This window comes from Scyliorhinus torazame, chromosome 19 (assembly GCF_047496885.1).
Source record: "Scyliorhinus torazame isolate Kashiwa2021f chromosome 19, sScyTor2.1, whole genome shotgun sequence".
NCBI classification, from domain to species: Eukaryota; Metazoa; Chordata; class Chondrichthyes; order Carcharhiniformes; family Scyliorhinidae; genus Scyliorhinus; species Scyliorhinus torazame.
This window is the reverse complement of record NC_092725.1, coordinates 67,767,651-67,871,449: the sequence shown is the minus strand read 5'-3', so window position 1 is coordinate 67,871,449 and position 103,799 is coordinate 67,767,651. Positions and strand designations below refer to the sequence as shown.

Sequence of the window (103,799 nt, the reverse complement as noted above, 5' to 3'; positions counted from 1 at the left end):
AGTGGCAGTCTTCTGGGTATCAGAACAGCCAGTATTTTATAGGAGAGGGGCAGAAGTCCTAGCATTCGCCTCCCTGATCACCCACCGGAGACTCCTGCTCGACTGGAGATCAGCAGTGCCACCCAAGGTCGCAGACTGGCTGCCCGACATAGCAGTATTACTCAAATTGGAGAAGATAAAATTCACCATTAGAGAATCAGAAGATGGCTTCCGCAATACATGGAAGCAATTTACCAACCTGTTTGTGACCAGCGACAAATAAGGGGGAGTGCGGCAAGGGTGGGAGGGGGGGGGGGGGGGGAAGGGAAGAGGTGAGGCATCACCCAGAGAGCAAGGGATGTGAGTGCAAAAGGTACCGAGAGAAAGAAAACCTATGGAGGCAGCCACGGCAAAGAATAGGGCACACCTTGGTGGCCTCAATCACACCCCTGGTATGTTTTAATCCCATGGGACAACATGTATATAGTTAATAGCATGTTTGTAACAACCGATTAATGTTAATATGTGTTGCCTGTATATATGTTTCCTATGTCTTCATACCTGCTTATTTTCTCTTTCTTTGTGCTCACTTCCTTATTGTTCCAAAAATCATAAGAAAACCAATAGAAATATTTTTTTTAAACATATCGGGACTAGATGAATATTTTTCTGAAGTGGCGAGTGCTAAAATGAGAACTATGTTTTTTCCTGAGAATAAAGGTGTGCTATTTGGCTCATCAAAGAATTAACATCGCTATCAACATGATATTCTTTGAGCTGATCTTTGATTGACAGTATTGTATCCAGATATTCCTCAGCCTGAGGGATAGGATAAGCTTTCACTGGTTATTTAATTTAGTTCAGAGGCCCAGCAAATATTTAGGTTACTATTAAGTGATGTGACTCCATAAGTGTGTATCGTGAATAACAGAGTTAAGGACCACATTGATAATATTTTGCTTGGGTATAATTTTATTTCTCAGGAAATGTACCTTGTATTCTTTTGTTTGCATTAAGATGAAAAGGTAGTGTTTTTCACCACTGTGATGACATCTGGATTTAATGGTGTGTAGCCCACACTATTTCCAGTGCATAGCAAAATGATTGAAAGCTTTGTTGTTTTACCTGTGAGAATACCATCCCAGATACTGTCTGCAGCTCGGTGCCTGTGGGAATTACTCTTGTAATTGAAGAAATAGTGGGTTTTAATACCATTACATTGAAGAAAACTTCATACAAAAAGTTTTTCAAATTTGATTCCAATTACTCTTTAGTTCACTTCTCATTGCGTCTAAGAGCTTGAAATAAAATATCAACTATATAGATACCAATTGTAAAGTTTTGTTAATAATCTATGATGAGGGAATGGAGTAGCATTACAACATTTTATTCAACAAATTTGCCATTTTTAATTGAAATCAAATATTAAAATGTGGTTGTCTAACAACTATGACTTCTGTTTAGCACGAAATGAACTTGTAACTACGAGGTCATTCTTGGAAGTCAAGTCTTGCATCAAGCAAGTGTGTGCATAATTCACTATTTCAGGAATCCGAGAAAAATAGGTCTTTCCCAAAGTGTGTCGGTGCTTGATCTTGCGAATAAACGTGGCTTCATAATCCTGCATGGGGAATAACAACAAAAGCCTGTGATTTCAGGTTGAATAATAACAGATGAGGTTTTCTTTGACATATTCCAAATAAATATCTATGCTTTTCATTTGATCCGTAAACATTAAAAGTCCTGAAGCTGGAAGAAGAATAAGGGACGGAACAGAATGAGAGGACAATGAGTGCATGGGAAAAACATATCAAAACCAGGACACATTAGATGATCTAGGCCTAAATCTAGAGCGGAAACACAAATGAACCAACAGAAAAGGCAAAGGATTAGAGGGTGCAACAATAGGGGACCATAAACAAGGAACAGTAACTAGTAAATACTAAAATATTGGAAGAATAGCAGATTTTAAAGAAGTGGGGAGATCAGCGTACGCACCTTTTCAATATTGCTAATTTTAAGATGAGCCACAGCTTCCTCTTCTGTCAGGAGGATGCAGTTCCATGGTGACCACTCAAACCTTTTATCCCACCTTATCATTGTAAGGTCTTTCAGATTGTTCGAAGCACTCAGTGCAGACTGCGTACCCCAAATACTGTCAACCAGATGTTTCAAATCTTGTTCCTGCCAATATAACGCCTGGTTTGTAACTTAATTTCAAAATAATTGTTCAAAAATCTTAAAACATAATCTTTATTTTATCAAAAGTTGCATAACTTGTTTTATTATGGAGACATCAGTCAAACAGAAACTCTTGGTCTGGCCAATATTCATGTATAAAAAGGAGATAACTGTCACATTCATCTCTGCTTTTGGTATCATGTGAAAATTATATATGTTAACTTTTATAATAGAGTCTTGGAGTTTTTACAGCATTGAAAGAGGCCCTTCAGCCCATCATCTCCACACTGGCCATCAAGCACCTATTTATTCTAATCCCATTTTCCAGCACTTGGCCCGCAGCCTTGTAGCTATGGCATTTCAGTTGCTCATCTAAATACTTAAATGTTGTGAGAGTTCCCGCCTCTAACACCCTTTCAGGCAGTTAGTTCCAGATTCCCACCACCATCTGGGTGAAAATGTTTTCCCTCACATCCCCTATAAACCTCCTGCCCTTTACCTTAAATAGTCATTGCACGTTTCACTGTATGTGAAGTATTTGAGAAGTGGTGAGGTGTTTTATAAATATAGGCCTTCAGGATATTGTGGGCAGCACGATAACATAGTGGTTAGCAGTTACTTCACAGCTTCAGGGTCCCAGGTTCGATTCCTGGCTGGGTCACTATCTCTGTGGAGTGTGCACGTTCTCCTCGTGTCTGCGTGGGTTTCCTCCGGGTGCTCCGGTTTCCTCCCACAGTCCAAAGATGTGCAGGTTAGGTGGATTGGCCATGCTAAATTGCCCTTAGTGTCCCAAAAATGTTGGGTGGGAGTTGCTAGGTTGCGGGGATAGGGGGGATACGTGGGCTTCAGTAGGGTGCTCTTTGTAGGGGCTGGTGCGGACTCGATGGGCCGAGTGGCCTCCTTCTGCACGTAAATTCAATGATTCTTTGAAACGTAGTATCAGAAATCAATAGTCACACCCAGGGGGTCAGTCAGCATTTGTTTGACTACTGAGTAGTTCCAATAGGTTCTGTTTTTAGTTCAGATTTCCAACGTCAGGGGAAAAAAATGTGGTTTTTAGACATAAAAACATTAACTTGACATTAAAATTACATGCCACGAGTCACCTCCAGCCACTGGGAATAACTTCCTCTATTTTTAAAAATGATAAAACAGATTGAGACAGAATATAAAAGAAGCATACTAGCTTTATATTCACCCACATTTTTAATATAGGTGGAATGTTTATTTAAAATTTACTGCAGTAAAACTTATATATTGCACCTGTAATAAGAATGCCAGCTGTGAGCCATCTTCAAAGTTTGCCTCGGTTTTTCTCAGCCGCTTCAGGATCAGTTTGTACATGGTTGCTTCTTCACGGCGACGAGCTTCATTATTCATCTTAAGGCACTGTCGGCACATTCGAAGCGCCTGTGAAGTTAGTGACAAGGGGAACTCCGTGGATGGTAAATAACTTCCACAACTTGAACAGAAATGAACATTTTTGCGCAATTGCATTGGATCCTGTGGAACCTATAGATGAGATCAAAAGTTAATTTTACAGAGTAAAAATCTTCAATTCCTCCCATTGCACATAAATCCAAAATTAAAAAGAGAAAATCACTCCATTTCTACTTTTTACACAGAAACTTCAAGGAGAATGATCCGATTTATCTTCCAATAAAAATGAAAACTACCACAAGTCTCCAATATCAAATAGAAGTTACATTAGGACTTTCACATTTATGTACAGACCAGTATAAAAATGTTATAAAACTCTTAGTACAATAATCAATCTGTCAGTGTGCTGATTCCAATTAATATATTCCAGTATGCTTAATGACAAAAGCCATTAAACTCGAAATCAAAGTGGTGCAGCAACGTTACCATAAGTACAGCACAGCTGAATAATTGGATGTTCTCACAGCCTGTCCCAAATTTCAATTGATGAGGATTGATATCACATCAGGGGTGTTTCCTGTGCTTGCATCCATCAACAGTGGAGCCTTGGAGTGGCATCCTATTCCTCTAAGAAGAGGAGCTATGGGTTAACCAGGTTGTGAATTAAAGTCAGCATTTGTAGGTCCAATTCCAATTAGAATTTTACTGGAGGGCCCACTTTCATCCCACAATGTTGGCAGGATTCTCCGAGCCCGCGCCGGGTCGGAGAATCGCCGGGAGGACACGCAAATCCCACCATGCCGCTCCGATGCCAGGCTGCCGATTCTCTGGCGAGCGGAGAATCAGCGCCAATCAGAGGAATATAAGGAAAGATTTGCAGGATAACTCATGGATGCTCAAAAATGGTTGGCAGGGGTCTAGCAGAAGCCAACAGAAGTGATACCTTCTGTTCAGCACCTCTGAGGCAGAATTTGATGTGCAGGGCAAAGGGGACAGGATTTTCGTGTGCCTGAGTCTTGTGGCATTTCTCACCCAATCAGTTGCCCCAGTAAGAACTCCACCAATTGTTAGAAAAAAAAATCACTTTTTAATGCACAGATTTAATCAATCATTGGTATGTTCAGTGCAACTAACCGAAGTGCTGTAAACATATTGGTATATCATTATATTTTATGATCTATTTGCATTCACTATTAAGTATTGTTGTGGCCTGTGGTAAACCACTGTTGCGCCTCTATTAGGTGATGTATGGTAGGACCTGTACAACAGGTACGTTGGTAGTCCCTGCCTGCTGGGTCCGCCTCGGTTGTACCCAACTCAAGTCTTTGTGCAATTGATCGTGCATCAATTTATTGCTCTAAGATTTCCAAAAGATGGATCTCCGGATCAGGGGTATCGCCTCCAGCAGAATGACAAGCTACAACCCCCGGGGAAACGGACAGGTAGAGAGGGAGAATGGGACGGTATGGAAGGCCATCCAACTGGCCTTACCAGGAACCTCCCGGCCTCCCGCTGGCAGCAGGTCCACCCTGATGCACTACACTCCATTCGGTCACTGCTGTGCACCGCCACTAACACACCCCATGAACGTCTCTTTGCCTTCCCCAGGAAGTCCACATCCGGGGTGTCGCTCCCGACTTGGCTCGCAGCTCCAGGACCGTAGGCATGTCCGACTCCACAAGGCGGACACTTTGGTGGAAAGGGTGCAATTGCTCCATGCAAATCCCCAGTATGGCTACGTGGCATACCCCGACAGCCGCCAGGATACTGTCTCCCTCAGGGACCTGGCACCAGCAGGTCACTCACACACACACACACACCCCGGCCCGGCACCACCCTCCCCTCCCCCGGTGCTCCCAGCAGGAACCCCCCTGGGACCATCCGTCCTCCCCTGCCCACGCTCGAGGATTAAGAGGATTTTGGCACGCTCCCGGAGGCACCGGACATCAGGCCAGCATTCGCATCGCCGCCACCACTACGTCGTTCCCAGCGGCACATCAAGGCCCCCGGACTGGTTAAACCTCTAACTGGTCCACTGGACTTCAAAATACATTTCGTTTCCTCTCCATCAAAAATTGTAAATGTAAATGTAAAAAGAAAAACATTTGTTGTGTATAGTTCTCTGCCACCCCTGCCGGACTCAATTTTAACAGGGGGTGAATGTGGTAAACATTCTTTATTAATTGCTCTCTTAGGTGATGTATGGTAGGTCCTGTACTACAGGTATGTTGGTAGTCCCTGCCTGCTGGCTCCGCCCAGTAGGCGGAGTATAAATATGTGTGTTCTCCAGGCTGCAGCCATTTCGTCAGCTTCTGTGGGAGGCCACACATCTTAAGAGCAATAAAGCCTCGATTGTACCCAACTCAAGTCTTTGTGAAATTGATCATGCACCATGGCCAATAATCTGAAATCAGTTATCTTGTTAATAAGTTAATAGGATTTGATCAGATGGAAGTCCTGCTGCTGCTTGACTCTACAAAATAGCTAAATTTTACATGATAATTAATAAATCTGCAGAGGTTGGTAGAGACAAAATTCAAATGGAATTAGCACCTGGTGTTATTTCTATCCATTCATAACAGGCAAGCTGTCTGAATATTGTAGAAATTAACTAAAATGATCAATTTTTAAAAACAGTTTTAGACTGTATTTTTAAAAATTAATTCGCTTATTGTTACTTCTACAGTAGATAAGGAGCTGAATTATTGCTTCCAAAGTGACACGATGAGGTTTATGTGGGGAAGTGTGAAATGATGCATTTTGGTAGCAAGAACATGGGCAGGCAATAGAAAATAAGGAGAACAATTTTTAAGAGGGTGCAGGAGCAGAAGAACCTGCGTGTATTTGTGCATAAATCATTAAAGGAGGTAAGACAGGTGGAGAGAGCAATTAATAAAGCATACAGTATCCTGTGCTTTATTAAGGGGGCATCACGTGCAAGAGCAAAGGGGTTATGCTGAATTTATACAACACTAGTTAGATCTCAGCTGAAGTATTGTGTACAGTTCTGGGTGCCATACGATAGGAAGAAAGTGAACACGTTGGACAGAGTGCAAAAGACATTTACAAGAACAGTTTCAGGGATGAGTAACTTCAGTTATGAGGATAGATCGGGGGCCAAGTTAGCACAGTGGTTAGCACTGTTACTTCACAGCTCCAGGGTCCCAGATTTGATTCCCGGCTTGGGTCAATGGCTGTGAGGAATCTGCACATTCTCCCCGTGTCAGCGTGGGTTTCCTCCGGGAGCTCCGGTTTCCTCCCACAGTTGAAAGATGTGCAGGTTAGGTGGATTGGCCATGCTAAATTGCCCTTAGTGTCCAAGAAGCTTAGGTGGGGTTACTGGGTTATGGGGATTGGGTGGAGGTGTGGGTGTATGTGGGGTGCTCTTTTCAAGAGCTGGTGTAGACTTGATGGGCCAAATGGCCTCCTTCTGCACTGTAGGTTCTACGGTTCTATGAAGAGGTTGGGATTGATCTCCTTGAAGAGAAGAAAGTTTACAAGGAGATTTAATAGATATATTCAAAATCATGAGGGGGCTGGACTGAGTAGATAATGAGAAACTGTCCCTGCTCATAAAAAGAATTGAGAACAAGACAGCGCAGATTAAAATGATTTTCAAAAGAAGAAAATGTGATGTGAGAACATTTTTTTTGCACACGAGTCGATCGTGTCTGGAATGCACTGCCTGGAAGTGCGGTGGAGGCAATTGAGGTATTCAAGAGGGAATCAGATGATTATCAGAATAGAAATAAATGTGCAAGGGTACAGGGAAAAGGTAGGAAAATGGCACTAAATCATAATGCTCATTTGGAGAGCTGATGCAGACAAGATAGTCCGAATGGCCTCCTTCTGCAAAGTAATAATTCTGTGCCAAGTGCCAAGTCATTCTAAGATTTCAGAAGAACAGGAAAAGCCCTAAAGGGAGGTCAATCATTCAACCTATTTATGCACCATGATATCCAACTGGTGTGGGAGGTTTTTACACTTTGATGAACCCCAATTACCTTAAAGCTAGATATTGGCCCAGATCTTCTGAGGAGTGGCAATCATCACCAAGGTGCAGTAGAGTCAGATGAAGAAAAGACACTAGCTGCCTTATGTTGAATTTAAATGTCCAGTCTCTGCATGTTAATATGGATGAGTGAATGGGTAGGGTGGGTGAGGTAGGTCAGAGGTGGTCAGGGAGGGAAGTCAAGTCGGCAGCTGGTCACGTTTGAGGTAGTCACATGTTGGTAAGGGGAGGGTCAGTAGTTGGGTCAGGACAGATGGTCGGGTTAGATCACAAGATAATCAGGTACGGGGTTGAGGTGTATGGTCAGAAGTATTTGGGGAGTATTTTGGTAGTCAGGGTGTTGTTGGGGGGGGGGGGAAATCGATCAGCTGTATGCTCCTGCTCCTGTTTCTTATGTTATCTTTCCTTGGGTACAGTGCCCAAACTGAACACTGTGCACTAGGTGGGGCCTGACCCATAACTTCCTCCCCCATGTAAATAAATGTTTACATTCCTTCAGTGTTTTTGATTGCTTTTTGTGCCTGTGCATTACTTTTCTTTTTATTGATTTTTGGATTTGAACACCCAAATGCCTTTGCTCCTCCAGTTCCTTGTCTCTTGGCAACAAAAACATATGGCACTTCTTTCTTGGATCCAAACTGGATGCCTCACACTAAATTTCATCTTCCAACATTTTGCCCATTCACTTACTGAGCTTTTGAAACATCCTGTTCCCATCTGCACAACTAGCTGCTTCATAACTAACTGGCATGAAACATGAATATAGAACTCAATTCTTCCATCCAACTTATTGATTTTTTTTAATGGTGAATAGCTGAAGCCTGAGTACGATCCCGAGTGAGCACTACTTGTCACATCATGTCAATCAGAGCATGTTCACTATCTACTCTTTGTCACCTACCTCCCAATCAATTACCAACCCATGTCACAAGGTAACCTCCAATTCCATGAGCCTTTATAATTTGTGAATAATTTGTTGTGTGGAATAAGACCATAAGACATAGGAGCAGAATTAGGCCACTCGGCCCATTGAGTCTATTCCGCCATTCAATCATGGCTGATATTTTTCTCATTCCCATTCTTCTGCCTTCTCCCCATAACCCCTGATCCCCTTATTAATCAAGAACCTATCTATCTCTGAATTAAAGACACTCAGTGATTTGGCCTCCACAGCCTTTTGCGGCAAAGAGTTCCACAGATTCACCACCATCTGGCTGAAGAAATTCCTCTTCATTTCTGTTTTAAAGGATCGTCCCTTTAGTCTGAGATTGTGCCCTTTGGTTCTAGTTTTTCCTACTAGTGGAAACATCCTCTCCACGTCCACTCTATCCAGGCCTCTCAGTATTCTGTAAGTTTCAATAAGATCCCCCCTCATCCTTCTAAACTCCAACAGACCCAGAGTCCTCAACGTTCCTCATACGACAAGCTCTTTATTCCAGGAATCATTCTTGTGAACCTCCTCTGGCCAAGGCCAGTACATCCTTCCTTTGATATGGGGTCCAAAACTGCTCACAATACTCCAAATGGGGTCTGGCCAGAGCCTTATATGGCAACTTCAGTAGCTGCTTGCTTATCCATTATGTTCGTGACCTCCACACCTAAAAAACTGGTTTAGTTAGACATGACCTGTTATTCATAAAATCATGCTGTCTCCAAAAGCTTGCTATATTGAAGCCAGATACAGAATCAGCAAGGACAGGTGTATGCAACTCTGCAAAGATGTATAAGATTCGTGCTGCCTCTAGCCAGACAGTGGAAAGTGGAGCTTATGGGAACATTTTTGTCACAATAAAAGAGCTCAAGTGCAGAAATGTTCACATCTGAATTGACCCCAGTTGATCAAAAAAAATTGGACTTTTTTTGTACCTGAAGGAATCGGGCAACTTCTGGGTTAAATGTTGGTGTTTTGATATACTGAAGAAAGAGTGTCGATATTCTCTGTCTGAGTCCTTCCAGGTAAGATTCCTTTACTTGCCTCATCAGAAGGTCTGCCTCTCTGTCAATCAATTCCACAATTTCTTGCGTTAACTTACAGTCATGTTCCTGTATAGAAAAATAATTTGTTTTTATGCCTTGACTGAAAAATCAGAAGATGTAACCATAATCACGATAAAGTTTTTGAAGACCAGAACAGAAATATTGGATAATTTAATTCAAACTGTGCCACGGGGATGCAATATAATTAATACAATCCCTTTGCTCAAAAAGGACAAGAATAAATCAGACAGAAAGCACTTGCATTCAATTGTGTTTTTACATAAGCCAGTGTAGTATTTTTAAGTATAATTACTTTCGTAAAGTAGGAAACATGGTGGCCAACTTATGCACTGCAAGATCCCAATAAATTAAGTGAATCTTTATACGTGCACTGGTGTATAAAAGACAGTCAGTACAATTTGTTAAAGAAAGTAGTGCTTGATAGATTTTGATCAGGTTTGTTTTTGAAGAGGTGACTAATTGGATAAAGGGGATGTATTGTGCATATTGTTCAAAAAACATTTGGGAGGGTGACATTCAAAATGTTTGCTGGTAAAAATGCAGATATATGGGGCACAATTCAGTGAACTCAAGTTAAAGTCCGCTGAATGGCATGTTTAACGGGGTGTTTCTTGGGGGGGCTGCAGTGCTGAGAAACACCCTTTATCCAACGGCAGTTTGCCGTTTATTTTGGCCTTGGGTAGTTTCTCCCCTCGAGGTCGCACTTTGAAGGATTTTCTGCTGGCAAGCTTCAAGGTGGCACAGCCAGGGTGCCTGGGGGGTGCTGTCAGGGTGCCAGGCTGAGTGCCATGGTGCCCGGGAAGTGCCAGGGTACCACCCTTCTCTGTCCCTGACCATCCAAAGGCCTGGGAGTCCCAACCAGGTGCCATTACGACTGATCCACATTTGTATGGACCAATACTAAATGGTGCCCTGGCGAAATCTCCCAGGCGCGAGGGCTCATTTAAATATTCAGATCTGGATCTCGCCCTTTGAGGGAGCGAATCAGGTGACTTGTGATTGGTCCGGCGCCCAGCATTGAGCCCGATTTGGGACTTACACGCGAATCACCCATTGCGCCTAGATCAGAGCCGGGCACCACTCCCGTACCAGCCTCCCCGAACAGGCGCCGGAATGTGGCGACTAGGGGCTTTTCACAGTAACTTCATTTGAAGCCTACTTGTGACAATAAGCAATATTCATTCATTCACGGGGTCGCTGAATCGATCCCATGGTCTTTCAGGAAATGCAGCAGAACTGCTGAAATCTTCCTGGGTGATTAGAAGGCAAAGGTCAAGGGAAAATGAGTGTTGGCTTATATGATTTGTACTTTTGCAAAGGGAGGAGGTCTCTCAATTTGCTGGTGACACAAGTTTGGGGCTCTTAACAAACAGTGAAGAGGATTTTGAAATATTTAAGAACAGGTAATTTAGTGAAATGGGCAACCAGGAAAATGCAATTCTGATAGTAAGAGTAGACAAGCAGAAAAGGTGTTAAAATTGTAGATGCTACTGTTCAGAGGGACCTGGCACAATTTTCCTCGAAGCTGCACACCTATGCAGCACACAACAGTCTATTGAGTGCTGCACACTTAATTATTAGTCGCACACATTCCTGCCATTCATGGCCTTGCAGTCAATTAATGCTTTGCGGAGCATTAATAGCCTGGAGACAGGACTTCTGTCCTTCACTCAGTAAGAAATGTGATTGACCAGCAGATCAATAGTTCCGGCAGCACTAACAGCAGCAGTGACCAGAACTAGGACTACAAACAGTTCCCAGATTCTAAATCTCAGATTCCAGGACCTGGCAAGTGCTGGGCTGTCTCACAGCAGGAGAGGCAAGGCCTGGAGGTGGCAGGGGAAATGACGGAGAGGCATGGGGGAAAATCCTGGGAGGTGCATTATGTCCACAGATGATAATTGCTGAACAGACCAAATCGCTGCGGGAAATTTGGCTTACGAGCCATACCTTTTATTTTGTATTCTGAAATCTAGAAGAAAACATTCTGATCACAGCAGAAAGAATTGCTGTAAAGTTTTTGAGGTTTTAAAAAGTAAAAGTAAAAGATTTACTAACAAGAAGAAAAGAAAACTGAGGTTAGTTAAAAACAGTTAAAAAGTCTTACTAAACAGTCCCCTCAAAAGAATTCCTTTGTCAGACCCACAAATAAACAGATTCCAAGCAACACTCCCTTTTGATGTTTAACTATAAAAATCCAGTAATATTACCCAAGGAAAAACTGCTGTTGTTTAAACACAGTAAGAAGTCTTACAACACCAGGTTAAAGCCCAACAGGTTTGTTTCGATGTCACTTGCTTTCACCTGATTCACCTGAGGAAGGAGCAGCGCTCCGAAAGCTAGTGACATCGAAACACACCTGTTGGACTTTAACCTGGTGTTGTAAGACTTCTTATTGTGCTCACCCCTGTCCAACGCCGGCATCTCCACATCATGTTTAAATAACAGTATACCATTTGATCTCTCGTACTCATTTCCACTTTATCAGCTGAAAAAATGAAGGGCGAGATTCTCTAATCCCGCGGCAGAGTGTCCACGTCGTCGTAAACGCCGTCGCGTTTTACGACGGCATGAACGGACTGCTGCCAGGACTAATTCTGCCCCCTAATGCTCCAGCTGCCGATCCTGGCGTGAACTGTGCAGCATGGGATCCGCGCATGCGCAGTGGTCTCCTTCAATACGCCGGCTCCGACACAAAATGGCGCAGGGCTACAGGGGCCGGCGCGTAGGAAAAGAGGACTCCAACCAGAGAGGCAGGCCCACCGATCAGTGGGCCCCGATCGCGGGCCAGGCCACATCGGAGGCACCCCCCCGGGGTCGGACCCCCCCCTCCCCCCACGGCCGACCCCCGACCCTTCCACGCAGAGTTCCCGCCGGCTGAGAGCAGGTTAGAATTGTGCCAGCGGGACTCCTTTTTTTTTCACGGCCGCTCGGCACATCCGGGCCGGAGAATCGGTGGGCCGGCTGCGTAGAGAAGCCCGCGACTGGCGCCGCGCCAACCAGGCCAATGGTGACGATTCTCCGCTCTGGGAGAATCCCGCCCGAAATTCCTTTCTATCTCTTAATGCAAGTCTCTAAGTCTTAGTTATTTACTTAAAAAATGATTTCATATAGCTTCATTACAAATGCATACAGTTAGCACTTTCACTCCTCTCATCCATTAATGCTCCCAGACAAATGGTCTCCATAATCTTTCCTCGGGATATACATAGGCACACACGCACATATTTATTTAAAATTACCCATTCTCACAGGGGCCACGTGATTGGAAAAGGGGCCATGCCGAGGGCGTTCCCACCCCTGAACCTCTCCAGTTGTACTGTTCAAGGACTCGTCCATTATAAAATTGCTACAGTTCAGGGGTGGGTGGGAAGTCCACCTGGGCAATTTTATGGGCTCCTCTACCTGCAAACAGGGGACTTCTGCCCCTGAATTCCTCAGAATTTAAAAATATGGGATGGGCTCTCAAGCCTAATTATGATAATTAGATTTGATTTAATTATGTTTGAATGTAAATTCCTCCCATAGTCTGTTGTCATACACCATTAGGAGAATTTGCCGTTGTGGAGGCTGCTGCTGATTAATTGCATTGAAATGCAAGACTGAAAGGGCAAGTGATTATCCACACACTTCTGAATGCACAGCGTAACAGGCTCAACAGATACAGATCTGTCTCACAATTACCAACATTATTCAATAACACAAGTAGAAAGCTATTCTGAAGTGTCTCTATCTTTCAGAGAAAGTGCCAAGCAACAAATAAAGACTGCCTGAGAGAGATGTGAGGAGAGCTTGCAGGTTGCTGCTGGTAGTGGATGGAGGGGTGCAAGGCCATTTGCAGTGGGAAGGCCAAGATGTGGGTTGCTATGAGATTCTGTGATTGTTTCAGTACATGGAGCTCATTGGCTGGCTTTAAGAGCAAAGCGTGGAACAGATTTGAAATTTGTTTTTGAAAATATTTTTTTTTGCTTTTTTTATATTTTAAATCTTCAACACAATAAAGTAAAACAACAAACAAAACACCTCCAAGCAACCCCCATCCTTCAACGGCCCAGTAATTCAGAGCAAACACCCCCCCTTCCCCCCCCCCGTCACTCCTATCCCTTTCAGCTACTGACGGTAACCAGCTCTTTAAAGTGTAATATAAACAGATGCCATCTCTTGTGGAACTCCTAACTCCGCCCCCCCCCCCCCCCCCCCCCAAATGAACTTAACCATCTCCAAGTACAGAAACTCTATTTCTCAGCCATACTGAGGCATAGGGCAGAAAGACTGACCTCCACCCCAACAGAGTCCGCCTGTGAGCAATCAGCAAGGCAAAGGCTAAAACTTCTGCCCCCACTCCCATCTGCAGCTCTGGCAAGTCTGATACCCGAAATATGTCCCCAGGGGACTGGGCTCCAAATCCACATGCAGGATAACTGGCATGGTGCTGAAAAACCTCCAAACTTTCTCCAACTTCGGGCAGGACAGGAATATATGTATATGATTGGCTGGACCTCTCCCACATCGTTCACAAATGTCCTCCACCCCCTCAAACAATTGGTTCATCCTCAACTTTGTCAGGTGCGCTTTATGTACCACCTTTAGCTCTATCACCGTCAGCTTCACACACGAGGTCTGCAGCACCTCACACCACAACCCCTCCTCCAGTGCCATTCCTAGGTCCTCCTGCCACTTGGCCTTAACCCCCTCCAACGACGCCACATCCTCCTCAAAATCCTCCCATAGATCGCCGAGATGACCCCCATCTCCAGCCTCGTCACCGACAGCCTCTCCGACAATGAGGAGGGCGGTGGGTGCCACCTGAATAGTCAGGAAAACCTTCGTCGTGAAATCCCTGAATGTGCACCTGCATATACCTAAAGGCCTCCCCCTGCGGAATCCCAAACCTCCCCATCAACTCCTCCAAACTCATGAACCACCCATCTAGAAATAAGTCCTTCATTTCCATCACCCCCTGCCCCCTGCTCCTCCCATCCCTGAAACCTAGCAACCAGCCTCGCCGGCTCAAATCCATGATTCCCTCAGATCGTCATCAGCTTTGACCCCGTCCCTAACCTAAACTGATGCCAAAATCACCTCCATATCTTCAATGTGGCCACCACCACCGGACTCCCCAATTACCTCCCTGGGGCAAACAGGAGTGGCACCGCTGCCAGCGCCTGCAACCTCGACCCCTTACAAGAGCCTGCCTCCATCTTCAACCACAAAGCCTCCGGCTCCCTATTCCACCTTCTCAGCGTTCGCCACCCAATAATAATACATCAGGTTTGGAAGAGCCAGGCCCCCTGACTGACACACTATCTGAAGCACCATCTTCCAAATCCTTGCTAACTTATCAGCCCAGACAGGTAAATGACAAAATCAACCGTTCCACCCCCCCAAAAAAATGTTTCCAGCAAAAAGACCAGTAGGCACTGGAATAAAAATAAAAACCGTGGCAAGAAATTCACCTTTATCACCAGCACCCGGCCTGCCAATGATAGGGGAAGGCTGTCCCATCTCAGCAAATCCGCCTTGACCCTACCCACCAGGTTCGTGAAATTCAGTTTACAGAGCATGGCCCAGTCTCGAGCCACCTGCACCCCCAAATACCTAAAGTGGGTAGTTTTCACCCGAAACAGCAAACCAGCTCCTGCCCCCAGAGAAGATACCAAAGAACACTCACTCTTTAAAATGATTTGAGTGAGAAATAAGCATTGAATAGCTTCCCCCACCATGACCTTGGCAGCTAGTCGCTTCGGTGCCCTGTCACCCACACACACTGATCAACAACAATTTATTGCTCCCTTTTCCACTGTGAGTGACTTTATCGCACAAGTTGCAGATTCCCACTCTGCACATTAACGTTTAGCAGTGTTAATTTTCTTTTTATTTGATAGCTTTACGACTTGTTAATTATCGCTTGTTTTAATATTTTTTCTACTTTTTTCATACCAATGGTAACTATTCAAAAATATACGATATATAGTTTATCTAATTTCAGCTGGAGGCGCACATCTGCACAATAGCTTGATAGTGGTGCACATAATAAAATTCATTCCGCACATGGATGGAAAAAAATTTGAGGGAGCACTGCTTGGGTGTACTTATGCAGGGAACAGAAAGTTACAATGAATATACAAGAAGCAATTAGAAAGATAGATGGCATGTTGCACTTCATTGCAAGGGAATTAGAGTACAAGAGTAATGATGCCTTTCTACAATTGTACAGGGCTTTGGTCAGATAACTCCTAGAATACTGTATGTTAGGGCAGCACGGTGGTGCAGTGGTTAGCACTGCTGCCTCACAGCGCCGAGGTCCCAGGTTTGATCCCGGCTCTAGGTCACTGTCCGTGTGGAGTTTGCACATTTTCCCCGTGTTTGCGTGGGTTTCGCCCCCACAACCCAAAAGATTGGCAACGCTAAATTGCCCCCTAATTGGAAAAAATGAATTGGTTACTCAAAATTTATTTTAAAAAAGAATATTGTATGTAGTTTAGGGCCGAGATTCTCTACGATCGCGGCAACGACCCAACGCCAGCATCAAAAGCGGCGCGAGCCACTCCGTCTTTGGGCCAACCGCAAGTTCTGAAATTCTCCATGCCGGAAGGGGCTAGCAACGGTGTGACGCCAAGTGCTGCAGCGCGACCCGGAACAGCGTCAGAGACGTGCATGCCGTCATTGATGCCACGCGGCGTCGCTCCTCAAAAGACGCCACTGGCGGAGAGACCCCCAGCAACATTGGAAGATGGCCGCCCGCCGCGCAGAGGTTCCAGGAGCGGGACATCGAGGCGCTCCTGGATGCAGTGGAGCAGAGGAGGGAGGTCTTGTATCCGGGGCATGGCTGCAGGGTCGCACCAAACACCAGCTGGCACCTGTGGAGGGAGGTGGCAGAGGCCGTCAGCGCCGTGGCTGCAACAGCCAGCCAGTGCCACAAAAAGGTCAGTGACCTAGTCAGGGCAGCCAGGGTGAGTGCCCCCCACTGTGCCCATTGCACCAACCCCTCACACGTGTGGCATGGCCCCCACCCTCAGGATGGGCGGACCATGCCTGGCTGAGACCCACATGGCTGCACCCACCCATGCAGGCTGCATTGGCAGGATGGGCTGTGAACCTCTGCCAACATACACACAACTTGCAAGTATGTCCGCCTAACATTGTTGACCTTTATCTCTGTTCCCCCCTCCCCGCCCCCGCTCCCAGGGAAAGCGTGCCCATAACAACCGGGAGCATGACAGGATTGCGCCCCCTCACTGTTCATGAAGAGAGGACCCTGGACCTTGCAGGCGGACCCGAGGACCGGGAGGTCGCGGATGTAGAGATCGGGACGCACCGCCAAGTGAGACTCCCGCTGCCTGCCCCTCTACTGATCCCCCAACCCCCCTTCCCCCATTCCCATTACCCCTCTTCCCCATCCCTCCCCTTCCCATCTCCCCCTTCCCCAACCCCCCTTCCCCATCTCCCCTGACCCCAACCCCATATCTCCCCCTTCCCCCATCTCCCCTTCCCACTCTTCCCCATCTCCTAACCCACCCCCCTTCTCCCATTCCCCTTCCCCACCCCCCCCCAAACCTCCCCACGTGTCTAACCATGGATGCTATATTGTGTATTGCAGGACCACCCATTCCTGCGGGTGCCGATCGCCCTCAGGACGTGCCAGGGTCCAACACGCCAGGGACAGACCTGTTCCACAGGTGTACCTTGCCGACATCCAGTGCCGGGGCGCCCACTAGACAGGGATAGACCTGGACCATCAGGCGTACGCCGCCCCCATCTCATGCCAGTGCGGCGATGCCGTAGGGCCACATCCAGCGACGGGGAGAGCAGCCCCACAAACAGGCCCCCGTCCCAGTCGACCCAGGACACCGAGGCACACGACACATCCACCCAGGACACCGAGACACACGACACATCCACCCAGGACACCGAGACACACGACACATCCGTCCAGGACATCGAGACACACGACACATCCACCCAGGACACTGAGACAGAGGACACATCCACCCAGGACACCGAGACACACGACACATCCGTCCAGGATATCGAGGCACACGACACATCCACCCAGGACACCGAGACACACGACACATCCACCCAGGACACCGAGACACACGACACATCCGTCCAGGACATCGAGACACACGACACATCCACCCAGGACACCGAGACACACGACACATCCGTCCAGGACATCGAGACACACGACATATCCACCCTGGACACCGAGACACATGACACATCACCCAGGACACCGAGACACAGGACACATCCAGACAGGACACTGAGACACATGACACATCACCCAGGACACCGAGACACAGGCCACATCCATCCAGGACACCGAGTCACACGACACATCCGTCCAGGACATCGAGACACACGACACATCCACCCAGGACACCGAGACACATGACACATCCATCCAGGACACCGAGACACAGGACACATCCACCCAGGGCACCGAGACTCACTACACATCCACCCAGGACACTGAGACAGAGGACACATCCACCCAGGACACTGAGACAGAGGACACATCCATCCAGGACACCGAGACACAGGACACATCCACCCAGGGCACCGAGACACAGGACACATCCGTCCAGGACATCGAGACACACGACACATCCACCCAGGACACCGAGACACACGACACATCCATCCAGGACACCGAGACACAGGACACATCCACCCAGGCACCGAGACTCACTACACATCCACCCAGGACACTGAGACAGAGGACACATCCATCCAGGACACCGAGACACAGGACACATCCACCCAGGGCACCGAGACACAGGACACATCCACCCAGGACACCGAGTCACACAACACATCACCCAGGACACCGAGACTCACTACACATCCACCCAGGACACCGAGACACAGGACACATCCACCCAGGACACCGAGACACAGGACACATCCACCCAGGACACTGAGACACAGGACACATCCACCCAGGACACCGAGTCACACGACACATCATCCAGGACACCGAGTCACACGACACATCCACCCAGGACACCGAGACACAGGACATATCCACCCAGGACACTGAGACATAGGACACATCCACCCAGGACACTGAGACACAGGACACATCACCCAGGACACTGAGACACATCTGCCCAGGACATCGAGACACAGGACACATCCACCCAGGACACTGAGACACAGGACACATCACCCAGGACACTGAGACACAGGACACATCCACCCAGGACACTGAGACACAGGACACATCCACCCAGGACACTGAGACACAGGACACATCACCCAGGACACTGAGACACAGACACATCACCCAGGAAACTGAGACACATCTGCCCAGGACATCGAGACACAGGACACATCCACCCAGGACACTGAGACACAGGACACATCACCCAGGACACTGAGACACAGGCCACATCCATCCAGGACACCGAGTCACACAACACATCACCCAAGACACCGAGACTCACTACACATCTACCCAGGACACTGAGACAGAGGACACATCCACCCAGGACACCGAGTCACACGACACATCACCCAGGACACCGAGACACACGACACATCCACCCAGGACACCGAGACACAGGACACATCACCCAGGACACCGAGACACAGGACACATCACCCAGGACACCGAGTCACACGACACATCCACCCAGGACACCGAGTCACACGACACATCCACCCAGGACACCGAGGCACACGACACATCCGTCCAGGACATCGAAACACACGACACATCCACCCTGGACACCGAGACACAGGACACATCCACCCAGGACACTGAGACACAGGACACATCACCCAGGACGTCGAGTCACAGGACACATCCACCCAGGACACCGAGACACAGGACACATCCACCCAGGACACTGAGACACATCCACCCAGGACACTGAGACACACGACTCATCCACCCAGGACACTGAGACACCGGACACATCCACCCAGGAGACCCAAAGACAGACGGATGGACACGACACACCACCCCAGGGGACCCGGGACTTTGGGTCCGATGAGGACATCTACGGAATGCCACTACTATCTCCTACACCCTCCACCATCGCAGAGACACTCACCTCGGTTGGGCACTTTAGCGATGAGGCTTCTGGTACACTAACTGGTGCGCACCACACAGCCGTAATGGCACAGCAGGTGGAGGTAGGAGTAGCCGAGGGGCCGGACGGTCGATGGGCAGACCAGCCCCAGCAACCAGCTGCCACCTAGATGGGTACAGGGTTCCTCGAGTTCTTACACCCACTCATAGACCCGAAGCAGTCAGGTACCCTGGGATAAGTGGAGGTGGTGACGGCCGGCTTGCAGCAGCTGCAGATGCAGATGGAGGAGTCCACCCGCGTGCAGGAGTAGGGATGAGTGCCGGTCATGCGTGCCACCCAGGCCGAAACCGCATAGGTGGCGTCCGCAGTGGAGGCAATGGGGGCAACGATGTCAGACATGGGTAACAGTATGCACGGCCTGGGGCTTTCCGTGCAGGCAGCGTCCGTGGCCCAGGACATGGCTGCCCTCTCACAGGAAGTCATGAGCCAGAGCCAGCTGCAGATCGCAGCGGCGCTCAACACCGTGGCCCAGTCTCAGCAGGCCATGGCCCAGTCTCAGCAGGCCATCGCTGAGGGTATCGGCGTCATTGCCCAGGTGCTGGCCGGCGTTGCCCAGGCACAGGCAGGGATGGCCAACTCCCTGTGCTCCATGGCTGCAAACTTGCAGACCATTGTTGATACCAGGGCGGATCTCCAAGACTGGCAGCGCCAGGCGTGCCCCGGGTGCTGAATCCGTTCGCATCCTCAACCCATGGAGAGCCCCGGGGGCCATCGGGACCCAAGGGGGGGCGGAGGTGCTGGGCCCCGTTCCGGGTTCCCCCGCATGGGAGGTCCCGGAAGACCGCGACACCTCGGACTCCCCCCATTCTGTCCCAGGTGCATCTGGTGGGCAACGGGCAGAACAGGCTGGCAGCTCGGTCGCCTGAGGCGTAGCCTGGCCCTTCCAAGCCTGGCCGCCCCAGGAAACGCACGCCAATGTGGACCCTAGTCACAGGGCAGGAATCACAGGACTTCGCCTCCAATTCTGCTGTACCGTCTGGGGAAGCACCTAGACGTCGTCATAGGGCCCGTAAGGCCAGAAAATTAGACACGGAATAAGTTGGCACGGGTGCAGGGCACAGACTAGTTATAGGTGCTAGGGCACGTGCATGAACCGTTTGTAATTAAAATAACTTTCACACCTACAGAAGCTGCCTCTGTGCTCTGTCCGATGCGTGCGGGAGTTGGGTGGGAGGTGAGCGCCAGTGTGTGTGAGGGGTCATAGGAGGTCGAGCTCAGGTGAGTGTGATGTGGAGTGTGACTGCAACGCCCCGGGTCACCTTCGCCATCCCGCCCCTGGGCAGATGACGGGTCCATGCGCTGTAGTGTCCAGGCCGCATGCAGGGACCACCCAGGAAAAGGGTGGCCATGAGTCAGACATTGTCTAACGATGTAGAGCCCAGAGCTCATTGCAGAGCGGGTTGTCATCATCCTCAAAATTCAAATCCATTTACTAATAGAACATAGAACATTACAGCGCAGTACAGGCCCTTCGGCCCTCGATGTTGCGCCGACCTGTGAAACCACTCTAAGGCCCATCTACACTATTCCCTTATCGTCCATATGTCTATCCAATGACCATTTGAATGCCGTTAGTGTTGGGGAGTCCACTACTGTTGCAGGCAGGGCATTCCACGCCCTTACTACTCTCTTGAGTAAAGAACCTACCTCTGACATCTGTCCTATATCTATCTCCCCTCAACTTAAAGCTATGTCCCCTCGTGCTAGACATCACCATCCGAGGAAAAAGGCTCTCACTGTCCACCCTATCTAATCCTCTGATCATCTTGTATGCCTCAATTAAGTCACTTCTTAACCTTCTCTCTAACGAAAACAGCCTCAAATCCCTCAGCCTTCCCTCATAAGATCTTCCCTCCATACCAGGCAACATTCTGGTAAATCTCCTCTGCACCCTTTCCAATGCTTCCACATCCTTCCTATAATAAGGCGACCAGAATTGCACGCAATACTCCAAATGCGGCCGCACCAGAGTTTTGTACAGCAACATGACCTCATGGCTCCGAAACTCAATCCCTCTACCAATAAAAGCTAACATACCGTACGCCTTCTTAACAACCCTCTCAACCTGGGTGGCAACTTTCAGGGATCTATGTACATGGACACTGAGATCTCTCTGCTCATCCACACTACCAAGGATCTTACCATTAGCCCAGTACTCTGTCTTCCTGTTATTCCTTCCAAAATGAATCACCTCACACTTTTCTGCAATAAACTCCATTTGCCACCTCTCAGCCCAGCGCTGCAGCTTATCTATGTCCCTCTGTAACTTGTAACATCCTTCCGCACTGTCCAAAACTCCACCGACTTTAGTGTCATCTGCAAATGTACTCACCCATCCTTCTACGCCCTCCTCCAGGTCATTTATAAAAATGACAAACAGCAGTGGCCCCAAAACAGATCCTTGTGGTACACCATGAGTAACTGGACTCCAATCTGAACATTTCCCATCAACCACCACCCTTTGTCTTCTTCCAGCTAGCCAATTTCTGATCCAAACTGCTAAATTACCCTGAATCCCATGCCTCCATATTTTCTGCAGTAGCCTACCGTGGGGAACCTTATCAAACGCTTTACCCTCATCCACCTGTTTGGTCACCTTCTCAAAGAACTCAATAAGGTTTGTGAGGCACGACCTACCCTTCACAAAACCGTGTTGACTATCTCTAACCAAATTATTCCTTTCCAGATGATTATACATCCTATCTCTTATAAACCTTTCCAAGACTTTGCCCACAACAGAAGGCTCACTGGTCTATAGTTAACAGGGTTGTCTCTACTCCTCTTCTTGAACAAGGGGACAACATTTGCTATCCTCCAGTCTTCTGGCAATATTCCTGTAGACAAAGATGACTTAAAGATCAAAGCCAAAGGCTCAGCAATCTCCTCCCTAGCTTCCCAGAGACTCCTAGGATAAATCCCATCCGGCCCAGGGGACTTATCTATTTTCACACTTTCCAGAATTGCTAACACCTCCTCCTTATGAACCTCAAGCCCTTCTAGACTAGTAGCCTGAATCTCAGTATTCTCTCAACAATATTGTCTTTTTCCTGTGTGAATACTGACGAAAAATATTCATTTAGCACCTCTCCTATCTCCTCGGCTCCACGCACAACTTCCCAATACTGTCCTTGACTGGCCCTACTCTACCCTAGTCATTTTTTTATTCCTGACATATCTATAGAAAGCTTTAGGGTTATCCTTGATCCTACCTGCCAAAAACTTCCCATGTCCCCTCCTGGCTCTTCTTAGCTCTCTCTTTAGGTCCTTCCTAGCTAACTTAGAACTCTCGAGCGCCCGAACTGAACCTTTATGTCTCATCTTTACATAAGCCTCCTTCTTCCTCTTGACAAGTGTTTCGACTGCTCTATTAAACACGGTTCTCTCGCTCGACCACTTCCTCCCTGCCTGGCAGGGACCGTGGGACACGCAGTAGCTGTTCCTTGAACAAATTCCACATTTCCATTGTGCCCATCCCCTGCAGCTTTCCTGTCCATCTGATGCATCCTAAGTCTTGCCTCACCGCATCATAATTGCCTTTCCCCCAGATATAACCCTTACCCTGCGATATGTGCCTATCCCTTTCCATCGCTAAAGTAAATGTAACCGAATTGTGGTCACTATCACCAAAGTGCTCACCTACCTCCAAATCTAATACCTGTCCTGGTTCATTACCCAGTACCAAATCCAATATGGCCTCGCCTCATGGGTAACATGGGTATCCTGGCCATGGCAGCGAATCCCGCTGCCCGGGCATCCTGGTGGACGCGGTCCACAGTGAACTGAATGTAGCGGTCCGCGATGTCATACAGGGCGTTCGTCACTGCACAGGTGCACCGTCGCCCAGGAGATGCTGGTCAGATCCCCACTCGGCGACTGGAACGACCTCGTGGCATAAAAGGTCAGGGCCACCGTCACCTTGATGGCCACCGAGAGAGGGTGTCCACCCCCAGTTCCACGCAGTGCCAGGTGTGCCAATAGGTGGCAGATATGGGTGACAGTTTCCAGCCTCATTCTGAGTCTCCTCCTGCATGCCTAGTCCGTGAGCTCCTGTTACGACGTGCGACGCCGGTACACACGGGGCTTCATCAGGCGCCTCCGTCGCTGTGGCACCACCTCCACCTCCTCCTCCTCATCGTCTGTATGGCAGATGGCCCTCCAGCCTGGGCGGCTGCCAACTGCCCTTCTGCGGCACAATCCTCTGCGGTAGCCTCCGCCGCCTCCCTGGCACGTCCCTGCTCCAGGTCCCATAGGGCTAAATGCAGGACAGCGGCCCCCGCCATGGCGACCAACATCGCTGGGTGATACCCAAACATAACGGTCTGCAGGGGGTGGGAGTAGACGACATTTCATCATTGTACATACCTCCATCCGCAACCAGGTGCCATGGCATGCATGGTCGCTACTGCTGCCAGCCACCCCCCCCCCCACTCCCCTCCCCGGCACCCCCGGTCCCCACCTCACCGGCATCCACGGTCCCCAACTCACCGGCACCCCTCCCCGGCACCCCCGGTCCCCACCTCACCGGCACCCCCAGGCCCCACCTCACCGACACCTCCGGTCCCCTCCCCAGCAACCCCGGCCCCCACCTCACTGGCACCCCCGGTCCCCTCCCTGGCATTGCCCTGGCACCGACACCGCCACGCACCCCCGGCACTGGGGGGCATCCACAAACCCCCCCCCTCCCCAGCTACCGCCGTGCCGTCTCTTCTGTGACGGCCTTCCCACGCCGACCCCTACCTGCTCGTTCGCCGGCGTCAGCCAGCACGACTGGTTGACGCCGTTAAAAACTTACTTTGATTTTACGCCAGTGTTACCTGCGGTCACATCGGCGGGACTTCGGCCCATTCGGGCTGGAGATTTGCAGCAGGCCCAGGGACCAGCACGTCGCGCCGATTCTCACGATTCTGCGAGGCGTGCGGCGCAATTCCCGTAAGCGGGCTTTTCCGCGGGTCGGAGAATCAGGGTGGCGGCATCAGAGCGGCAGGGCGGGATTTGCACCGCCCGCCGGGGGGTCGGAGAATCCCGCCCTAGGTCTCCATATTTAAGGAAGCCATGATGTGGACATGCCGCCGTTCGACTGCGGTGAGCACAGTAAGAAGTCTTACAACACCAGGTTAAAGTCCAACAGGTTTGTTTCAAATTACTAGCTTTCAGAGCACTGCTCCTTCCTCAGGTATTTAAGGAAGGGTATACTTGCATTGGAGTTTATCCAGCAAAGCTGCACTGATCAGTCCCTGCGGCGAGAGGGCTGTCCTAAAATGAGATTGTGGATAAATTGGGCCTATATTCTCAGGCGTTTAGAAGGACAACAGGTGATCGATTACAACATACAAGATTCTGAAGGGGTTGACAGGGTGGACGGAGATGAATTAGGAAGATAAATTGGGAATCTAGAACACAGGGCACAGCCTCTGGATAAGGGGCCAGTCATTTAGGACTGAGATGCAGAGGAATTTCTTCAGTCAGAGGAGATTGTGAATCTTTGGAATTCTCTACCCCTATAATTTTTTATATTTAAGGCTGAGTCTGAATGATTTTTGGTTTCTCAAGGGATCAAAGGTTATGGGGAGCGGGCGAGAAAATGGAATTGAAGGTGAAGATTCGCCATGATTGCATTGAATGTTGGAGTAGGCTAAATATTCCCTCTACTCCTGCTCCTATTTCTTATGTTCTTCTGTGCAGAGAGAATATTTAAGAAAGGAGTTTTAATAGAGTGAATAGGAGAAAACAATTTCTACCAGATGACAGCAATTCAGCCAAGAAATAGCACAATTACATTAAATGTTTGACCAGAAAAAAGAAGTTGAAAAGCTGTATTTTTCATGGCTACAATTACGTGGGCAGATATCTCTGGCTTTCACATCTTTGAAAAAAAATGCGCAAGTGATTTTCATGTTTGTACTCATTTCTGAATTGCGTAAAATCAATTAGGAGCACAGAATTACAAAAGCAGTGCATTTAGCTCCAAACTTAGTCTGAGGCAAACCACTTTAAACATCTGCACTTATTTCCAGCATGAAATTCAGAAATGACAGTAATTTCAACCATCCAGTTCAAAGACTTGGATCTATATCACAATTACTGACATTATTCAATAACACAAGTAGAAAGCTACTCTGAAGTGTCTCTATCTTCCAGAGAAAGTGCCAAAGGACAAATAAAGACTGACTGAGAGAGGTGTGAGGTGAGCTTGCAGGATGCTGCTGGTGGGAGATGGAGGGGTGCAAGGCCATTCGCGGTGGGAAGTGGGAAGGCCAAGGGTTGCTGATTGTTTCAGAACATGGAGCTCATTGGCTGGCTTTGAGAGAAAAGCGTGGAACAGATTTCAAATTTTCCAGCCATTCCTTTTTTTAAAAAGTCATTTCAAACTCATCCTATCTGTTCATCCTGAAAACAACTTTTGTAGGTTTACCTTTAGTTTTTAAGAACACCCAATATCAGTTGTTTAATGTCTGAGAGACATCAGCATAACCGTGTATTTATGAGTACTTCAATACCTTGACTGTGTGTTTTAATGTTAAAAGGGCATCCAGCCTCTCATCCTGGGTGAGGTATTTCATGTTAATACTGTTGTAAATATCACGTAGCTCTCTGGCCCGGATAGTAAACGGTGTGTCCATTTCAGTGACTTTCCCGTCATATGCCTTCCACCTTATGGGGTCTGCACACTACAACATTTAAATATATTTAAAACAAATTCACAGCTGGCATTAAAAGTCTTTTTATAAAAAATATCATCAAATATATATATATAACATTGGAAACAGTCAATTTGGTGACACCTAGTGGTCAATAAGATGCATACCATCATGTTATTTTAATGTTTTGAGTGAGGGTAGTACATTTATTTGTACAGAAATAAATATGTGATATAATTTCTCTCATGTAAGTTTCTAATTAAACAATAGCAATGTTTTGAAGCTGATAGATTATTTCAATAATAACTTAAAAATCTCACCTAAAGCAAACAAAATAAAGTAACAAAAGTTTGATGAGGAAGGAAGATTGAAAGTAACACAAGACTAGGTCCTTAATAAAATAGTATGTAATAGAAAATTAATTATTATTTCCACATTACAATTGCGGCAAGGGGGTGGTACAGTGACGCAGTGGTTAGCACTGCTGCCTCACAATGCTGAGGACCCGGGTTTTTCGATTGGAGTTTGGCATTTGCACTTTCTCCCCATGTTTGCATGGGTCTTATCCCCAGAACCCTGCAGGCAGGTGGATTGGCCACTCTAAAATTGCCCCTTAATTGAAAAAAAAAAGAAATGGGTACTAGAATTGCTGCAAGGTGGAGATCTCCGCTTTCTCTAAACTTTCCCACATCCGCAACGCTAGAATGGTGATTGGCTGACATATTAATTGTGCCGTGTTTATTTTTGCAAGATTCTGCAAGGGCAGATGTCAGCACCACTTCATCCTGATTAGACTGAAACCCCATTATATTTCAAAGCTGATGGGATGTGAATCCAACTCTGGCCAAAATTCTCCTGCCGTCAGGTTTCTCTTTTCCAGCTGGCAGCGCATTCCCGCCCGCGGGTGTCCCGGCAGCGTGGGGTGGCTTCAATAGGAAATCCTATTGAGAGGCGGCGGTAAGAGAGAATCCCACCGCTGGCGAATGGTGTGCCGCCGAGAAACATGTGGCTGGAGGACCGGAGAATCCAGCCCTATTTTTCATAATTATAATAGATTAAAGAAATATTATTACAAGAATTCAACCATATTTCTAACTTGAGGTAATATGAGTTGTGCCACTTATCCAGTATACCTAATTTGCATACCTTGGGATTTCTACTTTAAAATTACATTTCTAACCACACAGTGCTCTTATAGCATTTGGACTTCAATGGCAGGATTTTGGGTTGGAATTTCTGTTGAGGTTAAATGGAGGCCATGCCCTTCATTGGGCGGGAAACAGCTGCATATCAGCGATTTTTCCAGAATTGGTCAATTAGTGGGCAGAGGACATGCTTGCTTTCAAATCAGGAATGGCAGATGGGTTCCCAAAGCTGGAGGCCCAATCGTAGGCCTGCAGTTCAAGGGAGAGAGGCACCTTCACTCCAACTTCAATTGAAAAAAATGTCCTCAGCAGCTGGGTCACCATTGCAGAAGGGAAATCCTCCAAAATAGCGGAGAGGGCCTCATAGCCTACCTGGAGCACTGCCTCGGGTCTGCCACCAGTGCATGCCATCTCTAGGCAGCTGGCCTGGTCCCTGACTCCCAGGGAACCGGTTAGCCTCTGGAAATGGGCTTCAATTGGCCTTTAACTCCCCATAATTGGGCGTACTTGCCACTCAGTGCTCAGAACCCCCATCCTGTTTCTGGGAAAATGGCCTGAGGTTGAGGTGATGACAGGAAACTGGTGAGATGGCCGGTGATGTGAATTTTCATGCTTGCCCAGCTCCGCAATCAGCCCCATATGGGGGCTAAAATTCAGTGTAATGTGTAATAATTGAACCCTACTAGTTGTTGCTGGTGCAGAAAGACTTGGAGGAACTGTACTCAAACTGTACTTGGGCAGTATAGTAGTTAGCACAGTTGCTTCACAGCTCTAAGGTCCCAGGTTCGATTCCCGGCTGTGTCACTGTCTGTGCGGAGTCTGTACATTCCCTCAGTGTCTGCGTGGGTTTCCTCCAGGTGCTCCGGTTTCCTCCCACTACGTGTGACATTCTCCACCCCCAAAAACATCTGAGCCTCTGAAAAAGCCATTGTTCACAATGGCTTTCTCCGTCATCTTGCGCAGGACTTGGAAAAAATAGTATCAAGGTGCAGGTCCCTGCATCAAGGCGGCCTCTGATTTGCCCGTCCCGCCAGCAGCTTAGTAACTTGAGGATCAGGGCATCATTTTTAAAGGGCGCTGCAGCACAAAGGAATTCTCCATAGGGCAGAACGTTCACTGTCGGGCAGCACGGTAGCACAGTGGTTAGCACAGTTGCTTCACAGCTCCAGGGTCGCAGGTTCGATTCCCGCCTTAGGTCACTGTCTGTGCAGAGTCTGCACGTTCTCCCCACGTCTGCGTGGGTTTCCGCCAGGTGCTCTGGTTTCCTCCCACAGTCCAAAGATGTGTAGGTTAGATGGATTGGCCATGCTAAATTGCCTTTAGTGTCCAAAAGGGTTAAGTTGGGGTTACTGGGTTACGGGTGTAGGGTAGATACGTGGGCTTGAGTAGGGTGCTCTTTGTCAGGACCGGTGCAGACTCGATGGGCCAAATGGCCTCCTTCTGCACTGTAAACTATGATCTACTGGGAAGCCAATTAGTAAAATGTAAGTTTCCCATAGATTAATATGTTTGAACTACTTTACTTTAGTAAGTGACCACAGATCCTGCATTAAAGAATACAAGTTCTAGCTGAACTATGCAATGATCGTTTGCTTATTGCCCTTTGCTATTATACTGTTCCAAGGGGTACCAGAGGAACAATTCAGTGAATATCTCATTTCCCTGCACCTGTTCCTGACAAATAATTCACTGCTTTAATTGATCAAAGAGAATCAAATAAAATCTAATGATGTGCAAAGTCATTTAACATATTTAAATAATACCGACCTTATTCAAAAGATTCAGAATTAGTTTTGGTCCAGTTTCCTTCGCAGCATCAACTTTGTGCCGAGAAATTGATGCAATAAGCTGTGCTTCTTGTTCCAGGAGTGTGTACAGAGCAGCTTTTCTCTCTGGTCCAGTAAGGGTACGGTTTATGTTACTCAGCTCCTCTTGCTTCCATACTAAATATACATAGACAAAACACATAAAAGTAATCTCATTTTTCACCTCCACTGCAAGCATGAGCGCCAGCAACAAAGAATCAAATAAAATAATCAGAACAAGGGTGTAAAATTAAAAAAATCAGAACGACAATTTTCAACTGAATAGGAATGTCAACTCTGACTTGAGACAAAGGGTGAGATTTACTGGAAATCAGCAGAAGGCCGATAGATGCGGGACAAACAGCCTTGAAGCTGTGTTATTCCTCGTGTCTGAATAAAACTCGTAGCCTTACAGTTGAAGTAGATGCTTTATTTTGAGTTTGTTCTCTCCCCAGTGCTTATACTATGTTTCATCTGAGATGCCTGTCTGTGTCCTCCTCACCAGCTGCCGTACCTGTGAAGAGTCCCTGACTTCCTGTTTGTCTGTATTTATACATCTCACGTGCTCCCTCTAGTGACTGCTTAGTTGCATTGCATTTACATTGACCCCTTGTATATATATATATATATATATATAGATACACAGATATGCAGATCACTACATCCCCCTTTTTTCTTTTACATATTTTCTGTACAGTGTTAAAGAAAGTTTAGATTACTTATGATTGTATATCTGTACAAGTGGTGATGATATTGGTTATTATACAAAGCCAATTAATATTTATGAGTCCAATCTTAAAAAAACCATTTATGAGTCCAAACTTTATGAATTTGTTCGGTTGAGTTTATTTTTTCTGTTGTTGACGTGGTGATATTGATATTGTAACTTCTTTATGAATGTCGTCAAGTGTTCTTGTGTTTTAAGTAACCAACAAGTCATCACGAGGTATTCGAATGGTCGAACCACTGATGTTGACTAACGTGGACTTTTTTCTGTGCTTGTGGTATCGATTTAGTGTGTCATCTGGCTTGAAAGCTGGTGTGCTTGTTTGTTCTGGAGCAAATGTGAATTTGTGAGATTCGTTGTCATGCCTAAGTATTCTTGTCATTGTTTTGGAGCGTGCTGTTGCATTGTCCTTCATGTGCAGAGTTGTATCATGTTGTACAGATCGTTGTTTCATTGTTGTTGTTTCTGTCGTTTCTGTCTGTTGTTTTCATTGTCGTTCTTGTTGGTGTCGTTGTTGTTTTTGTTGTGCTTGTTGTTTCTGTTTTTGTTGTTCTTGTTTTTATCGTGCTTGTTGGTTTTGTTGTTGTTCTTGTCGTTTTTTTGTTGTTGTGCTTGTAGTTTTTTGTTGTTGTTCTTGTGCTTCTTGTGGTTTTTATTGTTCTTGTTGCGCTCAATGACTGCTCCGTGTGGATAATTAGAGTCATTCGCCAAGTTATTGGTGTCAGTGTCCTCTGTGGTATCTGCTGTTTCATTGACTGTTTCTTCTTGAGATTTGTGAGAATGATCTGATGTTGCGTTGATCTTGGGGACATCAGTCATCTGTGGTGGATTTGATTCCTCTTCTTTGCTTCCTTGGTGCTCCTCTTCTGGAGTCAAAATCTTCAAGATTTCATTTTCTTGTGGGTCGTTTAGAGTGGGTGAGGTTTCAATTGATGTGGTCTCTCTGGACTCATGAGTAACCCTACTCTGATTGTTGAGCGCTTCTGTACAGACGAGCTGAGATCTACCAGTCTCGCTGTCATCCTGTACATCCTGTATGTCGATTGTGATCACATTGCCACTGTTTTCACATACAGTGGGTAGATTTACATTGTCTTCTTGTTGATTATGTGAGCTTGGTAAACTTTCATAGCCTGCTTCTGGTTGCTCTGATACGGTGGGTAGACCTTCATGGTCTTGTTCATCCATGGCGTTCGCTATGGAGTCTTTAATTGCTTCCATTTTGGAGTCTGTCAACGAGCTCTCTGTGGAGGATTGCATCGCTCTCTTTGTGAAGTCTTTCATCGCGCTCTGTGTGGAGTCGTGCAATGTTCTCTCTGTGGAGTCGATCTGTGCTCTCTCAATGGAATCGGTCAGTACTTGTTGTGTGGCGGTGTGTTCTTCTTGGGTATTTGACAGGTTGCTGTCATTCAATGTATCGACGATCTGCCATTGCATCATGGTATTGGATTCATCTACCATGAGTAGAGTCGTGTGGAGCTTTCCAACCATGTTGCTGATTCTGTGATCAGCATATCCGAATAACTCAGCCATGTCTGAGTAGTATTTTTTGATAAACAAATCATCTCTTTTTGATTCGGAGATGTTAGCGTTCTCTTCATGTTCAATGAACAAATCATCTTCTTTGGTTTTGGATTTGTCATTGCGCTCTTCACTTTGGGTGGCGCAAACTTCTTGTTCCAGGCTGCTGCGAAAGTTATTTTCAACTGCTGGTAGAAGTTCAGGCAATGTTGTGCCTTTTAAGGTTGAATTTGGTGGTTTTGTGCCTTTAAAAGTCTTTTTCGTGATTTTCGGGCATTTCCCCTTTAAGTGGGTATGGTCTGCATCTGATGACATCATGACGCTCGTGACGTAAAGCGTAGCAATCAATTGCGCTTGCCTAATTCGATTTTCCTTTACTGTGCGCTTTATTATAAACTGCGCATGTATGGCTTGGCGCAGATTGATGAGATTCAATGCTGATGAAATTCAACATGGGCAAGTGCAAGGTCTTGCACTTTGGAAAAAAGAATAGAGGCATGGACTATTTTCTAAACGGTAACAAAATTCATAATGCTGAAGTGCAAAGGGACTTGGGAGTCCTAGTCCAGGATTCTCTAAAGGTAAACTTGCAGGTTGAGTCCGTAATTAAGAAAGCAAATGCAATGTTGTCATTTATCTCAAGAGGCTTGGAATATAAAAGCAGGGATGTACTTCTGAAGCTTTATAAAGCATTAGTTAGGCCCCATTTAGAATACTGTGAGCAATTTTGGGCCCCACACCTCAGGAAGGACATACTGGCACTGGAGCGGGTCCAGCGGAGATTCACACGGATGATCCCAGGAATGGTAGGCCTAACATACGATGAACGTCTGAGGATCCTGGGATTATATTCATTGGAGTTTAGGAGGTCAAGAGGAGATCTAATAGAAATTTACAAGATAATGAATGGCTTAGATGGGGTGGATGTAGGGAAGTTGTTTCCATTAGCAGGGGAGACTGGGACCCGGGGGCACAGCCTTAGAATAAAAGGGAGTCACTTTAGAACAGAGATGAGGAGAAATTTCTTCAGCCAGAGAGTGGTGGGTCTGTGGAATTCATTGCCACAGAGGGCGGTGGAGGCTGGGACGTTGAGTGTCTTTAAGACAGAAGTTGATAAATTCTTGATTTCTCGAGGAATTAAGGGCTATGGAGTGAGAGCGGGTAAATGGAGCTGAAATCAGCCATGATTGAATGGTGGAGTGGACTCGATGGGCCGAATGGCCTTACTTCCGCTCCTATGTCTTATGGTCTTATGATCTGCGCCCAAAACTTCTTTTCACACAAATCAGCTGATTTCAACTGCGCATGCGCGGCTGCGGTTGCCTGCGCAGACCAGATTTGTGTCTTTTGTTCCCCGGGCAGTCTAAAATGTGCTCAGGTGCCATTTTAACTATTTTAGACCCATGGAAAAGAACTTTAACGTCGTTTTTTTCTAGGTAAGCACTTAAAGTTAATTTTTTCTTGTGATTTGCATTTGTCAATCGCGATTTCCAGCGTTAAACCTTTCTGTTCTGGTAATGATTGGTTGAGCTTCGCATCACTCATTCTCTGTGAAATTTGGTCTCCAAGCACTGAATGTCCCTTAAAGCAGCATCGTTACTGGTGTTACAGTACTCTTCAAATTTTTTCAATATTACTTCTAATTTGGTGTTGTCTTCACCTTTCAAGTATTTAAAGCCGTTATATATTTCTCTAGCTTCATGTCCTGCGAGGAGCAGTGCTATTTTCATTTCTTCTGAGGCTGCTTTCAAATCATAAGCTATGATATATATGTCGAACATTTGTTTAAAACTTTTCAGCTGTGACTTAAATTACCAGTTGTGTTCAGCTGCGGAGTTCCAACAAATTCCAATAAATCAGCGCAGTCTTCCCACGTCGAATGTCCAGTACGGGTTTTCTTGTCATTTCGATCTTTCTTTGTCTGCATCCTGTGTAATCTTATAGTAAGCATTCTGAAGTCGCCTGGCACCATGTGTTATTCCTTGTGTCTGAAAAAAGCTTGTAGTCTTACAGTTGAAGTAGATGCTTTATTTTGAGTTTGTTCTCTCTCCAGCGCTTATACTATGTTACATCTGAGCTGCCTGTCTGTGGCCTGCTCACCAGCTGCCGCTCCTGTGAAGAGTCCCTGACTTCCTGTTTGTCCGTATTGTTATGGGCAAGGTTTTTCAGAACCCCAAAATGTATCATGGAGTTCAACCAACCTCACCCTTTAATGGATTTATTGCTTTTCCGAGCACACGGCTTTTTCCCTAGGTGTGGGATTACAATTATGGACACGTGGGTTTTATAAATACAAAACACTGTTTATTCCATGAACTCAACTTAACATCTTAAATAAACATTGGATCTCTTAACACCCCTTACTTCAAAGATAACTCAGAAAATATTGCAACAGTAAATCATTCCTTAAAATGGTCCTTCAAACTTCCAAGAGACTTAACACCTTTAAACAGTATCACATCAGGTTAAAGGATATATATAGTTTCTGTAGAATGGCAGAGACTGTCGCAAACTGGTTTTCTACTTTTAAACTGCTCTCAGCTAAACAAGCCAGGCACTTTTTAGCTGCTCTCAGCAAAACCAACTGCAAAATTTGCAGCTCGCTGGAAACACACAGACACACCCAAACTGCTTTCTCAACTGGCTTTCTACTTTGAAACTGCTCTCGGCAAAACCAGCCAGGTTCTTTTCAAAACTGAAATTAAAGACCTGCAAAAATGGCTGACCTAAAGCCCAGCCCCACCCACTCTCTGACATCACTGTTTTCTTAAAGGTGCATTGCGTACACATCCATTTCTTAAAGGCACTCTTGCATGACACCTCCCCCAAGAAAAAAAAAACCATCAACTTCAAGATGGTTTCATTTTTCACCATCCACTAAGAAATGTACACAGTAAATATACCTTTTCGTATTTAAAAAAAAAACAGCACATGCAAACAGGTATAATAATATAGTCAATTTTTCTTTGCTCTTCTTCCCCCAACCGAAATCCTTCTCGATTGACAGTCTCTTTGAACAAAGTCTCTGCACGATCCATCCATTCCTCTACTCCTCGGCATTTCTCTTCAGAATCAGATAATTTAGTTCAATCTGACCAGAGTCCCTTGCAATTCTCCAATACAGGAGCATTGGTGATCACAGCTTTTAGGCAGTCAAATGCCTGTTGAAAGTCCGCTGTCCATTGAATTTTTTAACGTTTCTTCAGCAATTCCATCAGTGGAGTAATCACGCCACAAAACATTTGCACAAAGTGTCAATCAAATTCATTCATTCTAAGAGATTGCATTATTTCCCTTCTTCTTGAAGGTAACGGAAACTCGCAAGGAAAGTGATTCGGGCTTCTCCAAATTCACTTTCGGCTAGGTTCATCACCAAACCCGCCACCTGAAGTCGATCGAAGAACTCCATACGATACTTTAAATGTTCTTTCCATGTCTGGAAGTTGTAAATAAAAGCAGATTGTCCCACTTTCTCCATGCAATCCTTCAATGGTGGGACAGGATAAGAGTCCGTTCTTGTAACTGCATTCACCTTTCTATAGTCCACACAAAACTGTTGGGTACCGTCTAGTTTAGGTAACATCACTATGGGTGAGCTCCATTGGCTGCAACCCACTTCAATTATGCCATTCTTCAGCATACTCTCAATCTCTCTGTTAACCTGTGCCAATTTTAAAGGGTTAAGTCTATATGGATGTTGTTTGATAGGAACAGCATTTCCCACATCTACATCATGTATAGCCATTTTAGTACTTCCCAATTTATCTCTACAAACTTGCCCATGTGATATCAAGAACTCTTTCAGGTCAGTTTCTTTTTCCTCTGGAAGGTAACTTAACAATTCATCCCAATTTTTGAGAACATTCTCATTTTCCAATTTAATTTGAGGTATGTCACTTTGAGTTAGAATCATTAAAACCTCCTTTTTCTCTCCTTCCCTTTCAAAGTACCTTTTAAGCATATTCACATATCACACTCGGTGAGTCTTCCATCTATCTGGTGTTTTTACCACATAATTCACCTCACTTAATTTCCTTTCAATCTGATACGGTCCACAAAACTTACCTTTTAAAGGCTCACCTACCACTGGTAACAACACTAAAACTTTATCCCCACTGGCAAAACTACGAACTTTGGGTTTCTTGTCCGCTACCCGTTTCATCACATTTTGTGCAACTTTCAAATGTTGTCTAGCCAATTCACCTGCTCTATTTAATCGTTCCCTAACATTTGACACGTAATCCAATAGTGTAATTTCTGATTTCTCACCCACCAATTTCTCCTTAATCAATTTAAGTGGTCCTCTTACCTCAGGACCAAAAATTAGTTCAAAAGGACTAAATTTGTAGACTCATTGGGTGCATCCCTAATTGCAAACAATACGAATGGAATTCCTTTATCCCAATCCTCTGGATAATCTTGACAATACGCCCTCAAAATTGTCTTTAATGTCTGATGCCACCTTTCTAACGCTCCCTGCGATTCTGGATGGTACGCAGTTGATTTAAATTGTTTTATTCCTAAGCTATCCATGACTTCTTTGAATAACTTTGAAGTAAAATTCGTTCCTTGATCCGATTGAATGTCTGTGGGTAGTCCATATCTAGTAAAGAATTTAAGTAACTCCTCCACAATCCTTTTAGCTGTAATATTACGTACTGGAATGGCCTCTGGAAACCTAGTAGACACGTCCATTACAGTCAAAAGATATTGATTCCCACTTTTTGTTTTAGGAAGCGGTCCTACACAATTGATTAAGACCCTTGTAAAAGATTCCTCAAATGGTGGAATGGGTATTAAGGGTGCTGGTTTTATCACTGCTTGAGGTTTCCCTATCACTTGACATGTGTTTCATGATTGACAAAATTTAACTACATCTTTATGTAGCCCAGGCCAATAAAAATGTTTCTGGATTTTAGCTTGTGTTTTCCTTATTCCCAAATGACCTCCCACTGGTACCTCATGTGCAACTCGCAACACCTCCTTTCTATACCCTACCAGCAATACTACTTGATGAACTCCTGCCCACTTTTCATCCGCCTGCATATGTACAGGTCTCCATTTTCTCATCAAGACATCATTTTTACGCTAATAACAAAGAACAAAGAAATGTACAGCACAGGAACAGGCCTTCCCTCGCTGCCGCCCTCTTACGGAGCTGGTGCGCCAGCATCCAACTAACCTTTTCCCCGTACTCGTAAGTCGCCCCTTGCGCCTTCCTCCACTGTGCCTCCGCCTTGCCCGTGGTCAGCAGGTCAAACTCTGTCTGGAGCCGTCGCCTTTCCCCAAGTAATCTTTCCACCGGGGCCTCTGCGTATCTCCTGTCCACCCGCAAGATCTCCCCCACTAACCTCTCCCTTTCCATTCCCTCTATCTTCTCCCTATGAGCCCTGATCTCCCCTGATCACTGCCTTCACCGCCTCCCATACCACCCCCACTCGCACCTCCCCGTTGTCGTTGGCCTCCAAGTACCTTTCAATACACCCCCTCACCTTCCCACACACCACCTCATCGGCCAGCAGTCCCACATCCAGCCGCCACAGCAGCCATTGGTCCCTCTCCTCTCCCAGCTCCAGTTCCACCCAGTGCGGGGCATGGTCCGAAACGGCTATTGCCTAATACTCCGTCCCTCCCACTCTCAGGATGAGCGCCCTGCCCAGTACAAAGAAATCTATCCGTGAGTAAGCCTTATGCACGTGAGAGAAAAAAGAAAATTCCCTGGCCTGCGGTCTTGCAAACCTCCAAGGGTCCACTCCCCCCATCTGATCCATAAACCCCCTAAGTACCTTGGCCGCCGCCGGCCTCCTTCCCGTCCTTGATCTGGAGCGGTTCAGTGCTGGGTCCAGCACCGTATTGAAGTCCCCTCCCATTATTAGTCCTCCTATCTCCAAGTCCGGAATGCGCCCCAACATGCGCTTCATGAATCCAGCATCATCCTTGTTCGGGGCGTATACATTTACCAACACCACCCACGTCCCTTGCAACCTACCGCTCACCATCACATATCTCCCTCCATTATCCGCTACGATAGTCTTGGCCTCAAATGACACATGCTTTCCCACCAGAATTGCCACCCCTCTATTTTTTGCGTCCAATCCTGAGTGAAATACCTGTCCTACCCATCCCTTTCTTAACCTGACCTGGTCCGCCACCTTCAGGTGTGTCTCTTGGAGCATTGCCACATCTGCCTTCAGTCCCTTCAAGTGCGCGAACACTCGAGCCCGCTTCACCGGCCCATTCAGGCCCCTGACGTTCCACGTTATCAGCCGGATTGGAGGGACTCTCACCAACACCCCCCCGCCGACTAGCCATCTCCTTTTCTGGGCCAGTCCCTTGTCCGCGTCTCCCTCACTCTCCTGTCCCCCAGCTGGGGGATTCCCGTCCCAGCCACCTCTTCTGTGTCCCGTTCTCTTTCGGCCAGTGCAGCAGCAACCCTTCCCCCCCCCCCTTCCCCACCTCCCTCCTCTCCCCCCCCCCTCCCCCCCCCCCCTCCCGCTAGATCCCCGTCTAGCTTTTTTGCTCCCCCCATATCCCTCCCGTAAGTCAGCTGACACCTGCTGACCCCGGCTTCCCCCGCCATCCCTTTAGCCCCCCCGTGTGGGACTCTCCCAATCAATGTACATTCCTTTGTCCCCTTCCCGCCCTTTTTATTTATTTTTTTGCCGCGCCTGGGAAAAACCCCGCGCTTCCCAAATCCTGCCCCGCCCCCCATGGCGCTGCTCCTGTCATGGCCTTGTCCCTCTCCCCCGGCCCATATATCCTTTCCTGCGCGTGGCTGACCCCCTATGTACAACAACCATCATACTTCACCCCTCAAACACCCCCCTCCCACACAAACCCTCAATTAGAGTCCAATGTTTCCGCTAATATAAAGGTCCACGCCTCTTCGGGCATTTCGAAGTAGTGGTGTTGGCCATTATGTGTAACCCACAGTTGCGCTGGCTGCAGCATTCCAAATTTCACCCCTTTCCGGTGCAGCACCGCTTTGGCCCGGTTGAAACCCGCTCTCCGCTTAGCGACCTCCGCGCTCCAGTCCGGGTATATTCTGATCTCCGCATTGTCCCACTTGCTGCTCCGTTCCTTCTTGGCCCATTTCAGGACCCTCTCTCTGTCCGTAAACCGGTGAAATCTCACCACCATCGCCCTTGGCGGCTCTTTTGCAATCTCGGGGGGGGCCTCCACACCCATCAGCGTCCCGATCATTGTGCCCACATATGCCGCGGCATCGGCCCCCTCCATTCCTTCTGGGAGACCCAGGATCCTCAAGTTGTTTCTCCTTGATCTGTACTCCAGGTCTTCGAGTCTTCCCGCCCACGTCCTGTGCAGCGCCTCGTGCCGCTCCACTCTCTCCGCCAGGCCCAAGAGCTCGTCGCCGTTCTCACTCACTTTTTCCTGGATCTCCTGAATCTTCACCTCTTGGGCTTTCTGGGTTGCTCCAAGTTTTTCCACCATTGCCAGTATAGGCGCCACCATCTCCTTACGCAGCTCCTCGAAGCAGCCCTTGATGAACTCTTCCATCTCCTCTCTGTCCGTGGGTGCCGCCATTTTGTTTTTTTCTTCTTTCTTCTCCCGCTGCTCCAGGGCCGCTTTCCTTGCCGTTTCACTGCGGGTCCGGTCCATGCAGGGCTGTAGGGGGCTTCCTCCGTTCTTCCCCACGTGTTGGTTTTTTTTTTTTAAAGGTCCGTTGGGGCTCCGTTAGCGGGCCCAAAAGTCCGTTTCTGCGGGAGCTTCCGCATCGCCGCGACCCAGAAGTCCCTCACCACATCTTCGCTCTGTCTCATTCTCCTCATCCATCTCCTCCAACTGTACGTTTCCCTTTACATCTGCCAATTTTAACTGATTGTCATATTTCATGGCCATTTTCTGAAGTTCAAACTCCCTCTCTTTATCTTTTTGTTCTGCTAGGGCTATTCTTTCTTTTCTCCTTTCTTCTCACTCCTTTTCTTTTTCCTCTCTCTCACTCTCGTATTCCAGCCGCTTTAATTATTTCTGATGTCCCATTTGTTTAATTTGCAACTGAATTTTTGCCATTTCCAATGAGTCAAATTCTATCTCAGGCAACTTTAAATGCTTAACCACCACCATAATTACGTCATCTTTTCGCATTTTATCAGATAAGGTTAACTGCAATGTTTTTTCCAAATCTAACAGTCTGCGTTTTGTTTCTGCCCATAAAGTACTACGTGTGACATTCTCCACCCCCAAAAACTTCTGAGCCTCTGAAAGAGCCATTGTTCACAATGGCTTTCTCCGTCATCTTGCGCAGGACTTGGAAAAAATAGTATCAAGGTGCAGGTCCCTGCATCAAGGCGGCCTCTGATTTGCCCGTCCCGCCAGCAGCTTAGTAACGTGAGGATCAGGGCACCATTTTTAAAGGGCGCCGCAGCACAAAGGAGTTCACCATAGGGCAGAAAGTTCACTGTCGGGCAGCACGGTAGCACAGTGGTTAGCACAGTTGCTTCACCGCTCCAGGGTCGCAGGTTCGATTCCCGTCTTGGGTCACTGTCTGTGCGGAGTCTGCACGTTCTCCCCATGTCTGCGTGGGTTTACTCCAGGTGCTCTGGTTTCCTCCCACAGTCCAAAGATGTGTAGGTTAGGTGGACTGGCCATGCTAAATTGCCCCTAGTGTCCAAAAAAGATTAGGTGGGGTTACTGGGATAGGGTGGAGATGTGGGCTTACGTGTGGTGCTCTTTCCAAGGGACGGTGCAGATTCGATGGGCCGAATTACCTCCTTCTGCACTGCAAATTCTATGATCTATGACCATGGAAACTGCTCCCCCCTCAGCACTGCCCCGGCACTGACAGGGGCAGTTGCAGGGCATGACTTTCTCCCTCTCCCCTCAGCGATGCACTCACCTGAGCTCCCCTGGGAGGTCTGCTCGTCAGGTGCACGCATTGGGAGACCAGTCATGTTTCATGCCACCCTGCCCTTACGCCAACGTGAATAGATTTTCTGTCTGGGGAGGGTGGGAATGATTCAGGCGTAAGGGCCTGTTAATGAACGCAAACGATGTTTCCGACATTCAATGTTGGTAAATGAGCCCAGTCACTGATATGGGGAGGGGACAATTGCATCACCTGTTTACTGCAACATAAAACGTGATTTGGCTGTTCTCACAATATTTTCCTCTCCCGTTGCCGAACCCACCCGACACAATCAGGAGCGGAAGATCTCGGCCAAGAGTTTTGAATTTAAGCATACACTAACATTTATAATAAAAAGGATTGCACACTTACTACAGGTGGCAAGATCAATGCCTGCCTTGAAGCCACAACATACCTTCTAATGCATGAAAAAGTAGATCAAAATCTTCTTTTGTCTTTGGATTCATCCTTCTTTCATACTGCCTCTTTATATAACTTTGCTTTTCCAATTTAACTTTCAGTTCTTGCTCCTGTTCCCATTGCACCCTCCTATTCCTTTGCATCCTCAGTTGCTGGACATAATTCTTCGCAGCCCAGCGTCTACAGTAGGTCTGCAGCACAATTACCTAAAAGAGAAACAATCAGTATAGCTAAACATCAGATCGCACATCAGTAAATAGTAGGTTTCCATTAATGCTGACATTTTCTCGAATGGATTTTGTAAAAGTTTATTTCTGCACTGCTATCACAATAGCTTATCAATTGCCACAAATCTGTACAAACTGCAAGCTGTTTAATAATTGACAGTACAGAGTGACCTAATAACATATTCAATTCTCCCCTTCAGATCAACCTTCAAATAGAATTTCACGGGGACTTCTGATGGCGGCATGTAGGGAAAGGTCGCGCACCAGATAGCTCCCACCAGGGTACTTGTTTTTGGCCATTTCTGCCTGGTTTGCAGGGTGTTCTTGTGGAAAAAACCTAGCCATCTGAAGATAGAAGGTGCCTGTATCAGAAAGATGCCAAGAAAGGCTGGGGCTAAGAAACCTGCAGATGGAGATTCGTCAACAGACTTGGAGGCTTTGCATAGCTCCTCCATGGAGAAAATGGTGGATGTTGCTCCAGTGCCTGCGGCTGCTCCGGTCATAGTGGGCATGCTTGATGATGGGCTATCAACGGAGATCGATAAGCAATTTGAGAAACAGTGGACGGTGATGTTCGAACCCTCCGATTGAGGATGCCCTGGGTCCCTTCTGAGGCAAGTTGGAGAAGACCTCGGAGACAATGAAGGAGCATGGCGAGGTGTTAGAGGGCATGGAGAAGGCTCTGTCGAAGAACAGTGAGCAAGTTGCCTTGCTGGAGGCCGAGATCTCCCTGGTGGCTAAGAAGAACAAGATTCTAAGGGCAAAGGTGGTCGAACTGGGGAACCGTTCGATGAGGCAGAACCTCAAAGTCGTGGGGGAGGGTGGGGAAGGTCTGACCCCACTGTGTAGTACTCGGTGTTGGGAGGAGGGGGGACCCATGACCCCTCCAGAACTAGATAGAGTCCATTGAACACTCCGGCCTCGATCTAATGAACCACCGGGGCAGTCATCGTTAGGTTTCACAGCTTTCAGGAGAAGGAGCAAGACTTTAAGTGGGCCAAGGAACACTGGGATTGGAAATTATCATAGATTATCATAGAATTTACAGTGCAGAAGGAGGTAATTCGGCCCATCGAGTCTGCACCAGCTCTTGGAAAGAGCACCCTACCCAAGTCCACACCTCCACCCTATTCCCATAACCCAGTAACCCCACCCAACACTAAGGGCAAATTTGGACACTCAGGGCACTTTAGCATGGCCAATCCACCTAACCTGCACATCTTTGGACTGTGGGAGGAAACCGGAGCACCCGGAAGAAACCCACGCACACACGGGGAGGATGTGCAGACTTCGCATAGACAGTGACCCAAGCCGGAATCGAACCTGGGACCCTGGAGCTGTGAAGCAATTGTGCTATCCACAATGCTACCAAAATAGTAAGGTAACCTCACCAGGCTCTATCAAGGCATCGGAGCTGAACTGGGGAGGAAGCGGGTGGCTTTCAATAAGGTTAAGACTATCTTGTACAAGAATGATGTTCAGTTTGGGGTGGTGTATCTGGCAAGAGTTTAGGTTACCTATGAGTCGAAAGACTAGTATTTTGAGGACACTGATGCCTTTGTTAAAAAAACGTGGATTTGGTGTGTTCATTGGAGTCTGTGAGGACTTTTATTATTATGGGTGGGAAAGGCTATTAGGGTATCTTGTATATAGTTGTTATTTTTTTGCTCTTGGGTGGGATAGTTTTTTTTCATATGTTGGTTGGTGGGGGTCTAACTGTTCTGAGGGGTATTGTTTTATGTAATATTGTTGGAAATATATAGCTTGTGGTGATAATTTGATCTTAGTAGGGGTGCTGGACTATGTTTTACTTTTTGTACCCAGATCGGGCAGTAGCGTTTTCTTTTTTCTTTCCATACCCTGGTTGGGGCTGCCCGCTAGCAGTAAATTCAGCTAGCAAACATGAGCGAGGTGAGGGAGAGGGGCTACAGCTTGTTGAACCTGCCTCACAGCTCCAGGGACCCAGGTTCAATTCCGACTTCAGGTGACTGTGTGGAATTTGCACTGTCTCCCTGTGTCTGGGTGCTCCAGTTTCCTCCCAGTCCAGAGATGTGCAGATTAAATGGATTGGCCAAGTTAAATTGCCTTTGAGTGTTCAAAAGGTTAGGTGAGGTTACCGGGTTGCAGGGATAGGGCGAAGGCGTGGGCTTAACTGGGGTGCTTTTTCTAACGGCCGGTGCAGACCCAATGGGCCGAATGGCCTCATTCTGCACTGTAAATTCTATGATTCTGTGAACCAGTTCCGCCTGTACTCTCTGGGCAGGCGCTTTATAATCCCTTTTGATGGAAATGCTGACTCCGAGATGGTGGGGTGGGGAATGGTGCGATAGGAGACCCCCGATTTAGTTGGCCAGCTGGAATGTGAGAATGTTGAGTGAAAGATCAAGAGTATTTGCTCACCTAAAGAATCTGAGTGCGGATTTGACGTTTTTTCAGGAGACTCATTTGTGGGTAAGGGATCAGACCAGTTTCCAGAAAGGGTGGATGAGTCAGGTATATCATTCAGCCTTCGATGGCAGTTCGATGGCGTCGATTCTGATTGACAAACGGGTTCTTTTTTCGGCTACGAACCATGATAGACCCTTACGGGATACATGACGGTCACTGGGTCTTTGGCGGACAGTTGGTGGCATTGGTTAATTTATACATGCCGAATTGGGACAATACGGCATTTATTAGGAAGCTGTTGGTTTCCATCCCTGACCTGGACACACATCAACCGGTTTTTGGAGGAGATTTAAACTGTGTTCTTGACCCTAAGCTGAATCGCTCTAGGCCTAAGTTGTGGGCTCCATGGGGGTTAGCAACGCACTGTTAGCTTTCATGGAGCAGATGTGGCGGGTGGGGGAGGCAGATCGGTGGCAGTTTTACACCCGAGAGATAAGGAATTTTCATTTTTTGCCCAGATCCACAAGGTTTATTCTAGGATGGACTTTGTTCTGGTGTGTAGGACTCTTCTCCCTTGGGTGAGGAAGGTGGTGGACTCGGCTATAGTAATCTCAGACCATGCTACACATTTAATGGACTTGATTTTGGAGTTGGGTCCCGCTCAGCGGCCTCTGTGGAGGTTGCATGCAGTGCTATTCGCGGATAAGGAGTTCTGAGGGCATACGTCTACGGCCATTAAGCAGGACGTCACGTTCAACAGGAATGAGTCTGTCTCACCCTCCACGCTTTGGGAAACCTTAAAGTGGTTATTCGAGGGGAGATAATATCATATAAGGGGCATATGCATAGGAAGATAAAGGTGGAACAGCAGATGTTGGTGGATCGCAGGTACTCGTGTGATCCTACCCCAGAGCTCCTGGTGAGCAGGAAGAAGCTGAAGGTGCAGTTTGATCTGCTGTCCACGTGCAAAGCAGTGAGCCTGCTGTGGCGCTTGACGGGGTTTTTTTTACAAGCAGACCTTTTGGCAGCAGGCCAACCATCTTTTAGCCATCAGCTGAGGCAGCAGGTAGCTTCCCGGGAGATCATACAGGTTAGGTATGAGTGACAGCTTGGTCTCCTCCCGGGGAAATGTTAATGCGGCTTTTGAGGCATTTTACTAGGTTGGGGGGGGGGGGGGGGGGGGGGGAAGGGAGGGGTTAGCGGGCCTGTCAAGCCCTGCGGAGATACTTTATTGGGTTGATGCAAACAAGTAAATCTCCTGGCCCCAATGGGTGTCCAATCGAGTTTCATAAAACGTTTGCAAACCAATTGACTCCATTGATGGAGGACATGTTCAATGACTCCTTGTCCCCGGGTTCTTTGCCCATTACACTTTCGCAGGGCCTATTTTGGATGAAGAAGTGTGGAGTGAGGTCTTTTATAAAGTAAACTCCATGTCCTCCTGTGCAGGGCTCAGCCTGATCCAGCTTCGGGGCATTTCCATGGTGCCCAGGTGGCACTGCCAAGGTGCCAGGCTGGACAGGATCTCTGTGCCCTGTGTCGGGGCGGTTTGGAGTGAGTGGGGGCCCCAAGGACCCCCTTATAGGTGGGTTGGGGTTTTGGCGGGATTCAGGAAGCGAGAGATGAGGAAGCCATTTCTAAATGGCGTACCAATCTCTCCCTGCACTGAGACGTTTCGGCAAGCCAAGTTCCTCAGTGCAGGAAACGGGACTAAGTGTGGCCTCGTCGGGGAGTTCCCCGCTGAGGTCCCGAATAGAACCAGAGTCCTGGTAGATAGCATGATGGTTCTCGGTACTGCAAGCATGGGAAACACGCCAGCCCCAGGACTCTGTTCTGAATCGGTTAGATTGCGCCCTATGACTTTAGCAGTGATTTACACAGATTTAGAATAATTTGTTTTGGTTGATGGGAAGGAAATTTCCCAAGAATCTGCTGGTGTCAAGGGACCAACATCACATATGGGTAAACATCAATTAGTTCCTTGAGGTGGATTGCAGGTACTCACGGGTTTCCTTGATGAGTTTCACATATGGAATTTTATAAGAAGCCTTTTGAACTCCAATTGATTATCATTTGCTGGATTATGAAATATTGCCCTTCAGATAAATGGTGACAGCACACTATGGGCTGCATTTTCTAGTTGTCGAGCCACGTGTTTCTCGGCGGTGCATCGTTCGGGGTTAGGTGGGCTTAATGGGTTCCGGGATAGGATGGAGGCGTGGGCTTAAGTAGGGTGCTCTTTCCAAGGGCCGATGCAGACCCGATGGGCCGAAAGGCCTCCTTCTGCACTGTAAATTCTATGATCTATTTCCTCCACTATTGCTGCAAAGTTAACTGATCCTAGGCCTTGCACTCATGGCTGCAAGTTTTGGGGTTTTTATAAAACTATTTTTTCGAAGGAATGAAGTTGGAATAACATTTATTTTTAATAATTTATTTTTTAAAAGCTGTATACATTATCAAGTGTTTAAATAAAAAGAGGTCTTCAGATAAAGAATGGTCAACCTGCTGTTTGAAAGTTGCTTTTCCCAAAAGCTGATCAATAAATTAGTTTTCCTGGGTATTTGAAAATACACTTTTCAGTGTTGTGTTGGAAAACTGTCAAAACCCCCACTAGCACCATGTGGAAACAATCACTGATCTCCCCCTTGGACTTGTGGAGTACGAGCTCCCCAGGTAGGGGGCAGAGTCCAACCACCTGGGGCTCATTATGAGCAAATATAAAAGCAGGCTTAACTCAGGGCCTGGTGAGACAAATCCTCCCAAATAGAATTGCACTGGGAGTAAGATGGTGCAATTCTAAATATGTAAATAAATCTATCTTATTAACGACAGCTTCCTTCTCTTTTAATCTGCGAGCGTGACAAGTTTCTAATACAGATCGAGAGGCGTTATGATAAGAATTCAAGCACCTGAAAAGGCATTCAGACATTTAGAAACAGGCTACGGCACTGACAATCAGGCAGCAAAACTCAAAAGGGCTGCACAAAAAATAGCTGTGGACGCTGATCTTCTCTCCATCCGTGTGGGGTCATTTAATTTAAGCTTGATGTTTTAAAAATAGATATTCACCACATATGCTATTGTTGGCCAAATACAACATTGTGACACAGTAACATTAAACATGTTAAATATAATTATTATCCATTATCTGGTGCAACTAGATCAACAAATATATTATCCATTATTTGGTGCAACTAGATCAACAAATTGATAGTTGACTTGTCATCTGTGGAACCAAAGTTCCATAGATTATGCAGCTAGGTATCTGATCTAGAAATTTAAAAGTAGCTTACAATATAGCCAATAAACTTAATTAAAACCCACCGCTTTCAACCGACAGGCATGGTATTCTGCAGCAGTGAAATACCTTCCTGGAGTAATCAATTTATCTGTGATGTTGGACACGTAACAGCCAATTTTGGTCATCTGTGTGGAGGTGTGATTTGTTGTTTGTTGATGCTGTTTCTTGTCAGAAATTGTCTAAATAGAAAAGGTAACATTTATTGTGTAAATTTGCACAAGGCAGAAGTGAAATTTGTAGAGAACAAAATGATGAATCCACTTGTTTTCCTCATGAACAGATTGCTTTTTTCCAACCGTTACTAATTATGTTAATTTACTCTGGAAACAATAGAACCAATTTTCCAAGACTGGCAAGCAGCCAGCACATTAATAGTCAAAAGCACACCAAAGAAAAATAGGAACTTATATTTATTTGACACCTTTAATGAAATAAACATCCCAAGGCACTTCCCAAGACCATCACAAAGCAAAATATGACAGAGTCACATAAGGCAATATTAGAGCTGATTAGTTAAAGACATTTCCTGTAAGGTATGTCTTAAAAGAGGAAAGAGAGACAGAAATATTTATGAAAGGAATTCCATAACTTAAGACTGGATTTTCATGGAAATCGTGGCCAGGGGTCAATTATGGGATTCCTGACTCCATTCTCTGAGTTTCTGATTTTCAACAGTGCTGTTTAAGGGTGCGGGCTGGTTCAGGTTGCAAGCCTGCAATCTCCAGTCCTGAGCTGGACAGCTCCACTGCAGGGATAGGCATGTCCTCATCCTCGACAAATTTCACGGAGTTGGACAAGTTTCAAAGTTGTGGTATATGGCACCTCAAAAGTGTTGTGACCATGGTCCAGATGAGGAAACCTTTTTAAAAGTAAGCACAAAAATGTCATACCCATGCTCCCCATGCTAAACTATGCCCCTCCTCCCATTCCCATGCCCTTTCGTATCCCCATGACAAGCTATGGCAATTAACCCCATTCACACACTTGTGTGCTCTGTATACAGTGTAGAACCAATTAACCTTACAGTGACAATACACGTTAAAAAAGATTTAAAAATAAGTCATTCATAATGATTGTTTTTACCACAGGCCAATTAAAGTGTCAATCAACCAGACCTTTTAAAATTGAGGCACAGCTTGTGTGGGAATCAATGTAGATCAATGAGTACAGGAGAGATAGGAGAGCAGGAATTAGTACAGATAGGGGCAAGGGCAGCAGAGTTTGAACTACCTTAAGTTTCCCAAGGGTAGAATGTGAGAGGGTGGCCAGGAGTGCATTAAAATAGCATTGTCTAGGAATATAGTCTAGAGGCAAGGACGGAGTTGATGATATTATGGAGGGAGAAACAGGAGATCGTAGAGATGGTGGTAGGAAGCTCATCTTAGTGTCAAAATCAAAATGACAGTGCCTCCTGTCACTTCACCTATTCCAGTAGGACAAAACGTTCTCAACAATTTATTGGCTGGATTTACGTGGTATACAGTATTTCATCTAGGGAATGGAAAATTAAAACAAATGTCCTCACTATTTTTTATGACTTTTTAGCCACGATTTAAAATAGAAGGGTTGAAATTAGCATTGAAACGGCATATCCATTACCAAAGAGGCTCCTGATAGGTAAAGGATTTTGAAAATATAATAGCTCAGGAGACCCGAGAAGATAAATCCAAAAGGCAATTTATTTTCTGCCAAAAGAAAATGGCGCAACCCGGCATACAGCACAAAGATCCCAACCGGGACTACCAATCATGTCGGCTATTATGAAGTGATTTCTATGAGCCCCAGCTGATGGGCCTCTGTGATTAGCTGGGAAGCTCGTATTCCATGAGCCCCTTGTGTTTAGCTCAGTTGGTTAGACAGCTGGTTCGTGATGCAGAGGAAGGCCTGCAGTGTGGGTTCAAGTCCCCTACCAGCTGAGGTTATTCATTGAAGGCCCCACCATCTGAGCCTTGTCTCTTGCCTGAGGTGTGGTGATCACCATCAGTCAGCTCTCCCTCTCAAAGGGTCATCTGGGTCTATGACGACTTTACGCCTACGGCCATACTAGTCTGAAAATGCCTGATCTCGGAAGCTAAGCAGATGCAGGCCTGGTTAGTACTTGGATGAGAGACTGCCTGGGAATACCAGATCAATCAGGTTGTCCCCATCGGTCTTGTGAGGGTTATTACAGAAAATAATTTTTCATAAAAATAATAAACTTTGAACAAAACAAAATAATAGATTAAGGTTTTATTATTATTAAATCAAACATATCACACAACCAAAGTTCACTCTACCTGTGTCTCCCTGCAGAACCTCTCCACACAACGGCAGTTTGTTCTCCTTTTGTGTGGAGTCTGTGTTCCTGCATGATGGAATTCTGTTCCTGTGAGCTTATGTTTGTAGCCACCTAGAAAGGGCTTTTGATAGGGAAGTCTTTCAATTTCTACCACCACACAGCTATCTTCACCGTCATCTATAAGAAATCAGTGTTACTTTTCTCTTAATTTTTTTTTCAGAGTATCCATTTGTTTGTAAGCAACCCTTTGAACCAATGTGTTTTTCTCCAATAATTTTGCTTAGTGAAGTTTGCACATTAAACTTAATGATGTTACTTGGCAGCTTAGATTCTTGTTTTAACTGTAATAAATGCCTCACTGTAAATGAATTGCATAAATATACATAAGATGAATTAAGTTCAACATTTTGCTGTTCATGAAGTCAGGGGAATTGGGCACAGGGCTTTGGCTGCCATCAGTAATGAGCTTCATTTCAGGAATGAATATAAGATGGATAAAACGCAGTTCTCCATGGGAGGGGAAATTCAAGGTCTTATGATACAGTCCTCTCCAGGCATTTGCTTTGTATTTCAGCAGCATTTGATAAAATCTAATCACTGAATGAACAAAATGTATTAAAAGAAAAAGGGTGGATGCATGGATTCGACCATCAATGATCTATACAGGCTAGCTGAAAATTGTGACTACAGAATACTGAGAGATTCATTATATTGCAATCGCAATTCAGTTGGGGTATTAGATGAAGCTGCATCAGATCTCTTGCAAACAGGAGAGAATTTAACTCTCACTAAGAGAGTACAAATTGTGGACAGACTGAGCTCAGAAAACTAAATAGAGCAGCTATTCTCGTGGAAAGTGATGTCCCATGGGAACATTTAAAATTTTGAACAGAAGAGGGAAAGACCATGGGTGGGATTCTCCGCCAGCGTGAATCTCCATTTTGTCGGCGCCCCGGGGTTTCCCGACGGCGTGGGGCTGCCCCACACTGGGAAACCCCATTGACAGGCCAACGTAACGGAGAATCCCGCCAGCAGGTCGAGGCTGAAAGGTGGCGTGGCGGGGGGAGAATCCAGCCCACATAAGAGGGAAAGTACTAAGACAAAAGCCTGTGAAAATTGGGGACAAGAACGCCAACCACCATATTGAAATGCTCTCGGTATAGAGGAAAATCTGCGCAAGCAGGAAGAACGCCCTGCGGGGGAGCAGAGTGTCACAACTGGCGAAAGTTAGAACATTTTAAAATGACGATCTAAAACAGGCATCCTGCAAAAAGAAAGAAAAAACATAAGAAGGCCAAACCAGATTCAAGAAGTGTAAGAGCCATAGAAAAGGCAAATAACTCACCTAGGAAGCGAATGTAACAAAAACTAATTACTGCCGCATTAAACTAGAAGTGGATGGACACCCCACAGATTTTCAAAATTATTCACAGGGACTGGTGTTTCAGTCTTAGCTGACAAAGTAAAATAGCTCAACCACATTCATCCATCCAGCTACAAGATTCTGGCAGGACTGAAAGTCATAAGTCAACACTTGGCTGTTGTATTCGGTTTTCGATGTCTAGCAAGGAATGTACAAAACAACTTGACTTGTCCAGACCAGGATCTTTACTGAATAATACGTGGTAAGATAACGATCTGTTGCAGAGCAAATTATCATGGAGTTTCTTTGAACTCCTCTGAGGTTACCCTAGCACAACTGTCCACTTATCTGTTTTATAACCATCTGGTGATGGCCAGGTGTGCCCCCACTGTGCCGAGTCACATGACCACTGTCTTGAGACCGCATGGTGTGTCTTTACCTATGATATTACTTACAGACATATCACCACATTGGCAAGATTAAAATGCAGGATGGAGAAATCAATGAAACTCTGGATGTTATACAGAACCAAAAATCATCATTATTGAGCTAGAACACATGCTTACAATTGAGGCTGGATTACAAAGAAGTTTAAGCTGCTGTGAGCAGTACAGCGACACTCTTAAATGCATTTTCAGCATTATTTACAGGTTGAGGAAAGCTGAAGACCAAATATCATGCAACCTGAAGAGCTGATGCAAAACCAATTTGTCTCTTCACACCAAGAAAAGTCCCTCACCCACTCCTGGACAAAGTCAAAAGTGAAATTGAGCAGTTACATCAGGAGGTTTCCTCTCCAATAACCATGCAGACAAAATGATGTTCTGGAATGGGCAGAGTCCCAAAGCCTGTTGATTTGACTCAATTAAACAAATCAGTGGAATGCGAGATCCACCCGATGGCATCAGTGGATGAGTGTCTTGCCAAATTAGCTAAAGGTACCCTATTCACCAAATTAGATGTAAAAAGCAACGTTTTGAATTTGCCTCTGGAAAAAGAATGCAGACTATGGACCACTTTTAACATGCCATTCAATCATTATTGCTTTCATAGATCACCAGCCAGAATCGCAGTGCACCAGAGATATTGCACATCATAATATCCGACAGAACACGCTGAAAAGTAGACCCATCTTCGCAGAACCTCGGGGCCCGACTGGATCGCGAGCATGCCCCCACAAAATCGCAATCAGCTTCCAGGATCCCGCCAGACGTCATCTTCCTTGTTCATCGTGGCCAGGAACCTCAACCAGGCCAACCTCAAGAGTGTACTGCCAAAATTCCACCAACGCATCTCCTGTCCCACCAGGTCCCCCAGCATCCTGGACCACTGGTACACAAACAACAAGGGCGCCTACCTATCCATCCCTCTACCGTACTTTGGAAAATCAGACCACAAGACGCTGCTCCTTCTCCCGGCATACAAGCAGAAACTTAAGCAGAAGAATCCGGTTAAGATGGTCGGGCAATGCTGGTCCGAGGCAATGGACTGTTTGGAACTGGTCCATATTCAAGAACTCAGCAGCCAACCTAGACGGGTATGCCATCACCATCACAGACTTCATCAGTAAGTGTGTCAAAGATGGCATGCTAAAGAAGGTAGTATGTGTGTTCCCCAACTGGTTTAAACGGGAAATCCAATCCCTACTGAAGTCCAGGTCTGACCTGTTCAAGACAGGCTGACCTATACAAGAAATCCACGTACGACCTCCGCAAAGCCATCAGGGCGACCAAGAGACAATACCAGACTAAGCTAGAGTCACAGACTAATGACACGCACTCTTGTCGGTTGTGGCAAGGCTTAAACAATATAACGGGTTACAAAGCAAAGCCGAGTAGAATATAAGAACATAAGAACTAGAAGCAGGAGTGGGCCATCTGGCCCCTCGAGCCTGCTCCGCCATTCAATGAGATCATGGCTGATCTTTTGTGGACTCAGCTCCACTTTCCGGCCCGAACACAATAACCCTTAATCCCTTTATTCTTCAACAAATTATCTATCTTTATCTTAAAAACATTTAATGAAGGAGCTTCAACTGCTTCACTGGGCAAGGAATTCCATAGATAATATCTGGCAACAGAGCACCCCGCCCAGTGAACTCAATGCATTCTATGCTTGTTCCAAGCACAAAGCCAAAAACAGTTGCCCAACAGCCTTGGAAACACCCATACCTACTTCGACAGCCTCAGAAGTCAGATCGGCTTTATTGAACCTACAAAAGTAATGGGTCCTGACGGAGTCTCTGGTCGGGCACTGAGATCCCGTCCTGCGTGGACCACCAGGTGGGTGTGTTCGCAGACATCTTCAATTGATCCCTACTACGTTCCGAGGTTCCCACCTGCTTCAAGAATACCACCATCATACTAGTGCCAAAGAACGAGGCAACATGCCAAAACGACCACCATCCGGTGGCCTTGACATTTATCATTATGAAATGCTTCGAGAGTTGGTCATGAGACACATCTACTCCATACTCCCAGAATGCCTTGATCCACTGCAATTCACATTCCACGACCGGTCCATAGTAGGCACTTTCTCTCTGGTCCTACATTCATCCGTGGAGCATCTCAACAACAAGGACTCCTAGGTCAGACTCATACTCATTGACTACAGCTCCGCCTTCAACACCATAATCCCAGTCAAGCTCATATCCAAATTCCAAAACCTGGGATTGGCTCCTCCCTCTTCAACTGAATCCTCGACTTCCTGACCCACAGATCACAATCAATAAAGATAAATAACAACACCTCCTCCATGATAAACCTCAATACCAGGGCCCCGTAAGGCTGCGTACGTAGCCCCCTACTATACGTTTTATACACACATGACCTGTGTGGCAGAATTCGGCTCCAACTCCATCTATGGTAGCATTGTGGATAGCACAATTGCTTCACAGCTCCAGGGTCCCCGGTTCGATTCCGGCTTGGGTCACTGTCTGTGCGGAGTCTGCACATCCTCCCAGTGTGTGCGTGGGTTTCCTCCGGGTGCTCCGGTTTCCTCCCACATTCCAAAGATGTGCAGGATAGGTGGATTGGCCATGATAAATTGCCCTTAGTGTCCAAAATTGCCCTTAGTGTTGGGTTGGGTTACTGGGTTATGGGGATAGGGTGGAGGTGTTGACCAAGAGCCGGTACAGTCCCGATGGGCCGAATGGCCTCCTTCTGCACTGTAAATTTCATGAATTTACGTTTGCTGATTACACGACCGTAGTGGATCGGATCTCAAACAATCATGAATCAGAGTACAGGAGGGAGACAGAGAACCTCATGGTATGGTGAAACGACAACAATCTCTCTCTCAATGTCAGCAAAACTGAGGAGCTGGTCATCGACTTCAGGAAGTGGAGTGTCGTACACACCTCATAAGAAACTACAGAGAGCTCTGAACAGAGCCCAGTCCATCAAGCGAACCCGCCTCCCATCCATAGACTCTGTCCACAATTCCCGCTGCCTTGAGAAAGCGGGCAGCATAATCAAAGACCTCTCCACCCCTTCCATCATCCATCAGGCAGAAGATACAAATTTGAGAACACAAACAGATTTAAAAACAAATTCTTCCCTGCTGTTACCAGACTCCAGAATGGCCCTCCTATGGACTGAACTGATTTCTATGCATCTTCTTTACTGTTGTCGCACTACACTCCATATGTTTCACTTGATGTCTATGCCTATGTATTTGCATTACGTATTTTATAGCATGCCCTATGTTTTTCATGTATGGAATGATATTCCTGTATGCAGAATAATACTTTTCACTGTACCTTGGTACACATGACAATAAATCTAAATCAAATCAATGTTTCAGACCCGAGAAGGCACAGAGAAAGTAATATGCCATATGAACAACATACATGTACACGGTTTCTAAAACAAAGAACATGACCAAAGATTGAGAGCAGTCCTCAAAGATCGACAGGAATTGAATGAGAAGTATGAATTTGAAAAGCCCATGATTAAATTCCTAGGGCACACTGTACTAGCTTCAGGAATAACAGCTATGACCCATAGAAAAGTAAAGTGATTATAGAGTTCCCACAACCCAGGAACATTACAAAGTCGCAAAGATTTCTTAGGACAGTCAATCAAGTAGGTTGGTTCTGACCAGATTTGGAAGAACTCAATAGGCCATTGAGATAAGGTCAACAATGGTGCTGGAATCTGGACCAGAAAACTGCTTTTGACAAGATAAAAAAATCTTTAATTTCACCTGAAATTCTAGCGCACTACGATCAAGAACTGCCAACCATAGTAGCAGCACATGAATCATCAATAGGTCTGGGTGCAATTTTGTTCCAAGAACAAATTGATGGTAAAAGCAAACTAGTTTATTTTTCTCAAGTTCACTCACAGATGCAAACCAACTCATGCAGCAATTGAGAAGGAAGCATTGGCAGTGACATATGCTTGCGAGAAGTTCTTAGATTATGTGATGGGACTGCAATTTAAAATTGAAAATGATTTTTAGTCACTCTTTTTAATCCAAACAAAATTGCAAAGATGTCTTCTGCATTTCAACATTTCAGACAAATGAGATACAATTCAGTGACTGAATACATTCAAGCAAACACTTCTCACATTATCAAATGCTTACTGGCTACTGAAAAGAAGCTCCAGGAGATTAAACAAACACAACAGCAGGATGATGAATGTATTCATATAGAGGAATACTATTTGACCACATGGCTAGATTATACTCCTACAAACCTAATACTATGTTAGTACTTTGAACAGAGAAAGAATCTCAAAATCATTGATGGTCTCTTTGTTTTTAAATGACCGACTGGTCATCCTGGGAACACTTTGGCTGGAGTTACTCGACAAACTTCATCAAGGACACTTGAAGATAGCAACATGTTGAGCAAGAGTCCAGCAGTCAGTCTGGTGGCCAGGTATAACTCAATTCTACAGAAGAGCTAATCTCAAATTTCTACAACTTTGCAAAGGAACATGGGTGAGGCACGTGACTAGCTCGCCTTGGTGTCCTCACGCGAATAGAGAAGGTGGCAGCGGTGTACAGAAACACAATAAATTGATGAAAAAGATTGAAGAGCTTAATGTATCCCTTCTCAGTTACAGAAACTCACCACTATAAAATGCTTTCTCACTGTCAGAGTTGTTAACGGGAAGACAACTAAGAACATAACTTTCAGCTCTGCAACAGAAACCCATGGAATTGTATGGCCTTATTCCTAAAGCAGGTGTCTTGAATCTCAACTTTTAGCTACTTTACAAAACGTTGTTGGTCCCTGAATCGATCTTCCCCAACATTCTGGGATCTGGCCAAAGATCATAACACATCCCAGAAACTATCTCTATGAGATATGAAACTTTGGGGGGAGATGTGGGAGGATGTATATAATTGGGATAAAGACTGGGGGAGATACAGAGTGAAGGGTTAACATCAGAATCACTTCATGTTGATGTAACTACGGTGCAATGTCACATGATTAATTTATGGAACCTGGAGGGAAGGAGAAGTCCGGTCTCATGCAGATTTACTGAGATGAACATAGAGCTGTAAATAAATAGATTTTTTTTTAAACGAACAACGACTTTAATTAGCTTTCTTAGGAAAACAGGCAAACCCTAAAGAATCCCAACCATCTTGAACAGAAGGTGAAACTCAACTTGAGTAGGTGAGTGAAACCTATATTTTGTTTTCTTGTTTCTTACCAGCCTCCCCTGAGAAAACAGAATGACAATTCAACTGAGACTGGAAGTTTCCTGAATGAGAAGTTGCAGGTGTTAGTCCATCTCCTACCATTCCCCAGTACAGCATGTTTGTACACTAAAACAGCATATTGCTGGTTGTTCAAAGACCTTAAGATACTTTGAGACATTTGTGTGTGAACAGCTATGGTTCTGGGACTTTTGTTTCCAAAATGTACTTTTACTTACACCTGGTCAGGTAATTCTGAGCCAATAACATAGAACATGCTGTTCACATAACTTGAATGGAAATGGAGGCCATCATTCTAGTTTTTTAATCCTTTAACAAGGATATTTGCATGAAAATGTGATTGCCCTTTGCACTTCAAGTGTGACCTAGTCACTGAATTATTCTCTGTAAGCATCAGGCAGCAAACAACTCAAGAACTGATCATATGATGACAATGTACAAGGTTACAAAAACAAAAAAGGTCAAGAATTTTTTTTAATGGTCAAGAATTTTTTTAAAGATCCATTTTGTTCATTCATTTGCTCCAGAATCCGAATTCTCCATTTATAAAACTAATTGCTGTTAAGCTTTGCATTCTTGTACGAATTTGAACAGATTGGTCAAGTCTCCAATATCCATAGGGATGCATCCTTTTGCATTACCTTTTTGAAATTTGACAGTTATCACATCAGATGTGGCACGTTCCTGCTGTGGTCTAATTAGTTTGATTGGGTATTTTTCAGGTTCAGCGGATGCCAGTTCAAGCTGAATAGAGCCATGTGGTCTGACTCCTAAATCTACAAGTGTTTCAGAATCCTTAGCCGTTCTGCCTAAAACATAAGAGAAGAATGTTAATTCATCAACACTCAATTTTTCATGAGATGCTTCGGAATACGTATCAGGCTGAGGTACAAAATTTTAGTCATTAATTCAAAATGATAATAGCGCAACATTCCTAATATAAATGAAAAATTGCCAATGCAATTCTTCTCAACATTTTGAAAAATATACTGGTTTAACAACTTGTATTCATATAGCACCATTAACATAATCAAACATTCCAAAGCACTTCACAGGAGCATTGTGACTTGTAATTGCTTTAGGATGGGATCATCATGCTCCTGTATCATGTCACTGAGCAAATCCACATTCTTGAAGACTGTTAACCATAACTCTGGAATTCCTATAGGCTCCTCCATCTCTTCATTTGGTTTATCTTCCTCCAGCTTGACTTTTGCTTTTATCTCACCGGATAACTGTGCCACTTCATCGCGTTGCCATTTGCAATCATCCTCTGTCGTAGTGCTGGCTGGAATGTACAGCCATTCAACCAGCTCCAGTGCCTCACATGCTTCCGTGGAAAATGTGGTAACGTTACTTCTGTTGTGTACCCACGCTTCAAGCTCACATGCGCCTAACAAAGCAATTTCCTTCCCATTGTAGTCTCTCAGCAGTCTTCTTTGATTGACGACTGTCGGTTTGACTCAGCATATTCAAATCTGACAAAATGATAAGGTTGGCCCTCGCTCCCGGGTCGAGCTTGCATTTAATTAAAGTGCCATCAATCATCAATGGCATCGTCCATCTGTCTTCCATGGAGTCAGGATCACTATTGCTACAACAGATAAGACTTCTTCACTTTGCATATTCGGACTCATCGTGTCCTCAGTCGAATTCTGATAAACGAAAAACAGGTCTTCAATCTGATCAATCATGTTGACTGATCCTGTTTGGTCCACTGATGGACGTGAAAAACATTGCCTCGCAAAGTGATTTGTTCAGCACACTTGGAATACACCTTGCCAAATCCTGGACAGTGTCATGGCAAATGTTGATTGCCACTTTGCTGGCATAAAATGGTGGACCCAGTCGGCAGCTTAAAATGGCATCCCACATTGGAACCACATTTCTTATTCATTTGAGTCACAATGCTTATTGCATTGGCATCTTCATCCACATTTGAGCCAAAATGCTTCAGATTGAGTGTGCTAATCTGCTGCGCAGCTAGCTCGCAAACATGACAAATCTTGATTGCGTTTTCTAGGTGAAGCTCAACTTCCCTTAATAGCCTCTTACGTACCTTGTCATTTGACATCCCAAACACTATCTGATCGATGACTTTAAAGTACTAAAATTGCATGACTGCGCCTTCAAAATTATCAAAAGATTTGTCTGCCTTCTGAGTACGTGTGTGAAAGATATAACACTCAAAAGTTTCATTTTTCTTCGGTGAGCAATGTCGATCAAAGTATTTTATTACTTCATCGAAGCTCTTGCTATTCACTTCGCTGCTGAACACAAAGGTATTATAAATTTTGAAGGCTTGAGGATCTGCTACTCTGAGCAGCAAAGCAATACACCTCTCATCAGGCTGTGCCTACAGGCCAAGGGCTGCAACATAGAGTTAGAATGGCTGCTTAAAACCACGCTAATTCTCATCTACGTTATCAGTGACTTGAAGCTGGTGAGGTGCCTTCAGGCCTTCAATCTCCAACTTCACAGTCTTTCCGCGTTTGGGTTCCAGTTGCCCTGTAGTTTACCAGGTAGGTGGAAGAATTCTTTCTTTCTTCAGTCTGTTTCATCCCACCTTCTCTGTAGTTTTCTTCAATTGTTCTACACTCTTGGTACCATGTTATGTTCTGTGTTGTGGCCGTGGTAAAGATGCACACGGAACATCTAGTTCTTTGACTAGTAAGATAGTTTATTAACAAAATTAACACATGTAAAGATAACTAACAAACTAACAAAACTAACATATTACAAACAGTAACAAATAAGTGAATTCTCCTGGAACTACGTCTAATGCGACTGTCCACTAGTACGGCTTACTGCCAACTCCCGATCTGTGGAGTCACATGATGGATTACCTTCCCCCACCTGATGGTCGGAGGTCGTACATCCAACTATATACATTGCTACGCATATGCATATCACCACAGGTGCATAAAGAGTTTGGTTCTTGAATTGATAAAAGGCATTAAGAAAATTAAAGATTAACCTGTAGGTCAATAATGAGAGAGCATGTAATCACAGAAATAACTAAATGGAAGGTTAAGAAAATCAGATGCTTGGATTGTGGAATCTTCTGCCACAAACTGCTGTTCCAGCAGAGTCCATGAGTACTTTCAAAAAGAAAGTTGTTTGAAATAGTATAGTACTAAGGATACTAGTTGAGCAAGTCGTGGTGGGCTTAGAGGTGGTTCATGCCAATAAAACATTGGCCCAAAACTGATGGGGCAAAATGACCAATTGGTATGCTGGAACATTCCATGACCTATAATGATACAGTTGATAGCAATTCAGTAAACGCACATATTGTTTCTTTCGCTCAATTTCTTTAATTGCTTCAGGCTTACCGTCACATGTTATTTGCAGTACACGTGCTGGTACTTTCAATTCTTTTCCAAATTGTTCCTTCAGCTTCCCTGCCGTGAGGCAGATGGGAAGTGCCACGGTCATGACATCACCAGTAGGAAGCAGGGCAACTTTAACTAAAGTACAAAACACAAAACATTAATTTGAACACCTAAAAAAATATATTCGTGTTTTATTGAATTACAATTTGAGTAATTTACTTACAGTCGTTACTTATAATAATAATAATCGCTTATTGTCATGAGTAGGCTTCAATGAAGTTACTGTGAAAAGCCCCTAGTCGCCACATTCCGGCGCCTGTTCGGGGAGGCCGGTACGGGAATTGAACCCGTGCTCTGGCATTGTTCTGGCAGTGATTTAGCCCACTGTGCTAAACCAGCCCCTTTGGCGCGATTTAATGGAAAAGAAACAGAGTCCTGATGTGGTCGCCTTTACTGGGATGCTTCCCAGCGCTTGCAGCACTGAGATTGACCTCGCTATTAAATGAGACTCTGCTTCTTTTTTGGGCCCCGCCGAGGAACGCCCCACTGAGGCCGCACTTAAAACTAATTCCTGCACTAACGAGCTCAGCTCGCCAGTGCAGAAAGAGATCGAGGTGGCTATTTAAAAAGGGACCCTCCAAGCGGCCTCGGGGCCCCCCAATGCCCCAACGTACGAAATAGGGGGTCCCTGAGCTCCTCACACCCCAACTCATAAGGACAGAGCACCGCAAGCCCCGATCCCTGGCACGGGTAAGATACCACATGGGCACCTTGGCACTGGAAGGGGCGCTGCCAGGGTGCTCGGATAGCACTGCCGGGGTGTCAGGCTGGCAGTGCTGTGGTGCCCAAGTGGCATCGGGAGTGCCAGGATATCACCCTGCCTAGAGCACAACCACCCGACCGGGGTCTCCAAGGCGAGGCCGTTAGGTCCCGCACCTTGGGTAACTCCGGCAGAGACATATTCAAGTGAGGCTAACTACTCACTTGAATATGGAACTCTGGACCCCACTCATTGTGGGTATGATCCAAATCGTGATGCCTCACAAGGTCGTTAGATCTCGCAAGGCACAATGAGCATTGTAAATCTCGGGAGAGGCCTCGCAAAAGATTTAACGACCTCTTTGCATCCCGAGTCGGGTGCGATAAGGCCAGTAAATCACACCCATTATAAGCAGTTGATGGTTAATAAAACAAGTATACCAACACTCCCTCCAAAGATTTGCATATTTAAGTAAAAATGCTTTGTATGGGGATATTTTCCATGTTCCCACAGCATGTTTCTCCATGGCAGGAGGGGATCTCCTGGTCACACCGCTGTCAATGGGATTTCCCATTGAATCCACCCCCCGCTACTGGGAAACCTGCGGTGGGGGTTCGCCATTGGCAGAGCCAAAAGATACCGCTGGTGAGAACAGCCAGAAAATCCCCCTTTAACTGGAAGGGCTCATTTGCAGAATCGAAAATTCTTCTCTCTCTATACGATTTTGATCATTGCTTAATCAGCTTTCTGATGTACAGAAATAAACAACTTATGAATATTTAGTAGTTTTATGCAAATTCTAAATGTTGACAAATTTTTCAACCATTATATACCATCCAGCAGCCAAACATTATACTGGTTAAAATAGTGAAATACTTCTTTTAAATATTTTTATTGGAGTTTTTCATTTATGACAAGTCTAATCATCATGCCATTCACTTGTAGAGTTGCATTAATCATAACTGAGTTTATAAATAATTTGCACCCTTGTATTATACATGTGGTTGAAAATTAGCGTTATCAGACAAAAACAGAGCGAAAGAAAAGAAATACAACAAAAGAGAAAAGTGGTCTACTTACATTGCCGTGACCAGCATAGTTTGGATATGGTCAGAGCTGCCCTTTGCCTGAGGCAGTGGACACTTAGCGAGTACCATACCCAAGGATGGAACGAGGCCGGAGATGCGCTCTGGCATGGCGGTTACGCCCTTTGTACTGCAGCATTGTTGTGCTGCCGCACATGGGCCCCCATGTCCCTCAGTGCGTTATGCAGCTTTTTCCTTCTCTTCGCTGTGGTGTGGGTGTTCCTTCCCCCCACTCCCGCCCCCTATTTTCCCTCTCAGATTGTTTCTCCCTTAAAATAGTGAAATACAATTATAACTCTTACTGTAAGATCAGTTGATTATGTAAAACACATACACTGGATCACACAAATATTTTTCTGATGTTTCGCCGTTTGGCAGTCATTACCTGTGGCTGTACTACTTGCAATATCTGGTGATGGGCTCTTTGGTGGTGCAGGATATGACTGCAGAACTGATCTCTTTTTTAAGTCTCTTTCAGCAGCAGATGGTACAGTTTGATAAACCAAGCAATCAGAAGTTCCTAAACAGCAGTAGGGAGAAAGTTTTAAAATAATGTAATATTTAAAAGATATGAAGAAACACGCAGTTGGTGCAACACAGCAAGATGGGCTCCTTTGATTTATATCCTATAAGTTTGTACGTTCTGGAGACTGGTGGAAATGCATTGTTTACAATGATCAATTCATACATGTCTCCTTTCAAATCTTAACTGACTGAAGTGAGTACAAGAGCAAACTCCATTTTATTTGTAACTTTCTTCTTAATTTTCTCCTCTGCTGTTTTTGTGAAATATTTTTATTCGCTGTAGTTGACTCCTTGCTGGGTTCTAGGCATACTAGTCACCAGACTCAAGTTTTGGCACATGTGTCTTGATTAAAACTTTCAGTATGCTATTTGACCATGGGAGAGAACATGGCTGTGTCTTATACTAACCTCGCCAGATTTTTACACTGTGATCATTGGAAGCCCCAACAGAAGTAGGCAGCCTGGCTGAATTTCCCTATTCTTAACTCAGGGTTCTAAGGACAATTGTAGTTCTTCCACCATTGGCCGGCCTGAGATAATTAAATCAGGGAAGTCCTGGGGAGCAAGCCTGGCCCCTCTGGTTTGCAAAGATCAGCTGTTCATTAGACCAGTAAAGGTGGCACATTTATTTTGCACTCCTAACGTTAAAAACAATCAAAATTTTACTTGATTAGGAGCAACTACCAAAAACATGTTGAGGTTTAATAGCTACTTCATACTTTGTGCTGAAGTGGACACACACAAATCGTTACCAGATGCCAAAGTGGCCAGTTCTGATGCATTATTCAACCTCTGCCCCCACTTGCACTGTACATAAAACCTGGCTGCAAGTTTCCCAATAAAAACAGAACAAGCTTTCAAAAATCAGGTGTTTTGACAAGCCATCTCACACATACTTATCTACTAATGGCTGACTCTAAAGTGTGGGTGGGCTGAGTGTACATTGGTGAATGTAATGTAATTGGCCGAAGTTACATCATCTTCACAAATTTCATGCACTTTTAAACAGCCATATCCTGTGATTCAAAATGGACAGATTAAAAGTTCCCTCCCAGGGCTAGAGCCTTGGTGATTTCTAACTAATGTGGCAATTTGCAGTCTAACAAAAGTGAGCACTTCAAAATCAGCATGAATAAAGCAGGGCTGACATTCATTTTTTTAAAACTAATCGGCATGTGTCAAGCTGCAGCATGTGGAGCAGGAGGAAACTGGTTTACACCCAGGAGCCGATTGCAGAAGTGAACAAAAAAACAATTAGTTTGATAATTCTACTCTCTGGCATTGCCAACTATCTGAGTGTAGGGTAGAGTTGGGAACAGGTTGCCTGTTCACTACATTCACTAGAAAATGGTGTGTGTTAGCTAGTTTTAAAAATAACTTGAAACATGGTGATAAAGATAATTAATGAGCAAAATAATTTTGAATTGATGTGCTGTAAATTAAAATACTTTGGTTATTACCTGTACCTACTGATTTGGAAACTGTTTTCTCAAGCTTTACTGATTCACTTTTACCATGCCGTGCTTCAATATCAGCTATATGTGCTTCTAGTTTCTCTCTCAATTCTTCGCAAGTCAGTGAAGGTTCGGTTACCAGGTCTTCTGCAGGGTAAAATAGATGAGAATATAATGTGATATGGTTTTAATGAAAACTAACAAAAGGAAGGCAAAGCCAATAGCTAATGATGTAATTTTAGGAACATGGACAATACAGGAAATCAAAGCAATCCAGTGTGTTCATCCAAAGAGGTGGGTTCAAAGAGATATAAAGATTTAAAAAGACCAAAGTCCATCCATATGGGTCAGTGCGTATGTAGTGCACTCCATTCGTCTGCATGAAATTCCTGAACTCCACATGAGTAAACAGTGTTCCGTTGTAAGAGACCAGTACCTCCGGGATGCCATGCTTGCTAAAAGAGAGCTTTTTGAGTGTTGCTTTCGAGGTCATTGACGACATCCTGTGGATATCCAATCATCTGAAGTGAGCGTCAATGAGGAGGAGGAACATGGACCCCTGAAAAAGTCAAGCAAAATCAGCATGAAGACGTACTCACGGCTGACCCGACCACTCCCAGGGATGAAGTGGTGCCGCCAGATGGGAGCGTCTCCTGCTCCTGGCACACTTTGCAATTTTGGGTGAGCTGCGTCCAACCCTGGCCACCATACACAACTTTAGGCGAGCATCTTCATCTTAGGCACTTCGGGCTGCCATTATGGGAGGTCAGAAAGATGGGGCCTGGCCCCTTGTGCAAGACCACCACGCGCATCCCCTAAAGGAGTACACCATCCTCTACAATGAACTCAGCGATCTTCAAGGTAAAAGCTTTCAGCTCATTGGGAAGGGCTCGATGCTTGGCCCATGTAACACGATATAACAAACCTTGGACAACAGCGGGCCAGTCTTCATCCCGTATGTATTTGGGCCACCCTGACCAGAACCATATCCATAAAATGCATAGTAGCAATGACCTCGGCAGTTCTGGGGGGTGGCATCGGATGTCTATCGGCAGCAGGAGCATACTCAATACGTCAGTGTTCACAATCTGTGTCCCAGTCCGATGTTCCAGAACATATTTCTACCCGCTAATAAAAGGGCCCATCATTGAATTCTGGCCGCCACTATAGGTTTGAATAGCCCCAAAAGCGGCTTGTGATTAGTCAATACCGTGACCCATAGATATACTGATGGAACTTCTTTCTGGCAAAGACCACTGCCAGACCCTCCTTCTCTATCTGAGCTCAATGCGCTCAGCCAAGGCCAGTGTTCTTGAGATGAAACCGATCAGACCCTCCTTACCATCACTCATCCAATGAGACAACAGGTTGCAAATGTCATATGGCAAAGTGTCGCAGGTGACCAAGAGCGGTTCGCGGGATCAAAGTGGGTCAGCAACTGAGAAGAAGTGAAGTATGCTGCCTTTTAACCTCAGTGAATGCCACTTCCGGCGGAGCTCTCCATGCTCACCCCTGGTTCTTTTTACAGGGGAGCCAACATAGTTGGAAGACACAGGATAAAATTCCCATAGTAATTGAGGGGCCCCAGGAATGAAAGGAACTTTTTCGCGCTTCCCCACGTAAGGTCTGTTCGATGGCTTGCACCTTGTCTTCAACTGATTGGAAGCCTTCACGGTCTTCATGATAACCCAGTGAGGTCACTTCTTAGGTGTGAAAAATGCATTTTCCTCTGCGGAGGCGAACACCTGACGCCACAAAGCGACCGAGCACCTCACCCAGGTTATTCAGGTGCTCCCGCTCAGTCATTCCCATGACTAAGATGTCATCCAGATAGGTCACTACACGCGGCAATCCCTGCAGAATATTTTTTTTCTTTTTTAAATTTTAGAGTACCCAATTAATTTTTTCCAATTTAAGGGACAATTTAGCGTGGCCAATCCACCTAGCCTTACATCTTTGGGTTGTGGGGGCGAAACCCACACGAACACGGGGAGAATGTGCAAATTCCTCACGGACAGTGACCCAGAGCCGGGATCGAACCTGGGACCTCAGTGCCGTGAGGCAACTGGACTAACCCACTGCGCCACCGTGCTGCTTTGCTGCAGAACATTTTCCATCAGGCACTGGAAAATGGCTCAGGCCGACGAAACACCAAAAGGTAACTTTGCACACTCGTACAGCCACCTAAGTGTGTGCACCGTCACTTCCCAACAAGACTTCAACTGGAGGTATGCGTGGCTCATGACATGCTTGGTGAATGAGTGACACCCGCCCCCCCCACCGGCCAATTTAGCTTATAAACTTAATCCACGGCATCGGATACCAGTCCAGCTGGGACGCCGTCAATTTCTAATCGTCGCAGAGGCGAACCAGCCATTGGGCTTCATGAAGGAGAAGACTGGCACCACCTAGTCCGCAAACCTCATTGGCCAGATGATCCCTAGACGATCAAGCTGACCGGGTTCCGCCGCAGTAGCGTGTAGGAAACTAGGCGAGCACGAAAACATCTCGGTTGTGCCATAGGGTCTACGAGGATCTTTGCAATGGCACCGCAGATTGTCCCCAACCCAGTCTGGAAAACCTCTGGTTACTTTGCCAACGTCACTGGGGCCTCCCAAACCCATTTGGAAACCTTCTGCCCATCAATATGGAGGCGTTGCAGCTAGTTGTGGACCTCCAAATAGTGGCCATCACCATGCATCACGATCGGGGCAAATAAGAGGACTGCTGCCCATAGACTACCGGGGTCACTAATGGAAGAAGCTGTACTCCTATCCTGAGCCTCTCAAAAGTGCACTTTCCAACAATTGAGATGGTGGCACCTATGTCTAACTCCATTATGGGTGGCCATTGACCCGAACCGTGACCATAATGGGGGCTACACAATGCAGTTCAACTGCATTCGTCTGCAGGCTCTTCCACAAAAAAAGGTGCGGGTCCGGAGCAGCGGATGGACGAACCATCCCACAGTCACCACTCCTTGTAGCTCTCCGACCATTCGTCCCACAACGCCCGGGTCTTCCTCTTGTGAATTGCTTGTGAGCAAAGATGGCTACTCACCTCCTCGGCTCCCCACAGAAGCCCTTCCATCAGGTTCACATTTTTGAAAAGGTGTACTAATATGCGCCAGGGTGACCATTTGCTGGGGAGGCCAATGAATCCCGGGAGGCCGTTAGATATGGGGTCGCTCCCGTTAATTATATAGAAATAGGGCTTAAGTGGTGCTAATTGGTTTCTCACCACGCTACGGCGAGATCCCGATTTCGCTTACGGGAGCGGGCCGGTTGCATCGCAAACGGTTTGGTGTCTGGCGTAGTTCTTGTTTTCGGCCTCAAGCAAGAACGTACTGAGGCCGGAGAATCGCATCCTATAGCAAAGGAAATAGCACAATTGCTTCACAGTTCCAGGGTCCCAGGTTCGATTCTGGTTTGGGTCACTGTCTGTGGGAGTCTGCACATCCTCCCCGTGTGTGCGTGGGTTTCCTCCGGGTGCTCCGGTTTCCTCCCACAGTCCAAAGACGTGCAGGTTAGGTGGATTGGCCATGATAAATTGCCCTTAGTGTCCAAAATTGCCCTTGGTGTTGGGTGGGGTTACTGGGTTATGGGGATAGGGTGGAGGTGTTGACCTTGGGTAGGGTGCTCTTTCCAAGAGCCGGTGCAGACTCGATGGGCCGAATGGCCTCCTTCTGCACTGTAAAATCTATGATAAATGCAGTAGAAAGTCAGTCGCAGACTAAATTTTTGTAGCAGCACAGGTTAGAAATATTGAGCAGAGGGTCGGGTTTGAATAATTTATTTAGCAGACCAGCTTCCTTTTATAATAGGTTCAAAAGTATTTAATTTGGGACATTTCTGCTTCCTAGCCACTAGATGTCACTTTGCCCACTCAATGTGACTTTTATTCGAGTATTTATGGAGTTGCGGTATCTCTTTAAGAGAGTATGCAAATAGTGTACACTTTCATCACTGCAGGAAGAGATGTAAAGCACCATGTGATCAGCTGGTGCTTCTGTTGAATCCTAGATTAGATTTCCTGTAACTAGTAAATCTTCTGGGGATCAGTTATCTGAACGGCTGATTCGTGATGCGGAGTAATGCCAGCAGCGTCGGTTCAATTCCCGTAACGACTGAGGTTATTCATATAGACCCCGCCTTCTCAACCTTGCCCCCTCACCTGAGGTATGATGACCCTAAGGTTAAATCACCACCAGTCAGTTCTCTCTCAAAAGGGCAGAGCAGCTTATGGGATTTTGGCGACTTTCATTTCAGATACAGTCTTCAAATACAATAATGTACTTTATTGTCTGTGATTGGTGAGTTTGTGTGCAGAAAGCACATAACACATACAGTAATTAAACAACTTGAAAAAATACTTTGCCACTAATTAGTATTGTACTTTACCTTTCGATCTCTCTTTTAAGACAACAGTTGCAGGGATTTCTGCTGTACTATATTTAGTACATTCCACAACTATAATGTCTTTGTCTGCTGTCGGAATGCAATAGGAAAAAAATGTTAATTGAAAATAAATGTTGGATAAATTGCTGTTTCAATATTGTTGATTTTTATGGCCTGGATATAGCAATGTGATATGACACCATGGATAAATGGGTGAATACAGAGATAAATTGTACCCCTCACTCCCCAATATTTCTCTATCCACTGATCTTATAATCTCATTTGGCTAACCATTATTATATTACGTTGTTTAAGTAATATAAGTCGCTACTAACTGTAGACGATGTTGAAGAATGCTCGGGTCCTCGAAGTATGCTGAAAAGTATTTATTTAGTAATGACAGAACTAATAAATGAGTTTGACACTCTGCTGATGAACTCTAGCAACACAGTAAAATTGACTAGCTGTACATGTGATGGCTTGATTCAGATCTCTGCTACACTGGTGTTCTTCCTTCAGCTTCTGCTGGGATGAGGGTGAGATCTTGTGTGAGCTGTGGTTTTATAGTGGTCGTGTAATGCCCTCTAGTGGTTATGCCACAGCTGGATGTTCTGATTAACCCTTTAGTTACATGTCTGTCTACATATTATTACAGCCTTGGTAGCCAATTTGAGACCAGAGGGAAAATTAATAAGTGATCTACATTGTGCCATTCCTGTACAACCTTTAAGGGGTGGTTTTCTGGTAAATACAGCTAGAGTTGGTGAAGGCTAAAGTGAATTACTAATGCAGAAGGGAAATGTAAATCAGCAAACCAACAAAAGAAATCCACAAAAGATACCCATGGTGATCAATCCGTCAAACTTGGGCACTTCAAATAGTTTGAATAATGTTGATGACATACATTTTTGAAAAGCTGCAGGGGGGGGGGAAAGAGAGAGAGAGAGAGAGAGAGAGAGAGAGAGAGAGAGAGAGAGAGAGAGAGAGAATGGGAGGAAATAAATTTACTTGAGCCACCCGGAAAAAATGAATTAAAAAAATTGTTTTGGAATTCTGCTCTCAGAGACTTCCAACCATCTGAAACAGAGACGGATCGGGAAGTAAGTTACCCCCCATTTACTAGAAAGTGGTGTGTGTGGTGTCCAGTTCTGGAAATAAGGGGCTGGATTCTCCGTTCCTGAGACTAAGTGTTGATGCCGAAGCAGGGTTTGTGGAGTACCACGACAACAGAACCGGTGCCGTACCTGGACCAATTCAGCGACTGTTGAGGGGCTAGCACTGGCACCGCATGATTGGTGGCATAGTGGACAGTGAAGAAGGTTATCTAGGATTGCAACGGGATCTTGATCAATTGGGCCAGTGGGCTGATGAATGGCAGATGGAGTTTAATTTAGATAAGTGTGAGGTGGTGCATTTTGGTAGATCGAATCTGGGCAGGACCTACTCAGTTAATGATAGGGTGTTGTGGAGAGTAATAGAACAAAGAGATCTCGGAGTACAGGTTCATAGCTCCTTGAAAGTGGAATCACATAGTAGTGAAGAAGGCATTTGACATGCTTGGTCTCTTTGGTCAGAACATTGGATACAGGAATTGGGACATCTTGTTGAAGTTGTACAAGACATTAATAAGGCCACACCTGGAATACCGTGCACAGTTCTGTAGCATAATAGTATAGAAAGAATAGTATTATTAAACTCGAAAGAGTGCAGCAAAGATTTAGTAGGATGCTACCGAGACTTGATGGTTTGAGAGGCTGGATAGACTGGGTCTTTTTTTTCCCTGGAGCGTAGGAGGCTTGGGGGTGATCTTATCGAGGTCTATAAAATTATGAGGGGCATAGATAAGGTAGTCAAACATCTTTTCCCAAAGGTTGGTGAGTGTAAAACTATGGGCATTGTTTTAAGGTAAGAGGGAGAGATACAAAAGGGTCCAGAGGGGCAATCTTTTCACACAGAGGGTGGTGAGTGTCTGGAACGAGCTGCCAGAGGCAGTAGTAGAGGTGGATACAATTTTGTCTTTTAAAAAGCATTTAGACAGTTATATGGGAAAGATGGGTTTAGAGGGCAATTGGGATTAGCTCAGTGGTAAAAGCTGGGCAGCATGGACAAGTTGGGCTGAAGGGCCTGTTTTCATGCTGTAAACCTCTATGACTCTGACTCTATGTGGTGCAGGGTGGGGTTCAGCTGTCCTCCCGGGGGGAATGGAAGGGGTTACAGGTGTGTGAGAGGGGGGTTGGTGCCAAGGGCACAGGGCTGCCTACCCACCCTGGCCGCCCAGGGGTGAGGGTGGTGTGGAGATGGTTCTCATGAGAAATGGTGCAGGATTCGCTGGTTTTGCGATTGACACTTAGGAGTCTGACAAGCTACAGTTACACATACACACTGCACTCCCCACACACACCATCGCAGCCAACAAGATGGCAATAAGACACGCAGTCCCACGTTTCGCGGACGCCGAACTGAAGACCCTCCTGGATGCGTGGGAGAGGCGGATGACCCTGTAATCCGGCCTGGCAAGGAGGTTGCCAGCCGCTGCCATTCGTCGTGCCTGGGCGTAGTTGGTAGAGGCCGCGAGCGCCAAAGGCAACTCCGTCTGGACGGCCAACAGTGCCAGAAAAGGCTGCATGAGTCGCACTGTCTAACACTGTCGGTTTCTCTTTGTCCCTCTCCAGTAGTAGGCCGTCCATAACCACCAGGAGCAGGAGAAGACTGGAGGGGGACCGCCGGACCTGCAGCCCCTCATCATGGCAGAGCAGATAGCCCTAGATGTGGTCAGTGGCCCAGAGGGAAGGGAAGTCACTGGGGAAGGGGGGTGTTCAAAAACATGTCATGCAACATGCATCCCTTCAGCCCACATTGAAATGGATGTATTGATACCCTGGGCATATAGTGCCTCTGTGACAGCATTGATAAATCTGTGCATCGAGGTTTGTGATATCCCGAACAGGTCGCCACTCGGCCCCTGGAAGGACCCCGCCGCATAAATGTTCAGGGCGACCGTCACCTTGACGGTGACCATGATACGCACATTCCTCTTTGCATCATCTCCGAAGCTTCAATATGCACACATTATCACTTTAGGCCTTGAGCATGTTTTGAGCAATTGGGGAAGTGAGATTCCCTCAATTACGACGCAGGAGGGAAGATCGATCATTTAAAGGCTTTAATTACCAGAGAACCAGACAGCTGCCGAGAAGTGTGCTCACTGCAGGCTGCCTACTGAACGTAACCTTATATACAGTTCCCTGGGGGCGGAGCCGGAGGCAGAGTCCCCAGGGTTCCAAACCCGGTCTTAAAGGGGCCTACTCATTAAAGGTACATGTATATACAGATATCATTCATCACATTCACCCCCTGTTTTATAAAACGCATAGTCCGTCGGGGGTAAAGTGGCATTACAAGTTCAGTCTTTTGGGTGGTCTGATTGCCCATGTCGACCTTCTCAGCTCCGGTGGCGTTGCGGTGGATACGGTCGTCCTCGGTGGTGGTATATCCGGGAGCACAGTTGTCTGAGCCTTTGCCCGCCTTGGAGTGGTGGGGGTATCCGGGGTGACTAGGGTGATTGGTGCCGGCGCCGGCTGGGGGGCGCTATGGGGGGTCGCTGTCGGAGTCGACAGCTGGTGCGGGGAGGGGAGCGTCGGTAGAAAGGGGGGCGTCGGTGGGCGAGCCAGAGTGTGCCAGATCTCGCAGGAAAACGGTGTCCTGTCTGCCGTCGGGGTGCTCGACGTAGGCGTATTGAGGGTTTGCGTGTAGTAGTTGGACCCTCTCGACCAGTGGATCAGTCTTATGGCTCCTCACGTGCCTCCAGAGTAGAACTGGTCCCGGAGTCGTCAGCCAACGTGGAAGTGAGACCCCAGAGGCGGACTTCCCGGGGAAGACAAACAAACGGTTGTGAGGGGTCTCGTTCATGGCCGTACAGAGGAGCGACCTAATGGAGTGTAGGGCATTGCGTAGGACCTCCTGCCAGTAGGCGATTGGGAGACTTCTTGCCCGTAGGACTAGGAGGACAGCCTTCCAAACTGTTGCGTTCTCCCACACCACGTGCCCGCTTCCCCGCGGGTTATAGCTGGTCACTCTGCTCGAGGCGATGCCCCTGTTGAGCAGATAGCGACGCAGCTCATTGCTCATGAACAATGTACCCCGGTCGCTGTGGATATAAGCAGGGAAACCAAACAGCGTGAAGATGCTGTGCAGTGCCTTGATTACGGAGGCCAAGGTCATATCGGGGCAGGGGACAGCGAAGGGGAAGCGGAAGGGGATGACAGTGAGGAAATAACTGTTGCGGTTGGTGGACGGGAGGGGTCCTTTGAAGTCCACGATTAGTCGCTCAAAGGGCCCAGAGGCCTTTACCAGGCGAGCCTTGTCTGGTCGATAGAAGTTTGGTTTGCACTCCGCACAGATCTAGCAAGCCTTCGTCATGACCTTGACCTCCTCGGAAGAGTAAGGTAGGTTGCGGGACTTGATGAAATGGGCAAGCCGGGTGACCCCCGGGTGGCAGAGGTCATCGTGGATGGCGCTCAGGCGGTCTTTTTGCACGTTGGCGCACGTGCCGCGGGACAGGGCATCTGGGGACTCGTTGAGCTTCCCTGGACGATATGTAATATCGTACATGTAGGTGGAGAGTTCGATCCTCCACCTCAGAATTTTATCATTCTTTATTTTGCCCCGTTGTGCGTTAGTGAACATAAAGGCAACCGACCGTTGGTCGGTGACGAGAGCGAACCTCCTACCGGCTAGGTAGTGCCTCCAGTGCCGCACGGCCTCCACTATGGCTTGTGCCTCCTTCTCGACTGCAGAGTGTCGAATTTCCAAGGCGGTGAGGGTTCAGAAGAACACTACTGGTCTGCCCGCCTGGTTGAGGGTAGCAGCCAGGGTGACGTCTGATGCGTCGCTTTCTACCTGGAAGGGAATGGTTTTGTCCACCGCGGGCATTGCGGCCTTGATGATATTGGCCTTGATACGACTGAATGCCGACTGGGCCTCAGCCGTCAGGGGAAAAACCGTGGTCTTAATGAGTGGACGGGCTTTGTCCGCATATCTGGGTCCCACTGGGCATAATAGGAAAAGAGCCCCAGGCACTGTTTGAGTGCCTTGAGGCTACGGGGAAGGGGAAGTTCCTTAAGGGGGCGCATGCGGTCGGGGTCTGGGCCTAGGACCCCGTTTTCCATGACGTAGCCGAGGATGGCTAGCCGGGTTGTGTGGAACACGCATTTCTCTTTATTGTATGTCAGATTGAGGGCCCGGGCGGTCTGGAGGAACTTCCTCAGGTTTTCGTCATGGTCCTGCTGGTCATGGCCGCAGATGGTGATGTTGTCCAAGTACGGGTATGTAGCCCGTAAGCCGTACTAGTCCACCATTTGATCCATCGCCCTTTGGAAAACGGAGACTCCGTTTGTGACACCGAAATGGACCCTGAGGAAGTGGAAGAGCCGACCGGCTGCTTCGAAGGCCGTATAGGGGCGGTCGTCTGGGAGGATAGGGAGTTGATGATCGGCAGATTTTAGGTCGACCATGGAGAATACTCGATACTGGGCGATTTGGTTCACCATTTCTGCTATGTGGGGAAGTGGGTACGCATCGAGTTGCGTAAAGCGGTTTATGGTCTGACTATAGTCCACCACCATACGTTGTTTTTCTCCTGAGCGGACATTACTTGTGCCCTCCAAGGGTTGTTGCTAGCCTCTATGACGCCTTCTTTTAGTAGCCTCTGGACCTCTGACTTGATGAAAGTCATGTCTTGGGCGCTGTACCGCCGACTCCTGGTGGCGACGGGCTTACAGTCGGGAGTGAGGTTCACGAAGAGGGGGGGGGGGGTGCAACTTTTGAGTGTCGCCAGGCTACATACCGTGAGCGGAGGCAGGGGTCCGCTGAACTTCAGTGTCAGGCTTCGGTGGCTGCACTGAAAGTCCAGACCGAGCATCGGGGGGGCGCAGAGATGAGGGAGGACATAAAGTTTAAAACAAGCGTATTTGGTGCCTTGAATAGCGAGGTTCGCGACACAATAGCCCGTGATTTGGGCCGAATGAGACCCAGATGCGAGGGCGATAGTTTGGGAGGTGGGATAGGTGCGCAGGGAGCAGCGTCTTACCATGTCTGGATGTATAAAACTTTCCGTGTTCCCGGAGTCAAAAACGCAGGGGGTGTCACGGCCGTTGATTTGAACCTACATCATTGAGTTTCGCAGGTGCTTCGGCGGAGATTGATAGAGCATGATCGCTCCTAGTTGCGGGCAGAGTCCTCGGTTGAAACGGACTCGCAAAATGGCTGCCGCCGTCGGTCGCACGTTTTGGGTGTTGAAGGTGGCCGCCGCCAAGATGGCCGCCCCCATGACTCGCACGAGGCCGATGACGCATCGGAAGTAGGCGTGTCCGGCCGCCGCACGGCCGCGTTGCAGGGCCTGTGGTCCCGGGAGTTCGATTTCTGGGCCCGATGAGACTTTTGTTTTTGGCCTTTGGGCCCAGCCAGTCAGACCTTCGCGAAGTGCCCCTTCTTTCCGCATTCATTGCAGCTAGCGGAGTGGGCTGGGCAACGCTGCGCGAGTGCTGGCCTTGCCCACAGAAATAGCATTGGTGGCCCCCGGTGTGAGCGGGTCGCCGCGCGGCGCAGGCCTGTAGCGTGGCCGAGTCTGGAGGGGATCGAGAGGGGTTCGCAAGGTCCACGGAGTAAGTGCGGAGATTATGGGCCGCTTCCAGGGAAGAGGCGAGCGTTACCGTGCCTTGGAGGTCCTTCGCTCCATCTTCTAGGAGCCACTGCCGGATGTACGTGGATCGGATACCGGACACGAAAGCATCACGAATATGTAAGTTCATGTGGACTTCTGCCGTCACCTCTTTATGGTCGCAGTTCCTGACGAGCGCGGTGAGTCTCTCCCAAGTATTCATCTAGCATTTCCCCGGAGCGCTGGCGGCAAGTCAAGAGCAAATGTCTGGCGTCTACCTCGTTTGTCGGCATTACGAAACGCTTCCGTATGATTTCAACCGCCGTTTCGTACGTCATAGCTTTCTCGATCACGGAGGATAGTCGGTGGCCCACCCGGGCATGTAGTAAGCTCAGCTTGCGAGGTCCGCCAACTTCAGTCTCGGAGGAATTCAGATAGGCCTCAAAGCACCGGAGCCAGTATTTAAACATTTCAGTGGCCTCCGGCGACCGAGCGTCCAAATTGAGCTTCTCCGGCTTTAGACCGCTGTCCATCTTGATATAGTCTGGTAATTAAATTGAGATACCCTCAATTACGACGCAGGGGAGAAGATCGATAATTTAAAGGCTTTAATTACCAGAGAACCAGACAGCTGCCGAGAAGTGTGCTCACTGCACGCTGCCTACTGAACATAACCTTATATACAGTTCCCTGGGGGCGGAGCCAGAGGCGGAGGCCCCCAGGGTTCCAAACCCGGTCTTAAAGGGGCCTACGCATTAAAGGTACATGTGTATACAGATATCATTCATCACAGGATGAGCCAGTCTCAGTAGTTATCCCATACAGGATAAATATTAAAATTGTTAACTAAGCTCCTAAAAGAAGTCTCATGAATACTCAGCAGCACTTGCACAAAACTATGGCTGGAAGCTTGGGAACAGAAATAAATGCCTTATTTTGCCTGTTAAAAACATTTTTAAATATTTCAGATGCAATGAATTACATTGTCATGGACGGATGAAAGCAAACTACTTTTTAACGGACAGCGAAATCCTACAAACAGCCTGAATTGACTGACAAAATAACCTGCTTCTGGTTGCTGATGTAGTCGAGGGAAGAATGTTGGCTATGTCACTTAAAACTCACTTCTCTCAGAAAATGTAATCAAATCTTTATAACCCAACAAATCTGGCAAAATAATATGAAGGGAATGGGATACAAGAATTGACAAAAAAAGGAACATTAGTCATATATTTTATGTTTGGAACAACTGAAGAAGTTAAAATATACAGTTCTCACTGCAGGCACAATTCTTATAAATCTTGGCTAATAATTTGAACTGTAGTAAAACTGAACAACTTAAAAACATTTTGCTACCAAGTAAAATTTTACATTACCTTCTGGTTTCTCATTTGATTGATCAGGCGCAGCAGGCAAAGGGCTTTCTGAACTTTTAGTGCCTTCTCCCACACCAATTTTGCTACAGTCAAGAATAATAACTCCTTCTCTTGCCGTGTCTTTATTCGCATTCGGTGGTTTAAACAAGTTCAATAAGAAAAAAAGTCATGTGAAAATATTACTTAAAAATAAATGTTGACCAGATCTATTGCTGTCAGTATACAGTAGCTTATTATAAACCTGGTATCCATTGAAAACCGATGTGATATGCTAATGTCACAGATTAATGGGCTGATACACTGGTACACCCCAGAAATTGATGGCCAAGTCCATAATGTGGCCAAACACGTTAAGTGTGTCGACCTGCAAATCTTTCCAAACCTGACAATGGCTGGTGGTGAGAGTAGGGTAGACTCCTGGTCAGTAGCATCTTTCAAGTTATAAGCCCCAGGCAACAGACTAGCGACCTGTTCCGGGAATTACTAGCTATGGAAACAGACAAAAGTCTGCCTTAGTGCACCACCAGGTACGGGAAGAGAATTGGAATGGAAAACATGAGAGGGAATATAAAATAAGCAAGGAATCAAAGAGTTTCACAACAGAACAATGCAGTGGTGTGGGGAACTGATTGACTACATTTGCTAGTAAAGCTCCACGGAAAATTGAAAGAAACTAGAAAGATTACTTCATCATCATTATGGTGATAAATATACATCAAATAAGTATATCATTAATTGTTCAGCAACTGATTGTAGTCTTCAGTCGCATCCGGCCAATAATGTATGAGGTTGGGTATCAGTAACATCGAGCCGGCAAAGATAATTTTAGTTCATAGAATCATAGAAACCCTACAGTAGGAGGTTGTTTGGCCCATGAGGCTGCACTGACCCTCCGAAAGAGCACCCTATGCCTCCACCCTATCCCCGCAACCCAATAACCCCACCAACCTTTTGGACACTAAGGGGCAATTTAGCATGGCCAATCCACCTAGCCTGCACATCTTTGGACTATGGGAGGAAACCGGAGCAGCAGGAGGAAAGACACGCAGACATGGGAAACTCCACACAGACAGTGACCCAACCCCGGTCCCTGGCGTTGTGGGGCAGTAGTGCTAACCACTGGAAGCTGCTGCAAGTGTTAGAACCCTCCAAAATGGTTTTCATACTTCAGATTCCATTTTTAACACACACCTTGAGCACAAAAAAATTTTGGTGTAGTTTATTTGTAACTTGACAAGTGTATAGTCCTTAGGGGTAACATTTTTGTCCTGGCACTTAGGCTATGAAAGCAGGGCATTAATTAAGAATGGCTGAATGACTTAAATTTTAAACAATTGGTCAAGTATTCAACATGGTGTCCTGACTGGGTTGGGTCTCCTGCTGAGATTTTATTCAGTTGGGCAAAAACAATCTGATACAGTCATAGCCCTTCAAAGGCTGTAGCAACAATACAATAGTGAAATTATGGGCGGCACGATGGCATAGTGGTTAGCACTGCTGCCTCACGGCACCGAAGACCCTGGTTAAATCCCGGACCCGGGTTACTGCCCGTGTGGAGTTTGCACAGTCTCCCAATGTCTGCGTGGGTATGACCCCCACAACCCAAAGGATATGCAGAATAGGTGGATTGGCCATGCTAAATTGCCCCTTAATTGGAAAAAATGGGCACTCTAAATATATCTAAAAAAAAAAAATAGTGAAATTATCTCTTTTGTCAAGAAATCTTTTGAGTTTCTGGTATAAAAAATGCACTACTCACAATGAATTTGCATTTATTAACACATTTATGGAGCTGCTCTTTCATGAAGTGAAAAAAAAGGAACTTTGCCTTGTTTGCCAGAGGATGGCAATTTTGCCTCCCTCACTTATCCATAAGACCATAGATGTAGGGACAGAATTAGCCACTCAGTCCATCGGGTCTGCTCCATCATTCAATCATGGCAGATATGTTTCCCATCCCCATTCTCCTGTCTTCTCCACATAACCCATAATCCTCCTATAATTCAAATACCTATCCATCTCTGTCTTAAAGACATTCAGTGACCCAGCCTCCACAGCCCCTGTGGCAATGAGCTCCACATTTCACCATCCTCCAGCCGAAAACATTCCGCCTCATCATCCTGTTGCTAACTTTTGGTGAACTTGGCTCTGTTTATAATCTTTGCTTTCGAGTCGCCAAGTATCTTTATGATACCGCCACGAGGTTCAAGTTCGAGTAATGACCAATAACTCAATACACCGATTAGTAAGATTTAAATCAAAGCACATTTATTATACACAGTAATCGTTACTCGTGCACAAATTCTACGTCTAAGCTACTTCTACGACTAACAGGCCTGTACTTAGCTGCGGACTGGCCCACCAGGTCAGGGGAACAAACGGCCTTTCGTTCGGGTTCTGAGTCTGGGGAATTCGAAGTTGGTACAGATTGATAGCTAGGAGCGCCTATCTCGTAGCAAGCGTTGACTTAAGACTTATGATCTCTCAGCGGCCACTGGACCGGTCACAGTCAATGTTGGTTCGCGTTGCTGGGTGACCCGGTCAAGAAGAAGAGGGGGCGATTTGAACTTGGGGCTTAACTTTATAGTTCCCAGGGGCTTCCCGCCTTTCGGGGCAGACCCCATACCTGGTTCTAGGTGATTGGACTTCGTTCCAACCGCTTGGTTCGATTTCTCCAATACTGGAGCGGTTCCCTGATCGATGGGCGGTCTTGAGGTGTCCGTTAACCTCTTTTGTGTTGGCTCCTGCTGGCGCCGGGGAGTCTGGCTTAGTTTTGTTTGTCCCAAATGTTGCTATTGTTCCCGGGGATTGCTCATTAGTATGTAGATGGCTGCTACATTATTATGCTGATGGTCGCTGTATTGATGCTGTCTGGGCCTTTGCAGAGTTAAATACACAGCAAACCTGCACCTGCTGGTTTCTGCCTGCGTTGGCTGAATTTCCCTTCAGCCTTTGCCGTTCGCCATTTTAAATCGGGACTTGGCCAACTCAGGTGGCTACAATCCTCCTTTCAGTCTGAGGCAAGCCCTCGGGTTCTAGCTTCTACTACTAGTGGCTGGATAGCAAAAGTTGAAAAGTGTAAACACAAAAGACCAACTTTAACAGGGACTGAGTGCAGATGAGGAATTAATTTGCCAGTTTCAGATAATCTACCATGGTATGGCTACTCAGAATTTACCTGTACAAAGTTGATGAAGAGTTTCCTCTCAACTTGTTGCATGCTTCCTAAGGCCATGTAAAAAGCACCTTTATTGTAGCTTCTTATGCAAGTTCATTCTTCAGTAAGGTGTACTTGTTACAAATTTGAATGGGAACTATTGGTACCTAAGCACCTATACAGGTAAGCTCACAAAGGAGACTCCCATCAATACCCAGTTACATGATGCAAGTTTGTTTCTCTTGCACTCACTGGGATACAGATAGGTAATCACTTGGGCGGCACTCTATGTGTTCTTCCAGCATGTCAACGATACTTTTCTGCTTGTAGGACAAGGTGGCACAAAACAGGAGGGATAAAGCCTGCAGAAGACAATGGCCATGGAACTTTAAACCTTTTAAGTTTATTCAAAAAGGCCATTTTTGATAACTTGGGTTGGAAGAGCACAGGGTTACAGAAGCCAGCGGCTCCCCTCAAGCTCAAGGCTGGTTCCATCCTTTTCTTGTTAAACACAAGTTGCTTGTGTGTCCAAAGGCGATTTTCAAGAGCGACCAACAGGTTTGAAGCAAGTTAGCACCTATAGCCCCTTCCATCATCCACTTCACTTGGCTTGATGACTCAAACTCTGCTATTAACAAAATGGACACCTTGCATACAATAACCACAATATGTAATTTTGCCGTATAAATTGCATGAATTATTATACATTTCAAAGTTTTTAAAAACATTAATTGTGTGATGCCATAATGACTTTTCAGTGCACAGGCATAAAAATGTTGACCATGATTTGTATAAATAATTGTTGGTTGTCATAATTTATAGTATTTGTGGATGACTGAGCACTGCAAAATCATGGCATGACAAAGCTAAAAATACTTTAAAAGTTCGGAATGTATAATAATTCATGCAAAATGTAATTTTGCAGTTTGTACAATAGTATTGTGATTAATCTCTCACTTTTTACCCTCATCATTTAAGGCTTTGGTTTTGGTTTTAAATTATTTCTACTGATATTCATCTCGTCTTTAATGCTAACCACGCCCCCCCCCCAAAAAAAACAGGATTTTTAAATCATCATTAAAAACTGATTTAAAAGATTATAAAATATATCGTACTCAATACAAAGACAATATCACGTGGAATTTGTTCATTATATGTCACCAGTAATGAGAAAGATACCGAGCAACCTGGAAATTGTAAAATAATAGATATGAACACCGTGTTACATTCTCTGAAAATGTCAATATTACCTGGTTTGGTGATATCAACACGGTCTGGTGACACTGCCTCTTGTGTTGCAATGGCCTGTACTCCTGCTGTTTGGTCCCCTGTGGCTTCAACAGTTGGACCTTCTCCTGCATCATGGCCTACAGTTTCAGAATCTTCTGTTCCATGTGAATGAGAATAAGATAGAATAAATGCTGGATATTGAAAGCCATTCATCCCAAACATAATTTAATTAAATAAAACCAGATTGATCGGCACACTGAGATGTTGGGCATATTATCACAGAAATTAAGAGGATTACATACATCCCTATTGATTTGTGGGATATCTTTGTGTCTACAATGTTGACTTCTTTATTTCTATATGAACCACAAGCTGTTTCTTATATTGACCGAATTACCACACAACCAGTATATTAGTTCAAAAGACAGATTATTAACAAACACACTTGTTTTATGTGCAATGATTCACACGGCTACGCACTAAACTAAACCTAATAACTAAGATGACCTTTACTTAACTTCGGGGTGACCGGCTCTGTGCGAGATAAGGCGTGAGTCGGTTGGAAGTCTTCAGGTTTGTCTCGGTTGGGCTCGTCCTTCAGGTAGCGATTGCGGGTCCTTGAACTTGGCTAGTTGATATGCTGCAATTGGTCGCACACAGGCCGGTCCACAAGAGGCCGATCCCTAGTGCTCAGGGCTTCTTATCCTTCTTCTCTTTTGCGCTCTTTTGGGCGGTCCAAACTCCAGATCCAAAAGATCGATAGGGTTTCGATCACCCTCATTGATCCTGGCCAATTAAGGGGCGGATACCTCGGTGACTGGGTGGGTCCTAGCTGTCATTGTCCCAGGCACGTAGGCCTTTCTAAATAAGGGAAGTGGAGCCGGTTAGTCTACTACTGTTGTAGTTCCTTGATTCAAATTCTATTTTCCTGGGGTAAATGGTGATTGACTTTTAATGGGTGCAAGTTTCGGCCAGGTCTGGCTTCTTTGCACAACACACAGAGGCTGTGTCCCAGTTGACCACAATTCCCATTGTCCTTTGAAGGTGGCCATTTTAGATGGCTACAACTAGTCTCGCCATGCTGATTCCCCAATCAGCTGCATAAAGGAAGCAAGTCACCTCGTTGCTATGTAATTTGAGAGATAAGTGCTTATCCCTGTTCACCTCAACTCATACCCCTCCTTAATGGTCCTTCCCAAAACCAGCCCCTCTGTCCCTCCCTTTAACCTGCTTGGAAAGCCATTTACTTTGCAAGGAGGATCTAGGGAGGTGGGGTGGAGGACGTGGACAGTCTAACAACATCAATCAAAAAGAAACCTATCAGATAGAGGATTAGGGCACAGTGGATTGGCATGCCCATACCCAAATTGATTCCTTTGCTAGTTTTGTTGTCAGCCTCCCAACTTCTTGTCTACATAAATTTTAGTATCCTATTGCATTAAGTCCCACATACCCTACATTCCATGTCATCAATAACTGGTTCAGAATCTTCTACTCCACCAAATTAATTTGAGACAAATTAAGATACTTGCACAGTTACGGCTGTGCTCGCATCAATCTGAACCTTTTCCAGCCATATATTCCTGCCAAAACCTCTTCCTTGATGTCTCTGTCCCTTATTTCTATCAAAGGATGCTGCACTTTCAGTCAAAATATTCTTGCTCTCTAGAATTCGAACAGAATAATTTTGCTATTTTCGGTCGACCTTAAAAGGCCCCCTAAAAACCTATATCTTCAGACATGACTGAAATCTACCCCCACCTCATCTCAGATAAAAATAATTGAATGATCCAGAAAAATCAATTGACAATCGATTACAGTGATAGCTCAATTCTGTGTCATGGATTTGAGTCAACAATTCCCCACAAGCTTCTCGTGGTCCAACCCAATTGCAAGAGAGACCTACAATTTGCCAAAAATAAGGTGAACCACTCTGAGCTGCAGCTAGTTACCATGTAGTAAGTGGAAACGGTGCACTTATCCAGTATTGAATGGAGGTGATGCAAGACTCCAAAAGGACTCCAAAAGGATGCAGTCGGAAAAATGACAAAACTCTGAGAAAATATTAATGATAACCATTTCCATGGAAATGCCACATATCTGAATTAGTATGGACATATCGACCCACAATCCTTCAACTGAAATGTCACCAGTAATTTGAAAAACAAAACTTTACTAGTCCACGAGCTCTAATTTTATTCTATTAGCAAACAACAATACCTGTTGGACCGCGAGCAACATCTAGTGACACAGTCTCTTGTGATGTTTTATTTGCTGTTTCTTCATCAGTCAGAGTAGCTACAGATACAGATGATTCTTCCACATTATAACTTGCAAATTCAGAACTTCCTATTGCAGCAAATCAATTCATTTGTATCATGGTGTAGCATCAAGTATGAAAAGGAGAAAGAAAATAGGTTATCATACTTACAAGGTAGGGTGAAATGTATGACTTTGGAAATACAGTATATTTGGGAGAAAATTTGTCCATCCACTTAAGAAAAGGTTAGCATGCATATTTGGATTGTGTGTATACTGTTAGGTGAAGTGGCAGAATATATATACATATATATATATATATATATATATACACACATATAAATATAATATATATATATATCATTATCACGTGAAATTTCTGATCTCAGGATCAACTTAAAGACATTTAATATAAAAATAGGAATGCGGTTTTAGAACATGGACAGGTAGATAATTATCTCCTTGTGCTGAATTTCTACAGTTCTACAAAATTAGACTTTCTATTGTTTGAGAATTTTCATCTGACATTTCAATATCACATTTAGGGATGCCACAGTTTTTGGACTAGATATCCCTTGAGTTCATTGTCAAACGTCATTTTTGATCCTGAGTGTTCTTTTGTTCTGCACAATTTGTAGTTAAACAATTGCATGTCTCAGAGAACAAAGAATGCTTAATTTGGAACATTGGCTACTGAAACAGGACATGTGCTAAATTCTCCCCTCTCTTTAAACATGGATTTAATACAAACTCAATTGAGATGAGGCATAACCTTTGGATCCATGACTAATTTACGTAAAATAAAGATTTGGGCATGATTTAATGGGAGAAGTTCTATGTCCTTTCGGGCCTGATTTCCTGAATGCTTCCCGACAGCAGCCAATCCAGCAAGACAGCGTCCAATATTTAATGGCACTTCGGGCAGGAAATGATCCCCACGAGCTTTGCGGTGAAAATGGATGTCCTGCCAGCTGATTTGTTTGGACCGCGCGCTTAGCACCTCGCTAACATGGGGAGCTGCTCCCTCCGAACACACTGCAGTAAGTTCACAGCCATGCCACCCCGTAGACCTGCTCCACACTTCAGGGTTGCTAACCTGGTCAGGCTGCTGGATGATGTGGCGGTGAGATGGGACACCCTGGGCGGGATTCTCCGATATCGGCGCGATGTCCGCCGACCGGCGCCAAAAACGGCGCGAATCAGTCAGGCATCGCGCCGCCCCAAAGGTGCGGAAGTCTCCGCATCTTGAGAGGCCGAGCCCTCACCTTGAGGGGCTAGGCCCGCGCCGGACTGATTTCCGCCCCGCCAGCTGGCGGGAAAGGCCTTTGGTGCCCCGCCAGCTGGCGCGAAACTGACTTTGCCGGGCGGCGCATGCGCGGGAGCGTCAGCAGCCGCTCACGGCATCCTCGCACATGCGCAGTGGAGGGGGGTCTCTTCCCCCTCCGCCATAGTGGAGACCATGGCGAAGGCGGAAGGAAAAGAGTGCCCCCACGGCACAGGCCCGCCCGCGGATCGGTGGGCCCCGATTGCGGGCCAGGCTTCCGTGGGGGCACCCCCCGGGGCCCCCCCCAGGACCCCGGAGCCTGCCCGCACCACCGTGTCCCGCAGTTCCAAAGGTGGTTCAATCCATGCCGGCTGGCGTGGGTTGACAGCGGCGGGACATCGGCCCATCGCGGGCCGGAGAATCGCCGTGGGGGGGCCCGCCAACCGGCGCTGTGCGATTCCTGCCCCCGCCGAATATCCGTTGCCAGAGAATTCGGCAACCGGCGGGGGCGGGATTCACGCCAGCCCCCGGCGATTCTCCGACGCGGCGGGGGGGTCGGAGAATCCCGCCCCCTGTTCCCCAAAGAGGGTCGGAGGACCAGCCACAGGGCTGGCAATGCCGCCTGGGATGCAGTGGCAGCAGCTATCAATTTAGGCACAGAGATCAGGAGGACCTCCATCCAGTGCAGGAAGAACCCAACGAGCTCTACAGGGCTGAACAGGTAAGTTGACACCAGCACCTTGGCATCAGTCCCGCCTGCCACCACCCTAAACCCCTTACAAACAGTCGGGGGCTGCACTCCACGCCACACAAACAACCCCCCCCCCCACCAGGAATATTACTGCACCTGTGCCCCAGCACAATCTACCCCTGCGCAGGAACGGTTCCCACACATGTTACCTGCCATAGAACACCCCCCTCCGGTGCATTAAGCGTGTGGCTCACAATGCTCTTTCTTTGTCCCTGCAGAACAAGTTAGCAGATATTAAGCAGGCAAGGGCCCAAATGGGCAGCGGGGTGCCAGACATCAGAAATCTCACCCCCCTCTGGCCCTGGAGATCACGGGGTTGTCCAAGGGTAGTGCAGTCACCAACAGTGAGTTTGCCTGCACCACAGGAGGTGAGGATCCACTGCTTCTTCATCCAAATGACCTGACCCAAGTGAATTGTTCAGATGAAATGGTCCTTCCCTTTCACTGATCGCATGTCCATTTGCTCACAGGATCAACTGGAGTCGGGCCATTCGGGGTTCGAGAGCTCCGAGGGTGACACCATCGATGCATCACAGCTATCATCCCCACGCTCTGCAACCGCAGAGATGTCGGTGGGCAACACTAGTGGACAGGAGGCGGGGGGGGGGGGGGGGGTGGAGATGATGGACAAAGCCCTGTCCTATGAGGTGGGCGAGGATGAGGGCCTCCCTGGCCGAAAGGGGCATGCCGGACCTTCGCCGCCATCAACTGTCCTCCTCCCTCTGGCTGCACCCGTGGGTCTGCCCCAGGCTTGTCCTCCAGTCCCTCCTGATCCGGCCCCTCCTCAGACGACATGGCCCTCTTCCACTCCAGAACGCCACCCTGTTGCTGTGCCAGGTTGTGGAGGGCACAACAGACCATCACAAGGTGTGAGACCCTCTCAGCACCAGCACCAGAATGGTCCAGGCATTCGATCCACATTTTGAGCAGTCCGATGCACTGCTCAATGACAGCACAGATGGCAACATGTCTCTCCGACTGGCTTCCGCACTGGCGACATCAGCCAGGACCTCAGTGGGTACCCCTTACCAAGAGTCAACATGTCATCCTGGGGTGGTCCTCAAAGATTCCGGGGATCCTTGAGTGTCCCAGCATGTAGCTGTCACGCACGCTTCACATGCATGATCGAGAGGTAGTAGTCTCACACAAGTTGAACATTCAGGAAGTGGAACCCCTTCCTGTTAATGGAGGGTGCTCGCTGACTCCCCGGTGTGCGCAAGGCAACATGCATGCCATCTATTACCCCCTGAATCTGGGGCATCCCAGCGATGGCGGAGAATCCTCTGCCTGGGTATTTTGGTGGGTCTGGTCCAGATCAATGTTTATGTAGTCGGCTGCCCGGGCATACAGGGCATCCGTGACTTCATGGATGCACTTGTGTACTGTAGGTTGTGATATGCCTCACAAGTCCCCGCTCGAGCCCTGGAATGAAGCGGTGGCATAATCGTTCAGGTTCCGATTGATGTGTTGGGTGCTCTGGATCCGTGGAACACATACAGGCCACCAACACTTAAAATAGTGCAACACTATTTTATTAAGCTAGAAACTGTTAAACATACTTTCACTGTGGGTTAACGCGATGTTAGATTAAACTAAAGACCTATGCCTGTCCTAACCAGTCTATGCACTCAGCACATGGTGAAGATTCAGTAACAATACCACTACGCTACCGCCCTCCCTGACAAAAGACCATTGATTCCAGTTTCATTCTTTGATGCTATGTTTGAGGTGACTTTTTTGTGCTAGCCTTAAAATTCTGAAAAGTAGACAGAGGTGACAGATTTGTGAACTGTTCCCTTAAACCTATGAGAAGTAAGCATTGCCCATTGGCTTTCAATAAAAGTGGATTCCAGTCAACCAATGGTATTGTTCTTTTAGCAAATAACTCATAAATAATTCTCAACCAAAGTTACTCCCTCAGATTTGAATTTGGGTCGGGAAGGTCCCAAATGTTTGCTTAGCTAAGCCCTCACTGTACTAATGAGATAGTGGTGGAGCAGTGGTGGGCAACCTGCGGCCCGGGGGCATCAAATGGCCCATCAGGGTCGGAGTATGGCCCACAAGACGTTTAGTTGACTGTTGCCCACATGCAGTGTTGCCACATTCTGCTGGTTTCTACCTGAGCAGCTTTTTCCTACCGGTGATACATATGGAAAGCAAGGGCATGAGAAGTGAGGTGATTGCTGACTGCACACAACATTGACTAAGAGAACTGTGCGGTCCCTCGGCATCCAATCAAGAGTAAATAGTTATTTTAGTTTTACCACTTGAAGTGGATGACAATTCTATGAATATATGCGTTTTCTATACCTTGTGGTGAAATATTCAGCGTGTATTAAATGTATTCAATCTTATTCAAGGATCATAGTTAGTGAACATGTCGAATTTCAATTTAGTAGCCCACTGAGATGAAGGGGGGCTACTCATGCGGCCCACTCACTCACCAAGGTTGCCCATCACTGTATTAGAGTGACAAGCTCGACTATCGGTTAAAGCAAGGTATATTCATTTGGTCAATCTAAAGTCACATAAAAAAACAGCAATTAATTTGCCCAATTGTAATGAAACAAAGTTCTGCTTTTCTTACACAGCTATGCCTTGTGGATCTCATGCACCTCCGGGCCGGAGAATCGCCAGGACCAGCGCGAATCTTGCCACGCCGCCCCGACTCCGGTCCGCTGATTCTCCGGAGAGTGGAGAATCGGCGCCATTGGCGCCGGCGCGGTCGGGGGCCGCTCTCTGGCCCCCCCACCCCCCCGGCGATTCTCGGCCCGGGTTGGTCCGAGTGGCCACACAAAAAAAGCCGAGTCCCACCAGCGCCATTCACACCTGCTCTTACCTGGCGGAACCTCGGCGTGGATGCATCTGGGGCAGCCCGGTTGGAGGGGAGGGGGATCCAACCCCGGGGGGAGGGGTTGGGGGGCCTCCGCTGTGGCCTGGCCCACGATTGGGGCCTACCGATCGGCGGGCCGGCCTCTCGGGCTGGGGGCCTCTTTTGTTCCGCGCCAGCCCCTGTAGCCCCACGTTATGTTGCGTCGGGGCTGGCGCGGAGAAGGGAGCCACTGCACATGCGTGCATTGGCGCTGGTCCCACTGCGCATGCACAGACCCGTAGCGCCCATCTGACGCCGGGGATCAGCAGCTGGAGCGGCGTGGGTCGCTCCAGTGCCATGCTGGCCTCCTGTAGGGGTCAGAATTTCTGCTCGAGGCTATGTTGACACCGTCGAGAAACGCAACGGCGTTTACGACGGCGTCAAGGCTTAGCCTCAGGATCAGAGAATCCCACCCAGTATATTTGCTTCTGTTCCCAATCAGGGAATGACATATTGCATCAAATGGCTAAAAGGAAAGTGAGAAGAAATTAACTGAAAAATAAAAATGTTCAAATCAATTAAAAAGAATCTGTCACTACTCTCATGCAATACTTGTGGACACATTAACATTTACGTTATTAATATTCTATCTGGTAGCATGAAGCTGAATGAAACAGTGGTTTTCTATTATTGAGCGCTGAATTAAATTCCTTTTGCATTCTTTGCTGTGCAGAATGGTATCTGTTTTCATCCATGATTTGCTAAGCTATAGATGGTAAGGGAGTAACATGCAGCAGTAGATTCTTCCCACAGCTTCATTTTTCAGAAGGAAAAGTACAGGAAAATAAAATATTTAGCAAATGATCTGCAGGTTGCATGGGATAGAAATGTAGGAACAGAGGTAGCGCATTTGGCCTTGTCAAATGTGTTAGTAATGAAGGAGTTATCCTTTTAATCCTATTTGCAAATTCCTTCTCCCTATTTCCCATTTTCCAACTATCAATCTCACTGTGCAGTAGTAAAATGACTGTATCATCCTAGAAAACTGCAAGTTTTTAGTTATAAGTAATAGTTTAGTTGAAGATATTTTATAGTCAGTTTTACCTGAAGGTGACTCAATAGTATAATGCTTTGTATCAGCTTTTCCATCTGCTGGCTCTTCAGGAGGGCCCGCTTCCGCCACTTCATTAATTTCTATGGCTGGATCAGTAAGGTCCTCTTCCTCAGATGCATTGTTTTGTTCTTCAGTTTCCTGGGTGCGGTCTTCATTTTCTGCCATTTGTCTGCATAAAATAGGTTAAATCCTTAAACTAATTCTTTTAAATCCTGAGTGCAGCCCCATTTTTATTATTTTTATTCATGCATAGAATGTGGGTGTTTCTGTTTACGCAGTCTTAACTGTCTTTCAAAAGTTGACGGCGAGCCACGTTCTTGAACCGCTGTACTTCCTGCAATCATAGAATCGCCATCGAGTTTGCCCCGAAAGAGCACCCCACATATGCCCAATCCCTGCCCTAACCCCGTAATCCACCTAACCTTTAGACACTAAGGGGCAATTTAGCATGGCCAATCTACCTATACTGCACACCTTTGGTCTGTGGGAGGAAACTGGAACTCCCACACAGACACGGGGAGAGTGCACAAACTCCACACAGTCACCCAAGGCTGGAATGAAACCCGGGTTCCTGGTGCTGTGAGACAGCAGTGTGAATTACTGTGCCATCATGCTGTAGTAAAGGTACACCCACAGTGATGTTCGGGATTAAGTTCCAGAATTTTGACCCAGTGACAGTGAAGGATCGGCAATATATTTCCAAGTCAGGATGGTGTGTGACTTGGAGGTGAACCTGCAGGTGGTGGTGTTCCCATTTGCCTTTGGACCTTTTGTTCTTCCAAGTGGTAGAGGTTGCAGTTTTGGAAGAAGCTTGTAGATGGCACACATTGCAGCCACGGTGCGCCAGTGGCGAAGGAAAGTGAGTGTTTAAGTTAGTGGAAGGGGTACCAATCAAGTGGGATGCTTTGTTCTGGATGGTGTCAAGCCTTACTAGTTTTGTTGGATCTGTCCAGACAATGGGCGAGTAATCCTTACCCCTGATTTGGCTGCCTTAGAATAAACTTGTCAATTCACCTAATAGCACAATGTTTTTAAAATGTAGAAAGCAGGAATAACTTCCCAATCCAAATATCTTTACTCGTATATTTTCACTGGGATGGAATCTTACAAGGTCTATTCCAAGTATCACTCTTCTCCTACATGTGTTTTGTACATTACTACAGTGATTACACTTCAAGCATGCTTCATTAAAGTACTTCATTTACTTTGGTAAAGTGCTGGAGGGTCATTCTGAGATCATGAAAATTATATAAATACAAGTTTTTTGTTCTTCTTTGTTAAAGCTACTAGATGTTAGTAGCATTGCTTTTTTGAGGTAGCATGCAGGTGTGCCACCATTGCTATAGGATCTTTGCGCAGGCGGAACCATGAAATTCACTTCAAATGACACTTGTGGCCAGGCCAGCATGCTTACCGCATACACAAGATGTCTTTGTTCTTAAAAACTCTGCTTTTAGCGATCTTGATAGTCGTTTAGGCAAGCCTCGCATTTTAGATTTCGATATCATGGTGAGAACATTTTTTTTACCGCTGATGGAATGCTTTAGTCTGAGTTTCCTCTTCACTTTTTAATGGGCTGGGAGAGTTTGACAGCATGGCCGGAATGGCTCCAAAACCAAGAATCTGCTTGGATAGATGACAAAACAGAACTTATGGCTCTTCTTTAGGTGGTCTGCCATTACCCAGACCTTCTCAATGGTGAGGCTTTCCACTGCAAACCAAATACCATTTTTTAGGACACCCTTGAGACTGCATACTTCATGGCCATAAGTTCAAGAAAAACATGTCAACCTTCCTCCATATCATTGCTGGGCCTGCACCTACTGCAGACACATGCCCAGCCCTATGTCTCCAGGGAAACTCAAGAAGTGATAGGGCCAGACCATAGGGGTCAGAGGCTTCCTTGTTATGGGACTCTTCAACCTTACTCATAAAAGGAAATAGGCATTCCCCAGGGGATAAAGTTAGGAAAATTAATTATTGTTTCACAGCGTGGAATTTAGATGACCTGACTCCCAAATGTTTGCTCTCACGTAACCCTGACCCCACAGCAACTGGCGATATCACACTCACAAAATGTCACATCAGGCCCATCGTACCTCTGCCAGATCTTTCAACAAGCTATACAATTCGATCCACTCCAATCTCCTTTCCCCATAGCCCTTCAAATTATTCTCCTTTGTATATTTATTCAATTCCTTTTTTGAAAGCTATTGTTGAATCTGCTTCCACCACCTTTTCAGGCAGTACATTCCAGATAACAACCCGTTGCATAAAAACAATTCTCAGCTCCTCTTCAGTTCTTTTGTCAATTACCTTAAATCAGTGTTCTGGTTACTGTCTCACTGTATCAAATTCTTTATGACTTTGAACACCTCTGTTAAATCTCTCCTGCTCTATAGAACAACCACAGTTGCTCTAGTCTCCCCAGCCTGCTGTTCTAGTAAATGTCTTCTACATCTTCTCTCTGGAATTGACATCCTTCCTAAAGTGTGATGCCCAGAATTGGATATAATACACCAACTGGAGTCTAACCAGTGATTTATAAAGAGAAAATGAAAAAGTAATTTGCCTAACTTTCTTACTTATTCTACTCCACGGCTCTACAGCATAGTGGTTAGCACTGTTGCTTCACAGCGCCAGGGAACCGGGTTCGATTCCCGGCTTGGGTCACTGTCTGTACGTTCTCCCCGTATGTCCGTGGGTTTCCTCCGTGTGCTCCAGTTTTCTCCCACAAGTTCCGAAAGATTTGTTGTTAGGTAAATTGGACATTCTGAATTCTCCCTCGGTGTACCCAAACAGGCGCCAGAGTCTGGCAACTAGGGGATTTTCACAATATCTTTATTGCAGTGCAATGTAAGCCTACTTTTGACACTAATAACGATTATAAATTATTATTATACGCTTTTTGAACAACCTTCTAATCTTTTTTTTTAATATATTTTATTAAAGTTTTTCAATCACAATTTTTTCCCCCTTACAAATCAAAAAAAAAAAAAAAATGTTTTAAATACAAGTAACATGATAACTACAATCTAACATTGAGTAACTAACTAACATGGTAAACTAACCAAATAACATAAAATGAAACCCCCCCTCCGTCCACCCCCCCCCCTCCCAGAACCCAAACATTTTACCCTCCCTCCCTCCCTTCCCCCCCCCCCCCCCCCCCTGGGTTGCTGCTGCTGGTCATCTATCTTCCCTCTAACGTTCCGCTAGATAGTCGAGGAACGGTTGCCACCGCCTGGTGAACCCTTGAGCCGATCCTCTCAGCGCAAACTTAATCTGCTCCAGTTTTATGAACCCCGCCATATCGTTTATCCAGGCCTCCAGTCCGGGGGGTTTCGCTTCCTTCCACATGAGTAAAATCCTACGCCGGGCTACTAGGGACGCAAAGGCCACGACACCAGCCTCTTTCGCCTCCTGCACTCCCGGCTCATCCGCAACTCCAAATAAAGCTAACCCCCAGCATGGTTTGACCCGGACCTTCACCACCTTCGAGATCACTCCCGTCACTCCCCTCCAGTGCCAGGCATAACCAAAACATATGTATGTGGTTTGCCGGGCTTCCGCCGCACCTCCCACACTTGTCCTCAACTCCGAAGAACCTGCTCAACCTTGCTCCCGTTATGTGTGCTCTATGCAGCACCTTAAATTGGATCAGGCTAAGCCTGACACACGAGGAAGAGGAATTTACCCTGCTTAGGGCATCAGCCCACAAACCCTCCTCAATCTCCTCCCCGAGCTCTTCTTCCCATTTTCCTTTCAGTTCGCCCACCAGCTCCTCCCCCTCTTCTCTCATCTCCCGGTATATCTCTGACACCTTGCCCTCCCCGACCCACACCCCCGAAAGCACTCTATCCTGGATCCCCTGTGTCGGGGGCAGCGGAAATTCCCTCACCTGTTGTCTTGTGAACGCCCTCACCTGCATATATCTAAAGAAATTTCCCCGGGGCAGCTTATACTTTTCCTCCAACGCTCCCAAGCTCGCAAACGTCCCGTCTATAAATAAGTCTCCCACTCTCCTGATTCCCAACTGGTGCCAGCTCTGGAATCCTCCATCCAGCCTCCCTGGGGTAAACCTATAGTTGTTCCTAATTGGGGACCCCACCAAGGCTCCCAACACACCTCTCTGTCGCCTCCATTGCCCCCAGATACTTAACGTTGCTGCCACCACTGGGTTTGTGGTAAATTTTTTTGGTGAGAGCGGTAGTGGCGCCGTCACCAGCGCTTCTAGACTGGTCCCTTTACAGGACTTCTTCTCTAGTCTTTTCCACGCCGCTCCCTCTCCCTCTATCATCCACTTACGAATCATCGCCACATTGGCGGCCCAGTAGTAGTCGCCCAAATTCGGCAGCGCCAGTCCCCCTCTGTCTCTACTACGTTGTAAGAACCCCTTCCTTACCCTCGGGACCTTCCCTGCCCACACGAAGCTCGTGATGCTCCTGTCTATTTTTATTATTTTTTTTAAAGGCCTTAGTGATCAGTATAGGGAGACACTGGAACATAAATAGGAACCTCGGGAGGACCATCATCTCAATTGCCTGCACTCTGCCCGCCAGTGACAGCGGTTGCATGTCCCACCTTTTGAAATCCTCTTCCATTTGTTCCACCAGTCGTGTCAGATTAAGTCTGTGTAAGGTTCCCCAGCTCCTGGCTATCTGAATCCCCAGGTATCGAAAGTTTCTTTCCACTCTCCTTAGCGGTAGGCCATCTATCCCTCTACTCTGGTCCCCAGGGTGTATCACAAAAAGTTCACTCTTTCCCATGTTAAGCCTATATCCCGAGAAATCTCCGAACTCCCTCAATATCTGCATGACCTCTGTCATCCCCCCACTGGGTCCGCCACATACAGCAGTAGGTCATGCGCGTAGAGTGACACTCAGTGTTCCTCTCCCCCTCTAATCACCCCTCTCCATTTTCTGGAGTCTCTCAACGCCATGGCCAGTGGCTCAATTGCCAACGCGAACAGTAATGGGGACAGCGGGCATCCCTGTCTTGTTCCCCTGTATAGTCGAAAATACTCCGACCTTTGCCGACCCGTGACCACACTTGCCGTTGGGGCCCCATAGAGGAGTTTGACCCAGCTAACAAACCCGTCCCCGAACCTCCTCAGCACCTCCCATAGATACTCCCACTCCACCCTATCAAATGCCTTCTCTGCATCCATTGCCGCCACTATCTCTGCCTCCCCCTCTACTGGGGGCATCATTATCACCCCTAATAGCCGTCGCACGTTGACATTTAGTTGTCTCCCCTTTACGAATCCTGTCTGGTCTTCGTGCACCACCCCCGGGACACAATCCTCTATCCTCGTTGCCAGCACCTTTGCTAGCAACTTGGCGTCCACATTTAGCAGTGAGATAGGCCTATAGGTCCCGCACTGCAGCGGATCTTTATCCCGCTTCAAAATTAGCGATATCGTCGCCTCCGACATTGTCGGGGGTAGGGTCCCCCCTTCTCTGGCCTCGTTAAAAGTCCTTACCAACAGCGGGGCCAGCAAGTCCACATATTTTCTACAAAATTCCACCGGGAACCCATCTGGTCCCGGGGCCTCCCCTGCCTGCATGTTCCCCAGCCCCTTGGTAACCTCATCCACCCCAATTGGTGCCCCCAGGCCTTCCACCTCCTGCTCATCCACCCTCGGGAACCTTAATTGGTCCAAAAACTGCCGCATCTCCTCTTTTCCCTCCTGGGGTTGGGACCTATAAAGTCTTTCGTAAAAGGTCTTAAACACCTTGTTTATCTTCCCTGCTCTCCGCACCGTAGCTCCCTTTTCATCTCTAATTCCCCCTATCTCCCTCGCCGCTGTCCTCTTTCGCAGCTGATGGGCCAAGAGGCGACTCGCCTTTTCCCCATATTCATATCTCATCCCCTGTGCCTTCCTCCACTGCGCCTCCGCCCTCCTAGTGGTCAAAAGGTTGAACTCCGTCTGAAGTCGTCGTCTCTCCCTGTATAGTCCTTCCTCCGGGGCCTCCGCGTATTCTTTATCTACCTTTAAAATCTCCCCCAGTAATCTTTCCCTTTCCTTGGCCTCTATTTTCCCTTTGTGGGCCCTGATAGAGATCAGCTCTCCTCTGACCACCGCCTTTAGTGCTTCCCATACTACTCCCACTCGGACCTCCCCGTCGTCATTGGCCTCCAGGTATTTCTCAATACATCCCCGCACCCTTCCACAGACTCCCTCATCCGCCAGCAATCCCACATCTAATCGCCAGAGTTCACGCTGCTCCCTCTCCTCTCCTAGTTCCAGGTCCACCCAGTGTGGGGCATGATCTGAGACAGCTATGGCTGAATACTCAGTTTCTTCCACCCTCGAGATCAGCGACCTTCCCAAAACAAAGAAATCTATCCGGGAATACACTTTGTGAACATGGGAGAAGGAGAACTCTTTGGCCTTCGGCCTAACAAATCGCCATGGATCCACTCCCCCCATTTGGTCCATAAACCCCTTAAGTACCTTGGCCGCTGCCGGTCTTCTTCCGGTCCTAGATCTAGATCTATCTAACCCTGGGTCCAGCACGGTGTTGAAGTCTCCCCCCATTATTAGGTTTCCTACCTACAGGTCCGGGATACGTTCCAGCATCTGCTTCATGAATCCCAATTCGGGGCATATACGTTAACCAACACGACCTCCGTTCCCTCCAGTCTGCCACTCACCATCACATATCTGCCTCCGCTATCTGCTACAATGCTCCTAGCTTCGAATGATACCCGTATCCCCACCAGTATGGCCACCCCTCTGTTCTTTGCATCCAGCCCTGAGTGGAACACCTGTCCCACCCATCCTTTCCTTAACCTAACTTGGTCCGCCACCTTCAGGTGTGTCTCCCGAAGCATAGCCACTTCTGCCCTCAGTCCTTTCAAGTGCGTGAACACTCGGGCCCTTTTAATCGGTCCATTTAGGCCTCTCACGTTCCACGTGATCAGCCGCACTGGGGGGGTACCTGCTCCCTTCCCGTGTCGACTAGCCATCACCCTCTCTAGGCCAGTCCCACGTCCCGGTTCCGCGCTCCCACCCGTTCCCCAGGTGGCGCATTCCAGCCCCGACCACCCTTTCTTTAACCAGTTCCTCTTCTGCAGCATCAACCCAGTTATCCTCCCCACCCCCCCTCCCCCCCCGCTAGATCCCCATCTAGCATGACTGCTCCCCCCATATTACTTCCGAAAGTCAGCTGACTTCAACTGACCCCGGCTTCTCCAGCTCAGTCCTTGACCCCCCCGTGTGGGGAACTCCCATCTACCTTGCGCCTATCTTCCTGCCATCACCTTTCTGGCGCGGGAACAAGGACAGTAGGCCCCGTATTCTCTATAGTTGTCCCGCCCCTTGTGGCGCAGCTCCCTCTACCGCCCCACTCCCATTCCCCATCCCCCACCTATGTCTCTTCTTTCCCCCCAACGGCGCCCACATTTCTTAGTGTCCCCCCCTTCCCAATTTACATCCCTATATACATCGGCATTGTCATTTCCCCTCTAACATCAGTCCCTCAGTTCCGATCCAGTTTCTCGTTTTTAATAAAGGTCCATGCTTCTTCCGCCGTTTCGAAGTAGTGATGTCTCTCCTGGTACGTGACCCACAGTCGCGCCGGCTGCAGCATCCCGAACTTCACCTTCTTCTTGTGTAGCACCTCCTTGTCTCGATTAAAACTCGCCCTCCTTCTCGCCACCTCTGCACTCCAATCCTGGTACACCCGTACCACCGCATTCTCCCATCTACTACTTCGTACCTTTTTGGCCCATCTCAGAACCACTTCTCGGTCATTGAAGCGATGAAATCGCACGATCGTCACCCTAGGTGGTTCTCCCGCCTTTGGTCTCCTCGCAGGGACCCGATGAGCCCCTTCCACTTCCAAGGGGCCCGAGGGGGCCTCAGCTCCCATTAGCGAGCTTAGCATCGTGCTCACGTAAGCCCCACAGTCCGCTCCTTCCACTCCCTCGGGGAGACCCAGGATCCGAAGGTTCTTTCTCCGTGCTCTATTTTCTAGGGCTTTAATCCTTTCAATGCACTTTTTGTGGAGCGCCTCGTGCGTCTGCGTTTTGACCGCCAGGCCCAGGATCTCGTCTTCGTTGTCCGTCACCTTCTGCTCCACCATGCGGAGCTCCGTCTCCTGGGTCTTTTGTGCCTCCTTAAGCCCCTCAATTGCCTGTAGCATTGGGGTCAGCACCTCCTTCTTAAGCAGCACCACACACCGTCTTAAATATTCATCTTGGTCTGGCCCCCATGTCGCCTGGGCTTTCTCCGCCGCCATCTTGCTCTTTTTTTCCTCCTGTCCCTATCTTCGAGGATTCTTTGCGATCTGGCCGCCGCCGCCGATATTTTTCTCTTTCGTTGGGGGGACGACTCCCTGTTGTCTCACCCCACACCGGGTTTCGTCCTGGAAAAATTCCCCGCTGGGGCTCTTAAAAGAGCCCGAAGGTCCGTTTGAGCTGGAGCCGCCGAAACGTGCGGCTTAGCTGGACATCGCCGCAACCGGACGCCCACAACCTTCTAATCTTGTCCTACCATCTAAGATTAGTGTATGTATGCCTCAGGTTTGCGTTCCTGCACACCATTTGCAATTGTAACATTTAGTTTGTGTTGCCTCTCCTCATTCTTCACACCAGAATGTATCAGTTCATATTTCCCTATGTTAAATCTTCCACCTGTCTCTCCATTGCAACAGGTTATCTATGGCACCCTAAAATGTCTCACTACATCTCTGAGATGCATGGCATCAGCAAACTTTAAAATTATATCCTGTACACCCAAGCCCATGACATTAATAAATATTTAAATAGCCATTTTCTTGATAATCGCTCCTCAGGAACTCCATGTTTACATCCCTCCAGTGTGAAAAACATCTGATCACTGCTGTACTGCTTTCTGTCTCTTAACCAATTTGATATGCATGTTGTCTCTACCCATTGAATCTCATGGACTTCAACTTTGCTAATATTATAATGAAAGGAAAGTATTAGAGAAATTAATTAAGCAAGAGAAGTGGAAGAACCGGAGTAGGTACATCTGAAATTCTTGAAAGCTATGGGGATGAAATATGGAAGGCCCTCGAGGTTTGATTTTAGAGAGTGAATGAATGTATGCTCAAGTACTTGAGAGTGACAAATGTACCGATTTGCAAAAGAGAGACAGAGCTACCTAGATAATGTATGAGCTGTTTGCATTAATGTCACTGGATATTAATTTTTTGAATCTGTAATCAAATACCAAAATGGGTGAAGTATTTAGCTTGTCTTTTTTTTAAACACAATTGTGATCCGAAAAACCTAAGAGTCGGCTGCTGTCCTAGTTGTGTCCTTCCCATCCATTTTGGCCCCAACATTTGATTACCCATTAGATCCTAGCCATGGTCCCACCTCCAGCATATTCCTTTTTTTAAATAAAATAATTATTATTAAAGTTTTCACAAAATATCAACAACAAAATGTAAAAGGAACCCAATAGAATTAAATACAAAACAAAACCAAACCCCGTGCGCCCCTCCCCCCATACCTAAATAATAAATTAACACCCGCCGAAACACATAGCAAACATAGCAAATATATACACCCTTAGTTCCCCCAGTATAGACAAACAAAAATAAAATAGACCCCCCCCCCGGGTTGCTGCTGCTGCTGACCATTGTCTACCGTTCTGCCAGGAAGTCTTAAAACGGTTGCCACCACCTGAAAAATCCTTGCACCGATCCCCTTAAGGCAAATTTCACCCTCTCCTATTTAATGAACCCCGCCATATCGTTGATCCAGGATTCCACGCTTGGGGGCCTCGCATCCTTCCACTGAAGAAGAATCCTTTGCCGGGCTACCAGGGACGCAAAGGCCAGAATACCGGCCTCTTTTGCCTCCTGCACTCCTGGCTCCCCTGCAACCCCAAATATTGAGAGCCCCAGCCCGGTTTGACCCTGGATCCTACCACCTTCGACACCGTCCTCGCTACACCCTTCCAAAATTCCTCCAGCGCTGGGCATGCCCAGAACATATGGGTGTGGTTTGCTGGGCTCCCTGAGCACCTAACACACCTGGCCTCACCCCCAAAAAAACAGCTCATCCTTGTCCCAGTCATGTGTGCCCTATGCAGCACCTTAAACTGTATGAGGCTGAGCCTCACGCACGAAGAGGAAGAGATCACCCTCCCAAGGGCATCTGCCCACGTCCCCTCCTCTATCTCCTCCCACAACTCCTCCTCCCACTTACCTTTCAGCTCCTCCAGAGGCCTCCTCCTCCTCCTGCATCACCTGGTATGTTGCCGAGATCTTCCCCTCTCCAACCCACACCCAGAGAGCACCCTGTCCTGTACCGTGCGTGGTGGCAGCAGCGGGAATTCCACCACTTGCCGACTGGCAAACGCCCTTACCCGTAGATACCTAAATGTGTTTCCCGGGGGTAGCCCGTACTTCTCCTCCAGCTCACCCAGGCTCACAAACTACCCATCCACAAACAGATCCCCCAACCTTCTTATCCCTGCCCTGTGCCACCCCGAAAACCCTCCATCTATTCTCCCTGGGACAAGTAATGGCGTGGAATGCCCTGCCTGCAACAGTAGTGGACTCGCCAACACTAAGGGCATTCAAATGGTCATTGGATAGACATATGGACGATAAGGGAATAGTGTAGATGGGCTTTAGAGTGGTTTCACAGGTCGGTGCAACATCGAGGGCCGAAGGGCCTGTACTGCGCTGTAATGTTCTATGTTCTAAACCGGTGGTTCCCCTGTATCGGGGTCCACACCGAGGCCCCCACTTTCCCCCTGTGCCACCTCCATTGCCCCCAGATTTTGAGGATAGCCGCCACCACCGGGCTCGTGGTATACCTCATTGGAGGGAGCAGCAGCTGCGCCGTGCCAGCGCCTCCAGATTCGTACCCTCACAAGATGCTGTCTCCAGCCTATTCCATACCGCCCCCTCCCCCTCCATCACCCACTTGCGCACCATCGCCTCATTGGCGGCCCAGTAGTACCCACAGAGGTTGGGCAGCGCCATCCCCCCCCAATCCCTACTCCGTTCCAGGAACACCCTTCTCACCCTCGGAGTCCCTCGCGCCCACACAAACCCCGTTATGCTCCTGTTGACCCACCTAAAGAAGGTCTTCGGGATAAGAAAAGGGAGGCACTGGAACAGGAACAAAAACCTTGGGAGCACCATCATCTTGACTGACTGTACCCTACCCGCCAGCTCCTGGCCACCTGGACCCCAAATACCTGAAGCTCCTGTCTGCCCTTTTTAGTGAGAGCTCGCCAATCCCGCTCTCCTGGTCCCCTGGGTGAACCACGAACAACTCGCTCTTCCCCATGTTGAGCTTGTACCCTGAGAAATCCCCGAACTCCCCGAGGATCCTCATTACCTCCGGCATTCCCTCCACCGGGTCCGCCACATATAGCAACAAGTCGTCCACATAGAGCGACACCCTATGCTCCTCCCTACCCTGCACCAGCCCCCTCCAGTTCCTCGACTCCCTCAGTGCCATAGCCAGGGGTTCAATCGCCAGTGCGAAGAGCAGGGGGGGACAGGGGATACTCCTGCCTCGTCCCTCGATGCAACCGAAAGTACTCAGACCTCCTCTTGTTTGTGGCCACACTCGCCATCGGGACCTCGTACAACAGCCTAACCCACCTGACGAACCCCTCCCCAAACCCAATCCTCTTCAGCACCTCCCACAAGTGCCCCCACTCTACACTATCGAAGGCTTTCTCAGCGTCCATCGCCACCACTATCTCCGCCTCCCCCTTCCTCGCCGGCATCATTATAACGTTCAGGAGCCTCCGCACATTTGCGTTCAACTGCCTCCCCTTCACGAAGCCCGTCTGGTCTTTGCGTATGACCTGCGGCACCCAATCCTCAATTCCCGTGGCTAATACCTTCGCCAGCACCTTGGCATCTACATTTAACAACAAAATCGTCCTGTAAGACCCACACTGCAGGGGATCCTTGTCCCGCTTCAGGATCAAGATCAGTGCCCGGGACATCGTCGGGGCAACGCCCCCTGCTCTCTTGCATCATTGAAGGTCCTAACCAGCATCGGGCCCAATAGGTCCCCATATCTTTTGTAAAATTCGACCGGGAAACCATCCCTGCCTGCATGCTCCCTATCCCGTTGGCCAGTTCCTCCAGCCCAATCGGGGCCCCTAATCCCGCCACCAGTCCCTCCTCCACTTTCGGGAACCTCAGTTGGTCCAGAAAGCGGCCCAGCCCTCCCTCCTCCAGTGGGGGCTCGGACCGATACAGTTCCTCATAAAAGTCCCTGAAGACCCCATTGACGCCAACCCCACTCCGCACCACACTCCCTCCCCTATCCTTAACTCCCCCGATCTCCTTAGCTGCGTCCCGCTTCCGAAGCTGACGCGCCAGCATCCGAATTGCCTTTTCCCCATATTCATAAATCGCCCCTGGGCCTTCCTCCACTGCGTGGCCGCCTTCCTCTTGGTCAACAGGTCGAATTCAGCCTGGAGGCTATGCCTCTCCCTCCACAGTCCCTCCTCCGGCACCTCCTGTCTACCCTCACCATCTCCCCCACCAGCCTCTCCCTCTGCTCTCTCCTCTCCTTGTGGGCCCTAATGGTGATCAGCTCTCCCCTAACCACCGCCTTCAGCGCCTCCCAGACCATCCCCACTCGGACCTCCCCGTTATCGTTGGCCTCCAGGTATCTCTCCGTGCTTCCTCGGACCCGCTCGCTCACCTCCTCAACCGCCAACAGCCCCACCTTCAAGCGCCACAACGGGCGCTGGTCCCTCTCCTCCCCCAGCTCTAGGTATACCCAATGCGGGGCATGATCCGAAATGGCTATCGCCGAGTACTCGGTACTCCAGCATATTCCTAATCCCCTCCAAATCACTGGCTATCTCAGGCCTGTGCACAGCCAAATATTATTTTATTTTTAAAATTGCTAAAATCAGCTTATATCATATTTTACCATGAACGGTTGTTGCCCAAATATCTGACTTTATGGGATCATATCAGAGCACTGCTGAGCATAAAGCCAGCTTATGACAAGAGGTACCTAGCCTGCAATGTTGACATCCTTTGTGACACTGGAGATTGTGCCTCTTCTTTGCAGCCACATACTGTATTGCTATGGCAACCTAAACTCCCTGGCTGCTGATTTACCCCAACCCATATGGCACTAAAAGCAGATACTGCATTCTTTGACTTCTTACCAGCCCAGATGATGAACAGTAATAGATCACAAACCAGGAAATTGCAGGCTGACTGCTCACCAGGTCAGGCAGCATTGACTGGCCCAAGTGGACCAGTGACTGGTACACAACCCAGCTACTGGAACCCAGATATCCCTGAAACTCTAGGTGCCGCAACCCCAGTTCACAGCTCCCTGAGCGACACAAATCAGGCCCCAGATTTTCCTGGATTCCTGAGTAGCACAACACCAGGCCGCAAATCCCTCGACTCCAGAGTGGTACAGCCTGGCCACAGATATTCCTGGAGTCCTGAGTGGCATAACCGCAGGCCACAGCTCCAGGCCATAGATATCCCCGGATCCCAGAGTGGCACAGTCCAAGATATTTCTGGATCTCTGAGTGGCGTAGCCACAGAAATCCCTGCATCTCTGAATGGCACAACCACAGAAATCCGTGCATGAGTGGCACAATTCAGAAATCCCTGGATCTCTGAGTGGCGCAGCCACATAAATCCCTGGATCTCTGAGTGGCGCAGCCACATAAATCCCTGGATCTCTGAGGTGGGACAATCCCAAAGCAGCGACCAAAAGCACAATTACTAAACAAACTGGAAGGTGGCCCTGGGCCCGGCTCGGCCCAGCCCCGCGTGGTGGGGTAGGGCTGGCTGTGTCCCCGAGTGTTTGCTGACCTCGGGCTCCCCTCTGCAGCCGCCGCCGCCGACCTCTCCTGTCCCGGATCTCCGCTGTTGTCAGTGGAGCCATGGTAACTGCCGCGGCCCTGGGACGCGTGCGCCGACCAGCTGCGCCTGCGCTCTGTCGACACTCCTCCCCTCCCATTGTGAAGCTGCTGAGCGGAGCACGTGTTTGCACAATTGCCCTGACTGTGCCTCTCCACTCTCAATTGCACTGAGCCAATTTGCAGAGAAGGTGCCTCTCATCGAGTCACACAGCACACTAAGCGAACTCTCTGAAAGAAATAACTTAGAATCCCTACAGTGCAGAGGGAGACCATTCGGCCCCATCCACTCTTTATGACCCTCTGAAAGAGGCCAACTATGAAAGCTGTCCACTTCAGTCCCACAACCCATTTCCTATAACTGTACAAATGAATACTCTGTAAAGTCAATTGTTGCTCTTTGAAAGTTCCTTTGCAAGCTGAACAGCTACATGAAGAAATATCTCACTTTCTCTCTAATTCTTTTGTCAATTATTTTAAGCCTATGATCTCAGATCAGTGGGCAGCACGGTAGCATTGTGGATAGCACAATTGCTTCACAGCTCCAGGGTCCCAGGTTCGATTCTGGCTTGGGTCACTGTCTGTGCGGAGTCTGCACTTCCTCCCCGTGTGTGCGTGGGTTCCCCCCGGGTGCTCCGGTTTCCTCCCACAGTCCAAAGATGTGCAGGTTAGGTGGATTGGCCATGATAAATTGCCCTTAGTGTCCAAAGTTTCCCTTAGTGTTGGGTGGGGTTACTGGGTTATGGGGATAGGGTGGGGGTGTTGACCGTGGGTAGGGTGCTCTTTCCAAGAGCCAGTGCAGACTCGATGGGTCGAATGGCCTCCTTCTGCACTGTAAATTCTATGATCACTAAACCACTTTCTTTTATTTTCATGGGATAGGGGCATTGCTGGCAACGCTAACATTTTGCTCCCTATGCTAATTGAACTGGGTGGCTTGTTCAGCCATTTCAGAGGGCAGTTTAAGAGGCAACCACATTACAGTCAATTTGGAGTCACACATAAACCAGGCCAGGTAAGGATGTCAGATTTCCTTCCTGAAGAACCTGGGTTTTATAAGAACTGATAATGGTTTTATGGTCTCCACCGTTGAGATGAGTTTTCATTTTCAGATTATATTAATTGAATTGAAATTCCACCATTGGGCATGGTGGCACAGTGGTTAGCACGACTGCCTTATAGTGCCAAGGTCCTGAGTTTGATTCTGACCTTGGGTAACTGTGTGGAGTCTGCATGTTTTCCCTGTGTCTGTATGGGTTTCCTTCCACAGTCCAAAGATGTGCAGATTAGGTGGATTGGCCATGGTAACTACCCCTTGGTGTCCAAAGGCCCGGGGTTACAGGGGTAGGATGGGGGAGTGGGCCTGGATAGGGTGCTCTTTTAGTGGATCAGTGCAGACTCAACAGGCCGAATGTCCGCCTGCATTGTAGGGATTCTATTCTATAACTATGTTGGTGGATTTTGAAGCCGTGTCCACAGAGGAATAGTTGGGCCTCAACTTAGGAGTCCAGTAATCTAATCACTACACCACTGTCTCCCTGAAAAGAGGAAAACATTGCCAGAGGAAACGGTTTCTCCTTTTCCTGATAAAAAGTTACCTCTCTCAGCTCTAAAATCAACCCCAGCTGTAGATAACGGGGAGCCAATGGGTGTGGTATATTTGGATTTCTATAAATCCTTTGACAAGGTGCCACACAAAAGGTTGCTGCATAAGATAAAGATGCATGGCATTAAGGGTAAAGTA

At 47.0% G+C, this 103,799-nt stretch overlaps 1 protein-coding gene across 5 annotated transcripts; it reads right to left on the bottom strand.

Annotated features, from left to right (window-relative positions):
* Positions 1-928: 928 nt before the first annotated feature.
* iqub (IQ motif and ubiquitin domain containing) lies at positions 929-102,091 on the bottom strand. Of its 5 annotated transcripts, none has more exons than XM_072484467.1 (19): positions 102,009-102,091; positions 88,185-88,363; positions 82,215-82,343; positions 80,015-80,149; positions 75,608-75,727; positions 67,577-67,663; positions 63,183-63,323; positions 61,583-61,717; positions 59,353-59,487; positions 56,659-56,826; positions 48,974-49,152; positions 46,721-46,876; positions 40,774-40,984; positions 29,207-29,382; positions 26,154-26,324; positions 9,419-9,595; positions 3,424-3,672; positions 1,978-2,163; positions 929-1,600 (listed from the first exon to the last, which is right to left on the bottom strand). In XM_072484467.1, the coding sequence occupies exons 2-19, from the start codon at positions 88,357-88,359 to the stop codon at positions 1,427-1,429; spliced, it is 2,904 nt and encodes a 967-aa protein (XP_072340568.1). In that variant the 5' UTR covers positions 88,360-88,363; positions 102,009-102,091; the 3' UTR covers positions 929-1,426. The 5 variants fall into 5 exon arrangements, with proteins under 5 accessions (XP_072340568.1, XP_072340570.1, XP_072340571.1 ...); XM_072484469.1 differs by having other exon boundaries at positions 67,577-67,660; XM_072484470.1 differs by having other exon boundaries at positions 80,015-80,146.
* Between the last annotated feature and the right edge of the window lie 1,708 nt (positions 102,092-103,799).

Excerpts from the sequence above, each read along its gene's own strand:
- iqub (XM_072484467.1), bottom strand. The coding sequence starts at position 88,359 with ATGGCAGAAAATGAAGACCGCACCCAGGAAACTGAAGAACAAAACAAT. Across the intron at positions 56,827-59,352 it reads ACTGCAAATAACATGTGACG|GCAGAACGGCTAAGGATTCT; the intron begins GTAAGCCTGAAG and ends CTTATGTTTTAG. Across the intron at positions 26,325-29,206 it reads TTCTGAATCTTTTGAATAAG|TGTGCAGACCCCATAAGGTG; the intron begins GTCGGTATTATT and ends TAAATGTTGTAG.